Below are 144,179 nucleotides of genomic sequence, written 5' to 3' on the forward strand. Positions count from 1 at the left end.
GAAATAGTTTAAAAGTCATTTGGTGTTAAATTTTTGTTAATTTGCCAAAAAAATGTTAAATTTAAAGAAAATCTAAAATGTTGGTTTTTAAAAATATTAGTTTGTTATGTTAAATGTAAAAGTAAAATTGGGCTGGAGAAGATAAAGCTTATTGGGAAGAAGCCAAAAAGAGCCCCTGGAAGAGAAAGAGTTAACAAATATTCTCTGAGTCCATATCCTTGGCAACCAGTTGAAATACCACACCCAAGTAGTGTTTTCCTACCAGGTTTAAGCCTTGTTTAGATCTTAATTTTTTTATGAGTAATTTTTTGCACGTATTTTCATAAGAAGTTTAAAATAGTTGACATCATTCCCTGGCAGCAGCAACCGAGCCATAACAATCCTTGACTATGAAAAGTACTCTAGAGATTTCAGCCTCTCTCTCTAAAGTCAGGGTGAAATTGAAGCACACACAAAATAGAAGCATTTTTAAATTCCTGATTGTGTTAAAAAAAAAAAAAAGGTTTTAGGACAGAAAAGTAATTTCCATTGAGTAAAGAATTTTTTCTTTTATCTTTATTGGGTGTTAGGGTGTGTATCCATGTTTTGTTTTTTTCCAGTTGAATGTGAGCTCCTTGAGGACAGTTCACCTAGTGCCAATCGAACACATGTATCCAGACACATAGGCATTTCACATTTGTTGATTGATAATATATGTAGGATGCCTTGTAAATTGTAAAGTGCTGTGTAAATATCCAATGTTATCCACAATGAATTGTAATGAATTCCTGAGGAATGTAAGTAAATCCATCCTTGAGATTGGGAACTCCTTTATTTGTCTTTTAATCCCTGGTGATGCCTCATTTATTGGCTATGGGACCTTGAGCAAGTCACTTAACCCTGTGTGCTTCAGTTTCCTAATCTGTAAAATGAGCTAGAGAAGAAAATGACAAATCACTCCAGTATCTCTGCCAAGAAAACCCCAAGTAGAGTCACTAAGAAAAATGTATGCAAAATATTGTCCTAATTACTAGGGATTGTTGTTGTCACTGAGAATTGTTGTTCAGTTGCTTTTCAGTTGTTCTTGAATCTTCATGACCCCATTTGGGATTTTCTTGGCAGAGATATTAGAGTAATTTGCCATTTTCTTTTTCTGCTTATTTTACAGATGAGGAAACTGAGACACACAGGGTTAAGTGCTCGGGATCACACAGTAATTTTCAGAAGTCAAATTTGAACTCTAATCCTCTTGATTCCGGGTTTATTACTCTATCCACTTCACCAACTAGTTGCCCTAGCAAAATTCTTAATTAATGTTTATTGAATTTAATTGAAACCGGACTCTGTATAACCCCCTCTGTTTTATCATCTTGTGCTACCTACCTCAAAGTTGTGAGGGAAGCTCTTTATCGAGATTAAAATGGTATCTAAACATGTTATTATTTAAATTTCTAACCTACCTTTTAGGAAGTAGTGGCTTGGATCAAATTAGGGTTAAGAAGACACAGTTTAGAAACCTGCCTTACCACCTGTGTGACCCGAGGCTTAGATTATTTCTTAATGGGGGATGGGGGGGGTGTTTGGATTCCATATTCTCTAATTTCTAAACTAGTCCAGTTTTCTAAACTTCCGATCGCGGGCTAGCTGTGTGATCTCTGACAAGTCATTACTGGGCCTCAGTTTCCTCATCTATAAAATGGAGGGGGAAGGGCGCTGGGGACTCCATAGTCTCTACGATCCCTTCTACATCTAAACTTCTGATCGCAGGAACAGGTCACGCCTGCTTTTTAAGGGACTACAATTCCCATGACGCCGCGCAATAGAAAAGCACGTAAGCGCACGCGCTCACGGGACGGCGGGAGGGGGTTCGAGCCTTGGCGAGCAGCCGAGGTAGACTTGATATAGCTGCTGACGAGTGGCTCAGGCCGTGGGGTCCGAGCGGAGCATCTGGGACCGGAGACCCAGGAAGTGGGCGGCGGCGGAGTCTGGCAGCCCTCGTGGGCGTCAGGTAAGCCCCTCTCCAGGACTTTCCAGGAAGTCAGTCTGCCGGGAGAATGGGACCGGGTTGTTGAACCGGCCATTGTGGCTGAGGAGGGAGCGGCTTTAGCCTTCCCTCGCTTTGGTTCCCGGCTTTTTCCTCTTCTCGTGGGCTCCTCCGCCGCAGTCTGAGAGGAGTAGCCGGCTGGTTTTTAGGGGGCGCATCCGGCGGCCCCAAGAGGAAGTGGGGCGGGCTGGGCGTTGCCCGCGCGCCTCGGAGTGGTGCGCTGGAGAGCCCCGGGGGGCTGCGCGCAGGATGCCGCTGGTCTGAGCTTTAGCTGCGGCTGTGACTCGCTGAGGCAGCGCCCTAAGACCCTTCGGGGCTCGGGGCTCTGGCCGCGGGCTCTCTGCGCTCCTGCCCGAGGGTCCCGGCGCACCCCACCTCTGGCAATCTGGGCAAGGCTGGCCTTTCGGGAGGCTCTGCAAAGTTGGCCGGACAGTCAGCTCTTGTCGCGGAAGACTTTTCAGAGAAGTTTTGCGATTGCATTTTAAGTATCCTAGTGTGTGCCACTGAAAGGAAATTCCTTATTCCCAAATGACCCAAATGGACTTGCACGGTGCAGCCCCGTGTACAGGTATCTGGAGGGCAGGATTACGTCACGGGGCGTTTGCCGTAGCTAAGTTGGAATTCTTTTTTTTAAAACTAAATCCTGTTTTACAGGTAGCATATAAAACTGCAAGTTTGTTATTTTATTAAGTATAACTTTTCCAACTTAGCTTTAGTCATTTGATAATGAAATCTGCGGTAAAACGAATCCCCGAAGATCATAACTTCAACAGGAAAGAGGCTTGTTAATAGAAGATTGATGCAGAAACTTGACTGTCGGATAACGTGGTGACGATGGACCCCTTTCCCCTTTTGCTCCAATTAATATTTGGCTTGGAAAAAAATCGCTTTGGAGTCACTGTTAGTGATACTACCAGTTTACTTTTATAACTACACGAAGACATCGAATTTCCTTTGCAGTAGGCTGAAAGCCAAAGCACAAGGGAATGATAGAAAAGAGTCAAAGCGTAACAAAATCTCCTTTAGTTTGCTGTCTGGACTTGCTTAGCCACATTTTCTTCATTCCTTTAGAATGTAAGCTTCTTGAGGACACGAAATGCTTTTCATCTTTATCCTTATTTACTGAGTGCCTACTGTGCACTGTGTTAATCTCCTGAGTTACAAAGAAAGGCAAAACAAGCGAACAAAAGCAGTACGTTGTGTATAGTGTGCATTAATAAATTCATGTTGAATTGAATTGTAAAAGTGAGAGAGGACTGGCCTAAGGTCACTTACTATTTTTAAAACCTTTGATAATACTATTTTCCTTTTATAACAGATCACAATTATACTGGATATGTCCCAAAAGGCTTAGTGCAGTTTCAAGCCTTTAGTTTAAAAACTGCACTAAGACTTTTATATAGTATAATACTCTGGCTTTTACAAATTGCCTTCCACAGTATGATTCTGAGGTACATAGTGCTGTAAGAACTATTAACCACATTTCATAGATGGGAAAATTAAAACTCTGAAAGGTGAAATGATTGCTTACATTCACCAAGACTTAAGAGTTCCTACCTTCTGACTCCACATCCACTGCTTTTTCCTATCCCATGCTCCCTTTTCCTTCCCGATTTCCATTAGTCTTACATTATTGTTGCCTCTCTTATCTTCCCTTTTGTTTTTCTACTTATCCTGAAAGTAGCTTGTTTATGTATATTTGTATACATTAAATTGTGAGCTTCTTAAAGGCAGTGATTCTCATTTGCCTCTTTTTTTTGTATCCCTACGACTTAACACAGTTCTTGGCATGTAGTAGGTGTTTAATAAATGCTTGTTGACTAACTGGGTATAATGGAAAGAATGGTGCATTTAAAAATGCAAAAAAGTGACTTTAAATGTCACATTTAGAAACCCACCTTTATTTATTAGTTGTGTGCAATGAGCAAGACTTTTTCTCTAAGCCTGTTAACCCTATATAGAAAAATAATAACTATAGTAATTACTTCACAGGGTTTCCATGAATATCAACTGAGATATTATAACATTATCAATCTAATTAGGTAAATGTTAACCATGATATAACAAGCTAGGAAAGATGACACTGAAAGACAACAGGATTTGAAATGAAAGTGAGAGCATGGACAACAAAAGGATTCTTAGGTTCAGAAATGAGTGTTAGTTAAAAAATTATTTTGACAGAATTTTCCTTGTAATTTCTTGATTTATCTCTTTTCTCCAGTTCTGCTTAACCATTTTTCAATTCAGATCCTTACACCAAGAATATAAGGCAGAATGAAAGAGAAATATGAGAGCTGTTAGGAAGCTTTTTTGAGCCACTAGTGTTCCACTATACACAGCATGACAAACAACATATTAGGAAAACATTAAGAATTAAAATTTTCTTTTGATAAAAACTGGCATTTGTGTAGTGCTTTAGCATTTGAAAAACTCTGTACTTTTACTGTCACTCTCACTATGTGAGAGAGATACTATTGGTATTAATGTCCTCATTTTACAGATGAGGAAACTGAGATTACAGAAAGTAACTTATGAACAGCCAATGTTTAAAGCAAGTTTCAAATCAAGGTCCTCCTGACTCTAAGGCCAGAACTGTGCCCCAAAATAACATTTTATGAAATAATTTATCTGTAATCAATTTGCTTCCTTATAATAATGTAGAGGAATAGAAGAATTACAGACGAATCATTTATATTTATTATATCTGAAAACGTTTAGTATTCTGAAAATTCACTTTAAACAACAAAAAAATTAAGCCTCATTAAAAAGTACAGTTAGAGCCTTGTGTGTTAGTTGTAATCTAGACAATTATTATTTTTACTAGATTGTAAATTCTTTCTGAACCCCTATTCCATGCTAGAAATAGACCGAGGTTAATCCAAAAAAATTTTTTCCATTTAGATTTTTTCTAGAAAAGGAATGGCAAATAATTTGTATTTCAAAGGGCTTTTTAAAAATACTTGAAAAGATTTGAGGACTCTTATGAATGTAACCAAACATGATTCCAAGAGAATTGCTAATGAAGCATGCTACCAACCCATGACAAAAGGTAATTGACTTAAGGTGCATGATGCTGAGACTCATGTTTTCAGATCTGGCCATTATAGGGACTCTTTTTGCTTGGCTAAATACATATTGTTAGAAGTGTTTTTTATTTTTTTATTTTTTGATGGAGGGAGGAGGGGATTAGAGGGAGGAAGGAAAGATTAGGGATAAAGTTGTCAAAAAAAAAAAAAAAAAGAGGATTGTTAAAGCATTTTTAAAAATTCACCAAAAAAAAAAAGGAAAGCCAGAAGGAAACACAGACAAGCAAAGAACTTTGAAAGTCACGTGTTGATCTTCTATATATTTAAAGGGAAATAGTCTGCAGACTATTTCCTATACTTAAATATACTTAAAGTATATATACTTAAGTATATATAAAATCAATTGATAGTCATAGTTTTATAAATACAGTCCTCTTTCTCTTTGAGTTTGTAAATGAAAATGCTTGTTTGTTTGGTGTCTAGTTCAGAATAAATGTATGTGTTTGTGTGTTTTCATATATATAAATAAAGGACTTTTCTAAATGTTTAAATAGAGAAAGTTAAAATTTCAATAATGCAAGTTTTTAATTACAATATTTGCTGTCAGTAACTTGAATAGCAACATTCTCCTATACAATCATGCATGAACAGTACCTAAGGAGTTTCTTTTGATTCCTGATAATCAGTCAGGAATATTGGTAAGCCTTCCTCCATCTTGTCCCATCACAGAGTCCTATTTCAAGTGAATCTTTGAAGAAAGGATGGTAGTAGTAGGTGATGGTAGTATTTCAGATAGAGCCCCCCAAAGGAAGGACCCTCTCCATTCCTCAAATGTTTATTAGGGTTTTTCCAATACTATATTGTGATCCACACTTAATTCCCAGTCCTTTTTCTGGGTGCAGGTGACTCCATCACAAGACCTGGCTTGAATCATCTCAATGTTGAAAAGAGCCATGTCCATCAGAATTGATCTTCATATAATCTAGTTGCTGTGTACAATGTTCTCTTCCAAACTATTTCTTGTAACAGAGAAAAACAGTTGAGCAAAACCAGTCACTGTGCCTGACAACATATGCCATATTTTACATGTATATATGTGTATGTATATATATATATATATATATATATATATATATATATATATATATATATATATATATATATATATATATATATATATATATTTATAGAGGTAGGTCCGCCTACCTCTACTGAACTGAGGGAAGTATTTTTCATGATTACTTTTCAGAGATTGATTAATAATGATTTATATCCCTTTGGTATTGATAACATCTAGGTTGAAAGCTCTTTGAAGAAAGATCAACTAGGCTAGAGATGAGAAAAGATAATCAACGAGAAGTTCTTGAAAAGTAAGAGTAAAGTAGCTTTTAGATAGGGTCACCTTTTAATGAAAACTGCCAGAGAAGACAAGTTAAGAATATTAAAATAGCTTTTATGGCTCTGTTTGGGGATCCTTGAATAGCATAGACCTGACCATATCATCATCTGTACTTAGTGAGTTTCAGAGGCTCGTTGTTATCTCCATTTTCATATAAGATTCCTTTCTTTGCTATTTTCAAGCTCTTCATAATCTTACTCCTCTCTGCCTTTTCAGTCTTACACTTTACTTCCCTCTGCACTCTCAACTAATGTTTATGAAAATTCTTCCAGGGAAAAAAAGTTAGCAACATTTAGTTTTATAGTTTTTTAGGCAGTACAGGCCTACTTGCGGTATCTGGAACAGAATGCTCCTTCTCTAACTTTTGCATCAACCCTCATAAGTGAAATGCTTTGTTTATCTTATTTATTCTGGTTTACTTCAAAACTTCCTTCTGCAGTAGTCCTTTTCTGATCTGTCCAGATGCTAAGGACTTCCTCTTTCAGATTTACCTTCATATACTCTGATTATATCTTGTTTGTACCTACTTATTTTTTGCCTTTGTGTCCCCTTGGAGGAAAGGAAAGGGAAGGGAACAAATATCAAGCACCTGTTTATCTGGCACTATGTTAAATGCTTAATAAATATCATTTCATTTACCTTACAATTTTTTAATGTTGTTATTCCCATTTTATAATTGAGGAAATGGGCAAACAGAAGTTAAATATCTTAATAAGTATGAGACTATATTTGACTTTAGGTCCTCCTGAGTCCAAGACCTATTTTCTTTTTCTTTTTCTTTTTTTATTTTAATAGCCTTTTATTTACAGGTTATATGTATTGGTAACTTTACAGCATTGACAATTGCCAAACCTCTTGTTCCAATTTTTCCCCTCCTTCCCCCCACCCCTCCCCCAGATGGCAGGATGACCAGTAGATGTTAAATATATTAAAATATAAATTAGATACACAATAAGTATACATGACCAAACCGTTATTTTGCTGTACAAAAAGAATTAGACTCTGAAATACTGTACAATTAACCTGTGAAGGAACTCAGAAATGCAGGTGTGCAAAAATATAGGGATTGGGAATTCAATGTAATGGTTCTTAGTCATCTCCCAGAGTTCTTTTGCTGGGCATAGCTGGTTCAGTTCATTACTGCTCCATTGGAACTGATTTGGTTCATCTCATTGCTGAGGATGGCCAGGTCCATCAGAATTGGTCATCATATAGTATTGTTGTTGAAGTATATAATGATCTCCTCACCCTGCTCGCTTCACTCAGCATCAGTTCGTGTAAGTCTCTCCAGGCCTTTCTGAAATCCTACTGTTGGTCATTTCTTACCGAACAATAATATTCCATAATATTCATATACCACAATTTATTCAGCCATTCTTCAATTAATGGGCATCCACTCAGTTTCCAATTTCTGGCCACTACAAACAGGGCTGCCACAAACATTCTTGCACATACAGGTCCCTTTCCCTTCTTTAAAAATCTCTTTGGGGTATAAACCCAGTAGTAACACTGCTGGATCAAAGGGTATGCACAGTTTGATAACTTTTTGAGCATAGTTCCAAATTGCTCTCCAGAATGGCTGGATGTATTCACAGTTCCACTCACAATGTATCAGTGTCCCTGTTTTCCCACATCCCCTCCAACATTCCACATTATCTTTCCCTGTCATTCTAGCCAGTCTGACAGGTGACTAGTGGTATCTCAGAGTTGTCTTAATTGACATTTCTCTGATTAATAATGACTTGGAGCATCTTTTCATATGGCTAGAAATAGTTTCAATTTCTTCGTCTGAGAATTGCAAGACCTATTTTCTATAGCTATATTATCTAGCTGCACAGTTCCAAGGTGCATACATAAATGCTTAATAAATTCTTGTTAACTGTGGTTAACATTTTTATTGATGTTTTCATGATATGCATTTCTGAATATATTCTTCCTGTCCCCTTTCCAGCAAGTCATCTTGCTGGAACAGATTTAAATAAATAACAGATTTAAAAGAAGAAAAAAAATACAATGTAGCAACATCAACCAACACACCAACCATATCTGATAGCGTATATAATATCCCCTTCTGTAGTCCCCCACTTCTGCAAACGAGGTAGCTAAAATACTTGTGTTCTTATCCAAATGAAGGTTGGAGTCTGGGTTTTTTCCTATACATTTTGGCTCAGTTCTCCAGTTTGTCCTCTCGGTTCCAAGAGATTTGACCAAAAAACTTATTGCTTTTCTGCCACTACTATCAATTACCATTTCTATGGCTGAATGGTTACCTGAAAAATTCTCTTGGATTGTAAGTCCTTCCAGGAGAATGACAAATAATAAAAGATCCAAAGACAAAGTAATGGTCCCATTTATATAATTTTTTGAGGTTGACATAGGATTTTCTTTACAATGACCTTTGTCTGAATAGCCTGGGAAATTGATGCTAAGATTACTTGCTTAGAGCACACAACTAATAAATGTCTGAGCTAAAACTCAGACCCAGATCTGAGTTTTTTATCCTTCTCTATGCTAGTAGTGATTTTTCTCCATCTTGGATATGTTCACATAGAATTTGGATGACCATGATAGGTGCATTGTGAAACGACATTCCAGTTCAGTTTCCTTATGTTTAAGATGAGGACGGTAATAGCCCCTATCCTGGGGTTGTTGGTGAAGACAAAAATTCAAATCAATATTTCAAGGATTTATGATTTCATCTGTATGGAAAGTATAGAACCACCAAAAATTTGTGTTTTTTTTTAAAAGAGATATCTGAATGATTTGGGATGAAACTCAAGTCTTTCTGACTTCCAGTCTAGCATTCTATTCATATTCCAGCTTCAGAATAGATCTAAATTAGTGTCACCTAGGGTTTGCAGAAGGACCATTCCCCTCCCTTTATTTCCTTTCTTCCCATTACCTCTCGTTATGTTTACCCTTTAGATCCAATGCCAGAGTAAGCTGACACATGCTTTGGATTTATTTTCGTGTTATTATGCTAAAGTAATGAGAATGGCTTAAATACCCATGAATTTAAAGAATGAAGTATTATGTAATTCAAGATAAGGTTTCAATCATAACACTTAGGTGCTATAAACATTGTCCCAGGATTTTTGAATGCCATATCAAATGTGTATTATGATGCATAATTTAGTATTTTTTTGACTTAGGGTGAGGTGCGTGTCAATATACAATTGAAATGCCAGGCAATATATGATTTACAAAGTTGGGTATATAGCCATTGATGTATACAACCTAATTACAAAATAATTTGGTATTTGAGATTCTAATAGCCAGAGGAATCAGTTGAGGTGCTTGTAGGAAATCACACGGGTTTTAAAGGAAGTTAGGGATTCCAAGAGGTGATGGTAAAGAAGAAAACATTGAAGGCATTAGGAATGGTCTATGCAAAGGCATGGAGATGGGAGGTTGTTGTCTATGGGGAATGGGAAGTAGGCTCATTTGATTGGAATATAGCGTGTGTAAGGTGGAGTTTTATGATATTCAAGAAAAATAGGTTGGATTCAGATTGTGAAAGACTTTAAATGTCAAACACAAAATTTGTCTTTTATCTTAGAGGTAATTGGGAACCTCTATTGGAGTTTTTTTGAGCAGTGGAGTAATGTCATACATGTGGAACATCATTTTGGCAGCTATGTGGATGATAGAAAGGAGGAGAAATTTAAAGAATTGAAATTAATTAGGAGGCTATTACAGTAGTTTAGGTGAGAAGTAAAAATGGCTGAATTAGGATTGCGTTCATGTGAGTAAGAAGGTGGAGATAGATGTGAGACATGGAGGGTAAAAGGGAAGAAAGAATCAAAAGGATAATCTAGAGGCCATGAATCTTGATAAATGGAAGGATGCTGATTCCCTTAACAGAAATAAGGTTTTTAAGATTTATGTTTGAGGTAGAGAAAATAAGTTTTATTTTGAACAAGCTGAATTTGAGACAATTGGTACATCTGGAAGAAGTATTCAGCAGATATTTGGTGATGTAAGAATAGAACTTAGAAGAGAAATGAAGATATATGGATTTTGGTTTTGTCTTCATAGAGATAATTGAATCCATGACAATAATGGTATCACCAAGAAAAATATCATAGAAAGAGAGAAGAGACCAAGGACAGATTTTTAGGGTACTTCCACATACAGAGAAAAAGAAATGGATGGCAACGTAGCCAAAGAGACTGAGAAAGAATGGTTAGAAGTAGGAGAGCCGAGTATGAAAGGAGGGATGGGAAAGTATTCAGGAAGAAGGGCTAGGGTGGTCAGCTACACATAGGTCAGGAAGGACAAGGATTAAGCAAAAGCCATCAAATTTAGTAATTAAAAGAAAACTTTATAGAGAGCAGTTTATATTGAATTGTAGTATTGAAAGTCAGTTTTCAAGCAAATAAATGGTAAGTAATGAGGGGAACCTGTATAGATGGATTTTTTTTTTTCTTTTTTCATAGATGGCTTTTTTTTAGGATTCTGGTTGTAAAAGAGAAGGAAAGATATAGAATGATAGCTTTGGGGAATGGCAGGTTCTAGCGAAAGTGTTTTTTGTTGTTTGTTTTTAAAATAGAGATGTAGGTGTGTTAAAATAAAAAGAGTAGGAGCCAAAATTGAAACCTGGAACAGCATATATAAGCTGGCTTTCATGTAATCTTCATATCTTATCCCAGAGGTTCCCAACATTTTCTCAGCTTCTGAATTTCCAAAGATTTTGTCTCATTTTCCAATTTTTGTATTGTCTTTTCTTTAAACTCTGCCATCCCATTACTCCCTTTTATCTGAAATCATTTGGAAACAGCTCTGGTGAGAAGAGATGGAATTTCAAGAGTAAATATCAAGACAAACAACTATATGGTTATATAACTTTAAAAGTGCATAAAGTATTAAAACATCTTTTCAGTATCTTCAGTTTGCATCAGGATTTCTATGTCCACTTTCATTCTCTTTTCCTCTTGTCATCATAGTGTATATATACTCTTGTCTGGTTTTGACTTTTTTAAAATGAGCATTATTTAAATTAAGACTTTCTTTTTAACAGTATTTTAAAGGGGTAGGGAGGGAGCAATTCAGCAAAATTAACCAAAACATTGGCTTTATCTAATAGCATGTGCAGTCTATAGAGCATATCCCTAATAATGAAATTATTAGGTCCAAGAATATGAATATGTTTTAAATTGCATTGCATATTGAGAAAAATTCTGCAAGTTTGCAGTAACACCAGTAGAGAACAAGTGTACCTGTTTTGACAAAATCTTGCCATCACAGAATTTCATTACTTTTTATATTTGCCAGTTTGATGGATGTGAGGTGGTATTTTTGATTTTTCATCTCTTTGACTATTGGTGAAGTTGAGCTTTTTTCAAGTGGTTGTTAACATTGTGCATTTCTTTTTTTGAAAATTGTTTTCCACATCCTTTAATCATTGTGAATCAGTGTTACTAGTGTGGCTTTTTAATGGTTCCTTTTTTATTATAGATGTCCTATTTGCTAGTAAATTGTTTTCATTATAACTTGTACATTGGTATAAGGAATTGCTGGTAAGAGAATTTCAAGTATTTTGGTGACTGTTTTGTAGCGTATAGCCGTAAACAATTGGTGGTGCATTGAGTTATGGGTTCACATAGTTAATGTGTGTCAGAGGTTGAATTGAATTTAGGTCTTCCTGATACCTAGACTAGATTTCTTCACTATACGGTCATCTCATTAGCTGAAATACCTAAGTTAATTAATGTGTTTTATCTCTTCAGGCCTCATTTTCCTTATTTGTGAAATTACACAATTGGACTAGATAAAAAGTTTTTTTTCCCTGGGGTTCATGAATAGATTTCAGGGATTCTGTAAGCTTGGAACCTATGTGATTTTATTTTATACATTTAAAAACATTTTTCTGAGAAGGGTTCCAAAGGCCTCTCCAGATTGCCAAAGGGCAGGAAAACAGCGTTGAAGATGATAGTGTTTCATTGAACTATCCCGCGAGGCTGGAGGCACAGATTCCCAAAAGTCTAGGATTGGTTGGTTCAGCACTGACTACATTTATAGCACGTGGGGGGTCAGTCAGTCAACAAATATTGAGTGCTTACTGTGAACTAGGCACCATGCTTAATGCTGGGGAAGGAGGATACTAAAATGGAAAGTGGAGTTCCTTCCTTCAGACAGTCTGCAATCTGGTTGGGAAGAGAAAGATCATGGAATAGTTATAGGTTTTTCATATAAGTAGGCCTTGAGCTAAGTAATAATTTGGTTAGAAAAGCAAGAGTACTCTGGGTAAACAAGCAACATGATCACGGAAAAGAAGAATGAAATGAACATAGTGCATTTGTGAGAAGTTCAGCACAATTGAAGTAGGAAGTAGTGGGAAATAAAGTTTGCTAGGGTAAAATTGATCTGGATTATATAAGGCCTTGAAAAACCAATCAGCAACGAGATTAAATTTGATGTGATAGGGAATTATTAAACTTTTTTTTTTAGCATTATATGTTAAAAGCTCTATTTTCAAGATACGTCTAGCAGATATCTGTAGTATAAATTGAAAGCAAATGGAATTTAAGACTCTAGAAGGCATGCTTATTTTTTTTAATAACTTTTTATTGATAGAATGCCTGCCAGGGTAATTTTTTACAGCATTATCCCTTGCATTCACTTCTGTTCCGATTTTTCCCCTCCCTCCCTCCACCCCTTCCCCCAGATGGCAAGCAGTCCTTTACATGTTGAATGGGTTACAGTATATCCTAGATACAATATATGTGTGCAGAACCGAACAGTTTTCTTGTTGCACAGGGAGAATTGAATTCAGAAGGTAGAAATAACCCGGGAAGAAAAACAAAAAGGCAAGCAGTTTATATTCATTTCCCAGTGTTCTTTCTCTGGGTGTAGCTGCTTCTGTCCATCTTTGATCAATTAAAGCTCTCTTTATCGAAGAGATCCACTTCCATCAGAATACATCCTCAAAACAGTATCGTTGTTGAGGTATATAATGATCTCCTGTTTCTGCTCATTTCACTTAGCATCAGTTCATGTAAGTCTCACCAGTCCTCTCTATATTCATACTGCTGGTCATTCCTTACAGAACAATAATATTCCATAACATTCATATATCACAATTTACTCAACCATTCTCCAATTGATGGACATTCTTTTATTTTCCAGCTTCTAGCCACTACAAACAGGGCTGCCACAAACATTTTGGCACATACAGATCCCTTTCCCTTCTTTAAGATCTCTTTGGGGTATAAGCCCAGTAGAAACACTGCTAGATCAAAGGGTATGCACAGTTTGATAACTTTTTGAGCATAGTTCCAAATTGCTCTCCAGAATGGCTGGATGTGTTCACAATTCCACCAACAATGTATCAGTGTCCCTGTTTTCCCACATCCCCTCCAACATTCCCCATTATCTTTCCCTGTCATTCTAGCCAATCTGACAGGTGTGTAGTGGTATCTCAGAGTTGTCTTAATTTGCATTTCTCTGATTAATAATGATTTGGAGCATATTTTCATATGGCTATAAATAGTTTCAATTTCTTCGTCTGAGAATTGTCTGTTCATATCCTTTGACCATTTATCAATTGGAGAATGGTTTGATTTCTTATAGATTAGAGTCAATTCTCTATATATTTTGGAAATGAGGAGAAGGCATGCTTATATTGTTTAAAAGAAAAATCACTTAAAAGCCACCTGTAGTTCTTCCCACTTCCCTCCAGAGGTAGAGGTCTCATAGCCTGAGATCTTTCTTTTTAGATTGCTGGAGACAGAAATACAGTACTTTAACACTGTTAAAAGTAGTTTCTTCAGATCCTTCCTCAAAAAGGTCCTGGCATTGTACTTAATCCATCTTTCCATTTGCAAGATTTAGTTAAGGTGGCTTTGTTTGAAGCTATTCAGAAATGGAAAATTGTTATCGTATAACTAAAAAGTAGTTTTTCTGTTAATTATTTTGGGGAAAAGTTCAGAAATCCTTCTCAAAGACTAGTGTGCCAAACAATCTCTTCCTAAAATTGTTATTTATTGTTATAGTTTATTGGCCATGTGATCCAGGTCACAAAATGAATTATTAAAAAGATATATTAATAAATTAGGTTTACAAGACATAATAGTCAATGACTACAGTAATTTAGTGTTTGATAAACTTGAAGACCTCAGCTTCTGGGATAAGAACTCACTCTATTTGACAAAAATTTCTAGGAGAATTGGGAATTAGTATGGCAGAAATTAGGCATTGATCCTATCACCTTGTATCAACATCTTATATCAAGATAAGGTTTAAATGGGTTCATGATTTAGACATAAAGAGTGATACTATAAACCAATTAGAAGAACAAAGTATGGTCTACCTCCCATATTTGTGGAGAAGGAAGGAATTTGTGGCCAAAGAAGAACTAGAGTACATTATGGAATGCAAAATGGATAATTTTAATTATATTAAGCTAAAAAATTTTTGTACAAACAAAAACAATGCAGACAAGATTAGAAGGGAAACTAGGGGAAAATTTTTATATACAAGGGTTCTGATAAAAGCCTCATTTTAAAAATATATAGAGAATTGATTCAAATTTATAAGAAGGTTGAAGGATATGAACAGAATTTTCTGATGAGGAGATTAAAGGCATCTCTAGTCATAAAAAAAAAATTGATCAGAGAAATGCAAATTAAGAAAATTCTGAAACACCACCATACACTTCTCAGATTGGCTAAGATGACAGGAAAAGATAATGATGAATATTGGAGGGGATGTGGGAAAACTGGGACACTAATACGTTGTTGGTGGAGTTGTGAATTGATCCAACTATTCTGGAGAACAATATAAATTATGCTCAAAGGGCTATCAAACTATGCATACCCTTTGATCCCAACAGTGTTTCTCCTGGGCATGTATCCCAAAAAGATCTTAAAGGAGGGAAAGGGACCCACATGTGCAAAAATATTTGTGGCAGCCCTTGAACTTGAAGGCTAGAACTTGAAACTGAGGGGGGATGCCCATCAGTTGGAGAATGGCTGAATAAGTTATGGTATGTGAATGTTATAGAATATTATTGTTCTGTAAGAAATGACCAGCAGGATGATTTCAGAGAGACATGAGCTGATGCTAAGCAGTAAAACATTGTACACAGCAACAACAAGATTATGCGATGATGAATTCTGGTGGACATGGCTCTTTTCAACAGCAAGGTGATTCAGGAGAGTTCCAATGGTCTTATGATAAAGAAAGTCATCTGCATCCAGAGAGAAGACAATGAAGACTGAATGTGAATCACAACATAATATTTTCACCTTTTTTGTTGTTTGCTTGCAGTTTTTCTTTTTCATTTTTTTCCTTTTTGATCTGATTTTTCTTGTGAAGCCTGATAATTGTGGAAACGTGTATAGAATAATTTCACATGCACAAACATTGCACATATATTGGATTACTTGTCACCTAGGGGAAAGGATGGAAAGATAGGGAGGGAGAAAATTTGGAAGGGTGAATGTTGAAAATAATGCATATGTTTTGAAAATAAAAAGCTTTAATTAAAAAAAATGTTAACGTTAAAACAAAGTGAAAAGATTGTTTCTGAAATGATAAAGAATTGATAAGTTGTTCAGATTGTAGAAAGTATGGTTAGCTATGCAATATAATAAAATCACTCTTCAGAACATTTCTTTAGATGCTAAAACTATTCAAAAACTTACCTGTCAAAATCCTTTCTGATTTCAAGATTCTGACATTCTTTTACATTGTTTATTCTAAATCTCAAAAATCTCTCTCCTATCTTTGAGTCTTAATAACATTTCTTGACATGTTTAAATGAGGGAGAGATATTAGTATCTTTTAATTTTTAAATAGCAACTAAAAAAAACCAATCATCAAGTAAATTTATTAAGTACCTAGTATGTGTAAGGCACTGTGTCTAAGTACTAGCAATACAAAGACAAAGATGAAACAGGCCCTTTCCCTCAGGAACTTTCTTTTGGAAGGAGATAAAAAATGTTCATATGCCAGTATATACAAAATAAATGCAAACTAATTTTTAATGAGGGAGAACATTAGCAGCTGATGCGTTTAGGAAAGGCTGCATGAAGATAATACTCAAGCTGTGTCTTGAAGAAAACAAGAGATTCTAGGAGATAGAAATGATGGAGTACAGTCCAAATATGGGAAACTGCCAGTACAAAGGCACAAAAATGGGAGTGTGTGTGTGTGTGTGTGTGTGTGTGTGTAAAATAGCAAAAAAGGACATTTTCACTGAGTCAGAATGTGGACAAGAGAGTAATGTATAGCAAGGTGGGAAACTTAGATTAGTACCAGAAAGGGCTTTACAGATATGTTTATATTTGATCCTAGACTAGTAGGAGCCAGTGTATAGGAAATAATATGGTGGTTGTTTTGATAGGAAAAAAATTTGAGGTAAGAAGACTACTTTGAAAGATATTGCAGTAAATTCATATGAGAGGTGATGAGGACCTGAACTCGGTTGATGTAACATATGTGATATCAATAGGACATCAATAGAAGATTGAGGAAGAACTAATAATAATGCTAATTCACATTTGTTATCACTGTTTCGCAGATAGAGGAAATAGAGGTTCACAAAAGTTAAGCCAAAGAAGATATTTAATAGTAGAATTGAATAAATATTTGTTAGAAGCTTACTTACGTGAAAAGCATAGTGCTAAGCTGTAGAAATATAAAGGCAGAGGTGAAACAGCCCCTGCTTTTGAGAATATTATAGTTTATTAGGGGAATACAAGTAGAACTATAACTATGACTTGAGGAAAAAGAGTATTAAGAGGCAGAGAGAGCAGGAAGGCATTGTGAAGGAGGTAGCATTTGAGCTATATGTTGAGGGAAGTTGGGGATTCTAAGAGATAGAGGCAGGGTTGGGGTGCATTCTAGACATAGAGTCTCAACTGGCCTAATACGGGGAGGTGGAAGGTGGAAGGTGGAACTCATCAAGTTAGGGAACTCATCAGGTGGTAGGCCAGTTTGATAGGAATGTCAAGTTTCTGAATAGCATCTAGAAAGGTAGTTTGGAGGTAGATTATAGAAGGTTTACATACCAATCTGAGGAGTTTTATTTTATTTTAGATGCTTGAGATTTTTTAGCAGGGAGTGACAAGGTCTGACTTGTGCCTTGAAGAATATTATTTTGACAACTCTCTGGAGAATGGATTAGAAAGAGCAGAGTTTGGACACAGGAATTTAGAGCTTGAAGAGGGACCTTAGGAGTCACGTAGTTTATCTTTCTCATTCTACAGATGAGAAAACTGGGATCCAGAGATATGAAGATTTGTATCAGGTCACATAAAACAAGTGACATTTGCAGAGTTGCTAATTCCTGTGATCACAAATCCAGTGTTCTTTCCACTTTACTATCTCATTGCAGTGGTCCAGATATGGTGAATCCTTGAATCATGTTTTAAGTTGTAAGTGTAGAAAAGAGGATATATAAGAAATATGCTATGGAGATAGATTTAATAAGACTTGGCTAATAATTGGTTATGGGGAAAGAGAGGAATGATAGAAAGGGAAAGATCAATAATGACTCCAAAATTTGTGTACCCGGGTGACTAGCATACTGGTACACCTGACAAATTGGGAACTTTGGAGGAGGATTTAGGGAAATGATAATAAATTACATTTTGAACATGTTAAGACATGCCAGTGGAGCTTCTAAGAGGCACTATTTAGCAGGCATTTGGTAATATGGAATTCAAGTTACAGAGAGAGAGTAGGACTACATATAAAGATTGAGAATCACGTATAGAGATAATTGAATCTATGGGAACATTGAACAAGTATATGGAAATAAAAGGGCAGAAAACCTTGGGGAACACATTTGGAGGGCAGAAAAACAAATAATCATTTGGCAAAGGAAACTGAGGAGTTGTTAGAGAAGTAGAAAGAGAACCAAGTTAGAGAGGACAATGTGTCTAAAAAGAGGCAGTTTATCAATGTCATGCTAAGTCTGAGGACTGAGAAAGTAACATTGACTAATTGAGCTAGGAGTTAGCTTAGGAAAGGGAGAAAAGATGCAGGACAATAGCTTGAGAGCATAAGGATAAAGGTCATGAAGACATGTTTCTAGGCTGCAGGGAAAGAAAGTGGATGCTTTAGAGATGAAAGAAAGAGGCAAGCTCCTGGAGTAGGGGGGACACATCTCACACTGAGAATAGAAGCCAAAGGTTTGGCTTGGTAAAGGGCTACCTCCTCCTCAGAGCCTAACAAATGAAAAATCTAGAGCTTTTCAGGTATTGATTAGGGGAGAAGGAGGAGATGGGATAGATGGCCTTCTCCCCCTCGCTCCCCCCCGCCTCTCCCCAAATAATTTAGAAGGTAATATTCTCTACTGAAAAGAGAGATGGAGGAAGTGGTCTTATAAAGGGGCTAGTGTAGAGCATGATAACATCAATCACAGAAGAATGAAAGTGGAGGAGTCCAGTTAGGAGTGGATAACTAAAAGCTGAGTTATTATTTCAATTATTACAACCAGCACACACCAAGTAGCTATGTGGTGAACCATCTCTTTGATCCATTGTGGCCCACTCCATTTAATTCCTGTCTGATAAGTAGTGAGGTGGATCGATCATACAGATAGGACTAGTATTCTAATGTAGAATATGGGAAGAAAGCGCCAGAATTTTTTCTGGAGTATATTGATGGAGTATAGCTAGTTGTTCAAAAATGAAACTAAATCTTGTGGTAGAGCACAAGTAACTTGAGTCAGTGAATGTTTTTGATCTTAAAAAGTAAGAGGGAAGCAAAGAAAAGGTGTTCGTTGCTTTTCTCTTTATAATAGAGACAGCCCTACTTATCCTGGCATAATTTCTTTTAGGCTTGACATATTTTCTTTTTGTCTCTTTGCCAATAGCTCAATATTTATTGACTTGATAGATTAAGAAAATTCTTGTAAGAGGAATGAGTCATTATTATACTTCCTGTTTGAGAGGAAAAATTCTCAGATTAGTCTCCAATATGCATTTGAAATAAATTCAACATTTTGATTGTTGGTGGAACATTAGTCATTTTTTCATACAAAATTGCCCTCCCCACATTTGGATTTATCTACAACTCTTATTGGTGAAAAGCTCTCTTAATTTAAAAAAGAGGATTCAGTAGCCACCTTAGCCCAAAGTTTTTGTCACTTCTAAGGTATTTTAAGTATCTTGTTCTTTCTGTTCCTCTTAAGTAGTTGACGCATTTTACTAATCTGCCTTTATCTGACTAAGTCATTTAAGCAAAATTCTAGAAAAAGAGCTTATCGAAAGAGATAATATGTCAATGGTAGGATCACTGTGGCATTTACCACAAACATCTAGGAATGGGTTAGGTCATGACTACCATGGCTGTCTTCTTTTGCAGCTCTATGTATAAGGTGAAGGGTGGAGGCAAACAGGAAACAGCCTAGCTATTGAGCTAAGAAAGCAGAATCCAATTGCTGTAGTTTGTATTTCATCCTCATTACTAATCCTACTCCCCCAACACACACATCACCACCCCCTATACATAAACATCCTTAAAAGACTGAGGGGTTTTTATGTGTTTTCATGGAGATCCTTTTAAATGATTTGATATAATCTCCTCCCAAGTAAACTTTTCTTTCTTACCTTCTAGAAATTTTTTTCAGATTTCTAGAAATAGATGGGGCAAAATATTTGAGAGAAAGGGGAAGTTTTTCAAGGTTGTTTTGGGGATGTTCATTCTTAAGTTTTTTCTGATTTTTGAGGTGATGACAGCTATGGGGTATTTACCCATTGTATTTCCTTATTTATGTCTTAAGTAGGACAGAAAAGGAAGTTAGATGATTATATGGTTATTTGGGTGCAGCACCTAAAGCCAGACATGTAGTCAGAATGTTTCCTGATTGGTTGAGAATAGTGGTATAATTATTCAGGTGGGAAAATCCCCACCTCATCTTGGTGATACCTAGAAGAGGCCATTGTCATCTGGGGACTTAAGGGAAGCTGGATGCTGCAATTTAGGATTCCAGATCAGAATAAAGATGTGGGCCAATGGCCAGAGGAACTTTAGGTAAGGATTTAGGGTAGAGGTGATTTACCCAATCTGAGACTGATAGCTTTCTTTATGCCTAATTTTTACCATGTTTCCCTGATGTATTGTTTGTGAATTTGTATAGACTTTTCTTCCTCCTATAAATAATCTTTATAAAAGGGTTTCTTGTGGTTTGGAGTAGAAGGGAAAGAGAAAAGTTTACAGAGGTAAAAGAGAGAAAGAAAAGAAGTTGCAGCAGCTTTTTGAACCCAAGGTTCTGCATCCTGGAAGTTCCATGAAGTTTAAATACCTCTAGTGGGATTTCCATCAATCAAGGAATTTGAGAAAAAATAGAGGTTTCCCTATCTCTAGTTTAAGCTCCACTTAGAAGTTAGTTTAGATCAGTGGGAATTCATGTAATGGTCTTGGTGGTTTTCTGGAGGTCTTGGGAGCAGCCTTTGTTTCAGCCAAGTAATCACCACAAGGATAGCCAAGTGTTAAAGTACAAAGTCTAAATTGTCTCCTTTGCCTGGTGCTCAGCTAACTTTCTCATGGCCTTCGAGGGGACTTGGTTTTAGTGGAGAAAATGCAGGAGGACAGGCCACCACGGTGATGTGAGATAAAGTGAATCTGTGTCCAAGGGTTTATGCTTCAGCCTCTAGCCACCACAAAGGTGGATGGTGGAATGAATCTGTCTCTACCTCCCTTGGCTGAGTTTATCTCAGCTTATATGCTCTACACTGAATATAAATCAATCATTATATCACTAGGAAATCATTATTTGTCGTAAGATTAAATCAATCATACTGAATTTAGATCACTATTAAGCACCATGCTAATCTAGGTAACCATTGTCTCATCAATTCCACTGACTTAACACCTTGTAAGAATCCTTATTTTAAGTACAGGAGTTCTGGCCTATAACAAGTTCAGACTTGGATCCCTCTCAGGGAGAAACTAGCAAATAAGATCTGATATAATTTAATAAGATTTGTTTGTAGGTGTATGTTTCACTTCCTTTTTATTCTTTACTTCCTATGCTTTCGATTAACTAGATTTATCTCAGTTGGTGGTGAATTGGAACAGTAAAGTCACTCATAGTGAACATTTTTATCTATTATCTCTTCTTTCTATATTAAACATCTTATTCAGATACCCTTGCATTTGGACCAGCCTTCTCATCCTAGCTGCTCCATTTTGATAGTCATTGCTTGGGAAAATTATATTTATGGGATCTTTATGAAAGTAGGTACACAACTTTATAAAAGATTAGATTTGATTTTGAATGTTAGTCGGAAAGTCCTTTAACCAGTATTTTTTCTTACCAAAAAAAAAAAAAAATTAATGTTGGGGCAGCTAGGTGGTGCTGAACCCTGAAATCAGGAGGACCTGAGTTCAAATGTGACCTCAGACATTAACATTAACATTTCCTAGCTGTGATCCTGGGCAAGAGACTTAACCCAATTGCCTCAGCCAAAAAAAAAAAAAAAAAAAATCGTCTTGTAATAATGATGGATAGATACAGGTTTCATTTTTAAAAGTCACTTTGTGCTATTTTAATATTATTGAGGGTATACATAATACATTCTTTTAGTCTGCAATCAATATTTCTTATTTTGTTATGCAATCTTAAGCTAATTTGTAATAACGGGTCTTCAAGAAGAATTTATGAATCCTGTTTTATGTTATTTATTAATATTTTTTCAGATAAAGTTTGCAGCCATGAAAAAATTGATGATATAGTTATCTTTTTACCAAAATAAATTGAAGTTTTATGAAGTCATTGGAAGGTGAAAGGATCCTTTCCATTTCAACAGATATTGGAGCTTCTGTAGTTCAGTAGATTGATCACAAATATTTCAGCTATTCCATCTGTTCCTAGTGTGTCCACATTTCAATTATATAATTTAACAAGATGAAGATATAAGATTTTAGAACTAAATTATACCTCAGAGTTCATCCATTGTGATCTAGAGCTTAAGTTAATGAGAATGAATTTCTTTAAAATTTTATTAACAAATTCATTTATTGAATAGCTTACCATAAAGTGATCATTGTTGGATATTCATGTTAGAACTAACATATTAATAATTACAGATTGATTTCTGGTATTGAATACTAGAAGTATTCTAGGAAGAAAAAATTAGAGATAGTAATTATTACTTTGTTACTAAATTGTAAATTAAATGTTCGTATATTTTTCTTAAAGTCTTAGTTTTTTTTTTGAATTTTGGTATTACCATTAATAAAACATTTGTTCTTTAAGACTTTAAAAATATCCTTTTAGTGTTTTTGTTATTATGTTTTTTAATTGGCCCCAACAAGACCAGTTTTCAGATAATGCAGTCTATTCACTATCAGTTCCATTAAGTTCCATTAATGATGAATTCTAGTAACATATTTCACAAAATATAGAATTTAGCCCCAGGTCAAACTGTATCAGGGTAGGTAAGTGTCACAGTAAATAGATTACCTAGATCACCCTGCTTAAAATCAATAAAACTCATCTTTGAGTTCAGATCCAACCTAGAATACATACTAGTTGTGTGATCCTGGGCAACTCCCTTAATCCTTGCCTCCATTTCACATCTGTAAAATTAGCTGAATCAAGAATGGCAAGCTATTCCAGTATTTTTGCTAAGAAAATCCCAAATGGGGTCACAAAGAGTCGAACATAACTGAAACAACTCAACAACAGAAGCTATATTTAGGAAATGAAGAAGGATGAATCAGAGATGACTACACAGTTTCAGAGTTATGTCATTGAGAAGATGGTAGTATCAGAGAGAAGGAATTTAGGAAGAGATATGTGAAAAAATATTATGCATTTATTTTTTAAGAACAAAATCAAATATATTAATAGTTAATTCTTAGCACGATGTGCCCATAAGAGCTTATTTTTTACTCCTTCCATTTCTGCTATTCCTTCCTTCCTCATCCCTGTGTATTTATACGTATAGAAATTTCTTATTGTTTTTTTTTTCTTCTTTACCAGAAAAACCTTTCTGAAATATATCATTCTTAGAAAGCTGAACACAAATCAATAGAATTAGATTCTAAATTTGATTTGTCTCTTAACTTGTTTTATTTATTTTATCATTGTTATCAGAGGTAGACCTAATATCATGGAGACCTCTTCCAGGATGGCAGAAAAATAAGCTTATTGTTCAAAAAATATAATTAAAATAATGTCAGTTTTTCTTGAAAACATTAACCTGAAAGTGTTGGCCCATATATGACGTTAGGCTGCATTAATTAGAAGTATGTTCTGTGATGAAGAGCATCAAAGTTCCATTGTACTCTTCTCTGTTTGCATATATTTAAGGCAGGACATTGGCGAACTAGAATTATTCAGAAGAGGTTAGACCATGAGGGTGAGAGGAATGGGAAACATGCCATTTGGTATCAATCCTTTGGTATCAACGAACTAGAGCTGTTTAACTTGGAGAAGAGGACAGAAAAGAAAAATGACAAATGTTGGAGATGTAGAAAAAATATGACAGTGTATTGTTGATGGAGTTGTATATTGATTTCACTGTTTTGTAGAACAATTTGGAATTCTGCCCAAAAAGGATATAAAGTCATGCATACCTTTTAATCTAGAAATATTACTATTAGATCTGTATCCCAAAGAGATTTTTTTTATAACTTTTTATTGACAGAACATATGCATGAGTAAATTTTCAACATTGACCCTTACAATCAATTCTGTTCCAACTTTTCCTTCCTTCCCTCCACCCCCTCTCTTAGATGGCAGGCACTCTCATACATGTTAAACATGTTAAAGTATATCTTAAATACAATATATTGTGTACATATTCATACAGTTCTCTTGTTGCACAAGAAAAATCAGATTTAGAAAAGTAAAAATAACCAGGGAAGAAAAACAAATGCAAGCCGTCCACATTCATTTCCCAGTGTTCTTTCGCTGGGCATAGCTAGTTCTGTTCATCACTGATCAATTGGAACTGAATTGGATCGTCTCATTGTTGAAGATAGCCACTTCCATCAGAATCGATCCTCATATAGTTTTGTTGTTGCCGTGTATAATGATCTTCTGGTTCTGCTCATTTCACTTAGCATTCATCCTGCTGGTCATTTCTTACAGAATAATAATATTCCATAACATTCATATACCATAATTTACTCAGCCATTCTCCAATTGATGGGCTATCCATTCATTTTCCAGTTTCTAACCTCTATGAAAAGGGCTGCCACAAAAATTTTTGCACATACAGGTCCTTTTCCCTTCTTTAATATCTCTTTGGGATATAACTCTCAGTAGTAACACTGCTGGATCAAAAGGTATACAGTTTGCATACAGTTTGACAACTTTTTGAGCATAGTTCCAAATTGTTCTGCAGAATGGGCAGATCTGTTCACAACTCCACCAACAATGCATTAGTGTCTCAGTTTTCCCCCATCCCCTTCAACATTCATCATTATCTTTTCCTGTCATCTTAGCCAATCTGACAGGTGTGTAGTGGTATCTCAGAGTTGTCTTAATTTGCATTTCTCTGATCAATAATGATTTAGAACACCTTTTCCTATTAGTAGAAATAATTTCAATTTCATCATCTGAAAATTGTTCATATCCTTTGACCATTTATTGATTGGAGAATGGCTTGATTTCTTATAAATTTGAGTCAATTCTCTATATATTTTGGAAATAAGGCCTTTATCAGAACCTTTAACTGTAAAAATGTTATTGCTTCCCTTCTAATCTTGTTTGCATTAGTTTTGTTTGTACAAAAGCTTTTTAATTTGATATAATCAAAATTTTCTGTTTTTCGATCAATAATCTCTAGTCACAAATTCCTTTCTCCTCCATAAGTCTGAAAAGTAAACGATCCTATATTCTTCTAATTTATTTATAATCTCATTCTTTTTGCCTAGATCATGAACCCATTTTGATCTTATATTGGTATACGGTGTTAAGTGTGGGTTCATGCCTACTTTCTGCCATACTGATTTCCAATTTTCCCAGCAGTTTTTATCAAATAGTGAATTCTTATTCCTAAAGTTGGGATCTTTGGGTTTGTCAAATACTAGATTGCTATAGTTATTGACTATTTTGGTCTGTGAACCTAACTTATTCCAGTGATCAACTAGTCTATTTCTTAGTCAATACCAAATGGTTTTGGTGACTGCAGCTTTATAATATAGTTTTAGATCAGGTACAGCTAGACCACCTTCATTTGATCCAAAGAGATTTAAAAAAGGATCTATGAGGACAAAAATAATTATAGCAGCTCTTTTCTGGGGACAAAGAATTGGAAATCAAGGAGATATCCACCAATTGAGGAATGACTGAACAAATTGTGTTATGTGACAATAATAATATACTATTGTGTTATAAGAAAAACCTGGAAATCCTTCCATGAGCTTATGCAAAGTGAAATGTGTACTGTGTACAAAGTAGTAGTAATATTGTAAAATGATCAGCTGTGAGTGAAATAACTTTTCTCAGCAATACAACAATCCAAGACAATTCTGAAAGACTTAAAATGGAAAAATGCTATCCATCCCCAGAGAAAGAACAGATGATGGTTGAAAAGATTGAAGCATATTTTAAAAACTTTTTTTTTTGAGGATTTTTTAATCTGTTTTCTTTCACAACACGATTATTATGGAAATGTTTTTACGTGACTACACAAATAGAATCTTTTATCAAATTGCTAGCTTTCTCAGTGAGGAGGTAGATGGGGAATGACAAAGGAAAAGAGTTTTAAAAATGAGTGTTAAAAAAAATTGTCTTTATATTAAATGAAGAAAAATAAAATTAAATAAATGGAATAGAAAAAAATGAATTGTTAGGGAAAAAAAGGAGTTGATACAATATAGAGATAGATAAATAAATATAGATGATGTTAGAGGAGATAAAATAGGAGTCAAATGATGAAGAAATGAAGACAAAAGTTGCCCATCACATAAAAAAAACAGATTGGATGAAGAAACCACTGAAATTTAAGTTAGAGTTAGTTTTTTAAAGTTAAATTTAACAGGGTGCCAAAATGTTTGTGGTGCCAAAATGTGGCAGCCCTTTTTGTGGTGGCTAGAAACTGGAAAATGAATAGATGCCCATCAATTGGAGAATGGCTGGGTAAATTGTGGTATATGAATGTTATGGAATATTATTGTTCTGTAAGAAATGACCAGCAGGATGAATGCACAGAGGCTTGGAGAGACTTACATGAACTGATGCTAAGTGAAATGAGCAGAACCAGGAGATCATTATACACTTCAACAACGATATTGTGAGGATGTATTCTGATGGAAGTGGATTTCTTTGACAAAGACTCAATTTCAATTGATAAATAATAGACAGAAGCAGCTACACCCAAAGAAAGAAACGAATGTGAACTATTTGCATTTTTGTTTTTCTTTCCGAGTTGTTTTTACCTTCTGAATCCAATTCTCCCTGTGCAACAAGAGAACTGCTCGGTTCTGCACACATATATTGTATCTAGGATATACTGCAACATATTTAACATATATAGGACTGCTTGCCATCTAGGGGAGGGGGTAGAGGGAGGGAGGGGAAAAATCGGAACAGAAGCGAGTGCAAGGGATGATGTTGTAAAAAAAAATTACCCTGGCATGGATTCTGTCAATATGAAGTGATTATAAAATAAAATAAAATTAAATTAAATTTTAAAAAATACCCCTTATATTACTCAGAAGAAACGCTGTGTTGCTGCCTTAAAGAGGAAAAAATAGCAACTTCAACTGTTTCCTAAATAAATAATTAAAATAGTATAACAATATTTTCTTTCTTTTAATGTCCAATAATAAGTAGATAGTCATAAGGATATAAATTTTGATCCTGGCATCAGAGTCTCCTTTGTATTGTTTGTTGGACTTGTAATTTTTACTTTGTGAGAGAAACAGAACAATACTATAATAGACCTAATCTATAAAATTTTAATGTGCTCACCTTCTGTTATTCAAAAACTATTTAGGGACAGCTAAGTGGCGTAGTGTATAGAGCACCATCCCTGAAGTCAGAAGGACTTGAGTTCAAATAAGACCTCAGACACTTAACACTTCCTAGCTGTGTGACCCTGGGCAAGTTACTTAATCCCAGTTGCCTCAGCAAAAAAAAAAAAAAGAAGAAGAAGAAGAAGAAGAAAGAAACTATTTAGGTATAATGATACAAATATAATCTTCTGGTTATTGTTGGATATTAGCAGGTTACTATACAATTGTGAGGAGCTATTTTGCAGTATTTGAAATAGACTGATAAAAAAGATTGACTTTCTAAAAGGGCGTATCTTCATATTTATCTTTATATTTTCCAAAGTTTTATATACTATATTTCATATTGCATGTGTTTAAATGAAGTTTTTAATCATCTAGTTGTTAATTTGTTTTGATACAAAATTATAACCATGCTATTCCAAAATCAATTCATGTCTAAATTATGACCATTCATTAGAGTATTTGGAATGAGAATTCTCTAAATTTGAATTATTCAGAAATGATGAGAATTGGTTTATTTTTCCAACACATTTCTATATGTTAATTCGACAGAAAATGCCTCTTTTAATCTAAGCGGGATCATTAGGTAGCAGAAAAGGAAACCCATACACAAAACTTTTGTATCCAAAAAAATTTAATAAAGGATATTCTTTATAGTTGACTGGATTTAGGAATGGGATGCTTCATATCTCCACATCTGTGTCCAGATTGGGGTGATCAATATGGTAGTTCCCAAGATAGGCATGGTGTCAGCTTCAGAAACAGCTTCCCAACTTTCTCTTTTTGTATAGGAAAGTTTCATCTCTGAACTATCTTAAAGATGGTTTTTCCTTTTTAAAGATTCTGGTGACTGGTGAGGAACAAAGTGTTATCTGCTACCCCTGTTTCTAAATCTCCACTTTGGGATCTTTGGGTAGAGAAACTGGTTGAGAGAAATGCAAGTATGGGACCGGAATGATTTACCCAACATTATCTAACAAAAGTGATATGGAGGATCCTATCTATAATGATAGCTGCTGTGAGTCCATCTGAGTCCAGCTGGTCTCTTATATATGATACTATTATTGATAGCATTGCATAGTGAATAGAGACCTGGATTCAAATTCTGATTTGGACATAGACTATATGTTTCAGAAAAGGGTCTGGACAGCATTTGTAGGAATTTCCTCATCCATATACCAAAGAAGTCACAGATTTAGTCACTTTCCCCTGTTTTTGGGAAAACAAGAGCCTCTACTGGTTTTAAGAATGAAAGCAAAAAAACAAAGGATAACAAACACTTATAGGATTCATGCCAATTATCTGTCAAGTACTGGGAAAATGGCCTTGGAGTTTCCTCAAGTTAAGAATTAAAGGCTTTATAAAATTCCTTATGGTTCCCACTACCCTTCCCCTTTGGAATTCTATATTTGAACTATAAACTCATAGTAGATGGCAAAGATCTAGCAAAGGCGGGGAGCCTTATTTATTCTTATGATTGTATAAATATGACTGCATGCATTTATTCTGTAGCAGATTTGTTTTCACTTCTTGTAAGAAGGATAGCATTCACAGTTACAAAATTCAAGTAGCAAAACAAATACAAGAAAAGGTATAAGATTACAGGAATCAAACTTTAGAAATACCTACTTGTACTGTTTTTGTTGTTGTACTTTAGAATGAATAACAAAATTATAGAATTTTAGACCTGGAAGAGAGCATAAAGATTATGTAGCCACTTTCCTTTTTTGGTGAGAAATCTAAGGGAATCTATAAGAAGTGACTTATTTATACAAATTTTAGCAGAGCTGGGGCTAAAATCCATGTCTTTGGACTTACCAGCTTGATACCTGTTCCATATTTCTTCCTATTATAGAAACCATAATGATATAAATGAGAGCTGGAGAAACTGCTAGTGCTTTTACTTATATTATTCATGTAACATTTTAAGTATTTTTAATGCCTTGTCAAATTTTATGTTTTAATTTAAACATGGAATTTTTTTTTAAAATTTTATTTTATAATAATTTTATATTGACAGAATCCATGCCAGGGTAATTTTTTTTACAACATTATCCCTTGCACTCGCTTCTGTTCCGATTTTTCCCCTCCCTCCCTCCACCTCCTCCCCTAGATGGCAAGCAGTCCTATATATGTTAGATATGTTGCAGTATATCCTAGATACAATATATGTTTGCAGAACCGAGCAGTTCTCTTGTTGCACAGGGAGAATTGGATTCAGAAGGTAAAAACAATTCGGAAAGAAAAACAAAAATGCAAATAGTTCACATTCTAAACATGGAATTAAAAAAAAAGTTATTGTTTAGTGTGCCATGGGACCAAATGTTTCTTCCACACAATTCTTTTTTCATAATGAAAGTAGAAAAAGTCTTTACTTAGACATAGAAATTTACTTTAAGGGAAATTTTGATGAAATGTATCTGTTTTGCCAAGTAAGGAATTTCTCTTGTAACAATCAAACTATATAGCTTACTAGGTTGTACATTCTTCAAGTGAAAGAAACTTGTCTTATTTTTCTCCAGGACCTTGTCCTGTGTTATATATAGTATGAGCTTATATGAAATTTATTTTGTTTTCCAAACCTATTAGAACATTTAAAATATAGCTAAATTAACTAACATGTTTGATTTTCCTTCCTTTCCTTTCTCTATTTTTTGATTGAAATGAAAAATTCCAAAGTTACATGGCAGAAGAGCAGATAATAAATCAGAAAATAAAGCAGATACAAAGAACTTTGATAATACACAAAAAGGATAATTAGGTGCTACATAATTGATATCTACTACAAAGACAGTGAAGCTTTTGGATTCATAATAGATTTTATGTATATTTAACCTGAAGCTGAAGATAGATGTGTGTGTGTGTGTGTGTGTGTGTGTGTGTGTGTGTGTGTGTGTGTGTGTATATGTATATACATATATATATGTGTGTGTGTGTGTGTATATATATATATATATATATATATATATATATATATATATATATATATATATGTTTAAGAAATATTACTCTCAAGCCTCTAAAAACGTTATTTAGATTTAAGGAGAGACTGTTTAATAATACTTACTTTTTCCCACAGCTAAACAGGAAAAAGAATCACATCTGATTTATAAACGTGTGGTTAAAGTTGAGTGGCATTCTACTCTACAAATCATGGCACTCCCCTTCCGAAAGGACTTGGAGAAGTACAAGGATCTTGATGAAGATGAACTCCTTGGTAAACTTTCAGAGACTGAATTAAAACAGTTGGAAACTGTTCTTGATGACCTTGACCCTGAGGTGGGTAATACTAAGAGAGAAGATAAAAAGTTGCTTGTCTTCATCCAGATATATTTTTAGTCCTGTCTTCCTTTCTAGCTTTATGCTCTTCTAAATAGAAATCCTTGTATTTTCACTGTCTCCTACTACATGCTTTATTCCTGCCTTTATTGACATTGGTACTTATATCCAAAATGATCTCCCCAAATTCCTCTTTAGAGCCTCTTGAAATGCCATGTCTTCTATGAAGTGTTTGTTGTCTAAACAAGAAGGTTGGGTGTACGTGGAACGTAATGAGATGAAAATGTACAAAAGCTATTTTTTTGTTCAATTCTTAAAAGTTATTTTGCATCCAGAATTATTGCCTCCAAAAGAAACTTTAACAGGTTCTTCTTGGCCCTACACTAAGATATTTATTGTCTGAATAATGCTGGACAGAATGATTAATTTTTTTTTTAATGGGCCTTAAGAAGCCCTAGAATTCCAAGTGAACTACACCCTCAACAACGTCCAAAATTCAGTGTAGAGCAGACCGAAATCTATAATTTGACTTCAAGCTGATTGAGTCTCCATAGGTTTCTATGGGTTAAAAATGAACTGTGGCTAAAGTAAAAACCCCTGTGTCAACCTTGATGTAGAGTTATACTCTTTAGGACTTCCTTAAAGTTGAATGATGTACTTGGGGAAATGGCTATTGGCTAAGTCACATCCTTTTCCATTCTAATTTGCTTTACTTTGCTGAATATTACCAAATGGATAACTCTGAATGCTGGAATATTAATTTTAAGTCTTATTTAGGATAAATTTTGGCTTTTGCTTAATAAAGCATTCATTGGCATTAAAAGTAATCTACTATCAACACTACATATGTAATTCTTTTGGGTATTTTTTTGTTTTGTTTTTGTTTTTTTTACAAGATTGACTCTTTGTTTTTCAGTACTCATGTAATCTCTTTCTATAATAAATAAAATTCTTACCAAATGAATGCTGTAACGAAAATTCATAATAACAGGAATATATTCTAGTTTGGAAGATTACCCTGTAGTAATAATGTTGTATTCATTTTGTTGCCCTGATGTTTTATTTTTGGAATCATCCAGGTATCTGTCATCTCAGTGTAGGATAGTGGAAAGAGTACTGCATCAGAGGACCTAGGTTTATTCTCCGATTCTGTCATTACCTGTGTGATTTGGCAAATTTTGTTAACCTCTCTAGACTTCAGTTCTTTATCTATCAAATCACTTCCCACTTTATTTCAATAAGCCTGTTTATATTTGTCACACATTGCAGTAGAACAAATGTAAGCCTTATTTGCTAATAAGATTTTCTACTTTTACTTCCCAGATAAAAAGACTATACTTCTAACTTCTGTACATAGCATATTTTCAGACTTCCCTACCCTACTCTCAGATGTTACTTGTTGAATCTTTGAAAAGCATGATTTGTTACATGACATTTAGCTATTTTATAAGTTAGGGCGGATTCCCCTTTGCTCTCTCTCTGTCCCCATCTCCTTCACTTCAGTGGGAGTTGGATTCTAAAATTATTAACTGGCATTGTCATGTGAAAGTTAAACAAGAAAAGCAATGTCAGATTCTTGTGACATGTTTGTTTTGTTCCTAGGAAGAGACATTTTGAAGCTGTGTTCCTAACTAGAATAATAGCATACCCATTTATGTTGGCCAGAAAAACATATTAAAGTTCTCAACAACTCTACTTGCCCTGTGTGACAGGAATCCAGGAGGTAGGGAGAAAATGGAAGGCGGCGGCGGGTAGGGTGAGAAACCTTGTTCAAGACAACTCTTTGTAACATGGGAGTTTCTCTTCTTTCCTACCATCTTCAGTGTACTAATTTAATGTACATTTCAGAATAGTTATACCACAAAGTACAGACTGTTTGGGCATCAACTTATGAGTCATAACTAACAATAACAAAAGAAAAATTGGATTCCCAGGAATTCCATCTTAATGAGAGTTAACCTGCTTATTAATTTTTGTTTATGATTAGATTGGTTAATTAGAGCATATAGCTCAGGATTCATATCCTATGAAAACCAGTTAGCTTTGATTTCAAATTCCTTTCATGATTCAACTCACAAAGGTAAACTAGAATCCTAAACAGCCATTTCATAAATGTGTTTCACAAGAGGAACAAACCCAGCAAGAAAATATTGATGACTTCTATGCAAGTATATTAGTAGTGCTGCAAGCAACACTACATGTCCTTCCGTCTTCATATTACATATACATTTTGGTGATTTACTTTGAAAGCCCTCCAAATCTTTTTCATGTGCATATGTTGTATGTCTCAAGTTATGTTATTTAAATGTAAGGACAGTGGTCTTCTCTTCTCTTGTTTTTCAAAATTCCGGTGGAAAATTAGAGTTGGGGGGGGGAACATTCTTAATATAATATCAGGAACTGACTTTAAAACCTTTTTTTTTTCCTGTAAATGAATCAAATTGCTTTATAATAAATACCATTATACATAAATGACTCCATTGAAACCGCAGAATTCTCAACGGTAAGTTATCCAGTACGATAAATGTTTTCTTTGGTCATTCATTTTCTTTAAAAAAATAACTTAAAAAAATTTTTTTTATCACCTGATAGGATCCATGGAGCCTGCAAAGCATCATTAGTTTTGTTCTTTGCTTTTTGAATGGATTCTATTTCTCATCTCTTTCTAATACAGTACAAGAATGCTTAAAAATAGGGAGATAACCACATCTCTTTGACCTTTGTTTTTCTAAAAGGCATATATAGTAATATCTGTCTCCATGATATACTGCTATGATTGATCCTAGAAAAAGTTTATTTAATTGTCATTTGAGAACCAAATTCATAATGCTTAACATTTATGACTATTCTTGGGCAACATTGGTGAAAATATACTGTGAGGAAAGCAGATGGCAGTTCTCAAACTATTGTCCCCTGCCCTTTTTTCCTTGCCCTCAGTAATACCATTCCCTTCAGGCAATTATAGCATTATGCTGTCATGTATGGAACCTGATAAGTAGTCCTATGGGCTCCTTACGAGAGTTCTAATGTATTCAACTGCCAGGAATTAATTCAGGCACTGTCAGTCCATCTCTAAAATCTACAATCAGTAATAGTCATAGAAACATTTAAAAGATATCATAGTGATCATCTGGTCCAAAGTGTGACTATCCTTTATAATAAGGTAATAGCAACTAGCATTTATTTAGTCACATCTGACTCTTCATGACCCCATTTGGAGTTTTCTTGACAAAGATACTGAATTTGCCACTTCTTTCTCCAACTTATTTTACTTATGAGGAAACTGATGCAAACAGGTGTAAGCTACTTGCCCAGAATTCCACAATTAACATCTGATGTTGAATTTGAACTAAACTTCCTAACTTTAGGACTGGCATGCTAGCCACTGTGTCAACTACTTGCCCCAAAACTAAAGTGATGTGTTTTTTTTTAAATACATGCTATCTCATTTGGCCTTCATAATTACCTGAAAGATAGTGCTATTTTATATTATCCCTATTTTATAGAAGAGAAAACTGAAACACAGAGAGATTGTTAAAAGAATTAAGTGCCCTGATAAAGCTACCAAGCCTCAAGGCTAGATTTAGACTTCCTGACTACCAATCTAATGCTCTGTCCACTGTCCCTGTTCCCAACAAATATAGTCATTTAGCCTTTGTTTGAACATCTGAAAATGAGACAGTCCATTCCATTTTGAGATAGTCCTAATTGTTAGGAAGTATTGTCTTCCAATAAACTTTCCTAAATAACTTCCACTTTGTCTTTCCACTAAAGATGTGTAGAATGTGACTATATACTTTTCTACATGACAGCCTTTCAAACATTGGAAAGATAGCTGTCATGTTCCCTTCTAGTCACCTTGTCCCCAAGCTTACCTAGCCAAAGTCTTTGATATTTCCATAGTATCACATACATAGTTTGGGTTTTCTCACCATCTTGAATGTATTTCAATCTTACAATTTCAGCATGCCTTTTAAAGTGTGGTGGCCAAAATAAATTCAAAAGTGGTCTGACCAGTGCAGATAGTAGTGACATTGTTACTTGTCTTGTTCTAGAACTCTCTAAATTGTGGTGTAAAATTGCATTAGTTTTATTGGAAATCAAAACCACACTGCTGGTACACATTGAAGGTGGAGACAGTTTCTCATTCTCATTTTGGTGTGGTTGTTTTTTTTTTAATCTAAATGCAAGAGTCCGCATTTGTCTACATTAAAACACTCATTGTTCCTACTTGTTGAGATGTTTTTGGACGTTGTTATCCGGTATAATAGTACATTTACTGAAAACAAAAATTAATGGCTTGGTATATTATTAAAGTGCTTTTTTTTTTTTTTTTTTTTTTTTTTTTTTTTTTTTGGCAACAGAATCCTATGCCATCCTTTGCAGTGATAATTGTGGATGTGTGTGTGTGTGTGTGTGTATGTGTGGTGTGTGTATGTATATATATATATATAAATTGCACATGTTTTAATATACATTAGATTACTTTCTGTCTAAGGGAGGGGATGGGGGAAAGGAAGAAAAAATTTGGAACACAAGGTTTTGCAAGAGAGAATGTTGAAAACTATCCTTGCATATATTTTGAAAATAAAAGCTATTGTTTAAAAAAAGAAAGAGAGTAAGTCAAGCTGTGGAAACTTCTCAAAGTTGTAAAGATGTTAGATATGATATACGATAGGTATGGATTCTGCCTGTCATCTAAGGACCAGCCTAGCTAAGTTTGGAGAGATTCATTACCGCATCAACTGCAGAATGGTCAACTTTTACAATCATTCCTGTTCTTGAAGACTTAAGTTAACTTATTCAAGGGCTTGTTATGCATTAAGCATAGAAGTACCTGTATTGAGGAAATAATAAATCCTTTCATTTTCTTTAATATCACAAGGATGTGAAACTAAAGTCTGATATTTTATGTCACTAAAGCATGTTCTGTGAAAAAATGAATGTGTCTAATAAAATAAATTCTTTGTAGCTAAACTTTTTATAGTTTTAATTGAAGAAATTTAAAATTTATTCTCATGGAACATGATAGAGAACACTTAATGTTGATGTTATGATATTATTCGTGATATAGAACACTTAATGTTGATAACTGTGATATTGTGTTGTATATTCTGCTTAAGTGATATATTCATTTAAATTTATAAAATCATTGACCTCATATAATAGCTGTTTATAGTGAAAGATACTTTCACATAAACAAAATAATACAATTTATGTATCATCTAAATATAAATTGCCATTGTAATGGTTTTTTTTCTTCTATTTTTTGGGGTAGAATGCACTTTTACCTGCAGGCTTCCGGCAAAAAAATCAGACTACTAAGAATGTCACAGGACCTTTTGACAGAGAGCATTTGCTTTCATACTTGGAGAAGGAAGCATTGGAACATAAAGATAGGGAAGACTTTGTACCCTTCACTGGAGAAAAAAAAGGTAAATCCAGGATATTCAAATTATTTCCTTAATGGACTTTTTTTTCTTTTTAATAAAAATGGAATAATTCAGACTTTAGAGTTAAATTAATTGCTTTAAAGATTTTAAGTTTTTATAATTGTTTTGAAAATCCATTGGGATTTTTTGACCCAGTGACAAATTTCTCACCAATTTGATAAAGAAATTTGTCCTAATTAGTAAAATTCGTTGGCCTCCTGGTTTTGTGAGTCAATACAGTATAGGGGAAAGAGAATTTGACCTTGAAAACGTGGGTTCAAATAGTAACTCTTCACATAATAACTGTGTGGCTTTTAAGAGGTCACTTAAGTTTATTGAGCTTCACTTTTCTCAACTATAAAATGGGGACAATAATACTTATACTTCCTATTTATCCCACAGGATTGTGACACAAAATACATAAATTCTTAGTGGAACTAGCATGGTATCTGGAATTAAAAGAATCTGAATTTACATGCTAGTTTTGCCAGTTTAGTACCTAAATAAAATTGGACATGGATTGTTAGACTAGTTGATTGTTAAATTCTCTTCTAGCTCTATATGCTGTGGTTTGTCAACCAGTGTTACTATATGCAGATCATTGTATTGGGGAAGAGAATTTAAATAAGATACAATCCCTACCCTAAGGCGCTTACAAACTATGATTATGATAACATTCTGTATAACGGCTGTAATAATAATTCCACCTAAAATTTGTATGAGGACAGCTAGATGGTACAGTGGGTAGGACACCAGACCTGGAGTCAGAATGACCCAAGTTCAAATCCAGCCTCAGACACTTACTAGCTGTGTGACCCTGGACAAATCACTTAATCCTTTTTGCCTTAGTTTCCTCATCTATAAATTGAACTGGAGAAGGAAATGGGAAACCACTTCAATATCTCTGCCAAGAAAACTCGAAATGGGGACATGAAGAAATGACTAAATAATAATCACCATCATTAAACATTTTTATAGTGCTTTGTAGTTAAGAGTCCTTTATGTAATTTTATAAAGGTATAGATATGTATGTACGTATACATACACACATGAATATATAAAATTTGATTCTCACAACTATGTAAGATAATAGTTAAGGTATCATTATTTTCATCTTATCTGTTCATGGTTTTCTGCTTGTAGCAATTTCTTATCTATGTCAAAGCAGATTTACAAATTGATAAAAGTATCTTAGGATGTAAAAGACTTTACTCTTAGATCCAGTCTTGCTACAAAGACATTTCAAAATATTGTTTGTTTGGGTTTTGTTGTTATTGATGTTAGACTTCCTGAAAGGAGATGTCTCAACTTTCTAGGTGAACTAGTTTCTCATTTGATGATAATCATTTCAGGAGGTTTTTCCCCTGAATTCCACAAGGTACAGTTTGTGTCCATTTCATTTTGTTTTGTCCTTATAGGAAATGGAGAATAAATGCTTTTTATCTTCCATATGATAATTATTCTTCTATATGAAGTCAACTAAGACTTTCAGTTTCTAACTTTCTTTAAATTTTTCTTTTGGGTCTTAGCTCTCTGGCTTTTCAGGTACCATAATCAGTTTTCACTCAAGTCCTTTGAAGTAACAAACTGAATTGCCTATTTTTGTATCCATGTATGAACCATTTCAGCAGTTGTTAAAATCTCTAAATCCTACCAATCTACCTTATGGTATTTCTTGATCGTAATGTCACATTGTGGCATAGAAGATAATATAACCTTGTACTAACAATTGTAGAAGTAGAACATAGCTCCTATTGCTTTCCTTGTTGTTTCACTAAATCCCAAAATCTGATCCTTGTCAGTAGCATTCAATAACCTCTTCATACAACCTGGCAAAGCTTTTTGTGGTTGGGAAGCCATAATACCAGCTTGGCATTCTATAGCCAGAGTTGATTTGACATATTTTTTTAAAAAATGCCTCCATACAGAGGCCAAGTTTCAAATAATGCTGTAGTCATACATCAAAGAAACAGTTTTTATGTGTATTTGGTCTAGAAAAATGGCTCATTATGTATTAATTTGGATCCAGAGCAGAGCAAGAATGATTAATCACCTTCCACATAATCCTTATCTATAAAAGATATAATGATTAACCTGTTCCTATGGCTTGTGTTACAGGCAAAAATCCAAACCTATATTTGTGCCAAAGAGTAAATTCAATGTGACAAGATGCTGACTATTTTTTTCAAAATCACTATCTGATGTGAACCAGGTTAACAATTTTTGACCAGGTAGCTTTGAATCATAGAATGATAAGCATTTAGAATCGGAAAAGACCTTAAAGATCATTTAGTCTAACTCACTTCATGGATGAAGAAATAAGGACCCAAGAGTAGTTAAGCAGCTCTCCTCCTTCACTGTCACGTCTCATTGTGCTAATACAAGTTTGTTACTACCACAGATGTTCATCATTGAGTGATACTCAAAATTCCCTTTCCTTTTCATAGCATATAATCTAAGTTGTAAACTAGCCAGATTAATGGGGGGGGGGGGGGGGAATTGGGTTTATTTTTAGTTGTTTCAACTTTGTACTGGCAAAAAAACTCTTCTAATAGGACTCTAATCTAATAATACACCAGGAAAAGAGTTAGGAGGCGATGTCTTCCAAAAAGAAATCTGCAAAAATGGCATTCTGCCTATGGATATTATAATAGTGAGGTTTAAAAAAAAAAAAAAGAGTAAATGTAGCTTTGTGAATCAATGAGTTCTCAACATTGTTTTATGCCGAGATAAAATCATCATTAAATGCTCACTATCTCTCTTTTATATCTCTTCCTGGGATGTCCTCATATTATAAAACATTAGCCCAAGCTAACTGAAATATATGAATTATGTCATCAAGGAACAGCTAAGTAGCACAGTGGATAGAACGCTTGGCATGAAGTTGGGAAAAATCATCTTCTTGAGTTCAAATCTGACCTGAGACATTTACTAATTGTAGGACCCTGGACAAGTCACCCCTGTTTGCCTCAGTTTCCTCATCCATGAAATGAGCTGAAGAAAGAATTGGCAAACTACTCTAATATCTTTGTTAAGAAAATCTCAAAAGGGATTACCAAGAATAAGACAACTGAAAAACTATTAAATAACAAAAAGAGGTTTTTGATATTTATACATACATAAGTTTGACTTTGACTAACATCAGTGATTACTAGCCTTATTATTTTTTCCTAATAAATTCTACTTCTTATCTTTGTTGTAATGTTTGTGTGTATGTCTTTTTTTTTTTTTCTTATCCCTGCTAACTCTTCTACTTTAATTCTGCTCCTTAATTTGCCTTGCTATTACTTAACCTCTCCCCACCCATGGATCCTCCTTTATCTTTTCTTTCTTTCTTTCTTTTTTTCTTTCTTTCTCTCTCTCTCTCTCTCTCTCTCTCTCTCTCTCTCTCTCTCTCTCTCTCTCTCTCTCTTTCTTCATTCTCTCTTTCTTTCTTGACTGAATGTATGGGGGGGGAAGAGAAAGGATTTAAATAAGGGAGGGCTGTGCAAGGCCACCTACCTCATTTTTCCTTCAGAGTCACCTGGGTCCAATGTTTTGTCTTCTTTTCTTACCTTTGTTTCTCCCTTTATCTCTCCCCCCTTATTTTTTTTTTAATTTAAATTTTATTTTATTTAATAATAACTTTGTATTGACAGAATCCATGCCAGGATAATTTTTTTTACAACATTATCCCTTGCACTCGCTTATGTTTCGTTTTTTCCCCTCCGTCCTTCCACCCCCCCCCCCAAGATGGCAAGCCGTCCTATATATGTTAAATATGTTGCAGTATGTTCTAGATACAATACATATTTGCAGAACCGAACAGTTCTCCCGCTGCACATCTCCCCCCTTATTTTGGAGGATGCTTATGCCTTTCATGGTATATATGTAGCATTGCCTGTTTAACCCATTTCTAATGTGGGTAGATTTTCAAAACTATGAGCCCTCCTTTCCCCTTCTAATGCTTCCATGTCTATTCTTCCTCTGTACCTCATTTATATAATATAATTATTTTTACCTTTTCTAAATACTTTTGCTTTTTAGAGTCAGATCATACGCAGTTCTGCCCCAGTCTTTTTTTGGTGGCTACCCAATTACCTATATCAATCACATGAAATATATTTCCATGTAAAAAACAAAAAAAAATTGTCCATGTTAAATTTTGTGAAATGAATCTTTAATATTGTCTTTTACATGTTAAATTTTCTATTGAGTTCAGGTTTGGGTGAAAGTCCTAAAAATACACAAGTTCATTGAATATTCAACAAATTTTTTTTGCATTCAACATTATAATTTTGTTGGAGATGATATTTTTGGTGGTGGGCTTAGTTCTTTGATTGCTGCTATATATAAGTTCAGGATCTGTGGTTTTTTATTGTGGCTGTTGATAAGTCCTGTACAATATTAATTGTAGTTCTAGCATTGTTTTTCTTGTTTCTTGCAAAATTTTCTTGTTGATCTGGGGATTTTTTAATTTGGCAATAATATTCTTAAGTGTTTTCCACAGGGGGTCTCTTTGAAGTGGTGATTAGTGGATTTTTTCTATTTCTACTTTCTCCTTATGTTCTGTCACTCTATTATAATTTTCTTGGATTATTTCTTGCATTGTTGTATCATGGTTCTTTTATTGGTCACAACTTTTAGATAGTCCAGTTATTCTTATATTTTCTGTTCTTGATCTGTTCTCCAGCTCTGTTGTTTTTTTATAAGACGTTTCGCATTCTTTACTGTTTTTTTTTTTTTTCATTCTTTATATTGTTTTCATATTTCTTGGTCTCTTATAGCTTCACTGGCTTTCCCTTACCCAATTCTAATTTCCAAAGACTATATCTTCTTTTATAGTTGGATACTTTTCTTGTTTTTCTTGGATGGTTTTTATTTATTTATTTTGGTTTTTCCTCAATGTCTCATTTGATTTTTAAAATCTTTTTTGAGTTCTTCTATAATTTCTCTCTGGGCAGCGGCCATTTGTCATTACTCTTTGGAGTAGAAGAAGCTTTTTTTACTTCATTGTCTTCCTCTGAAAATGAACCCTGAACTTTCCTGTTTCCACAGGAAGTTTCTATAGGGGGATTCTTTCTTGTTTGCCAGTTCTTTTTTTTTTTTTTTTTAATGAGAAGTGGCAGTGTAAACACTTTTAATAATGGATAGGGGGGAGTGTCTCTGCCTTCTCTTCAGCTCTCTTTTCTGGCCTGGAACTCCAAATCAAGCGCTCCCCACACCTGCAGGTGCCCACAGCCAGGAACACTCCTGCTCCCCTGCCCCTGCATTCACCAGGGGCTGGCTCCTTCTCACCTAGGGCCACATCCCTGCAGCACATTAGGGCCTGGTGTTCCTAATTAGCAGAGGGTCCCTCAAGTCTTCCCAACCTCAGGCCCTCAACTCCACCAGCTGCCCCAAACAGCTTCTGTGATTCATGCTGAGGCTCCTGCCAAACCCAGCTCGTCCCTGAGCTCCCCACTTGGCATTTCTGTGGAGCTAGCTTCAGAGCTTCTTGGGTTGTACCACGAGGATCCTGTTCTGCCCTAAGTCTATGCTCACCACGAGGCCCAAATATGTTCTGTTTGTGGGAGAGATTTGGAGAGCTTGAAATGTACTGACCTACTCTGTCATCTCCCCAATCTTCCCCTAGGAGCTTCCAAGATTTGAAGACTAGAAATGTATAGGACTTCAGAAACTCAACCAAAAATTAGAGTGATATTCAAAGGAAAACTTCTTCATATAAAATAATACAAAATTTCAATCAAAGTTAGTACAATTTTAAGACTAAATTAATATTTAAGACTAAATAAGACTATAAAATAAGTCTAAATAAATAAGACTAAATAGACTAAATAAGACTAAATAGACTAAGACTAAATAAGACTAAAAAGATCACATAGATTTATTCATTTTATTAGACTAGAAAGTTGTAGGTGGCTTGCCTAAAGTTACACAGCTAATCCTTTAAAAAATCACTAAGGGCCTTTTAGCTTAAATAATATGAAAACAGTGTTTCAGGAAGAGTGATGTGGTAGTGTATTTATTAGATTAATCACTGAAGGATGAACTGAGGTAGAGGCAAACCTGTCAGATAGGAAGAACAGAAATCATAAGCAATCTTTTGTCTCTTTAAAAATTTCATTTTTTATTTTTTTCTGTCTTCCTCTTTTCTTTAGCCCCTATAACATTAACCTTAAATTTTCTTGAGTTTTAGTCTTCCTGACACTATTGTTACAAGACGGTATCACTTTTGTGTATTTGTCTTTTGGTTACCCATAAGTGATATCTTCTTTTGCATGTGTCCTTTTAAAATCTATTCTCAAACAACTTACTTACAAACCACTTACTCAGATGTTCAAGAATAAATCAGTGAAGTTTTTTTGTATGTATCAAAAAAATTGATTGGAGGGAAATTTAAGTGTCTCTCATCAGTTACTTTAAGAATACAAATTATCAATTTGTTGCTTTAAAAATAGGGACCTTGATTAGTAATACACTTCTGTCTACTTACAGGCTATTCATTCTGCCCAATTGTAGTGAAAGTCAATTCATCTAAAGTTCTTCACCCAGAAAACTATTTTTAAAAATATTCTTATAATTGAATTTCAGTATAACTGATTTTCTTTATAATTCCATGTATTTTATTTTATGTATTTAAAAACATTCTGAGAGGGGATCTATAGGCTTCATCAGTCTGCCACAAAGGTCCATAATACAAAAAAAGTTAAGAATCCTTATACCAGATTCTCTAAAAAGAGAGGTGTCAAACTTGGATTTGGGCCAGTGACTTCTAAGTGAGCCCAAGCCAAATTAAAATGTTATTAGAAAATGTTTAATGAAATAAATATAAATATGATATGACATGGATAATGCTATTAATTTTTTAAAAATCAACATAAGACTATAGCTAATTTGAGTTTGACATTACTGCTTAAATGTAGCTCATTGTCATATAATTTGGAGTCTATTGGTATCTAGAATAGTTACAAATAAATTTCAGAAAGCCAGTAGTCTCTGGGAGCATGTAAATTTAGGAAAATAGGATTCCTTTCCCTGAAGATATGATCTAATTGGATGAATTACAAAATTTGAGAGTTGGAAGCACCTTAACTGCCAGATATTACAAATCATATTATAGGAAAATATACTCACTTTATCGTACCTGACAAATAGTAATTCTGCTTCAAGATTTACTCTGGGAAGTTTAAAAATTAGGCTTATAATACCAGCAGCCCAGAATAATGGAAAGGATACTTGACTGGGAGATAAATCTGGACTTAAGGCATGTAACTGTCTACCTGTGCCTCTCTGTATATTCTTTATTGACCTTTTGTGTATTTGTGAGGATTAAGCAAGAGAGATGGACTAGATTTTTGCTTTTCTGTAAGAACAAATTTTTAACTTAAATATTATTATAAAGGTACTTCTCCAAATTCATCAGTGCTATTGTGATTAAAGATCAACAAAAAGTTGTTGTTGTTGTTTTAAAATTAGTAATATTTTCCCTTCTTCTAATCTCTCCCCCAGTTAAAAGAAAAACAAACCCTTGTAACAAAGATGCATAGTCAAGCAAAGACAGCATGTTCTTGGTTCCTAGATCAGTAGAAAAAAGTTTGTTGAATAGCTTATTGCATATACTTTCTAGAAATGACTATGAAAATCATGCTAAAACTAGTAAGCTAAAAAGATTATATCAAAAGAAATATGAAAAAAATAAATTATTTGGAAAATTCAGTTATCTATATATAACAATTTATTTTCTAAACATTTTAGTATCATATTTGTTGAAGAATTTAGAATCAAAAAGAATATTATTTTTCAGATTAGGAAACTAAGGCACAAAGAAACAAAATGACTCGCCCAATTGCTTTTCTACACAAAATTCTACACTATTCCACACAGTCACAGTTCACAAAGATTTTTAAAAATCATATATATATATTTTTTAAATTTTATAATAACTTTTTATTGACAGAAGCCATGCCAGGGTAATTTTTTATAACATTATCCCTTGTACTCACTTCTGTTCCGATTTTTCCCCTCCCTCCCTCCATCCCCTCCCCTAGATGGCAAACAGTCCTATATATGTTAAATATGTTGCAGTATATCCTAGATACAATATATGTATGCAGAACCAAACAGTTCTCTTGTTGCACAGGAAGAATTGGATTCAGAAGGTAAAAATAACCCGGGAAGAAAAACAAAAATGCAAATAGTTTGCATTCATTTCCCAGTGTTCTTTCTTTGGGTGTAGCTGCTTCTGTCTATCATTGATCAATTGAAACTGAATTAGGTCTCTTTGTCAAAGAAATCCGCTTCCATCAGAATGCATCTTCATACAGTATCATTGTTGAAGTATATAATGATCTCCTGATTCTGCTCAAAAAATCATGTTTTTAACAGATAAAAACTAAATGATATAAACTTTAATGTGAAGTATTCCATAAAAATAAACATTGTACAGTTTGTATGCAAAATAAACTTTTGTTCCTCAATAACTTATCAACTTGCATTTGTGTCTCATCACCCAAGCAGGAAATGAGATAAAACTTTAAAAAGACACAAAAGGAAATAGAAAAAAAACCTTATTACAATAGTTTTAAATGTAAACTTTTTCTTATATCTCCCAGTTTCCCATTTGTTCCTTCCTCCTTTTAATTTCTTTATCCCTCTTTTTTACTTTTCTCCTTGCCATTATTTTTGCATCTCCTTTTTCTTGGTGTTGGCTCATGTTTCTTGACTACTATTCCTTTTTCTCCCCATTCCCTCTATTCTTCTAATACTCTCTCTTTAACAATCTGAAAGTATGGTATGGTATGGTATAGTAGAAAAATTTGGATTTGGAATATGTGGGGTTCAAATCCTGGCTTTCCCTCTTATATTTGCTGATCTTAACCTTAACAAAACTTTGATGTACTTCAGTTTCTTAATAGGTAAAATAGAACTAATAATAGCTGCACTCTATGCTATAGGTTTATTATGAGAAAAGAACATAGAAGTCCTTGACTGTAATCTTTATGACAACACTTTGACTTAGTTGTATGTTACAAGTTGTATACCTGTTGTGATAATATAATAGTATAAATATATTCTATATATTACATGTTTATGTGTAAAATACCATGTGACTATATAATTGTTGTGTGGGTTAGAAATAGGACATATTTATATATTATAAATACTTGTAGCTATAAAATCTAGAAAATATATTTGTGTGTGTGTGTATATATACCATACATATATCCCTTAGGGAAGCAGTTTGGTATAGTGGAAAGAGCACTGATCTTACAATAATAGGACTAGAGTTTGAATTCTGTCATTTAATTCTGTAAAATTAGGAGATTTCAGACTAGATTACCTCTAACTTTCCTTAGAACTCTAAATCTATGATCCTACGATTCTATGATATTATGAGCTTTCTTAAAAGATACCAATAGAGAGTTACCTGATAAAATGACTGGAAAGTGTCAGAGTATTAGGTAACATTTTGAGAGGCATGAATTGATTGTACATATGTCCAAATTCACCTAATAGTAATAGTGACATTTATATAATATTTACTTTGTGCCAGGCACTGTACTAAGTGTTTTACAATTATCTCATTTGATCTTCTCGGCAGCTCTGGGAGATAAGAGTCAGTATTATCCCCATTTTCAGTTAATACAGCTGTAATAACAAACTTTTAAAAGTAGATTTATATATCATAGTTTTCTTGGCTCTGACTTCATAAAATATAGTATGTTTAATAAATTCAAGAAGCATTTATTAAAATATGCAAGTTTCTCTAAATACGACTAGAGATGTCTGCAATGCTCTTTATCTGAGTTTAACAAATCTCACAAGAAAGCCTCAGTATGGTCATAAGCCATGCATCTTAAAAGCAAACAGTGACTCGTGTGGGTAGGACAGAGCCCAAGCCCAAGGAATTTCAAGATCTCTATTACTTTTTCCTGATAAACCATATTCTATTCTAAAGAGTCATCATTTTGAACAGCTCTAAAAATCTTCTACCTTTCTAGTTCAGACACACCTGAGAGATTGAAGTCAGTGCAAGAAGCCAAATAACTGAGAGCTGAGACCAAGTAGAGTCAACAACTCCATTCAGAAATGCAGCTAAGTCTGTACCTGATCTAAAATTATATTATAAAGCAGCAGTAACCAAAACCATTTGGTATTGGCTAAGAAATAGATTAGTTGATCAGTGGAAAAGGTTAGGTTCACAAGACAGAATAGTCAACTATAGCAATCTAGTGTTTGACAAACCCAAAGATTCTAACTTTTGGGATAAGATTTCATTATTTGATAAAAACTGCTGGGATAACTGGAAATTAGTATGGCAGAAATTAGGCAAGGACCCACACTTAACCCCATATACCAAGATAAGATCAAAATAGGTCCATGACCTAGGCATAAAGAACGAGATTATAAATAAATTAGAGGAACATAGGATAGTTTATCTCTCAGACTTGTGGAGGAGAAAGAAATTTGTGACCAAAGATGAACTAGAGACCATTACTGATCACAAAATTGAAAATTTTGATTATATCAAATTAAAAAGCCTTTGTACAAACAGAACGAATGCAAACAAGATTAGTAGGGAAGCAACAAACTGGGAAAACATCTTTACAATTAAAGGTTCTGATAAAGGCCTCATTTCCAAAATATATAGAGAACTGACTCAAATTTATAAAAAAATCAAGCCATTCTCCAATTGATAAATGGTCAAAGGATATGAACAGACAATTTTCAGAGGATGAAATTGAAACTATTACCACTCACATGAAAGAGTGTTCCAAATCACTATTGATCAGAGAAATGCAAATTAAGACAACTCTGAGATATCACTACACACCTGTTAGATTGGCTAAGATGACAGTAAAAAATAATGATGAATGTTGGAGGGGATGCGGGAAAACGGGGACACTGATGCATTGTTGGTGGAGTTGTGAATGAATCCAACCATTCTGGAGAGCAATCTGGAATTATGCCCAAAAAGTTATCAAACTGTGCATACCCTTTGATCCAGCAGTGTTTCTATTGGGCTTATATCCCAAAGAAATACTAAAGAAGGGAAAGGGACCTGTATGTGCCAAAATGTTTGTAGCAGCCCTGTTTGTAGTGGCTAGAAACTGGAAAATGAATGGATGCCCATCAATTGGAGAATGGCTGGGTAAATTGTGGTATATGAATGTTATGGAATATTATTGCTCTGTAAGGAATGACCAGCAGGATGAATACAGAGAGGCTTGGAGAGACCTACATGGACTGATGCTAAGTGAGATGAGCAGAACCAGGAGATCATTATACACTTCGACAACGATATTGTATGAGGATGTATTCTGATGAAAGTGAATTTCTATGACAAAGAGAGACCTGAGTTTCTTTTTTTTTTTTCTTTTTCTTTTTTTTTTTAACTTAATTTTATTTAATTATAACTTTGTATTGACAGAATCCATGCCAGGGTAATCTTTTACAACATTATTCCTTGCACTCGCTTATGTTTCCTAACTGAGTTTCAATGGATAAATGATGGACAGAGACAGCTACACCCAGAGAAGGAACTGGGAAATGAATGTGAACTGTTTGCATTTTTGATTTTCTTCCCGAGTTATTTTTTACCTTCTGAATCCAATTCTCCCTGTGCAACAGGAGAACTGTTTGGTTCTGCAAATATGTATTGTATCTAGGATATACTGCAACATATTTAACATATATAGGACTGCTTGCCATCTTGGGGGGGGGGGTGGAGGGAGGGAGGGGAAAAAAACGAAGCATAAGCGAGTGCAAGGGATAATGTTGTAAAAAAAATTACCCTGGCATGGATTCTGTCAATGCAAAGTTATTATTAAATAAAATAAAATTTAAATTAAAAAAAAAAAAGAAAGAAATGCATCTAAGTGAGGGACTTGGATCTGTCACAAAGCCCCAATTCAGGAACTGATGCTAATCAATAAGCAAGATACTACTGTAAAGAATTCCATATCCGGAGATAGCTAAAAATCCATCCTAGAAAAAGTAACTTCACAGAGACTCAAAAAAAAAAAATGGATATTTATAAAAACAACATGAATATCAAGAAGAAAAATGAAATAAAAGCTTTGGGGGAAAGAATTGGAAGGAGAATAAATTATTTGGAGCAGAATGTCAAACCTTATCCAAGGAACAAACTTTTATAAAATCACAATAGACCTAACAGAAATCAGTTTCCTGGTTCTAGGCCCAGCACTTTATCCATTGTGCCACCTAGCCTGCTCCAAATAAAAATAAAACATGAAAAAGATGTAGCCAAAAAAAGAAGAAGAAGAAGTAGTTATAAGACTTGGCACCTGATGGAATATGTAGGTGAACAAGCCAAGGATACTTACTGATATTAGACCTGGGTCCCTCAACAGCAATTAAGGAGCTAAAAAAAAAAAAAAAAAATCTAGCAATCATCTGCATGGAAATAACTGATAAGAGAGGGTATTAGAGAAATAGAGAAGGGAGGAAACATTCACAGGTGTTTCCACTTTTGTGTTTGAGAGCTCTGCATCGCCTTCATCTGCTCATAATAGTTTATTTTTCCAGCTCTTTGATCAGACCTCACTGCTCTTCACTGTGCAGTACCAGAGAAATGGAGGCAAGTAGAGATTGGTTTAATTTTAAAGTGGAGAGTTTAATAAGCCAGCTGACTGCATGGGAATATGTTCCAAAGCTCACGGTCCCAGAGACACTGTAGGGTTGTAGCTGATTAGGGTTTGCAAGCAGAAGCTGAGTGTGCAGTTAGTCTAACATCTTGCAGCTGCTGTTATCTTTGGGGAAACACTTCAAAGGCAGAACAGGGAAACAAAGACAGATGAGGAAGGCAAATACACTGGGAGGATAGGAGCCATAATTTCAGGGAAGGACAAGCCTCTCAATATAGAAGAACATAACTTAAACCTTGACAGGATAAGAGACAAGATAGGAAAGTATCTTGTCAAGGACGGAACAGCGAGGCGTGGGACAATACTCAAAGTCCTGAGGGAGGGAGGGATCATCCTGGCAAGGGTAGAGATAGAGAAGCGGGCACCTGGACGATGTTTTTTTTTTTTTTTTCCTCTTTGCTATCCTTTGTTGTGGCACAATGGTACGTGAAAAGAGGGGTCGGAGTCTCAAGATTTAGAGCACTCTTCTAAACTCAATTTTCCCAGACCTAATTGCAAGAAGGGAGTGGGGGGGGGGGGGAGTGTGATCTGTTACCCAGGGCTCAATAACTGTAATGTCTTATGCTCCCTCCCTCGATATTCTCCCAAATTATTGCTACTACTTGACCTACACTTACTTTCCTGCCATGGTCTTGGGACTCTTTTGAATTGGTTCTGATTCATACTGTTCTCCTCTGTACTATTCTTTGTTGCCAGATCACACTTTGCAAAACCTCAACTCTGGATTAATCCTAACAATTGTTTTCTCTTCGTGTAGACTGCTTAAGGGGACTGGATAAAATAATGAGCCTTTCCTGGGTCTACAGTAATTTTATGCTAGCTAGTCTCATTGGGTCCTCACAATAGCAAGCAGTCTTTCTTCTGCTTTTAAGTGATTTGCTATCTTCTTCACCTCAATCGCTATTCTAAATTTCTTTCTTCAAATCACTTGAGCCATTCCTTCTTCCACTGAGGTCTTCAACTCATACTTCATTCAAAAAAAAAAAAAACCATTTGCTGAGAATACCCTTTTCTCCTTCCTCCTTCATACTTCATATTTCATATCCCTCTAAACATTTCCTCCTACACTTCAGTTTCAGATGATAAAGAGGCCCTTCTTCCTGCCAAAGCCAATCCTTATGTATGTGTATATATATATATCCTTAATTCTATCTCATGTCATCTTTTCTACTAGATTGCTGCCATCATCATCCCTACTTTTTCTTTAATTGCCATTATCTCTTTGTTCTAGTCTATTGTATTGACGCTTTCTCTCCTCCTTATAAGCAAACCAGGTTTCCTCATTCTTAAAAAACTCTCACTAGCTCTTCCATGTCCTCCAGCTATCTTTCTAATCTTCTCTTTCTTAGCCAAACTCCCTGAAAAAGCATTGATAGTGGATGCCTCCACTTTCCCTTCACTTCATTCAATTGAAACTGCACACACCAAAGTGAACAATGGATTCTGAATTGCCAAATCTCTTGAACTTTTCTCAATCATCATCCTTTTTTACTTCTCTGCAACATTTGACAGTTGACTACCTTCCTTTAGAAACTCTTTTCTTTGGATTATGTGATTCTGTTCCCTCTTGATTTGATTTGCCTTTTATTCATGTGACTATTTCCTTAGTCTCTTTTGCTGTATCTTCCTTCATGTCATAATTTTGAATGTTCCCCCAAGGCTCTATCCTAGGCCTTTTTCTCTTTTCTCCCTATATTGTCTTACTTGTTGATCTCATCAGTTGTCATGGATTGTTATCCCCATGCAGATGATTGCTAGATTTTTTTTTTTTTTTAACTAATTGTTGTTGAGGGGATCACCTTCCCTCTAGGTTATCCAGTTTTGAAATCTGTGTCATCCTTGGCTCTTTTTTGTTCATCTGCATATTCCATCAGTTGTCAATCTGCTCTTCTCCATCCTTCTTCCTTCTCCTCTCCTCCTCCAACTAGTGCCACAGTGGACAAAGTTCTGTTCCTGAAACCAGAGAAATCTCCCTGTGTTCAAATTTGGCCTCACAAACCTACTATTGGGCAAGTTACTTGACCCTGTTTGCCTCAGTTCCTTAATCTATAAAATGAACTATAGAAGGAAATGGCAAACCTCTTGAGTATCTTTGTCAAGAAAACCCCAATTAGGGTCAGAAAGAGACACAACTGAAAATGACTTAACAATAATATTTATTGTTCACACAGTTTTTACTATAGTTCAGGCCCTCATCATCATACTATTGCAGTAACTTTCTAACTGTTCCAACATATCTGCCAGTGAATTATCTAAAGCAAAGTTCTTATTACAATCCTTCAAATAAAGCCTAATGAATGCTTCCTATTACCACCAGAATCAAATATAAAGTCCTTTTCTTTTCATTTAAAGCTCTATCTACCTATGTACTCTGTAGTTCAACCATACATTTTTATTTGCTGTCCCTTTAACACAACACTCCAATTTTTGTCTCAGTCAGTTACTTTGGACTGGCTATTCACAATGCATGAATTCTCAGCCTTCAAATGTTAGAATCCTTGGCTTTTTAAAGACCTAGCTAAAAGTATCACCTCCTCCAGAATGTCTTTCCTGGTGCTAGTACCTTCTGCTCTAAAATTACTTTGCTCTGTGATTTTTTTATTGTTCTGAATTAGATCTTTTCCATAAGAATGTAAACTCCTTGAGGGTAGGAACTGTTTCACTTTTCCCTGCAGACTGCTTAGTGCATAGTAAGCACTTAATAGATAGGGATATTTGTTTTTGTTTCACAAAATGAGAAACATTAGAAGAAATCAAAAGATTGAAAAATAGACCATAATATACATTATATTATCAAAAACAGACTAAAACAGAATTAAATTAAGAATCATCAAACTCCCTGACAACATGATTTTTAAAAATCTGTATATTATATTCCACAAAATCGCAAATTAAAGCTGCTTTGATTTGTAAGGATCAGAGAGCAAAGTAAAAATAAACTCCACTAAAAGACCAAAATAGAAATACTTCTTTAAAAATATACCAAAAGGAAATGTTTCAAAAGTGTCTTGTTCAAAATCCAGAGCTGCAAGGTCACAGAAAAATAATCTTATTTGAGTACAGAGGAATGACCATCAAGATTCCACAAAATTTGGTAATTTTTTTTTAATTGGGGGATGTACCACCCTGAAAGACAAAAAATATAGACTTATAGCCAAGAAGAATTTATCCTTCAAAGCCTAGTTTAATTCTACACAAGAATCTTTAATGGATCTTTAATGGAAAACATTCCTGATAAAAAAAGAATTAGAATGTGTATCAACTGAAATGAAAACACAGAGGATTGAATGTGGGCACACACCCTTACCCCTCCCCCTCCTCCCCCCCCCCCCCATTTATACACAAAGAGTTAAGTATAAAGATAAATCAGACCCAATTTAGAGGGATTAGTCATAAGCAAAACAACTTGGACTTCTAAGGGCAAAATAATTTCAGAAAATCCTGGGAATATTTATATATACTGGAGTGAAGTGAGTTAAAGCCAAGAGAACAATTTATACAAAGATGATAATACTGTTTTTTAAAAATCTTCTCATTAAAGAAATGACTAATTGTATCTCCAATGGACTTCTTGACTGAGAAATAATGGACTCAAGGTGGAGAAAGAATCACATTTTTAGACATAGTTACTATGTGAATTTGTTTTGCTTAACTAAGCTTATTTGTTATTAAGGCTTTTTTTTTTAACTTTAAATTTTGGGGGAAACAAACATAAACAAACATAAAAAAGGCCATTGAAGCATTCATGGTTATGACATTCATAAGGGGGAAAGCGATGGAGTTGCAGGAACGTTCTACTCAAAGTAGGAAATTTTGAATAGAGTTTGGGGAAGACTACATATGAGAGACAGTTTCTAATCTGTGTCTTGAAGGAACAGGAAGGATTCTGAAAGGAGTGATGAGGAAACAATGCATCCCAAAATGGGGAACAGACATTGCATATACACAGAGGCAGAAATGTTGGATTTGAGAAATAACTAGTCGTAGGATAGTTTGGCTAGATATCATATTAAAAGAGGAAGTAATGTGAAATAAGACTTGAAGGGCAAGTTGGAACCAAGAAGAACCTATATAAGATTTATATTTTGTTCTAAAAGAAGAATTGTGAAATCTTAGAATTGGAAGAGACTATCTAGTTCAATTCATAATTGAATAGAAATCCTTTCTAAATATACCTAACAAAGAGTCATCCTTTTACTGTAGAAGAACTCACCACTTCCCAAGGTAGCTCATTCTACTTTTGGAAAGTTGTCCTTATTAAAAAGAGTCCTTTCCTCTCTTCTCATTAAACTTTAATTGCTCTTAGTCCTGCCCTCCGGGGCAAAGCAGAAGTCTTCTTCTTCTTCTTCTTCTTTTTTTTTTTAATAGCTTTTTATTTACAAGTTATATGCGTGGGTAATTTTACAACATTGACAATTGCCAAACCTTTTGTTCCAATTTTTTCCCTCCTTCCCCCCATCCTCTCCCCTCGATGGCAGGTTGACCAAATACATGTTAAATATGTTAAAGTATAAATTAAATACAATGTAAGTATACATGTCCTAACAGTTATTTTGCTGTACAAAAAGAATTGAACTTTGAAATAATGTACTATTAGCCTGTGAAGGAAATCAAAAATGCAGGCAGACAAAAATAGAGGGATTCTTTTTAAATTTTGAGTTCTAAATTCTTTCTTCCTCTCCCACTCCCTCCGTCCATAAGAAATCAAGCAATATGATATTAACTCACATGTGAAATCATATAAAACATTTCCATAATAGCAAGAAAAATAAAGTGAGAAAATTGTACTTAAGTTTGTACTCAGCGTTTATCCAGTTCTCTCTCCAGAGGTAGACAGCATTTTTTCATCATGAGTCCTTTGGAATTGTCTTTGATTATTGTATTGATCAGAGTAACCAAGTCTTTCATAGTTGATCATCATTACAGCATTTGCTGTTACTATGCACAATGATCTCTTGAGATTCTTCTCTCTTCACTTTGCATTAGTTCGTATAGATCTTGCCATGGTTTTTCTGACACCACCCTTCTTTGTCATTTCTTATGGGTAAAATAATACTCCCTTATCTCAACACTACATCACAGTTATATGCCACAACTTATTCATACATTCCCTAACTGAGGAGCATCCCCACAGTTTATAATTTTTTGCAACCACAAAAAGACCTACTATAAATATTTTTATACATATAGGTCTGCTATTTCTTTGAGACACAGATCCAATGGTGGTATTGTTGGGTCAGTGAGTATGCATAGTTTTATAGCCCTTTGGACCTAGTTGCAAATTGTTTATCACAATGTGAATCACTAGTTCACTACTCCACTGACAGTTGAATAGTTACCTATTTTCTCCTCATCTTCTCCAGCATTTGTAATTTCTGTTAGGTATGAGGTGGTACCTCCATAGTTGTTTTAATTTGCATTCCTTTAATCAATAATGATTTAGAACTTTTTTTTTTCATAAAACTACAGATAGTTTTGATTTCTTCTGAAGACAGCTTCTCTTTTATCCTCTGATCATTTATCAAATTAATTTAATTAGACTAAATTAATTTTAATTACATTTAATTTTTTTCCACTTTGTATCAGACCATCATTACTCCCCCTGTCTTTTTATTTTTGTTTATTTTTTTTAAATTTTAGCTGAAATATATTAGATTCTGCTCCAGTCCTTTAACTCTTTTTTCAATTTCAAGGATGTCTCTCGTAAACAACATATTGTCGGATTCTGGATTCTAATCTGTTCTGCTATCCACTTCTGTTTTATGGGTGAGCTCATCCCATTCACATTTATGTTTATCGTGTATTTTCCACCATTCCATTTTATCTTATTCCTCCTTGAAAGTTTATTTTGCTTCTAACCAGTGCTTCCCTTAATCTGCCCTCTTTTTAAAATTCTCCCCTTCTTTTAATCTGCTCTCTCTCCTACTTCCATATTGAATAAATTAAGATGTCTATACACAACTGAGTGTGTATATATATTCTTCCCTCTTTGAACCAATTCTGATAAGAGTAAGATTCAAACATTGCCCTGTTTCTCTCTTCCACTATAAAATTGCTTGCATGCTTCTTTTTTGCGAGAAAAATTTTCTTATTCTGCCTCTTCTTCTCCCAATGCATCCTTCTTTCTTACTCTTCATTTTTTTGGGACCTTGTTTAAATGTAATTGACTCACACCCATGCCATCTCTGTCTATATAAACTCTTAATTTCCATAATAATGATAAAGTTCTTAGGAGTTATGTGAATCATCTTCCTTTGTAGAAATAGAAACAGTTTTAACCTATTGAGTCCCTTATGGTTTTTCTTTCTTGAGTCCTCTATCATCAGAATGTTATATTTTCTATTCCTCTGTGGTCTTTTTTATCACAAATGCTTGCAAGTCCTTCTTTTTATTAAATATCCATTTTCCCCTAAAAAAAGATTGTATTTTTATAAGTAGGTTATCTTTATTGTAATCCTAGCTCCTTTACCTTCTGGAATATCATATCCCAGAACATATAAATGATTCTCTGCACTTAGCATAGTGTCTGGCACATAGTAGACATTTAATAAATGTTTACTGATGAATTGAATCTTTCCAGCTGCAATCCCATATCCTGCTTATTCAACATAGAAAATTGATGTCCTGTAGGACAGATATAATGGTGTACATAGAGAAGACAAGACAGAGGCTTTGACTGGAGTGGGGATAGGGGTAGATGGGAATGTTGGGGCGGTGATGCTAATATTTAAGGCATATGACACAGGTGATTATTCAGGAAAGGAGATTGAGAAGGAGCAGATAGGTAGGAGGAGCACCAGGAGAGAGAAATGAGCAGAAATTTCAGAGAAGAGAAGTATCCAGATGGAGAGCATCTCCATCAGAAAACAATTTGGGTTAAATGATGAAATTAGATACCAGATTATTTAGACTTTAGAAGAAAACAAAAGAGGAAGATTTGGAGACAACTGCACAGAAAGCTTTTTAAAGAATAGGATGATAGGAATAGTAATGATTAATGAGTTTTTTCAGGTCAAGTACCCCTGTGGTGTTGGTGGACTTCTGGGCAAGCTGGACAATGTCTCCTATGTGCATTTCCGCCAGTACTGTGACCAAGTGATAAGAAGAATCAAAAGAAGTTAATGAGGAAAAGCAGAGTGTTGGAAACCTTTCCTTTTATATGACCAAGAAACAGATTTTTGAACAATGGCAAAAGTGATGACATAAAGAAAATCATAAATGGTCAAAGGATATGAACAATTTTCAGATGAAGAAATGGAAACTATTTCTAGTCATATGAAAAGGTGCTCCAAATCACTATTGATCAGAGAAATGCAAACTTAAGACAACTTAAGAGGTATCACTACATACCTCTCAGATAGGCTAAGATGACAGAAAAAGATAATGATGAATACTGGAGGAGATGTGGGAAAACTGGGACACTGATACATTGTTGATGGAATTGTAAATTGATCCAGCAGTGTTTCTACTGGGCCCATATCCCAAAGAGAAATGTTTGTGGCAGCCCTTTTTTTGGTGGCAAGAAATTGGAAACTGAGTGGATGCCCATTGGTTGGGGAATGGCTGAATAAGTTATGGTATATGAATGTCTCGGAATATTATTCTGTAAGAAACAATCAGCAGCATAATTTCAGAGAAGCCTGGAAAGACTTAACATAAACTGATGCAAAGTGAAATGAGCAGAACCAAGAGATCATTATACATGGCAACAACAAAATAAGATGATCACATGTTTAACTTATCTGGATTACTTGTTGTCTGGGGGAGGAGAGGGAAATTTGGAATATAAGGTTTTGCAAGTTGAAAACTATCTTTGCATATATTTTGAAAACACAAAACTATTATTTTTTTAAATAAAGAAAATCATAATGGGCCTGGATAAAATGAGTAAAATAACACAGATTCTGTTTTCTTGATTACTTTTCCAAAGCAGATGCTGAAAATGCCATGTAATACATTAATGGAATTTACCTAGATGATTGAATCATCCACATAGAATGAAATGCAGATTTTAAAATGGGAAGACAGTGTGGATAGGGAAAATCTAGGATACAAGTACAAAATGAATATGTTTAAAAGACTTATGATGCTAGGAGAGGAAGCAGTGGAAAAATGTATAAAATCAATGAGTGGTGAAAGCTTGTTTTAAAAACAGACTACTTTGGTTGGTTGTCAGAACCAACACTGAAGTTCTGAAAACAATTTACTTCTAATAGGTTCTAATATATCTCTCTGCCTCGGGACAAGAAGTAACCCCCAAACCTCTACTTGACTTTCACTGAAAAAAGTGACTTTGTCCCTAATGTTGAGAGCCTTGAAGTCTTATCAACTTGACAATATAATTCCTTTCATTCAAGGGAACAGTTAGTAACTGAGCATATCTATTAGACATTAACCTAGTAGAACATACTTTTTCTTTAAACAAGATTAGAAAAGTCTTATGACCATGTTACTGTTCATGATGTCAGGAGTTGTAGTGATCATTTAGAAAAATAGTACTAACATAATTTGTAAGAATTTGATGATTTACTATTTTATAAATTTAGGGCTGTTTTATTTCTAAGCTTTTGGAAGATGTTCCATTTGTCCAAGGTGATTTCTAACCCATAAAATTACAAAGTTACTAGGGAGTTCAAGAGTGGAGGAGTCTTAAGCATATTTGTAAGCAACAGGGAAGAGGACAGTAGTTAGGTAGAGGCTGTAGATTTTTTAAATACTAAAATTACTAAACAAATTTTAAAGATAGTTTGAATCTTTTGGACACATACTAACTGACATAGAGGGAAGTACCTCAGAAAAGTGTTAGGGACATAAATAAAGACAGGGATTAAAATTTTGCAGTGATAATCCATTTTTATAATAATTTATAAATTTATGTGTGTAGAATTAAAAATTGATTGTTCATGAGGCCTAAATATACATTTTATGCTCTTTCAAATCACCCATTCTAGACTTTCCCATCATCTTCTAATCACTAAACCCATTGTTTCTGAGTTAAAAGTTTTGTGATCATTTTTGTCACCTTTTCTACTTATTTTTTCCTGGTCAATCCCATCACCAAATTTTGTTGATTCTTTCTCAACAGTTAATTTTGTTGTCATTAGGTGCATCTTTTCATTTTTCCAAGCTATAAGGTGTATAGTGTAAGTTCCGGGTTAGCTCCTTGGAGGCCTCAGAATCAGCCAGAATCAGGATAAGCAAAAGTCCTTGGTCTTTAGGGTGAGAAGTGAAGGGGATGGAGCCACAAGCTCTCCACAACCCCCCTTCTCTTCGTCCCCCTCCAAAGTGACTCTGCCTCCTCTCACTGCACCCCCTAATCCCTTCTTACAATTCTCTTAACCCTAAGCATTGAGCTAGCATTAACTGTGAGAAGAGAAATTCCAAACATGCTAATATGCAATTATTATTATTATCCAATTATAATCCAATAGGTAATTAGCCTTGAGTGCTTGGTTGTGTGATTCAAGTGTACCCATTCAAAGTTTCAGCCCTTTATATTCCATACTAAACCCTTGAAGGTTTATTTTGTCTTCATTCAGGGAAACCCTGGGAACTTAATAATCTGGCTCTTTGTTCCCCATCCCTACTTGTCCTCTAAGTTTACAAAAGCATTTAAATATGAGGGAATTTATTAAAAGACACGTAAAGAACAACAACAAAAAGTAACTTTTCAATCTAGTTAGGGAAAGTTATGGACATGAAAAAAAAATATTTGCAATAGTTACTTAAATCCCCACTTAATATGTTGCTTCACAGATTACTATCAGGTACTCCTTCTCTTTGAGGTCTGAACTCTTGTGTTCACCACCTTCTGCACATTGGCTGACTTTTGGCTACTGCCACCATCTATCATTTTTTTTTAATAACTTTTTATTGATAGAACTCATGCCAGGGTAATTTTTTACATCATTATCCCTTGCACTCACTTCTGTTCCGATTTTTCCCCTCCCTCCCTCCACCCCCTCCCCCAGATGGCAAGCAGTCCTTTACATGTTAAATAGGTTACAGTATATCCTAGATACAATATATGTGTGCAGAACCGAACAGTTCTCTTGTTGCACAGGGAGAATTGGATTCAGAAGTTATAAATAACCCAGGAAGAAAAACAAAAATGCAAGCAGTTTATATTCATTTCCCAGTGTTCTTTCTTTGGGTGTAGCTGCTTCTGTCCATCCTTGATCAATTGAAACTGAATTAGCTCTCTTTATCGAAGAGATCCACTTCCATCAGAATACATCCTCAAACAGTATCGTTGTTGAGGTACGTAATGATCTCCTGGTTCTGCTCATTTCACTTAGCATCAGTTCATGTAAGTCTCGCCAGTCCTCTCTGTATTCATCCTGCTGGTCATTCCTTACAGAACAATAATATTCCATAACATTCATATACCACAATTTACTCAACCATTCTCCAACTGATGGACATCCTTTCATTTTCCAGATTCTAGCCACTATAAACAGGGCTGCCACAAACATTTTGGCACATACAGGTCCCTTTCCCTTCTTTAGAATCTCTTTGAGATATAAGCCCAGTAGAAACACTGCTGGATCAAAGGGTACGCACAGTTTGATAACTTTTTGAGCATAGTTCCAAATTGCTCTCCAGAATGGCTGGATGTACCACCTATCATTGTAGCCCCATCATTATCCTGAGATCTATCCTAATTTCTCTCACTCTTTGGTGCTTTCCTAACCCAGGTCTCCAGTGCTAATGTCCCCATCTCTCCGACTTCTGGATCCTGTGCCACATAACTGTGTGACCACACAATCTGGAAGCCTCTTCCTCCTCATGTAGCTCAGGCTTAAGTCATCATAGATAAAGGCTGCAGGTTCTTCAACCTCCGCTTTGTGACATCAGAGAAAGGGCACCCTTGTTCCTTTCAGAATATTTGTTTCTTTGGCAGCCCCCGAGTACTGCCCCGAAGAGTTGGGTATAGTGTGCAGGATTCATTGTCATGCAGCAGCCATCACATGTATGCAATGCATATAGCATAGGTTTGGTACGGAGGGTACCAGGTACCTAGGCCATATACAATGACTGTTTTACATCACAAGGTACAGAAGGTACCTTATCACTGTCTCAGGGCTGCATATGGCAGACCTTCCACATGCAGGCCTTGCCTTGCAGGCAGTGTGTGGGACCAGGCTAATGAACATCACCATACCACATGGCCAGAAGCCTCACCCATCAACCCTGAGATTTTATAGATCGCTTTGTTCACTAGTCAGATAATCTGGGCATTTCTGTGAGCTATCTGGTAAATCATTCTTACTATTCTAGTTGCAAAGTTGGGGGGAAGGGTGCAGCATTTAGGCATTCTTAGGTCTTTTAATTTGCGTACAGGGTTTCATCCCAGGGATGGTCTACAATAAATGTTAATCTCTCTAACCTCCAAGGGACCCAGCCACACTCTCTAAATGGCCTGTGTTCTCTATGACCTCCACAGTTGCAGTGTTTTGAAGCAAAGAAATGGCTTCCAGATTTATTTCCTATCTCTTTAAAAATAGGCGGCCATTGCAAGCTGTGACAACCTCTTCTGACCTATATATAAGCCTCTTATTTCTGGATCACATTATATAATTGGATCATAATATTAGTCTTTAATCAGTCATTATTATTAATGTCTTATCAAATTACTGGTTATAAACTTGAAATGGTTGAGAGTATGTTGAATCAACATGAATCAAAATGAATCATTTTCCTATAAAAGTTGAGACCTGTGCTTATTATTGATAGACAACTTTTAAAAGGTAATCTTGTTGAGAAGGAGGTTCTACTGACACAAATTCTGAGACCAAATAGATGAATCTTGATCATAACATGATCAGTGATCAGATATTTTACCATAGATTTCTGAATATTTAGAACTTTTTGAAATTAGAACTTTGTTTTTCCCAGTCTACCATGACCTTAATCAAGTCTGAAAAGATACCAGCCATATTTGTTATTTGCGGATGAGAGTTTTAAAAATAATTTTTTAACATCTTATTGTTGAACCATTTAAAGTTAGATTAATATACTCCTAAAAGAAAATGTAATTTGGTCCATTTTTCCATATCTAAGGATCAAATTAGATTATTAAAGATACTTAATCTATTTTGAAAGGTTTTTAAAATTGCTTTAATATTTCTTTCTTTAGCTATATTTGTATGTAGGTAAATACGATATAAGCTCTATGATGGCAATTCAATAGGATTAATAGGTTGTTTTATTTTACAGGGAAAATATTCATCCCTAAACAGAAACCCATACAATCTTATACGGAAGAAAAAGTATCTCTTGATCCAGAATTAGAAGAGGCTTTGACAAGTGCTTCTGATACAGAATTGTGTGACCTTGCAGGTAAGGATCTCTTTTAAAATCTAGGAGAGAAAGAGAGGGAGGGAGGGAGGGAAGGAAGGAGGGAGGGAGGATGTGTGTGTGTGTGTGTGTGTGTGTGTGTGTGTGTGTGTGTGTGTGTTTCTTTCTTCACAAGACTTGGTACCTCCCAGGAGATACCATATCCTTATCTATCCTTCCCAGTGTCCATGCAGGTTTTTCCTCATACCCCATAATATTGGTCCTTTATGAGAGGAATCAGAGTATACTTTATCCTCACTGCTGCTCCCAGACTCTTCCTTTACCACACTCAACATCATCTCCTCCTTTGAGAGTCATACTACTCAAATAGTGCCAGTTATCTTTTGGCTGTCATGTCAAACGTGCTTACCTCCTTCCTTTCTCAAGGAGCTCACTAACTGGCTCATAGTCTTCCTCTCCACCTCAACTCTTGCCTTATACTTGGAGATTATATACTCACAACCGATGTTATCTCCTAATTCTTTGGCTCCTTAGACCTAGTTTTCTGCCTTCCTTATACATAGGAAAGTTTATGACTTTAATTTCATCACCAAAAACAAGAATATTACTCCCAAAATCAAAAAATTATAAAATTTACTTTATCAAAATTGCTCCTTCCTCTTTTCATCTCTCCTTATCAAAACCCTTTGATATTATTCTCAGATTTCACATTTTACTTAAGTCTTTGATTAAGAGATGGCCTTCCTCCTTGCTAAGGCAATTTCTTTACATGTATGTCCTGTATTTTGTTGTTGTTATGGATTTTTTGTTTTATACATTTGCACCAAAGAAAGAAAATCAATTACATACAGTATCCTGATTTATATTTTCTCTCCTATATCCATTATATAAATACCCCACAGTGATTTGTTAAATAATGTTAGGGAAAAAAAATACTGAAAAATCTTTCTGAACCTTAATAAGATGAAGAGAAAAATACTTTTTATTGTTTGTAAGCACCCAGAAATTTGGATAAAACACCTTACCTGAGTTCTTTGGAGAGCATATAGCTAAGCAAGTCCAACTCAAATATCTTGTATTCTCTAGACAGTTGTTCCCAAAATGATCCCTGCCTCCAGACTTCATTTTCACCATGTCCACTGCTTTCTTCCCATTTTCCCAAAAATGGACCCAAATTTCCCTTATCTTTAAAAAACCTTCAGTATTTCCTAAATCCATTCAAGCTACTATCAAGATATCAAGATACATTTATTGCCTCCATTTCCTCACTTCTTAGTCCTTTGGAGTTTGACTTCTTACCTAGTCACTTAAACAAAATAGCTATCTCCAAAATTTCTAGTGTTCTTTTAATTTCCAAGTCTAAAGGCCTTTCTGTATTCTCATCTTCCTGTTATATTTGATACTGATTGTACTCTCTATTCTTTTCTCTGTTGATTTTCTTAATATTTATTGTTCTCATTCTCCTTTTCTCTCTCTCTGTCTGTCCTGCTCTCTCTCTTTTTCTCTCTCCTCTCCCTCTCTCTGTTTACATTTTTCCTATTTGAATGCTCCTTCTCAATTTCCTTTCCTGGATCACCATCCATGTCACAAACCCTAAATATGGATGGCATTCAGGCCCTGTCTTGGAATTTATCTTCTTTTTACATTCTTGGTAACTGGTAACCTCATAAACTCCCATAGATTGAATTAACATCTCTTTAGATGATTCCTAGTTCTCTACACCAATCTGCTCCTCTAATGATAGATCATCTTCTGTCTCCATTCCTTTGCACTGGCTGTCTCCAATGAGAGGAATGTTTTCCTTTCATATCTTTTCCTAGTTGAGTCTTTGCTTTAATTCAAAATTGAGCTCCTAACACAAACTCCTACAAGAAGCTTTTTTTGATTCTCCCATCTGCTAGTCCCTTTCCTTCCCAAAATTATTTTATATGTATTTGGTATGCGTTTTTACATATAGGATTTCCCAAAAATCTCAGTGCTGTTTTAAACTTTTAGCACAGCATGGTCCTAATATTAGTATATACTTAATGAAGCTTATGGAGTGATTGATTGTTTAGGAGTTTAGTTGTTAGTAAAAGACCACTTAAGGAAGCCCATTAAGAAAGCTAAAGTCCAGAGAGGTCAAGTTATTAGCTTACTGAAAATTGCCCACTTTAGTTAATGGTAAAATTGAGATTAAACTTAGGTCTCTGACTCTTATTCTGGTGTTCTTTTCATTATATAGCCCTGTCTTTTCTAATATATGTATTTGCAAATAGATATACTCTCTTACTTCAGTAAAAGATTAACTATTATCTCATTGTATTCTGAAAATATGTTTGATTTTTATCTTTGGCACTGTCAATCTTAGAAAAGATTTCTATCAAATCTCATAGTGCAATTTTTATATTAATGAGATTTACTTTATTTTTAGTTTGTCCCAAACTGACAGTTGTAGCGTGCCTGTGTGTGTGTGTGTGTGTATTTAGAAAGAGAAATTGGTAAGAAGGAGCTTGGTATCACCCAATTATTTGGAGCCTTTTAAAATTTTTTTTAAATCAGTGCTATGTGCACTTTGTGCTTTGTGCTATGATTCCAGTAACTAGACAGTATGACTGACAGGTAGCAGAGAAGTTGCTGTTGCTTGGTAATATTTATTATTCTGCTTATTTTGCAGAAGTTGTCAGGGGAAGAGCCAGAGCCAGCACTACTGCTGTCAAATGGGCCACTTTCCTGGGCTAAGCACAGAACATAAGTTTCTGTAGTACCCAGATCTCTTTCTCTTTTCCTTTCCTTGGATAGAAAAGGTGAATAGTGGTCTTCAAAGAAAAAAAATAAGGAAAGACCTAACAAATAGGGACATAGTTAGGGTTGATTCCTTGTTAGTCAGATGGACAGTCATGACTGATCCCTATATTTACCTGCTTTGAGTGTATATTTGATATGTACAACAAATGGTGATATGCAAACCTGCCAATAAGATGAAAAACATCCCATTAAAAACATTAAATGATAAATTTATCAGAATGGAATGTGCCAAAAAAAATTTTAAGTTTTGTAAAAGATGATGAAATAAATTTTCTTTCCAAAGTAACACTTTTGAATAGTTCAATTATAACTTAAACATTCTGTCTCTCTACCTAACAGCAAGTCAGATATTTATTAATGATGATGAAGTTGAAGTACCTAAAACAAAAAATGAGGGCCACATTGAGAACAGAAAATTCTGTGGTATATAGTCAGTTCTTGCTTTTCACTGCATTTTAATCCTAAAAATAGGGTTTAAGTATGTAGATTGCTTAGACACCTATGTATATGGAGGCGGGGAGGGAATTGTTATTTTGATTTGTATATCTGTAGTTGTATTAATATGCAGATACTTTAAATGGGCTGACTTTAAATTACCAAGTATATCCTCTAAGGATTAATTTGACAATAGATAACTACTTTTGAAAAATAAGAATTTTTTTAAAAATTTTCTTTCAAGACTATTCCAATTCCAACCCTCAAGAAATTTGCAAAAGCTTTAGAAAATAACACAAATGTAATATGTTTAAATCTTGCAGCCACCCATATGGAACTTAACAATATTAAAATTTAAGTCTCATAATCAAGATTGTAGAGTATTATAATAGAAAGGAGGTCTCACAGGAATTCTTGGGTTCAAATTCAGATTGGCCTCAGTCAGGAAGACTTGGGTTGAGTCTTCCATTTGATGCTGAGTAGTCAGTCAACCCCTCAATGCCCCGAGTTAACTGTTTAATATTATAATTTGTAGAACAGTTGCTGGCTGATAGTTTGGGAGAATTTCCTCCTCAGGAATTCTTTAGGCTAATGACCAAACTCTGAAAAATAGATGAACTTGTAGTTACCTTTTTTGCCAGAAGAGGGTGGTAGTATTTTGGGTAACTCAGAAGATGGTATAAATAGGAAAACATGAATAAACAGATTATGGTAAGGATGGAATTTAGTGATTTTAAAGCTAAGCAAAATTTGAAGGTTGAAAAGCGAGAACTTAACTATGTTTCATATTAATAAGAAATTATTTTAAATTGTTTACTTTGGGAGGATTGAAAAATTTATTTTTTTCTAAAGATATAAAGATAACTATTTTTTCCTTTTTTCTATGTTTATAGCTATCCTTGGAATGCATAATTTGATAACCAACACCCAACTCTGTGATATAGTAGGAAGTAATAATAGTTTGGGCAAAGATGATTTTTCAAGTAAGTACTGCATATTCAAACCTTTTTTTAATGTATAGTGTAAATGCATTAATTTTTATCACTTCTATTCAGTTTCGTTTTGAGAATGAATATTTAATTTTCTGATGATAATGTTTGAAGCCTATGAATATGCAACATTAAATATTTAATTGCTTATCTAAAAGTTTATCAGGGGTAAAAAACACCACGACCATGACAAATAGATTTATGTATCAATATATTATTCTGGATTCATAGAATCAAAAACTTTAGAATTTAGAGACCATGTAATTTATCCTACTGCTCTTAGTAAATCGTTCCACAACATTTTATACAATTAACTTCCAGCTCTGTGTAACCTATATAGACCTGTGTCTTCCTCTTTGTAATTCCCTTTCCTCGCTCTCATTGGTCCTTTTGGGGCAACACAGAACAAAATCTGTTTGCTCATATGATAGCACTGAAACTAGTAATCTTGCTTCCTTTTATCTTCCTTTTACAGATAACTCAATTTTTCCTTCTTCAAATAGCTCAGTTTTAGATCCCTTGCCCTTCTTTTTGATCTGTTTTTTGAACATATTACAGTTTGTTGGTTTCCTTCATATGTGGCCTGACATTAAAACTATTATGCATCATGAACTAGTCCCACTTCACAGGATTATACTATTTTAAGCTATAATTCATATTAATCTTGTCATCAACCAGAAATACTCTTCCCTTCCTTGCATCCACCCAATCTTTTTCATTATTACTTTTTGTTCCCCAAAACTGGACTGTACTGTCAAGCCTTTGTCTTGATTCATACTGTCCCTGGTGTTAGGAATGCACTCATTTCTTCCTCTTGGGTTTGTGAAATGTTTGCCTTTGCTTTAGAAATACTACCTTATCCACTGAACTAGCTATACTTGCTATTTCAAATCTAAGATGATATCTCTTTATTCAATTGCCTAAAAATGTTCAGCCATGTTAAAGTTGAGAATATGTGAATAATTGTGAGGAGCAAAGTCTTCTAATAAGTGGTAGATTCTTTGATTCTGTATCCTTAATAAAAGCATGTAAATGTTCTTGATTCGTTTATGTTATAGATGTGGTAAAAGGTGAAAAAATCCTGCCAGTGTTCGATGAGCCACCAAATCCTACAAATGTGGAGGAGAGTTTACAGAGGATTAAGAAAAATGATTCTCGTCTTACTGAAGTAAACTTGAATAATATAAAGGTAAGTTCTTAATAATTAATAAGGCTATATTATATTGCTTTTGTCCAGTTGAATCTAAGAAAGATCTAAATTTGAATGCACCAACATCTACATTTTCTGTACATTCACCTATCATAAGAGTAGAAAACCGTCGTCAGTTTTATATAAATATATAGGTAGGTTCTTAAGAATTTAGGATGACTTGATTCAATTGACAATAAATGATTCCTTTTGAAAAATAAGAATTTTTTTTTTCCAAATTCCTTCTTTCAAGAATATTCCAATTCCAACCCTCAAGGAATTTGCAAAAGCTTTGGAAAACAATACACATGTGACATGTTTCAGTCTTGCAGCCACCCGGAGCAATGACCCTGTTGCTGTTGTAAGTAAGCTTCTTTGATGATACATAAAGCTGGGGTAGGGTGGGATGGGGGGGAGCAGCTCGAAACCACAGCCTTTAAATCACATTTACTGGCCTCTTCTCTAATTGTTTATACTGTGCAGTTTAGTTATTTAAAAGATTCTCTCTTTATCGCTAATTATTTCCTTGTTGTATATCTCTTGTCTCCCTACCTGGATTGTAATATTCCTCTGTCTTGTACCACTTTTGTACCTTTAGCACTTAGCTCAGGGCCAACCTGAGGAGCCAAGTGGATGCTTGTCTTGTGATTCATTTTGTATTCTATCAAAATGCTGCTTGTATAATCATACGTTTTAGGCAGCTGAGTAACTCAGTGGAGAAGGACACCTGAGTTTGTTGTTTGCTGTGTGACACTAGGCTAATCAAAAACTGCTATCTGCCTCCATTTTACTGCCTTGGGAGGGAGGGAGGGGTTGTGAGGACCAGATGAGACATTTGTAAAGTGCTTTGTCTAGTGCCTTGGAAGCACCACCTAAATGTTAGCTGTCATTTTGGCATTACAAAGCCTCAGGGTGCCTCACCCCACCTGGCTTCTTCACACCCTAGCTGAGGGCCCTGGTGCTCTGAGATGGTGAATGGCAAAACCAAGGCCCAGGACTCCGGTCCTGCTTCCTTCCTCCGGGGCTCATTGCTCTCTCATCGACTCTACTGTTGTGCGGTACCAGATGCAAGAAAACCCCGCAGAATCTGATGTGGAGTTATTAGTTTTGGAATATTGTTGGTCACAGGGATGCCACAGTGCGGAATGGAGGAGGCGAGCAAGAACCTCAGGGGGAGGCCCTTATCCCATAAGCAGTTGTTGTGCAGATTACCAGGATGCCCTTAGGCTTCCTGCAGCCCCAGATGGTCCTGGGAATTAATTTGAGGCTAAGAGAAGGGGGAGCTTTCTGTGTGTGCTAAAGGGGAGAGCACGGGGCCAAGGGTCTCCTGTGTCATTGAGGACGGATGAGCTAACTCCTGGGGCTTGGGTGAAATATCCCTTTTCCTTTGGGGCCCCTGGGGCTCCCAGGTTAGGTGAGCGCTAGTGTAAATGTTGGGAGGTACTTCAGTGCCCGCCTAGTCTTGTGCTCCACATCCTTGCATTGAGCTCAGCTTCTTCTCCCCAGCTGGGCCCATTCTCTGTCTGACCCTTCCAAACAAGGATTTAGCCCCACTCAAGTCACAGCAGGGAGTCTTCTGATCCTGGGTCTCTTATTTCTAGGGACAATCTCCTCCCCATTTTAGTCACTGAATAATTACTCCCTAAGGGCAGTGACTGAACAAAAGTGGCTCATAGGAGGTGGAACCCTAAGATTAGCATGAATGAGAAAGCACACAGCTATTCTCTTAAATTCAAGTAACGAAACTCAGATTCTCACAGTACTACTTTGATTTCTGAAGAATGGTCAAGGTGCCATAGGACTGGAGAATGGTCTTAAATACTGCCTTAATTTGGGAAGGGAAAACATGAGAAGGGATTTATTGGCAAAATTCTCAAATATTTTTCGAGGAATAAAGTAAATACCTAGAAAAGAAAATGACCACAAAGAACCATCATAGCTTCATTAATAAAAAAGATATGTCAAATTAACTTTATTCCTTTTAAAAAAAAAAAAAGATTGACAGACTGATAGATTAGAAAATGTTACAGATTTAGTATATCTAGATTTTAGCAAAGCATTTGATAAAATCCTTCACATTTTTTGAAAAGATGGAACAATGTTGCCTAGACTGTAGCGTAATTTATGTGGATTAAAAACTGTTCAAATTACTGGATCCCCAAAATAATCATTAATTCAGGTTGATAGATTGACAGAAGAGCTCCAGAGAAATGCTCAGGGATGCTTCACCCTGTGCTCTTTAACATTTTGATCATTGACTTAGATAAAGTCATAGATATGATTATCAGATTTGCTAGTGATATAGAGCTGAAAAGAATAGATGATATACTAGCTAAAAAAGTTTTCAGCAAGCTAGAATGTCGGGCCAAATCTAATGGAATAGCACTTATAGGGACAAAGGTAAAAATCTTCAGCACTTGAATTTTTTTTTAATAACTTTTTATTGATAGAATCCATGCCAGGGTAATTTTTTTACAGCATTATCCCTTGCATTCACTTCTGTTCCAATTTTCCCCCTCCTCCACTCCCTCCCCCAGATGGCAAGCAGTCCTTTACATGTTGAATAGGTTACAGTATATCCTAGATACAATATATGTGTGCAGAACCGAACAGTTTTCTTGTTGCACAGGGAGAATTGAATTCAGAAGGTATAAATAACTGGGAAGAAAAACAAAAATGCAAGCAGTTTATATTCATTTCCCAGTGTTCTTTCTCTGGGTGTAGCTGCTTCTGTCCATCTTTGATCAATTGAAACTGAATTAGCTCTCTTTATCGAAGAGATCCACTTCCATCAGAATACATCCTCAAACAGTATGGTTATTGAGGTATATAATGATCTGGTTCTGCTCATTTCACTTAGCATCAGTTCATGTAAGTCTCGCTAGTCCTCTCTGTATTCATCCTGCTGGTCATTCCTTACAGAACAATAATATTCCATAACGTTCCTATACCACAATTTATTCAACCATTCTCCAATTGATGGGCATCCATTCATTTTCCAGCTTCTAGCCACTACAGACAGGGCTGCCACAAACATTTTGGCACATACAGGTTCCTTTCCCTTCTTTAGTATCTCTTTGGGGTATAAGCCCAGTAGAAACACTGCTGGATCAAAGGGTACAGCACTTGAATTTAAGAAAATAATTTTACAAGTATAAAATGGAGAGAAGCATAGTTAAAAAACAGTTCGTCTGAAAGATATATTGGGATTTCAGGAAAGTATAAACTCAGTATGAGTCAGTAGTTGTGATATAGCAGTCAAAAAAGCTCTAATGTAATCTTAGGCTGCCTTTGAGAGATAAAGTGTTCAGAATGAAAAGGTGAAAGTTCTACATCTACTGTGTTTTATGAAAGATATTGATAAACTTAAGAGCAGCCAGAAAAAAAGTTGACCAGGATAATAAAAGATTGATTTCAAGATCATGCCATTTAAGAATAGAAAAGAAATATGTTTTAAAAGTTTGCACATATTTAACCTATATCAGATTGCTTGCTGTCTTGGAGAGGAAAAAATTTTGGAACACAAAGTATTACAAAAATGAAGATTGAAAACTCTGTTTACATGTATTTGGAAAAATAAAATACTATTGGGGGAAAAAAGTATGGAGAAGAGCCTGAAGAAAAAAAAGACCTAGTAATGGGCAAGATCTTTAAGTTTCTGAAGGTTTGTCAGTGATTGTAAATTAGGGTTAGTCATAACACCTACTTCCCAAGATAGTTGTGAGGCTTAAATAAGGTGGTATTAATAAAATGTGTTATAAACCATAAAGTTCTATATAAATGTCATCTATGATGTTGCAGAAGATGCCAACATGCATCAGTAGAGAGAATTTCCTAGTTCCCTATATCAGTGAAATTACGGGTCCAGTCCCTATCCTAAAAATAAAGGCCTCTGGCTTTAGCTAAATATGGCACATTACATATGTGAATATTTTAATACATTGGGCAATTAGCAATTTAAAAATGTCTATGAAGATTCCATGATCAGTAGCTGTTGGACTTTCTGAGAGTATCATATGCATATTTATAGAAGAGTAAATTTTGTCTTCTTTGTTCTAGGAGGTCAAGGGAATTAAAAAATTCACATGTCCAAATTATCCCAGAATGAAGATTAGGGGATTAAACTATATCTATAAAGCTAGAGTAGAGCTAAGATAACAAAATGTTCAAAAAAAAGAAAGAAAGAAACATTGTTTAGTTTAATAAGAATTATCAAGTAAAAATATTAATAAATCTAAATATATATTTTAAAGTATTAACATTGTCTTGCATTTTAAAAATCTAGCTATGAAATCTTAATTTTTATTTATTTTTTTATTTTTAGGCATTTGCAGACATGTTGAAAGTGAATAAAACATTGAAGAGCTTAAATTTGGAGTCCAATTTTATTACAGGAGCTGGTGTTCAAGCACTGATTGATGCCTTAAAAGAAAATGAAACCCTGGCTGAAATCAAGATTGATAACCAGGTTAATTAGATGCAATAATAATAGAATTTAATTATAGTCCAAAGCAATTCCTGCAGTGCTTTGGAGGTCAAGAAAAGGAATGGTCAGAGTCTGTAAGATCCATGGGAAAGGTTCTCTGGGTAGATAGTTGGCTTACTAAAATTTTCATTAAGCCTTTGTATAATTGGGATGTTGTCAAGGGCATAGATGTATTATAAATTTAAACTAAGCAGTTTAATACAGGATTTAAAAATAGTTGAATTGCTTTTGCTTTTAATGCAAATTTCTGTTTTTCCACGAACAATAAATAATAAAGGGTTTTTCAGTCGCCATAAGATACCATGCAGGTAGCAGCTCAGCTTTTCATTTTCATTCCACAGCAAATTAAGACTATTATTGCTCTCCTTTAGGCTGGGTCTATCCTATCACCTAATACATTCAAATATCCATAGTGTTCATTCAGGTCAGAGGTAAAGAAATAGGAATCTATGTGAGGGCATGCCAACCAGTCTGTTATGAAATTTTGTAGTTTGATAGTTTCTGTTTTTCCTGAATAAATAGATACAGAACAGTGTAGTACAGAATCCCCAAACTATGGCCTGCGGGCCAGATGCAGCAGCTGAGGACGTTTATCCCCCTCACCAGGGCTATGAAGTTTCTTTATTTAAAGGCCCACAAAACAAAGTTTTTGTTTTCACTATAGTCTGGCCCTCCAACAGTCTGAGGGACAGTGAACTGGCCCCCTATTTAAAAAGTTTGAGGACCCCTGGTAGTACATATTCCTTTCTTTTCAGTGTTCCCAAGAAGAGCACTGATTATAGAAGTCATGTGCAACCAAAAGCCTGTGGAATGACCTTAGGAAAGAGTGTAAGCATTTGACTCAACCCCTAATAATCCAAAAAAATTTTTGAATTTCTAATTAGAAAAATGAATTTAATCAATTTAACAAGTGTGTCTTTTTTGATCAAAGTTCGCAAAAAAAGACAGAGGAATGAACTATCATTTCTACTTCAACACTATGTGGAATAACTGTAATTACTATGCCAGAACTTAACTAGCCCTTGGAGAAGCTAATCAACTGACTTTTGAATGACCTAAATGGAAATAACCCTTAACAATTTAGAACCTTAGCTAGATTTCATAGCCATCAATTGCCCAGGCACATCCTCATTGAAGAGTACAGTGCCCTCTTTAGAAGGGGTTGATGGCCTTTTCTGCTCAATTGTAAAGCTAGATTGCACTTAGAAAGGATTTTTATTCATTTTTACGTCTGGAGGTAGAGTTGCTCAAGAACTTATGTGTATAGATTGTCAGATTTCACTAGTAGTATCAAGCCAGCAGCCCTGATGACTCACATATAATTTATCCTCTCTATAGAGCTTCAGTCAAATAATTATTGAAAATCAGTAATTTGTATTTTAGCCTTTATCATTTCTCATTTAGGTATTGTTAAACAGTTAAGCGATAAACATGGTTATAGCTGATTTCCTAAAAATAAGGAAAGATTTAAAAAAAAAAAAAAAAACATGAAAGGGAGAAAGCCTTAGAAAGCATGCCTGAGGCCATTTAGTAAATGGAAAATTTGTTCAGCATATCCCCACAGCCCACCACAGTGTAACAATTGGCATTCAGACCCTGAGTTATTAAGAAGAGTTTAAATTGTGTCCAGTACACTGTAAGATAAAAATATATTTTAAAACGCTCCCCATCCAAAAGGGGTGAAATAAAAAGTTTTAGCACTTTGAGGAATACCTCGGTTATCTTAAAAATTCACTATAGAAGGACACCATATTTTTCCCATAAATGAGGGTATTAATTGTATATGATTTTTGAAGGCTTGTTACTGTTCGAACAAAATAAATGCTGTTGCATACTCAGGAGAATTTGATCTCTGTCATTTCTTCAGAGGTAACAAATTCAGAGCATATAACCTAGAAAAGTCATCTTTTCACACAAAAATGAAAGATTTGTACTTCAGACATTTAGCACAAATTCAAAATTTAAACTACAGCTACTTCATATCTTTTTAAAAACAAAACTTTTCCATTTTTCTTATGTATTTTCAGATAAATTTGAAGAGAAAAATGTAAAAGAGCACACATTCATGTGTTCCTGACTATTTGAATTAGGCATGGCTTTCTGTAAGAAGTATTTTATTCAGGTTTGTTAATATTCTATTTGTAATTACATTCTAGAGGCAGCAATTGGGGACAGCTGTTGAATTGGAAATGGCCAGGATGCTGGAGGAAAACACGAAGATTCTTAAATTTGGATATCAGTTTACACAACAGGGACCACGAACCAGAGCAGCCAATGCTATAACAAAAAACAATGATTTAGGTAAGACATGTCTTAGGAAAAAAGTCTGTGATGTCCAATAATCTTGCTTGTATTTTAAAGTTTTTTAATGCATTAATGATGGTAGATATTTTAGAAAAAAATATTCTTCTTTAAAGGAAGAGCAATCTTTTCTCAAAAGGGGTGAAATTCTTTTAAAGTTTTATTAATTATCATTTTCAATTTTGGAGGTGTTTGAAGCAGGAAAATGAGAATTCCTTAAGTCAGGACACTATCAGAAGTGGGTCAAAAATATGTAACTCTGTCTTAACAGTAATCTTGCAAGCTAAAGGTAGAAGAGTTTGCCATTTTAATGTTCAAAAAAGAAAGAAATGGTAGCAACTCTTAGGTTGAATTAACTAAACATTCTGATAATTGTCTTAGCGCTATTTTACTAGCTCCTCTTTTGCCTCTTCCTCATGCCCTTTGCTTTCTGGATCATCCTAAGTAGAAGACAAAACAGTTATCACTTCTGCATGTTAGTGATTAGTTATATTTTTATATTATATCTGTATCTAAGAAACCTTATGTATAAATTTATGGCATTAAATGGTACATGTCCTCTTATGCCCACATTTAAATTAGAAAAGCTAATAGAGAATCCTCAGATATTCCCATTATTCTATGTTAACTGAAATTAAATTCATGTTTTGAGCAAATCAGGATGCAGGATCTGATTTAAAACTCTCCTTTTTCCCCTCCCTAGATACACTAGACCTAACTGCTGTCTTTTTTCCCCACCCTTGCCAAAAAAAAAAAAGCAAACAGAAAAAAAGCCCCATATCAGAATCTCCAAGCTCTAGGAATTTGCTTATTTATGCTTCAGAGACAGTAACTACTTTACTGTAAGGGACCTTTACTTTACTATCACATGTGGATATTTAACATTCCATTCATTGTTCTATAATGTGGGTAGAGATTATCAAAATGTAATCTCAGCTATAAACATAAATACCTGCAACTTAATCTTTTTTATTATTATAGTTTTTTTTTTTTAACAAGCTATATGCATAGATAATTTTTCAGCATTGACAGTTGCAAATCCTTTTGTTCCAACTTTTTCCCTCCTTTCCCTCACCCCTTCCCCCAGATGGCAGGTTGATCAATACATGTTAAATATGTCAAAGTATAAGTTAAATACAATATATGTATACATGTCCAAACATTTATTTTGCTGTATAAAAAGAGTCAGACTTTGAAATAATGTACAATTAGCCTGTGAGGGAAATCAAAAATGCAGGCGGACAAAAATAGAGAGATTGGGAATTCTATGTAGTGGTTCATAATCATCTCCCAGAGTTCTTTCGCTGGGTGTAGCTGGTTCAGTTCATTACTGCTCTGGTGGAACTGATTTGGTTCATCTCATTGCTGGAGATGGCCAGATCCATCAGAATTGATCATCATATAGTGGTGTTGTTGAAGTCTATAATGATCTCCTGGTCCTGCTCATTTCACTCAGCATCAGTTCATGTAAGTCTCTCCAGGCCTTTCTGAAATCATCCTGCTGGTCATTTCTTACAGAACAATAATATTCCATAACATTCATATACCACAATTTACCCAGCCATTCTCCAATTGATGGACATCCATTCAATTTCTAGTTTCTAGCCACTACAAAAAGGGTTGCCACAAACATTCTTCCTACAACTTAATCTTAAACCCCAGATTCATCCTGACCTTCCCAATCACTCACACACACACACTCTCTCTCTCTTTCTCTCTCTCTCTCTCTCTCTTTCTCTCTTTCTTTCTCTCTCTCTCTCTCTCTCTCTCTCTCTCTCTCTCTCTCTCTCTCTCTCTCTCTCTCTCTCTCTCTCTCTCTCTCTCTCTCTCTCTCTCTCTCTTTCATTCTCTTCTCTCTCTTCTGCCTTTCCATCTTAATTTTTCCTAAGTTTCTGGCTGCACATTTATAGCTTAGACATCTCAGCAAGTTAACTGTCTGAGATGAAGAAAATGATGGTAGAAGGTTGGAAGAACCAGTCAGTGGAAGGCCTTGAAGTCAGATCATAGAATTCTAGATGTTGAAATGGAAGGAAACTTCAGGGTCATCAAGATGAGGAAGCTATAACTTAGGGAGGTGAAGCGATTTTTTTAGTCACTCTGGTAAGATAACTGAGAGTCAGAATTTTGAACCAAGATTACTTTACTCCAAATTCAGCCCCTTTTTTACCATGCTGCCTGACTAGGGATCTTTTTTCAAGGCAGAGGTGAGTCATTCTGAAGTGGAAAAAGGGTGCATGACATGAAAAGAATGCTTATGCATTAAGATAATTCAAAGGAATAGTGGAGCTGACTAGAAGAGAATTAAAATAAACAGTGAGAACTTGGACCAAAAAAAGGGTCACAAAAGGAATAAGTAGGTCCAAGCAGGATGGTAGAGGAAAACCTTATAGAATTTGGTGATTTGATTAGAGATTGCCAAGAAAGGAGCAAGTGAGAGCCAACTCCATAGCAAGGTAGAAGAATTACAATTAGTTTTTTCTGCCTGATTCTGTCTTTTCCTCAGCATCAGTAAGATTTTACCTTCAGTTTTTAGTTCTGATTCCCATTCTCATACTCTCATTTTTCCCTTGAGATCACAAGATGGAGAAAGGGGTTTTGTACTTTAAACAAAAATTCTAAGAATTAAAAATAGCCACAAGTTAAACAGCTTATAATTTATCTGTTGTACAGAACTTTTTAGAAACTTTAATTTTTAATTGTCAAATGCGTTTTCTACTTGAGCTTCAAATCTGAAAAATGGGAGAATGTCTTTTTCAGTTACCTGATTTTGATTGTGTCTTTTTTTTCTCCCAGTTTCTTAGTCTGAAGTACTCAGAAATATTCCTGCATATTTTTTTCCATTTCTCCAGCCAAGAAGTTTCAGGGCTTCAGCAACAAGATTATGGAGTTCACCCAAATGGCTTCTGAGCTCTGGCTTTCATATCTCTGTCTTTATACTCACTTTTTGATCTACTTTCTTTGTCATCAGTTTCTCACATATTTTGCTTTGCTGCACTTCATTTCTGTCTTTCACCTTTACCTACTTACAGGTATCTTGGCCATATGTTTTAAAATACAGAGTTAGATTGGAATGCTCCTACCACTATACCCTGACCAATTCCTCAATTTTATTTCATTATAGAAATAGAACTCTAATGAGATAATTAACCTGTCATTTGCTTTTTTTTAGATATTTCTCTACTTCTCTAAGATCATATATAAAGTTATTTTTTATTTTGAGCATTCTAAAATTTTTTTATTTTTCTATAATAGCCCAATTATTTTACATATCTAATTTGTAGTATTCAGTAAAATTAAGAAATTAGAACCAGGAACAGAAATTAATTCTTTTTTCATTAAAAACAAAGAAGTCTTTATCATTCTACAGTAGTATTTATTTATTGAATCCTGATTGAATACAAGGAATTTTGGGAGGGGTCTTGTAATTTTTATTTTCCTAGTCGATAGTCTTATGATGCCTTTGGAAATGTTAGAATCATCTGATCTCATTCTTAAGCCCAACAATATAAGAAGGCATTACTCTATGTGACATTAAGTAGGAAACACAGAACTAAATATATTGGCTTTCTTTAATCCTCAGAAAAAAACCATTGAAGAGAAGCAATATGGCATAAGACAACCATTTATTCTCTTTACTTTCCTTATATGGGCAAGATAGGTCATACCTTGGATCTATCTATAAATAGTCTGTGCTTCCATTTGGAGGGAAGAGTGAAAAGTTAAGGACAAAAGACTAGTTCAACACAAGAATTTGCTCATTTAAGAATGAAAAGATAACCCTTAAAATACAAAACAATTTGATAAGTGAATCTTATAGCAAAGTGTTACTGACCTGGAGGTTATTAGAGCCTTTCTTTGCTTTTTACAGCAATATATAGAATTTTGCCTTAAATATCTATATAAACCCTTCATTTTACAGATGAAAAAAGTCTCAGAGAAGTTGAACAGCTGTTTCATTTCTGTTGTATCCATTCCTAGTGTCTTTCAGAGTGTTTTAGAGGCACTTCATAAATGCTTGCTGTTATTTTTTTTTTTTCCCAACCAAAATCATTCAGCCAGTTTAGTGATAATAACTCAACCCCAGGGTTCTTTATTAGTCAGACCTTTCTGACTCCAGCACCTGAACTGGTTTATAGCATCCAGTGGATAGAACAAAGATCATGGCAGCCAAAAGTGACCTTGAAATCTTAAAAAGTCCATAAACTAGAAAGAGACTTAAATTATTTTAGCTAGTTTGTAATTAATTTTAAACTAGTTCATTTTATATGAGAGACACACAGGCTGAAGAAAATAGGGAAAGCAATGACAAATTGTATCTAGAAAGATAAAATGTGCATCTTTGATATGTTCCTGTCTTAGATTAATTAAATTAATTCTGATTTGTAATCAAAAGAACATGTTACTACTCTTTAATCTTGTCTGCTGAAGTGTCATCTTTTACTTGATTGTTTTAAGATAGTTAAGCAAGCAAGATTTTTAAGATGGTTAGGAATTCTTTAAGTTTATGTTGCTTGTTTAACAAATATTCAGAATTCAAAACTTTGATAGTAAAAGCAAAGTGGGAAACAGACTTATATAGATTTATACATATTAGCTTAAAAATTATCAACTGATTTTATTTTTACATTACTAAAATTTCTTTAATGAACATATACACATTAGAGCAAATAAAATATAATAATGATATTTTTTGGATATTTTTCCCAATTCAGTGTGTAAATTAGAAAGGTAGGTTATACAGAACTTAGATTTTAGTACAAATAATTAGAATTGAAAAATATTTAAAACTAAATTGTAGCATAATGCTAATACTTAACAGTAACTTATTTTCAAAAAGGTTAACATTATGAAAATTATGAAAGAATTAATTTCTAAAATACATTCTTAAATTATTCTTACAGTTCGCAAGAGACGAGTTGAAGGAGATCACCAATAAATTTACCAGGATACCAACTTTGGAACACTTCAAAAGGTCACCAAGGCCTTCGTGTTGATTTCAGATTTAAAATTTGCCTAGGTAGAAGGGAAAAGACTGGAAACTTCATTCCTTTTTTTATATATACTGTATACATAATTTTTTCACCTTAGGAGATGTTAGCAGCATCAAATTCTGTAAAATCAATAATAATCTTTTTTATATTTTTGGAACCTGTTTTCTGCTTTTTGCTCAAATCAGTTTTAGTTTAGTTTAAACGTGCTTGCTTGTAAGGAATCATTGGATAAAGAGGAATCCAACTGAACTGTTACCCAAAGGAGAGAGAAAATTGGACAAGTCATTAAGTGGAAAGGTTAATTCTTTTTTTTTAGAATACTTTTTTTTTTACTGAAAAGGGACACTGCAGACATTTGCAGTTATTACAGTTGCCGTTACTTTTTTAGATACCTGGCACTTAAGCTTTCATATGATTAATCTTAAAATGTTTTCATTTTTAAAATGTGTGCCTGCAATAAGCTGGTACTCTCTTTCAAGAGAGAGAATGCCAGAACTTAGACGCACAATACTTAAAATGTATCCTTTTAAAAGCAAAACCTTCTAGGAGGGGGAAAAATATGTTTTTGATACATTCCAGAGTATATAAATAGCTCTCTGATCTGAAATGTCTTAAACAATACATGTTCAAATATATTTCAAACAAGCCTTTTCATGTTGCATAATTTCAAAAATACAGTTAAATCCAAGTTAATTGTAGTTTTCTTCCAGATAGAGTGCAGTGGACATATTTTCTGTAAAGACACTTCCCTCAGTGAATGAATGCTAGCTTCTTCTTTAAAAAACATATCCAACTTATTAACTTATTTTTGTTTATTCAGGACAACAAAGGAATTCCTTATTATTTAGTACCTCCAAATTGCAAATAGGACCTATTAATGTTTCCATGTCATCTAATGGTAAAATGTTAGTAAATTTGAAAGAGGCATTTTTGTGAATTATTTTAGAAATTGTATGGTATAATAGGAAATATCAGGCTAGCCATATATAACTGTACAAACAGTATTTACTCAACACTGTAATTTTGCCAGTCAGTAAGAAAAATTAATTTTCTCTTTGGTAATTGTATTTATTTTTCTCTTCCTACTTTGTATTCACACTGTGTAAAATTAACTCCACAAATGAAAACAAGTTTTCCAATTATTATAAAAGCAACCCAAAAGAACAAGCCACTTGGTTAGATTATCTGATTGATGAGAGACTCAAGAATCAAAATCCACACAAGAGAATTTGCTTTTGGTTCACTTATCTCTTGGCTGTCCTTGAAATGATAAAATAGCCAAATATATAGACAGAGAAATGAGTTTAGGTAAATCCCTAATTCATAATTGAGAGTAATGGCATTTTTAGGGAGAATTTCTAAAGGAAAATACTGAATTTTTACTCTTTTGTCTTTTTAAACTTTTTTGTTGAATTATATCATTTGCTTCTTGTATTGGTTCTGGACTACCTAATAAGCCAGAAATAATCCTTTTAATTTATGGACTAAGGCTTCTCTCATCATAATTTTGGTGTTTATCTTTGTCCAGGGTTTATAGAATCTAGAATAGTGGATAATAGTCAGTTTGTCTATTAGTTATTTATAGTCCTTTTAATTATTTTTTAGATTAGCCAGGCTATTCTTTAAATCACTAGTCATATTTTTTAATTGCACTATTTAAAAGACTGCACAATTCCAGCAAGATTGGAAGTCAGGCAAGGAATAGAATAATACTGCACTGAAAGATATTGATGGTTTATGCCTAATGCCATTTTAGCAAGCCTTCCTCGCTTATGTTCACATATTTTAATACAATACATATGTACGTATGTATGTGTAAACATATGTATGTCATTAAAGCAACTTCTGAATGTGTAGATTCTCTCTCCATACCCCACTTTGACTAAGGTTTAAAACATTTATAGGTAGATGGTATACATTGACCCTACCTGGATTTTTGTATCATATTTACAGAAATACCTTTTTTACATTTTCTATTTATTAAGAGTATTGCTGTATTGAACATTTTGTTAGTACCATTCCAGTGCCATACTGTAATTCAAAATTTAATTTGGAAAAAACTGTTTCTCTTGAATTCTCATCAGATTTAAAATGTGTATCTGTTTAAATGTAGACTATTTCCATAAAAGAATGAGTGACCAATTTTAAAGAAAGGAACTGCTTTCTTTGCTTGTTTTCTAAAGATCAGCATCCCTTTAGCAGTGATCCCATCATGCTCTGAAATTTACAATGGCTTAATTGACCAGATATTTTATTGCTACACCAAAGACATTTTTCTCTAAAACTAAGTTTTGTAGTTCAACCAAAAACTACGTCATCTTTTTTGTCTTTGGGTTAGTTTTTTAGAGCTTTTATTAAAGCCTTAAAAAAAATAATGAACAGATAACCTTTATCAACTTAAAGTAACTTTTCCATTATATTTGCCTATAATTAATAGTATATATTTTAAAACCCACCAATAGCAGCTAGTATGTGTATTAAAATGGATGTTGGTGCTATATAAATGTGTCCAAAGTTTGATTTAGCTGTTGTATAAAGTTATCTAAGAAAAAATTCATGTTTATTGAGTGCCTGTCATTTAAAAGACCAACTAACAAGAATTTTTGAGAAAAATTATCTTTCCATCATGAAAAGATTTGTAAATTCTTATAATCTAATTCAACCTGAAATTATACATTGTCTTATATAATAGGTACATTTCTGGAAAAGCTGCATGTAAATGTTTATTTTTGTAAATCAAATTATATTTTCCCATGGGTTTAATACTTGAATTTTGGTCATGTGTTCCAACAAGAAAAAGGGTGGATTGGAGGGGCTACATATTTTTTAAAAGTTCACCTAAATGTAAAAAAAAAAAGATTTTCTGATAATAATGCCATAATCTTATATAAATTTTATTTCTGCTATTTTACTGTATAAACTGCAGGGTGAAACAATTCAAAGAACTCCAGAAAACTTTTCATTTTGGGCTTTGGCTATTTTGAGATCTGCCTTATCTTTTGAAGTGAAAATAACATCATTTTAAAGTAGGTACAAATGGCATCTTTTCCTTTGGGTTTTATAGCCTTATCTATTCCTTTTAGATTCAGAACTATCAGGATTTTGCTTTGAAACTTAAAATTAGAAAGGTGTATTTTTTGATCCTTTCTAGTGCCCCTTTTTTGAGTCCTCCGTCAACGTTAATTCCCAACACAGGGGCAGCCACAATAGGAGAGAACAGTGAAATGTCAGAAACAACTCTTGTTACTTCTCTAGTGTTTATTTTGAGTGCTAAAGTTTAAAAATTCACCTTAACTTTGTTTCCTCCAGCATCTATCAAGTAGATTCAAATCACTAATTTGTTTCTTCTGATTTGTCAGAACAATCAGAGCTCTGTTAACAGACCCCTAATGAGAAAGTTAAAGGAATCTTACGGATTTTTTTTTAATATAGTATTTAAAAAAAAAAAAAAACCCTTTTTTTTACTGTGAATAATTTCATTATCTTAGATTTTGTATGCTGGAGATTTAGAGTTACATTCTAATCCAAAACTTTCCTATGCTAGAAATGATCTCCTGTGTTTGTTAAATTAAATAATGTAAAACCTTTCTAATTCAGTGAAAATTAGAAAACTTGGGGGCTTATAATAAAACTTTCTATGAAATCTCATTCATTTGGATTTCACTTAATGGGGACTTGTGGCAATATAGGTGACACAGCTTAGTCCTCATTGAAGAAAAGTTTTGACAAACATTTGATAAATCTGAGGAAGATTGGAAAGGGAAAGATTTAATCTAAAAACACTAATGATATTCAAATATGATGACATATTACTTTTAAGACATTAACCTAATATTGCACTTCTCTAGCATTAGATCATCCTATATATTACCCTAGTTACTGAATATTTGAAGCTGACTCCCCAAAAATCTTATTTCTTTAAAAACTTCTTGTTCAGACCTTCCATCTTTAATCCTAATAGGATTTTACAAAATCAAAAAAACCCTACTCTCCAAGTGGGAAGGAGGAGGCCGCAATACACCACTTAGCAGAAACTTCTTTTATAAACATTCCTAAAATGTAGTCTGTTTTCTTCTTGAAGACTCCCAGTAACTGAGGAGCTATTTCTGAGACAACATGCCATGTATGTATATATTTTTAATAACAGCTTTTAATTTTTTCAAAATACATAGTTTTCACTATTCACCCTTGCAAAACCTTGTGTTCCAAATTTTTCTTCTACCCTCCCTCTGTCCCCCCCCTTCCCCTAGACAGCAGGTAATCCAGTATAGGTTAAACTTGTATGGTTCTAAAGTATTTCCACATTTATCATCATACTGTGTTTTTTGGAGAGCTCTAATTGTTAGAACATTTTGCCTTATGCCAAATATGCATTTCTACCTCTTTATGCCTAGTTTTGTGCTCTGGGACTAATCAGAGGAAATCCAGTCTCTTTGATCGGAGCAGTTCTTAGGGGACAGAAGGCCTGTCTTCTCTGAGCTGTAGTAGAAAGAGTACTGGTTTTCTAGCCAGCAGACCTGGATTCATATCACGGCTCTGCTCCCCCTTGGGATGTCACGGAATAACTTCCATGACCTCAGTTTCCTCTTCTGTAAAACATAGATGGTCTTACAGTCCTAAATCTGAGCCTTCTCTTCTTCAGGCTAAATTCACATGGTTTCCGGTCCCCTGATCTTCCTTGGTAACCTTGCTCTCTTTAGCTTGTCAGTGCCCGTAGTATTTGTAGGGGTTCTCACCACTATAAAGTGAAGTAAACCACTGCCCATCTCCCCACTGCTTAACACTGTACTTGAATACAGTTAATACAGCCTAAAACTGCATTGGGTTATTTGGCTGCCATATTGAGACCTTGGTCTTCAAAGGAATTACAATTGCATTTAAGCAAATTTTTTTTAAGCCAAGTTTGGTCATAACATTTATCTTTGTCATTCTTAGTAAACCTCACCTGTTTTCTAGCCTGCCAAGAACTTTGTGAATCCTTACGTGTATATATTCTATAGCTATAATCAGGTCATTGATTAAAATCTTAAACTCTATGTACTTTTCAATCAGTCTGATGTGATGTTTCCTAAATGGCCCTGAATTTCCTTCTCATGGAGAACTATCAACCTCTGTAAGGACATGCCAACAGGATGGTGTATATAAAAGCTTATATTGTAGCTGCTTGTTCAGTACATATGACCAGCAACTTTTATGAGCTTTAAAATTCACTTCAACTTTTAATGTGAAAAGAAAAATAATTCTTAATTCATTGACTTCACTCTGAGATGTAGACTTAGAATTTGGAATATAAAGGAGTCCATCTGGGCTTATCAGTAATAATTTTTTTTAAGCCCTGCTTATGCTTTTGCCATCTGCAATAATTCATATATAGGAAGGACATACTTATGTATGGATTTTTTTAAACACTTGGGTCTGTCACATTAAAAGGCAAATGGGTACAAATAAAGAGTTTCAAGTCCAAAATGAAAATTATTCTACTTCTAAAAAGAAGAGTGGGAATGGGCTTCACAATATTGAAACTTGAGTATAAATTGGGAATCTGAGATCAGTTAAATTTGAGGAAACATGTAATAAGTACTGCAAGTATTTGGAACAATTGTATTAATATGTTTTTTAAAGGAATTCAATAAAGTTTGTAAAATGTTTCTTTGGGTTCTGGATTCTTTAAAAAGCAATCTCATTCTTTTTGCACATTAAGAATTGCTGTACTACATGTACAAAAAATATTTGTGAAGACCTCGTTAGCCAGAGTCGGGATAAGCAAAAGTCCTTGGGCTTTGTTCTTTGTCGAAGGGAGAGGAGAGGTGCAGACACGCCAATCTCCTCTTTTTTCTCCCGCCCAGTCACATTTGCTTCCTACTCCACCCTCTACTCCCGCCTCCAAATTTCTCTCTCCGCCAACAGATGGCGCCTGCACAGAGCAGTGGGCGGGGCCACTCTCTCCAAGCATGTGCCAATAGAGTGTCCAACTGGTAACTAGCTTACCGCCGGGACCTCAGTGCGACAGCTCAGTCTGAGCCATTACAATAGTCACAGCGGCTTTCAGAGCAAAACAATTAGAAACTGAGGGAATGTCCATCAATTGGAAAATGGCCCCAAAACTGTGGCGTGTGTTTGTGATAGAATCTTATTCTATGGGAAATGGGGAGCAGAATGCTCTCAGTAAAAAACAAAACAAAACTCTGGGAAGTCCTCCAGACAAGCAGAGGGAAACGCACCATACACAAGGTAAGAGCGGGGTTCTGGGATGGCCAAGGGTGAATGACTGCTGTTCCCAGTGTAGCGCCCGAGAAACTGGCCAGGCAGAGGTTAGGGTAGAGAGGATTTAGTAATTATCTGAAAGGGAGAGATTTACTGGCACCAAATGGATCCATGGTTTGGTCCCAGGGCTGAATGACACTCGTCTCCAAGAATCCAGCAAACGATGCGAATTCTCAATGACCTATATACACATGGCTCTGAGGCAGGGGCACAGTCTGGGGGCTGAGAGCGGGAAAGGGACTCTGACAGGGTGGGGCGAGCCATCGGAGAGGGGGTGACACAATGGGGGGAGGCATCTGATACCTTGGGAGGGGAGCGGTATTCTGATGTTCTAAAACAAGATCTTTTATCCTTATCAAATATTCTGACAAAGAAGGAGGGGTGATTTTGCAGGACAATTATAAACTGAGGCAGAACACTTAGAGAAACTGAGTCAGGGCTGGGTCAGGGCAATACATGAGAACTGTGGCATAACACCATGATTACTCTGAAGGACTTTTGATGAAAAATCCTGTCCATCCCCAGAGAAGGAACTGATTGTGTTTGAGTACAGTTTGAAGCATTCTTTTTGTCTTTGTTTTTAACTTAATTTTTCTTGAGCATTCTTATTTTCATTAGGGTGGGAGATGTTTTCTTTCACAACTTGTCTTTTATGGAAATGTTTTGTAGAACTTCACACGTGGTTTCTTAGTTGTGGGAGGGATTAAGAGAGAACCTAGAACTCAAAAATCTTAAAAGCATGTTAAATTTTTTGTTTTGAAAGTAACTGGAGAAAATATTACACAAAAAATTCCCAGAACTATTAAAAAAAAATGGTGTATCCCTGAGTTATTTCATCATATTACACTTTAATCAACTGTTTGACCTTCACAAGAACTAGATTTGATTTGATTATCATATGGGAAGACACAAGGCTTGAATTTTTAAAAATAAATTTTATTTTACTTTTTTTCAGTTTGGCATTAATTTTCTTTCCTCCCCCCCCCACACACACCTCTTGTAATACATATGCATAGTCAAACAACAAATTCTCACTTTTGCCATGTCTAAAATTTTTTCGTTTTTCACCTCCAAATGGACCTCTGAAATTGTAGCTTATCACTCCATTGATCCAACTGAACGTTAAATTTTGTTTCATTGTTTTTCAATCATTATTTTTCATGTGATTGAAATATTATTTTTCAAGGATGTGTCTTGTTAACATATTTTTGGATTATGCTTTTTAATCCACTTTATGAGTGAATTTATCCTATTCAGTTATGATCATTAATTGTGTCTTTCCCTATTTCCCTTCCTCCTTGTTATCTTGTAGTTCTCCTTTTCTTTGTTTCCCAATCCCTTTTTTACTTTGTCAGCTTTGTTTGCGAGCAATCTGCTTCTGTTTCCCTGCTGCTCTTCAATCGCAGATTCTTTTAAATCCCTCATTCAGATTTCCCTTCCTTATGAGTTTGTTTTGTTGAAGACTAATCCCTCCTTTGATCCCTTCCTTTTTCTTTCCTGTTTCTCATTCAAGTGAAATGTATTTTTGTACCCAATTATGTATTCTCTCCTTTGACTAGTTTCAGAGGTCCTTTTAGTAAATTTCCCTATCCTTCTTTGTTTATAGGCTTCTATTAACACACTCTAATATAAAAAATTATTTTCCCCATCCATATATTCCTTTCCTCCTCCATTTCCATTCCTTTTAAGATAGCAAATCACTCCTAACTCCTTTTATTAAGACTTCCTCTGGAACTCCAGATAATAGTCCAAAAGGGAGATATGTATCATTTCCCCATATGTAAGATGTAAACTTTATTATTCTTTAATCCCCCATGATTATTCACTCATGACTCTTTTACGTTTATCTTGACTTTGGTTTGCATTTCAAAGTTTCAGTGCAGTTCTGGTGTTTTCATCAGGAATGCTTGAAAGTACTCTTTCATTAAAGCCCCATTTCCCCTTTGGAAAATTATACTTTATTTTACTAAGTTATTTTTGGTTGTATATATTTCAAGACAGTGGTAACTGCTAATATGTATGTGATGCTATGATTCTTCATAACTGAATTCTTTGGATTGCTTGCAGTATTTTGTCTTAAATCCATAAGCCCTGGGTTTGGCTGTAATGATTTTTTTTAAGGCTTTTTTCAGGAGTGACCAATGTATTTTTTAATTAATTTACTTTATTTTTAAAAACAGAATAGGAAAAAAGAAAAAGAGAAAAGGAATATAAAACAAAAGAGAACATTGTCATGTGCCCAGCAGAACATCAGAGAGGATTCAAAATATATAATAACAAATTACCAGATCAAGAAAGTATATATTAGTAGAAAAAATTATGTTCTTTACTTCCTTAAAAATTGTTCTTTAGTTTCCTGCTGCGCACCTTATTTACTTTATTATTTTTTCCTCCTTTCATCATCCCCACCCTCAAACAGATAATTTTAAAAAAAGATGCACACACACACACACACACACACACACACACACGCACGCACATCTTTCCTATCCTTGCTTACTTTGCTTTAATTTTGCTCCATAACTTGCTTTACGATTACTTAATCTCCCTCCACCAATGAATCCTTCTCTTGATTTCCCATTTGTTCAACTCTCCCCCCTTATTTCTTTATAGATTTTGGAGGGTGCTGTGCCCTTCATGGCAGATATGTAGTGTTGCTTATTGAACCCATTCCTGATGTCAGGAAATTTCCAAAACCAGGAGCCCTCCTCCCCTTCTAATGGCTCTGTGTCTGTGGCTTCCTCCACAGCTTATTTATATAACATGATTACTACTTTTACGTTAACTCTGCCATATTTTTTTTTTCTTTTGAGCTGCCATATTGTTGATGTCAGTCTTAAATCTATGGTATACATTTCCCATGTTAAAATATATATATATGTACATATATATATATTTTATATATATATATATATCCAAATTGAGTTCCTTGAAATTGATCTTTGATATTGGCTCTTTTATGTTAAATTTTCTATTAAGTTTGTGTGATGAATTTTTTCTTCTCAAAACGCAGCCAGGTGATCAAAGTTCAGATCTTTTATTATCTCCAATATAGCCCGGTCAGCTTAGAGGCCTATCTCTCTGCTTGGTTCCAAGAGCTCTCTCCGAATGTCACCAAATCCAAAGGTCTGGTCCTTCAGCCTCTGCCTCTGCTTTCTTCAGCCTCCAGCCAGCTCCACTCTTCACTCGGTGAAATCTGACCGAGACCCTCTGTCTGTTTCTTTTATCCAAGAGGGAGGAATTGTGGGATACGAGAGAGAGAGATTATGGGTTTTCTCCCATAGTGCTCTCTGGCCCAAAGAGCTTCAAGGGAGGTGTGAACTCCTTGAACTCCAATGAGTAAAGGTGTGAACACAAGCCTTGTATTAATTAGTTCTACTTAGTACCTTGTTTCAGGTTCTGCCCAAAACATCTTCTTGTAAGATTAGATCAACTCTAATTAGTTAGCAGTTAGTAAGGATTCCAACAAGTTTGGGTTTGGTTGATAGAAAGTCCTGAAAATCTGTAAATTCATTGAATGTCCATTTTTTTCTCATTCAATATTATAGGTTATTTTGCTAAATATGATAATTTTGGCTTCAGGTTTAGTTCTTAGTAGACTTGTCCAGGACCTTCAATCTTTTATTGTGTCTGCTGATAAGTCCTGTACAATTCTAATTGTAGCTCCAATATATTTGAGTTGTTTTTTTTTTCATTTTTTTTTTACAAAATTTTCTTTTTGACCTGGGGGTTTCAGAATTTGGCAATAATATTCCTATATGTTTCTTGGACAGTTTTCTTCAATTATTTCTTGCATTATTGTGTCAAGGTTCTTTTTTTTTTTTTTTTTTTGGTTACTTTCAGGCAGTCCAGTTATTTTTATATTTTCTTGATCTATTCTCCAAATCTGTCATTTTTCTTATGTTTCATATTCTGTTTTATTTCTTCATTCTTTAGAATCTGTTTTCTTAGTTCTTGGTCTCTCACAGAGTCACTGGTTTCCCCCCCTTGTCCAATTCTAATTTTCAGAGTTATTTTCATCTTTGAGATTCCTTTTCTAGTTGATTAACTTTTTTTCATAATCTTGTTTTTCTTGGATAGTTTTTTTTTTAATTTTTCCTCAATGTATTGCATTTGATTTGTGAACTCTTTTTTGAGTTTTTTTTTTTTTTTTTAATAAATTTCTTCTGGGCAGGGAGCCATTTCATGTTACTCTTGGGAATAGAAGCTTTTTTTACTTTAGTGTCCTCTGAAAATGAGCCCCGATCTTCCTTGTCCATGGTAAGTTTCTATGGTGAGTTTTTTTTTAATTTTAATAACAGGTATTATTACACAGTGCCTCTAGTTTCACTTGAGCTCTTCTCTCTGAGGTGATACCCTACATTAAAAGCTCCCCTGTCCTTTAAGTACCCACAGTCAGCAGTGTCCCTGCCCCTCTGCCCTTGAATTTACCCTGGCTGGCTCCTCCTTGCCCAGGGCCGAGTCCTAATCAGCAGAAGGTTCCTCCGGCTTCCAGGACTCAGATTGGGCTTCCAGGACTCAGATTGGACTCCATACATTGTCAGGAGGGAAAGTCTCCATGGTTCCTGCTGAGGCTCCCACCATATCCAGCTCACCTCAGGGTTCCCAGCTTTATTTCTATGGAGCTAGCTTGGAGGTGTTTGCACTTTGCAAGGGGTTAATCCGCAGCATGGGGTCTTTCTATAGATCTTCTCAGGTTGTTCTACCTCAAGTCTTCATGATTTTTCACCTTTCTAGGATTAGCCCTGAGGCACAGATTTGTTTTATTTGTGGGGAAATCTGGAGAGCTTGAAATTTACCAACCTACTCTGCCACGTTCCCAGAATCCTCTGAGAAGTATATTCTTTCAGTTGCCCAGGTTCTTTTTTTTTTCTTTTTTTTTTTTTTTGCGGTGGCTTTCACATGAAATGAAATCTTTTCCTAATGATTTTTAAATTCTCCTCAATCTGATTTCCAGATGAGTTGTTTTTGCTACAAGATACCTTACATTTTCTTCTGTTCCCTCCCACCCCCAGTCCTTTGGGTTTTTATATTGTCTTATATTTTCAACTCTTTTTTTTCTTTCTTCCACAGCTTTCATATATTTGCCCATTTTCCCCCTATTTTCATTTCATTTTTTTGTCTGAAATTTGAATTTTTATTTTCCCCAGTTATGTGTAAAAACAACTTTTTTTTGGTAATATATGCACATTCATTTTTTAACATATTTCTTTATGAATCATGTTGGAAAAGAAAAATCAGGAAAGGAAAAAACCATGAGAGAAGAAGAAAAGGGAGGGAAAAAGTGAACATAGTATTTACATTCAATCTCCAGAGTTCTCTCTGGATGCAGATGGTGTTTTCCATCCAAAGTTTATCAGTGATTGCCTTGGATCTCTGAACTGCTGAGAACTAAGTCTGTCATAATTCATCATTGCTCAGTCTTGCGGCTGTTGTATGCATTGTTTTCCTGGGTTCTGCTTGTTTCACTCAGCATCAGTTCATGTAAATCTTTCCAGATCTTTCTAAAATCAGACTGTTCTTCATTGTTTTTCCCCCTGAGGTAATTGGGGTTAAGTGACTTGCCCAGGGTCACACAGGAAGTGTTAAGTGTCTGAGATCAGATTTGACCTCAGGTCCTTCTGACTTTAGAGCTGGTGCCCTCATTATTTTTTTAATAGAACAATAATATTCCGTTACTTTCATACACTGAACTAATTCAGCCATTCCCCAATTGATGGATATCTACCCAGTTTCCAATTCTTTGCCATTACAAAAAAAAAAAAAAAAAATGCTGCTACAAACATTTTTGTACATGTGGGTCCTTTTCCCTCTTTTACAATTTTTTTGGGTAAAATCCCTGTAGAGACACTGCTTCATCAAAGGGTATGCACAGTTTAATAAGTGTTTTGAGCATAGTTACAGATTGCTCTCCAGAATGGTTGCATCATTTCACAACTGCACCGAAAATGTATTAGTGTCCCTGTTAACCCGCCAACATTCATCAGTATTTTTTCCTGTCATCTTAGCCAATCTGAGAAGTGTATAGTGGAACCTCAGAGTTGTTTTAATTTGCATTTTTCTAATCAACAGTGATTTAGAACATTTTTTATGATCATAGATAGCTTTAATTTCTTCATTTGAAGATTGTCTATTCCTATCTTTTGACCATTTATCAACTCAGAGTGACTTTATTCTTATGAATTTAACTCAGTTCATCATATATTTTTAAAATGAGGCCTATATCAGAAACACTGGCTGTAAAAAATAGTTTTTTCTCAGTTTTCTGCTTTCTTTCCAATCTAGGCTGCTTTGGTTTCATTTGTGCAAAAACTTTTTAATTTAATGTAACCAAAGTTTTCCATTTTGCCTTGCATAATGTTCTCTAGTTCTTCTTTGGCCATAAATTCCTTCCTTCTCCAAAGATCTGATGGGTAAAGTATCCTTGCTTTCCTAATTTGCTTATAGTATCACCCTTTACACTTAAATCATATACCCATTTTGACCTTGTTTTGTTATGGGGTGTGAGATGTAGATTTATGCCGAGTTTCTGACATATTATTTTTCAGTTTTCCCAGCAATTTTTGTGAAATAGTGAGTTTTCATCCCAAAAGCCAGAGTTTTGATGTTTATCAAATAGTAGATTATTATAGTCATTGATTATTGTGTCATGTATATGTATCTAACTTATTCCATTGATCCATCACTGTTTCTTATCCAGTACCATATGGTATTGATGACTGCTGCTTTATAATTGTTTTAAGTCTGGTACTTCAAGGTCACCATCCTTTATATTTGACCTTTTGGTTCTTCCGGATGAATTTTGCTATTATGCTAACTCTATAAATTAATTTTTTGGCAATTTGGTTGGTATGGCACTAAACAAATAGGATAATTTAGGGGAGAATTGTTGTTTTTATTGTATTAGCTCAGCCTACCCATGAGCAATTGTTATTTTTCCAGTTGTTTAGATCTGATTTTATTTGTGTGAAAGGTGTTTTGAAATTGTGTCCTTATAGTTCCTAGGTTTGTCTTAGCAAGGAGACATCCAAATATATTCTTTTGTCTGGTTATTTTAAATGGAATTTTTCTTTCTATCTCTTGCTTCTGAACTTTGTGAGTAACATATAGAGATGCTGATGATTTGTGTGGGTTTATTTTACATTCTGTAACTTTCCTAAAATTGTCAACTCTTTCCAGTAGACTTTTGGATGATTTTGTAGGAGTCCTTAAATATATTATCCTATCATCTGCAAAGAATGATAGTTTTAACTTCTCATTGTCTACTCTAATTCCTTTCAATTTTTGTAAATATTCGCCCATTTTGTTTACATTGTCAGATTTCTTGGCATATAGTTGAGCAAAATAGCTCCTAATTATAACTTTGATTTCTTCTTTTATGATGGCAAGTTCACCCTTTTCATTTTTGATGCTGGTAATTTGGGTTTTTTCTTTCCTTTTTCTAATCAAATTAACCAAAGACTTATCTATGTTCCTTGGTTTGTTTGTTTATTTGTTTGTTAATAAAATGAACTCTGTTTTATTAATTAGTTCATTAATTTTCTTTCAATTTTATCTCTCCTTTGATTTTTAGAATTTCTAATTTGGTATTTAATTGGAAAATTTTAATTTGTTCTTTTATTCACAGTTATGATTACTAACTCTGTATTTCCCTCCATCCTATTTTTCTCCCCTGTATATACTTTTGTTTTCTTTCCACCCTGTCCCTCCTAAGTAGGGTTTTGTTTCTGACCCACCCCACTCTCTATCTGCTCTACCTACTATTACCTTTCCCCAGAAACCCCAGAAACAGAGGGTTTCTGCCCTCCGGTGTATCCAGCCTTCCCTGTTCTTTCCCCTTTCTCCTGTTTTTTTTAATAGGATGATAAATTTCTATTCCCAACTGAGGAATTAAGTTATTTTTACTTTGAGCCAAACCTGATGAAATTAAGCTTCAGACAGTACTCATCCTCTTCCCCCATTTCTTTCCCTCTGTTGTAATCGGTTTGTGTTTCTTCATGTGATCTAATATATATCCCATTTTATCTCCCTTTTCCTCTTCTCCCAGTAACTACTTTTTCCCACTCCTTAATGTCTTTTCCTTTGATATCATATCAGAGTTGGACACCCTCTGTCTTTGTATGCTCTCCCTTGCCCTTTCTAAATTGCCCTAATAAAAGACAGTCTCAAGAGTTACAAGTTTCATTTTTTCCATCTAGGGATGTAAACAGTTTAACCTTTAAATTAGGTTTTTTTTTTATTTCCTATTTATCTTCCTATGCTTCTCTTGAGTCCTGTATTTGAAGAGCAGATTTTCTGTACAATTCCAATCTTTTTAGAATTGAAGTCGCTTACTTCACTAAAAATCCATCTCCTCCCCTAAAAGATGCTGCTGTGTTACTCTGGGTAGTTGATTCTTGGTTGTAACCCCAGATTCTTTGTCTTCTGGAGTACGGTATTCAGGCCCTCTGATCTTTTAATGTAGATGTTGCCAGGTCCTGGTATTTAGTATTTATTCCTCAATATTTAAATAATTTTTGCCCCCTGGCAACTTGCAGTATTTTTTCCTTGAGATTATAGTTCTGAAGTTTTACAACAATGTTTTTTGGGTTTTCCTTGTGGGATCGCTTTCTTTTTTTTTTTTTTTTTTAATTTAATTTTATTTAATAATAACTTTGTATTGACAGAATCCATGCCAGGATAATTTTTACACAGCATTATCCCTTGCAATCACTTATGTTTCGCTTTTTCCCCTCCCTCCTCCCCCCCCCCCCCCAAGATGGCAAGCAGTCCTATATATGTTAAATATGTTGCAGTATATCCTAGATACAATACATATTTGCAGAACCGAACAGTTCTCTTGTTGCACAGGGAGAATTGGATTCAGAAGGTAAAAATAACTCGGGAAGAAAATCAAAAATCAAATAGTTCACATTCATTTCCCAGTATTCCTTCTTTGGGTGTAGCTGTTTCTGTCCATCATTTCTCCAATGAAACTCAGTTAAGTCTCTTTGTCAGAGAAATCCACTTCCATCAGACTACATCCTCATACAATATCGTTGTCGAAGTGTATAATGATCTCCTGGTTCTGCTCATCTCACTTAGCATCAGTCCATGTAGGTCTCTCCAAGCCTCTCTGTATTCATCCTGCTGTCATTCCTTACAGAGCAATAATATTCCATAACATTCATATACCACAATTTATCCAGCCATTCTCCAATTGATGGGCATCCATTCATTTTCCAGTTTCTAGCCACTACAAACAGGGCTGCTACAAACATTTTGGCACATACCGGTCCCTTTCCCTTTTTTAGTATCTCTTTGGGGTATAAGCCCAATAGAAACACTGCTGGATCAAAGGGTATGCACAGTTTGATAACTTTTTGGGCATAATTCCAGATTGCTCTCCAGAATAGCTGGATTCGTTCACAACTCCACCAACAATGCATCAGTGTCCCCGTTTTCCCGCATCCCCTCCAACATTCATCATTATTTTTTCCTGTCATCTTAGCCAGTCTGACAGGTGTGTAGTGATATCTCAGAGTTGTCTTAATTTGCATTTCTCTGATCAATAGTGATTTGGAACACTCTTTCATATGGGTGGTAATAGTTTCAATTTCATCATCTGAAAATTGTCTGTTCATATCCTTTGACCATTTATCAATTGGAGAATGGCTTGATTTTTTATAAATTTGAGTCAGCTCTCTATATATTTTGGAAATGAGGCCTTTATCAGAACCTTTAATTGTAAAGATGTTTTCCCAGTTTGTTGTTTCCCTACTAATCTTGTTTGCATTCGTTCTGTTTGTACAAAGGCTTTTTAATTTGATATAATCAAAATTTTCTATTTTGTGATCGGTAATGGTCTCTAGTTCATCTTTGGTCACAAATTTCTTTCTCCTCCACAAGTCTGAGAGATAAACTATCCTATGTTCCTCTAATTTATTTATAATCTCGTTCTTTATGCCTAGGTCATGGACCCATTTTGATCTTATCTTGGTATGTGGTGTTAAGTGTGGGTCCTTGCCTAATTTCTGCCATACTAATTTCCAGTTATCCCAGCAGTTTTTATTAAATAATGAAATCTTAGTGGGATCGCTTTCTAAAGGTGACTGATGGATTCTTTCAGTGAGCATTTTGCCCTCTGGTTCTAGTATTTCAGGGCAGTTTTCCTTGATGTTCTTTTGAAGAATAATATCCAGGCCTTTTTGTTGTTGTTGTTGTTGTTGTTGTTGTTGTTGTTGTGACCTTCAGATACACCAATAATCTTTAAATTCTTTTTCCTGGATCTATTTTCCTGGTTGACTGTTTTCCTAGTGAGGTAAGACATTTTCTTCCATTTTTTCATTCTTTTTAGTTAGATTGATTCTTGATATCTCATAGAGGCATTAGCTTCTATTTAGTTCTAGTTTTTAATGTATGATTTTCTTCAGTTAGCTTTTGTATCTTTTTTTTCCCATTTGATTAATTCTATTTTTCAAGGTATTGTTTTCCTCAGTGGATTTTTTTTTTTTTTTTTTTTGGAATTTGGCCAATTTTTTTTTTTTTTTTTAAGGAATTGTTTTCTTTGGTCAATATTTTCCCTTCCTTTTCCAAGCTGTTGATTGTCTCTTGCATATTTCTTGTTTCCCAATTTTTCTTCTACCTCTCTTACTTGCCTTTTAAAATCCTTTATGAGCACTTCCAAGGAGCCTCTTTGAGCTTAAGACCAATTTATATCACTCTTGGAGATTTCCCCTGTGGGCACTTTATTTTCTTCTGAGCTGGTGTTTTGAGATTCCCTGTCACCATAGCTGCTTTCTATGATTAGGGTTTTTTCTTGCTCAATGTTTTTCATTTCCCCTATTTCATAAATTTTAACGTCAAGCTCTGCTCTCCATGTGTTCCACAGGGCACTGTTCCAAGTTTCCTGTGCAGCTCTGGGCCTTAGCTTTGAGCATAGGGCCCCCTTGTATTGGGTGTCTTGCTCACAGCAGGGGTAGCCCTGCCTGCTCTCTGTAGGCCCCAGCCTAGTTTCCCAGGCCATCACTTTACCTTCTGCTCTGGGTCTGGAAACTACCCTCCTTACCCTCCCTTCCCCTCTTCTCCCCTCCCTTTCCCCCCTCTTCCTCTTTCCCCTCTCCCTTCCCTATTGCTCTGCTGCTGAGCCAGAAACTAGGGTCTCAGCTGTTAGTCCCTCTCACTGCCTTTCCCCACACTCCATCTCAGCTGGGCTGAGCACTCTTTCTCCCCAGTGAATGACCATTCTTGTTGTCCTTCCAATCTGTCTTGAGCTGGAGAGTGATTGCATTCTGCGAACCTGTTCAGAAGTTTAGTTTCATGTGATTTTCAAGAGAAAACTCGAACATTTTCCCAGCTTTCTCCACCAACTTAGCTCCAACCCCAGAATTTAAATTTAACATAAGACCACAATTAAGACATTTAAATTTAAAACTATATCTACTTTCAAAGCTCACCACTAACAATAATTTTTCATAATCCAAGAGCTTTAAAATTTGACCCACACTCAACTTTATCTTTAGGAAGGTCTGACAGCAAGAGATATAAAGAGAAATTCCATTTAAAATAACTGTAGATAATGTTAAATATTTGGGAGTCTACCTGCCAAGGCAAAGTCAGGAACTATGTGAACACAATTACAAAACACTTTTTAAACAAATAAAATCGGATCTAAAGAACTGGAGGAATATCAATTGCTCATGGGTAGGCTGAGCTATTATTAAAAATGACAGTTCTACTTAAATTAATCTACTTATTCAGTGCCATATCAATCTGCCAAGAAATTATAGAGCTAGAAAAAATAATAACAAAGTTCATCTGGAAGAACAAAACATCAAGAATTTCAATGGAATTATTGATAAAAAATGCAAATGAAGGTAACCTAACTGTACCAGACCTAAAACTGTATTATAAAGCAGCGGTCATCAGAACCATTTGGCACTGGCTAAGAAATAGACTGGTTGATCAGTGGAATAGATTAGGTTCACAGGACAAAACAGTCAATGACTATAGTAGTCTAGTGTTTGACAAACCCAAAGACCCAGTTTTTGGGATAAAAACTCACCATTTGACAAAAAGTGCTGGGAAAATTGGAAACTAGTATGGCAGAAACTAGGCATTAACCAACACATAATACCCTACACCAAGACAAAAGTCAAAATGGGTTCATGATTTAGACATAAAGGGTGATCTATAAGCAAATTAGAAGAACATAGGATAGCCTATTTCTCAGATCTGTGGAGGAAGGAATTTCTAGCCAAAGAAGAGCTAGAGATCATTATGGAATGAAAAATGGTTAATTTTGATTATATTAAAGTTTTTGTACAAGCAAAATCGATGCAGACAAGATTAGAAGGGATGTAGAAAACTGGGGAAAATTCTTTAAATCCAAGGGTTAATAAATGTGTCATTTCTAAAATATCTAGAAAATTGACACAAATTTATAAGAATACAAGCCATTCTCTGATTGATAAATGGTCAAAGGATATGAACATACAATTTTCAAATGAAGAAATTAAAATCATTTCTGGTCTATGAAAAAATGCTTTAAATCACTAGATTAGAGAAATGCAAATCAAGATAACTCTGAGATACCACTACATACCTCTCAAATTGGCTAAGATGACGGAAAAGATAATGATAAATGTTGGAGAGGATGTGGGAAAACTGGGACAATAATACATTGTTGAAGTTGTAAACAGATCCAGCCACTCTGGAGAGCAACTTAGCACTATGCTCAAAAAGTTATCAAACTGTGCATTCCTTTGATCCAGCAGTGTTTCTACTGTGTTTATATTCTAAAGAGATCTTAAAGAAGGGAAAGGGACCTGTATGTGCAAAAATGTTTGTGGCAGCTCTTTTGTAGTGGCAAGATACTCCAATCTATTGGAGAATGGCTGAATAAATTATATGAATGTTATGGAATATTATTGTTCTGTAAGAAATGACCAGCAGGATGATTTCAGAAAGGCCTGGAGAGACAAGAACTGATGCTAAATGAGCAGAACCAGATCATTATACATGGCAACAAAAAAACTATACAATGATCAATTCTGATGGACATGGGTCTTTTCAACAATGAGATAGATGATTGATGCCTTCCAATGATCTTGTGATGATAACAATCTATACCCAAAGAGAGGACTGTGGGAACTGAATGTGGTTTACAACATAGCATTTTCACCTTTTTGTTTGCTTTCATTTTTTTTTTCCCTTTTTGATCTGATTTTTCCTGTGCAGCATAACTGTGGAAAAATGTATAAAAGAAATGTACATGTTTAACATATACTGGATTATTTGCTGTCATGGAGAGTGGATGGTGGGAGGGAGAAAAATTTGAAAAGTTTTTGTAAGCCTCAATGTTGAAAACTATCTTTGATATATTTTGAAAATAAAAAGCTATTAAAAAAAAAAAAGGTTTGACTACTCAAATCACTTCTTATAGTGCCCAGTAACTGTTGAGATCCTGAGATCCCAAAATATTTTGGATAAAATGGCTAAAACTAGAATCTTGGAGGTGGAAAGGATTTTCCAACCCTTGCTGTTGAGCCATCTGCCTGACTCAAGTTGCTCCCCATTCTAATCCAATGTCCTCAGCCACCAAACTGAGTGCAGGCAGGTCCAAACCAGTCTCTCATACTCTCATATACCCCTCACTCTTTCCCTCTCTCTTCCTCCTACCTTTCCAATCTTCTTACATCTTACTTCCTGATACATACTCTGATCCAGACACTCTCTCTCAACTCTGGACATTCTCTGGCTATCCCCTGTGCCTAGAATGCTGTTCTTTCTCATCTCCACTGCAGGCTTCTATGAATTTCTTTAAGGCCCAATTAATTAAAATACTATTTTCCATACGAAATCTTTCCCTATCAATTATTTCCTATTTTCCCAAGATATTGCTTATTTTTATGTATTTGTTTCCCGTTAGATTGTGAGCTCATTAAGAGCAGGGACTGCATCTTTTCATATCCCCAGTTGTCATCCAGCCTCTATCTATCTGAATTCTTCTAGTAACAAAGAACTCATTAAATTATGATTCCATTTTCCAGTTAAATTCAACAAAATAAGTTACGACATTTAAAGGCATAGTTCTAACTACCAGGGACACAAGAGTGAAAAATACCATAAATTCATTGGGAGTAGGGACTATTCAATAGCAGAACACATACACAACTATGGTAAAGAGCCAAGGAGAGAGCTAAAAAAAATACTGAAAGAACATTTGAAAAGGTAAAGGTCATTTTCAAGTAAGGCATTCTAAGAACAATGGCAGCTGATTCATCAGGCCATAAATGAAAATGTTTTTGATTAATAGTCAAAAAGACCGTGCTAAATTTCTGTGTAGACAGCCCTAGCAGTAAAATGAAATGACTACTAGTTCATTTGTTAAGTCAGAGAATTTGCTTTAACAAATTTTATTCACACTAAAATTACACAAAAAGCATATCAATTCATTTTAATCAAAATAACTTCATCATGTTACATCTGTTATAAAATAACTGTACAATCCATAGAAAATGCATTTCCATTTTATGAAATTCAGTCATCATCTTCCTCTTCTTCATCACTGATCACATACTTCTTGTGTTTTTTATTAGCTTTGTCATCATCCTCTGCTTTCCTTTTTCCAGAAGTTTCACCTTCCTAAAAGGACACAAGTAAAACAAATTTAAAGCCCAATTATGGACTGAGTTATTTCTAATGAATACCTCTTTACTGTTTTGGCCTGGACCTAAGATTTCACTAGCTTGAGGAACTCCCCTGTGCGAAGCCACCCTCCACCAATGCAGCTCGACAGCTCATCCATGGATTATAACTTTCATAGTTTTCTGGCACATGGAGAGATTAAGTGACTTGGTCTTCTGGGAGTAAGGTGAGGTTGCTATTCACTACAGTGGGGTCATCTTAAAACTTTTTCACTTGCAATCCCTTTTTTTCCAACCCCACTTATATAAGTATATAAATCAAAACATTTAATGACAACAAATCATAAAATATATTATTTTAAAATAATTCTTTGGCATACATATAATCTTATCATTTATTAAAGATGAAAACAAATTTGTATACTAATGAGATGGATGTGCTTTTTTGTTTTTACATAAAGAATTAAATCCTGGTTGAATATTTAATAACTTTTACTGTTGCCAAATTTTTAGAAATCCTGCATCCAGCTACATTATCTCATATGGGGTTGTGACCTACAGTTTAAGAAGCTTTGCATGACAGGATGCCACTTCTTCTCCTTTTACAAACTGAATTGAAATAAATTTGTTTTAATATATATATATTACAAAGGCATACATACTCTATGAATTTTAATGATTCAAATATGGCTCCAAAGAATAGATAAAGGTGGAGGTTGTAGAACTCTGCAACCTTTACACCCTTTTTTAAATTAGTTCTGGTGAACAATGTTTTTTCCTTCTTTAAAAAAAATTATAAGAAATGGCCAATTTCTGGAAAGGTAAGTAACATGAGAACAATATTATACTGATTGCAATTTTTTAAAGGATATATCAGTCCCCCTGGTCACTAAAAAATGAAAAAGATTAGTACCAATTTGGAAAATCTTCAAGTATAAAATAAGCAAAAGTACTTTTGAGACTTAATTTTGAATTAAAAGGTCCCAAATGCAAATAGAGAACTACCAGATTAAAAATCTATTGTCTATGCTTAACATTTTTTTTAGAATAAAGAGATTTCAAAGCCTCTATAGTATTTAGTTTTCAGAATATATATATATATATTTTGCTGAGGCATTTGGGGTTAAGTGACTTGACCAGGGTCACACAACTAGGAAGTGTTAAGTGTCTGAGACCACATTTGAATTCAGGTCCTCCTGACTTCAGGGCTGGTGTTCTATATACCATGCCACCTAAGCTGCCCCAGTTTTCAGAATATTTTAAAGGCTTTCTGAATATACTGATAAATAGTTTCTTTGCATGGGTTTTTCCAATTATAAACTGCAGCATGCTTGAGGAAATGCTATGTGCTATCTTATTGCTACATATATGTAAAAACAAGTTTATTCTTACATATCCATACCCATTATTTTAATATTTTACAAGGAACTCAGAGTATTTCCATTGAGTAATGAATATTTTCCAACTACAGGTGGGAACTATTATAACACAGAAACAGAAAGGAAAAACTACATGAGGGACAAATCCATGTCAAGTAATATTTAAATCAGATTCAAACCTAAAACAGGAGGGCACAGTTCCTGGGTACAACTTGGTGCCAATGCTGCTCCAATTCTAAGCTCAATTTTTTAATTCAATAGACTTCCTATCACCCATGTATAAAAGCATTAATACTAAACCCTGGAATGACCAATATGAAATCATTCATTCATTCAAATAATGTGAAAAGGCTTAAAAACAAGCTGTTCTGGTGCCTTTCCCTACAGAAGACGGGGCCCATTCCATTATAAGGCAGTGGCAGCTGGACATGCTCAGGCTCAGCAGTTCTACCTCGCCACACAGAGTTTTACCTCACCATCCTTCAAGTCCAGAACTATGTCCTAAGAAAACGAATGTCACCCAATGACCCTCCACTCATATTTCCAACAGAAATCTTGATGCACAACCTTTCTAAGCTCTACAAATGAGCAGGGACACTCAGAGGCAGTGGGGCGCAGTCAAGGGAGCCCCTTGTTCACCTCTAACCCCACGTGCCCACAGATTAATCAGGCCACAAACTTTCTGAGCCCCTGTGTAAAATGAGGACACTGCCATTCTAGCCTCCACGGACTGCCAGGGATCAAATGAGCAGGCAGCATCTAGGGGTTTTGATCGCTCAACCTGACGCCTAGGCCAGAGGAACGGCATGCTGCTGAAAAAAAGCCGTGGTACACCCAGATGAACAGAGCCAAACTTAACAATCTGGTCTTCGGTTTTGCCTGTTATATAAGAAAGAGGCTGGCCTAGATTCTCTCTAAATGTATTTTCGAACTCAAAATCCTTAGGTATTCACCATATGCAAGATAATTCTAAGAGATAATCACAGTACTAATCCTACTCACAGAGTAAAATGTTATAAGGAAGAAATATTTTTTATCATCTACTTATAATTACATACAGGTATTATTAGCCCTTCTCCAATCTAAAATCCTTGAGTGTAACCCCACCCCCCAAATATAAGAGAAACAACTTTACAAGAGACAGTTAAAATCATATTAGTAATGTAAATTTTAAAAGAGAGCTACTTTCTTGGGTCAAAATTCCAACAATACATAATAGATACAAAGAGGCTCTTCTTTTCAGCTCTGATTCCTCACTTCAAAGATTCTTCATTCACACACACACATACACACACAAAGGAAAAAAAATACAATCCTTCACATATCCCTTTTTTGTGAAAGGGGAAAGGAGTAATATTTTTGCCATTCAGGTATATTTCCTAAGCCTGCCACCATTCTAGCCAAGTAAGAGATGGCCTAAACTATGTCCAACAACAATTTTCTGATTAGATCTCCTGCTTTCTACTAGTAAGAGTATTTGCCACCATTTTGAATTACCATACAGCAAGAGTTCAAGTGACTGTTTTGCATAATTAAACATATGTAACCTATATCAAACTACTTACTGTTTCAGGAAAGGGGCAGATAATGAAGATAGAAAATTTGGAACTCAAATTTAAAAAAAAATTATACAATACTGCATATTCAAATAAAAGCATAAGCTCTAAAGGAGAGGAACGCCATGAACAAGTTCCAGTCTTCTATTCCTGCCCTATGTGCACAGAATGAATGGGAAGCCTTGGTTCTACCACGAATACTTGTCCTTTAGGGTTCTGCTGAGTATTCTTGGATATTTACCACCAAATGTAAGGCAAGCAGAGCCAAAAACAAGGTTTTTTTCTGAACCCCAGCCTGGAAAACAAGATGTTCCACACCTTGGGTGAGGGGAGGGGAGTTAACTCATCTTGGCAACAATCACTGTTTAAAAGTAAGAATTTTTGTTGTACAGAATTCAACCCTATAAATCTACATAAAGGATTCTACATTATCCTTGAATCCCATGAATCCTCACTCTGTTGTTTGCCTGGCAGAAGCAGGAATTCTTCAAAGAACCCCAGGTACAGCAGCTACAGGGTCTTTGGGGGCACACTTAGGCTTCTGCCAGGAGAATGATCCAGCTAGATGGCACCGCAAATAGAGTAACAGATATGGATTCAGGAGTTTCCATCATACCTGCAAATATTTATTAGCTATGTGGTACTAGGCTAGTCACCTAACACCTGCTAAGTTTCTTCATTTGTAAAGTGGGAATAACAGCACCTCTTTCCTAAGGTTATTATGAACATCAAATGAGCTATTTGTAAAGAGCTTTGAAAACCTTCAACACACACACACACACACAGAGTTGGGACAATAATACATTTTGTATCAGTATTGATACTTGAGTTTTCCTAATTGGATCCTCCTCCTAGTATGTAAAATGAAGTGGAGGTTTGAGAATAAGCTGTTTCATTCATATAGTCCATCAACAATTCTAAATACCTAAGGCAAGAACGCACCTGAGTCCCAGTGAGATTATTTGAGTAGTGCTAGGTTCTTTCCACCTCCCCAGACTAAGAATACAAGTGTTTAAGGCATTTTAAGCAAGAATGAGGTAGGCTGGAATTGTGTCACTAGAATTGTGAGGCAAACTCAGATCAATTGTTAACTTTTTCCACCTTAAGACTACTTTTCCTTTCCTGAGCATCTCCAGAGGAAAATTCCTTTCAACATTTCCTCATCCCTTTCCTATCTCCTATTCTTGAGATATCACAACTCTCTCAAAGCTGCAAGCTTATTTAACATATCTCTTACCATAATAACTATCACCCAGATAAAAAATAACCAGGTGTCAAAATATTTGGAGATTTCCCAGAGCTAAGGCCCAGCAAGCAGGCTGTGTCCTGAGCTTAAGAGTAACATCAATCCTTTGCACTCTGGCTGATTTCACCTCCTGGCAAAGTGCATTGCTCTGATCAGCACCAGGTGTTCACTGAGGGATGCATGCTCCCTATTTCCCAGGAACCTAGACGCCAATGTGCTGCAGCCTAAAGTCATCTATCACCTCTCTTGAAATGCTCACAATCCCTGCTCCTTGTAATTGCCAAATGAACCAAATCAGGTCCTGCACTCTATCTGTGCTGGTTCTGTACTGCGCCGTGAGAGATTCAACTTGCAGACCGTTTCCACAGGACCCAGGAATGCTATATGCCATGGGAACAGCAACTCAAGACTCAAAAAAATCATGTCATGGTCCAGCTCACTTGTGATTTTTATTTTTATGAACTCGGCCTTTCCCCCAGCAAATAAGCCTACGCTCTTGGCAGGGAGAATGGACTTCTGCTTACTTTCCCCATTTTGTGATGAATTAAACTTGTGTTTCTGTCCTGCCTCTCCTGCCTCTATCCTGTGTTTGGCTCCAGTCATTCCTAGATCAGAGGCTGATTCCAGTCCAATTGACTCAGAAAAAGAATAGAGAACTTCTGTGGACAAAAGTTATGTTTAACCCTGGTGAGCTAGGTTTCAGGTATTGCTGAAGAACAGTTTAAGTTTCAACCTGCAGACAAAGTGCGAGTCTATGGGACTGAAGAAAATAGCTCTGCCTTCTACTATTACAGAATAGAAGGTAAAGATGAAATATTAGAGAGAGATCTATAAGTCAGCTATTATATAGACAGCTTGTTCCCCAAGACGCTCAGTGTAATCAAATACTTCCATTTTTATGGCTGATTATTTGTACAGTAGACACTGTATGGAAAGGGAACATCAAAGTAAGGTAAAGATAAAAAGTCATGAGTCTTGGGGTCCAATCACTAAAAAAAGAAATCTTCCCTAACCTTCCAGACGGTGGCAGTGGAAAGCTACTGAAGAGAATCCTGCCAGGTGGCCTTCTGTTTCTGTACTAGCTTGGATGATGCAGGTTGGGGGGGAAGGAGAGGAGTTTGCTGGCACTGAGTGTAGCTATGTGACTCATTTCCCACCTGCCATTGTTTCCTACTGACCTGGGACAAGTACCATCTTTAAACTGTTAAAACATTTGTTTAAAATTTTTTTTGTTTAATTTTGAATGAAATTTAAATATTTTCCAAAACTTTGTATTCTTTAAATACTCTAATTTAAATTCAAAAGTTTTGAAATGTTAAAATGCAGATATTCCTTACAGTACTAAAATTCCCTCAAAACTCTAAATGGCATATGTAACCTTAAATGAAGAGACTTGGCAAGTTATTTTGAAAGAATGCCAGTCTCTGGACTAAGTACAACCTGTTCTGTAAACATTATAGGTACAAGGGCAGAATCTAGGAGACACTCAAGTTTACGTGGATGTTGTTTATAAGGAAATTAACCCTGGAAAGGCCAACAATAACCAATCCTGAAACTTCTGTTCTGAGCAAGACTGGGATCTGCTGGTTTATCCCAATCAGGACTGATTCCACACTGCTCACAACTCCCTAAACCTGACTGAGAGCCATATGAAGGTAAACTGCCCAATGACAAACCCTTCTTACCAATGGGTTTCCATTAAGCTTTCTCTTCTGGTGACTCCAAGTTGTTCTCCAAGGGAACTCTTTCAAAAGACCTTTCCCTCTTAACTTATAGAATTTGGGTTATCTATTCTACATATTATTGGATACTTAAACATGCTAACTAAATTCACTGAAGTAGCACTTTATTAAGGCATTAAAGTAACACTGAAAGTAAAGTTGGTGAGATAAACATGAGCTTATTAAAGAAAATATGGCTACAAAATTTACATACCTACAAAATATAGACACACATATGGATAGAAAAAGATTGATTTAATGCTTAAGCTGTTTCCTCTAAATTCTTATTTTGTATTACAAAAAAACTATAGCAAAATGACCAAGGTGATTTCCAATGCCCTACAAATAACGCAGTTTGGCTGTAAACTACCTTTCAATTTTAATTCACAGTCTTTGCCTGCCATCAACCAAAGAGCATCTGTCTAGATGATGAGTGCCCTGTTTGCCAACTGTTCAGCATACTGTAAATATGCCATTAGGATATTTCCTCATCCTGATGAAAAACAAATCTGTTCCAAGCCAATCCATCAATTTCTGCCAACATGTCACTTCTCAGTTTTTTGGAAACATTAAATTCTACAATTCATAACCTAAAAATAGGCAGACTGTGGAAATTCTACACCACATGGGAAATCTCTCAAAACACATTTAACTGAGGGCTAAGCTATTCACATTTTATAATGAACACAAACCAGGTAAACTAAATAGGCACATTTCATATATGTGAATTAGAACAGTATCCAAATATGTACTGTAGGAAAAAAAAAAGATACATTAACCATTGAGTCTTTATAGTTTTAAAAGCATTTTCACATACATTATCTCATTTGATTCTTATGATAATTTCATGTGGTAGGAATACCAAATTGCTATTATCCCCACTTTACAGATGAGTATACAATGCAAGTGATTAAGTGATTTGTGCCTTGAAAGGAAGACCTTGAACTCCTAGATCAATGCTCTTTTCATCCTACTATATCACCTGCTCCTACACTTGTCTTAGCTCAAATGAGTTAAGATTGGTTTAAAAAAAAAGAGGGACGGAGCTTAGCATAGTGGCCTGATTCATAGTAGGTATAATATACAAATGCTTTTTTCCTTTCTTTCCTTTCCTGTATCAACTATTGGCCCGTGTGTATGAAGACATTCAACTAGAATTGTAGCATTATGTGGGTATGGATAAACAAACACTAATACTGATGGAAGAAACATGTCTGGAAATTATTTAAAATTCGTAAGAAAATAACCTCAAGACATTCAGAAAGGCCCAAAATATAGCATAAGAAATTTAGGAAATAAAGGAATACCAAGATTTGAAATATTTCATTAATAATCACATTATAATAACATGTTATGCTTTTTTATGATATATGAGTGATAGATGCAGTATCTGAAGCTCTCTATCTGCCGTGCATATTACATCTCATGGTAGCTTTGGTCTATTGGCCTTAATTTTAAAAAATTATCACATTTTGAAAGAGGCCTATGGGTAGAAGAGGGAGAACCTGACTAAGTATATAGAACCTATTCTGTGCCAGACAGTGAGAAACACTTAACAGATGCTTTCATTTGAACCTCTAACAACCCTGATAAGTCATTATCCTCTTCTTACAGTTGAAAAACAGAAGCCAGCAGAGATCTGTGTGACTTGCCTGGGATGACAGAGCTATTAAAATGTCTGAGGCAGGTTTAAACCCCAGGCCCAGTGCTCCATCAACTGTGCTACCTCTCTTCCTAGTCACCAGAGCATGCTGCCTCTCTTTTCTAACATTCATCCAGAATAAATCCTCAGCCAGCACTGCCTGCAAATGAACAAGGTGACCCTGTATCTTACCTCATCGCTGGTCAGTTTCTTGGCTTTAAGTAATCGTTGTGCTCTGTCATCATCTGACCCCTCGTCACTATCAGAAGAATAGATCCTAGCTCGTTCCTCTGAAAACAAAAATGAAGTCATTTAAAACATAACATTTCTCTTGTAAGGGAAAGCTAGAAATGGTTCCCTGAGGAGCACCAGGAGGTTTCGGTGGATGCCAAGCTCAGTGAGTCCATCTTGTGATACGACAGCCAAGACAAGCTCAAGAATTCTGGACCACACCCTGCAGCAGAGCTTTGGGAATAAGAAGGAATTTACTGTTAGGTGCACTGCCTTGGCCAGAACCACATCCATAATGTGGCAAACCAACTTAGGAAAGTCAATCACAAAACTGGAGAGCGTGCAGAGGACAGTGACGGCCATGTGAACGAGCTTCAGCAGGGGACATAGGTATCGATGGAGAGTATACTCTGAAGAAAAGAATTTTCCAATTGAATAAAGCTTTCCAATTGAAGAAATGTTACATGGAAAGAGTATTAAAATTATCCAGCTTGTGGGTGCAAACTGAATGTGTCAGAATTGTTCTATGTAAGCAAGGGAAAATAAATGGATATAAACAGTAATTCTGTACAAATAAAGGGGAACCACAAGTAACAAAAGAGTAAAAAGGAAGTTAATACAAAAAGTCATTACTTTTTTTTTTTAAAGAGTCACTACTTTTTCCTTATACAACATGACAAATGTGGAAATGTGTAGGAAAACTGCACATGTTTAACCCATATTGGATTGCTTGCTGTTTGCAGGGAGAAGGGGAGAAAAGTTTGGAATACAAGGTTTTGCAAAGGTGACTGTTGAAAATTGTCCTTGTATTTGGAAAAATGAAATACTATTTTAAAAGATGATTACTTTTAAAAATCACTTAGAATCTGATTAATTCAGCTACCTTTACTTCTGAAATAAAGGTGGAATAAAAATTAAAAATTATTCCTTTTCAAAATGAAAAAGTAGGAAGGAACATATTTTGGCATCCCCAAGTTAATAAGCATTCATTAAGGTCCTATGTGCCGGGCACTGTACTTAGCACTGGGGATATCAAGAATGGCAAAAAGCAGTCCTTGTCCTCAAGGATCTCACAGTCTAACGGTAGAGGCACCATACAAACAACTTTGTTCAAGCAAGAGACAGACAGGATCAAGTGAAGATCACCTAATGAAAGCCTTCTTACATGGAGTGTGATTTTAGTGGCTACAAAGTAAGCCAGGTGAAGGTAAGGGAAACCATTCCAGGAATGGACAGCCTGTTGGGATGCCTTGCTTAAGGTCTAACAAGAAAGCTAGAGTCACTGGATCACAGAATAAATTCTAAGAATACTAGAAATGTAGAAAGGGCTTTATTACATTACATTACATTACAAAGGGCTTTAAAAGCAGCATCTTATACGTGATCCTGGAAGTAATGTGGGATCACTAAGAGTTTACTGAATAGGAGAGTGACATAGACCAGTGCTTTAGGAAGATCATTTTGACAGCTGAATGAAAGGTGAACTGGAGTATGGAGAGGCTTGAGATGGAGACCCATCAGAAGATGGATACAGCATTAGTCTGGGTATAAGGACCCTCATCACCAACTCTCATAAGGACAATGCTAGAAGAATAGAGGAGTTTACGTTATGAAAAAATTAACAAGACTTGACAACTGACTGAATAAGGGAATGAGAGAAAGGAGTTGAGGATAATACCTGAGAGAAAGGAGTTGAGGATAATACCTAAGTTGGAAGCCTAGATCGCTAGGAGGAGGATGGTTTTAACAAGGAAGAGTGGAATGTGGAAAGGTTTGAGAAGGAAAATGAGTTCACAGTTTTGTCAAGTTTAAAATGTGGATAGGACATTTGGTTCAAGATGTCCACAGGCAATAAGGAATACAACACTGGAGGTCAGGAGAGACATTAGGGCAAACAGATGTGAGAATCATCCTCAAACTACAACTGAATCCCTAGCTGGTGAATCTCTCCTACCCCGCACAAAAATACTCTGCATTTACTTAACAATGGATAGGTCACTTTCTCCAAAAGAATGAAAAACTTTTTAAGGGCAGCGACTCTTCATTTAGTATTTGTATTCCCAGGCCTAGCATGTTGCCTGGCATTTGGCCAACTTAATAGATACTTGTTGAGTTAAGTAGTGAGAGAAGGTGCTGCCATTTAAAACAAAAACAAACAAAATAAACCAACTCAATTATACTACAGACTGAAGTCTGACTGTGGTTTGTTCTCTACAGAACTTTTTGGGTCTCAAGATAAACTGTTTATTAATTCTTAATATTAATTAATATTAACAATCCTTAATATTAATTAATCCTTAAAAAGATATGGGTAGATAGAGCTTAGTGACACAGGATAGAGTACTGGTCCTGGAGTCCGAAAAGCTTGAGTTCAAATCCAGCCTCAGTCACTTGACACTTAATATCTGTGTGATCCCAGGTGAGGGAGGGAGAGAGGGAGGGAGAGAGAGAGGAAGGGAAGAGGGAAAGAAGAAGGAGGAGAGAAGGAAAAGTCTATAATGTGCAAGTTAAAAATGTCAAAATTTAATTTCAATTAAAAATTTAAAATTTAAAGCCATTTAGTTTCATCTAAAAATAAAAATGTATCCAATGATCTTGTGATATTGAGAGCCATCTGCTCCCAGATAGAGCTCTGTGGGAACTGAGTGTGAATCACAACATAGCATTTTCACTTCTTTTGTTGTTGTTTGCTTCAATTTTAACTTTCTCCTTTCTTTTTCCGTTTTGATTTCATTCTATTTGTGCAACAGGATATTCCAGTATGCCTATACTGGATTTACATATATTTTTACCATGTTTAACATATATTGGATTACTTGCCATCTAAGAAGAAGGAGTGGAGAGAAGGGGAAAGTGGAATACAAGGTTTTTCAAGGGTCAATGGTGAAAAATTTTCCTTGTATATGTTTTGAAAATAAAAAACTTCAAGAAAAAATAAGAAAACAAAATTTAAAAATAAAAACAAAAACTTACCTCTTATGCCACCTTTATATCTATTTTTAATAGCTGCCAGGCTAATTGATTCTTCTCCCTCATCCTCTTCATCATAACGATCTGGTTCTAAATAGTTTGCACTAAGTCCTCGCTGATGTTGTTTCTCTCGCATTCTTCGCTGCTGAGACTCTCTACGAATGGAAGCTCTTAACCGTTCCTCCTCTTTCTGTAAAGGAAATCAGACATCATTAGCTGACTCAACACATCACAAATAATTAGCTTCATTTAATCTGAGCTCCTAAAAGTTCTTTTTTGATTACAAAGCCATTTTTCTGTTCATTAAGCTAAATACTAAGATTATTGTTTTTTAATTATAGAAGGGAAAAGGAAAGAGGTAAGATGAAATATATCTATTATCAAGACCTGAAAGAACCTTACAGAGTATTCTATTTTGGAATTCTTTAGCAGGTACAAATTCCATTGGAGTTTCTAATTGTATCCCAAGTTGTCACTATAAATCCTGAAGATACCCACACACACAAGATTCCCTATGCTTTCTCCTTGATAACATTCTTCTTCATAACATTAAAATATTTTCTTTTTTTTAAATTTAGTATAATTTAGTTGTACTTAAAACTATTTTTTAAAAAGGATTATATTCCAACTTCAAGAGCCAGGAACAGACTAGCCAAGGCCAGTTAAATGATAAAAATCTCCACTCAAACTACTCTGAAAAATAAAGGAAAGAAACTCCTAAAATAATGTACTATTCACTTTTAAGGAGATCCTTACTGGACTTTCCCATCATTCTTGCATGGTTTCTGCCCTCCTTTTAGAAAATTACAAAGAACCTGGATTTTATAATCAATTCCAGATAAGGAAAACCACAAATTCATGTGTTGCTTCCAGTGATACTATAAAAATACCCAGCTTTGCTAAACCTGCTCCTAAGGACAAGAAAGCAAAATTTCAGAAGATAATATGACTTGCTTGGCTGAAACAGATTCAACCAGCAAACTAGGCTGACAATGAAATTGAAGGCAGAATGCCATAGCACTGAAGTGACAGGATAGGATCCTCCCTCTTCTTCCTCCTGCAACACCCTTTCCCAAAAAGGGGAAAGAAATTATACAGGAAACATGGCTCAGAAATGAATGATATGTATTGGTCAACCTGACATCTGGGGGAACGAATGGGGGGAAGGAGGGGAAAAATTGGAACAAAAGGTTTGGCAATTGTTAATGCTGTAAAATTACCCATGCATATAACTTGTAAATAAAAGGGTATTATAAAAAAAAAAAAAGAAAGAAAGAAATGAATGATAAACATACTTACTTGTCAGAGGCAAAGAATAAAAAAAAGACTGAAAACATAAATGTCTGTAACACTGTATTCTGTTTATCAGGAAAGATAAGCTAGCAGCATAATACCACCTGACTCTCTTGGAAGTCACTTCCAGACAATCTGTGCCCTCCTTTATGAATTCCATAAACTAGAAATTCTGAGAAGTAGCCACCATAAATTAACACATTCCAACTACCAACATGTAAGTCCTATTCTGATCCTGATCTAAGTATCATTCTACTTGTAGTTTCAATTCTATCTCATTCTGTACTAACGTGGTTCTCTACCATCTTTTAATTTATTAGTAATTTTTTTATTTTATATCACCATTTCCAAATACATGCTGTCTGTCTGTCTGTCTCTACACACACACACACACACACACACACACACACACACACACACACACTCTATACCTAATCACAAAGAAATAAAAAGATATTCAGCAAAACCAGTCAACAGCAACAAGGTGACAATACATGACATTCCACATCCAGAAGACCCTATCTCAAAGAGAATACATGATATTTCATACCTAAAGTCTTCCTTCTGCAAAGAAAAGAGCATTTTCTGAATTCTTCTCCAAAAATACCTATCATTTCAATCCAACTTTATAATATAAATGGTAACACAACTTAAAACAAGCAAGTGAATTACTGATGAAATATCTAGGCAAAAACCTAAATCAAATGTTTTAAAATGTACCTTGAGTTCTCTTATTACCATTATCAGTGATGTCACTATTACCACCCTTTCGTCTCATCCCATGTTTAGGGATTCTGCTCATATGAGTAGGCAATAATCATAACATCAGCCAACTACAGAACAGGCAAATAAAAATATTACTATTAGTGAATAAAATCATAGGAAAAACCTGAGCCAAAAAAATTACCTTAATCATTTCTGTGCGCTGACATTCTGGATCACGGCCAGCCATGGGTAAGATTCTAATTTTCTGTGTCTTTGAACATCTATCAGCAAGTGACAGGGTCATCTTCCTGTGTGTGGCACTGTCTGTAGAGTGTGGTCTGTCAAGAAATGAGCCAAAAAAAAAAAAAAAGAGCAAAACTGTATTTATTATTGCTTAATAAATCCCTTTGAAATAAATAAATAATGAATGCCTTTGAAAGCTGATCATATGATGACTCAGGCTAGTTCCAATGATCTTGTGATACAGAGAGCCATCTGCATTCAGAGAGGACTGTGGAGACTGAGTGTGGATCATAACATAGCATTCTCATTTTTTTATTGTTATTGTACTCTTGTATTTTGTTTTCGTTCTTATTTTTTCCCCTTTTTGACCTAATTTTTTTTGTGCAGCATGATAATTATAGAAATATGTACATGTTTAACATGAGGGAGAAAAAATTCGGAGCACAAGGTTTTATAAGGGTAAATGTTGAAAACTCTCTCTGCATGTGTTTTGAAAAAAGCTTTTTTAAAAAAGAGATAACTGGATAAAACTAAAAAAACTAATCACATTTTGATATGAAGATTTATTTACATATTTATAAAATTAATAAGTAACACCACACTACATCATTTAAGTTTGATTAAGTTTCTAAGCCTTTTTTATTGCCTAATATATCCACAATAAAATCATTTTGGCCCTCAAGATGAGGGGAAAAAGAGAGGACTTTTGTTCTATATTAGCTATTAAAGAAAGTAAAGTGGAGAGAATTCATGGAAAGGAAAAGCATAGAGAGAAGTTAGATTTTTTATAAAGTATATGCAACTATGATAATCAAGATGGAAAAAAAGAGTGAAAAATATCAAAGATGGCTTAGGACTGAGATGAGGAAATACAGATTTTCACTGCAATGTAAATTAATTCATGTATTTCAGAAGTCCTAAAAAATTAGTTGTAAAGTTCACAGGAAGAAGATCTTGTTAGACAGCGTGACAGAAGAAGAAACATGAAATCAGAAACTTCACTTGGAATCACAACCGTACACTAATATCATGTGACAACCATGGATAATTCAATTCCCCTCTGATAGGGACAGTATAGGGATCTAATAGAGAAGATAAGGTTAAAAAAAAAAAAAGGCAAATCCAACCATGAAGAAATTCATTCATAAGACTTGACAACTTATTAGATGAAAGGAGTAAGGGAGAAATAAAAAGTAAAAGATGAAGCTAAGGTTTTAAACTTAATGATTAGGAGAATATCATTATCAAAATCCTAATAATAATAATAATGATTAATATTAACCATTAGGTAGAGTGGACAGAGAGAAGAATATATGACTATGGAATGTAAAATGGATAATTTTGATCACATTAAATAAAAGGGGCTTTGCACAAACAAATCCAATACAGCCAAAATTAAAAGGAAAACAGAAAATTGGGGGGAGGGAGAGGGATTTTACACTAAATTTCCCCAATAAAAGTCTAACTTCTCAAATATATAGAGAACCGAGTTAAATTTATCAGAATACAAAAGTCATTCTCCAATTAATAAATGGTCAAAGGCAGCAAACAGGAACCTTTCAGGTGAAGTAATCAAAGCCATTTTTATATTCATATAAAAAAATAATCCAAATCATTACTGATTAAAGAAATACGAATTAAAACAACTCTGAGGAAGAACTACCCCACACCTATCAGATTGGCTAATGTGACAGAAAAAGAAAGTGACAAATGTTGGAAGCAATATGGGAAAACTGAGTTACTAATATACTATTGGTAGAGTTATAAACTGACTGAAATATTCTGGAGAGTAATTTAGATCTGTGACCAAAAGGTTTATAAAACCATGCTTACCCTTATTTATCTCTTTCAAAGAGATAAAAAATAAAAAGGAAAATGACCCATTTATACAAAAATATTTGTGGTGACAAAGATTTGCAAATAGAGATGGAATGCCCATCATTTGGGGAATGGTTGAACAAGTTGTGGTATTTGATTATGATGGAACATTACTGCACTATAAGAAATGATGAGCAAAATGCTCTCAGAAAAACCTTGATTTACATGAACTGATGCAAAGTGAAATAAGCAGAACCAGGAGAATAATATACAATAAGAACAATAATGATCAACTATAAATGACTTAACTATTCTTAGCAATACAAAGATCCAAGACAGTTCTAAAGAACTTTTCATGAAAAATGCTATCCATCTCTAGAAAGAAAATTGATGAAATATGAATGTAGATTGAAGCATGTTTTTTTAAATCTATTTTTATTGGGATGTGTGTGTGTGTGTGTGTGTGTGTGTGTGTTTTCTTTCATATCATAATATGGAATTATGTTTTGCATTACTGCACTTGTATTACCAATATCAAAGTGTTTGCCTTCTGGAGGGCAGATAATAAGAAAGGAGGGAGAGAGAGAATTTAGAACTTAAAATTAAAAAAACTAGTATTTAAAATTGTTTGTACATGTAATTAGGAAAAACAAAATATTTTAACCAAAAAAAAAGCTTTGCATGTAATTAGAAAAAATGGACCAAAAAAGGAAAAAAATGAGAATACAAGAGCTGTCTCAAATGATATAGCTGAAATGTTCAATAGTATCATCAAAAGCTATAGAAATGTCAAAGAGGATGAGGGTTGAGACAGATCCTTGCATTTGGCAAATAGGTCATAAGGGACCTTGAATAGAATTCTTTCAGTAAAGTAATGAGGATTTAAAGCCAGAAAAGAAGCCAATTTAAGACAAAGAGAATAAGATAGCATAGAACAGAGATATCAAACTTAAATTGGAAAATGTTTAACAAAATACAAAAAAAAAAAAAATACAACTCAGAAAATGTTGATTTGACATTTTCTAAGTCAATATGGGCGAGCAGGGATCCATTTCTATTTGAATTTGACACCACAGACATAGATTACTTCTAGAAGTTTAGAAATAAAGGAGAAGATATAAAACAATACTTTGAATGGATGAAAGAGGAAATAGTTAAAAGTATAAAAAAAATCTGAGAGTATGTTTATAAGTGGGTAGAAAAATCAAAAGGTTAAGCTCCCATAGAAGAAAGAATAGAAAACAGGAAAGTTGTACTAACATCTGTAACTAACAGCTGTACTAACTAACATCTATCAGGTTTGACATTCTATCATCATACTATTTTATGATCTAGGCAAACTTGTTTGCCAATATACACAAGTATGATCTTTATATTATATGTGAGTAATATGATGGATAGGAAATATTATCCCAAGTATTACATTCTCCTTTTATGTGCGTCAAACAAGAATCTACAAGCCTTAAAGTGCTATATAATAAATGTTAATTATTAATGCCACAATAAACTCTTTTTCTCAATATATTTTACCATTTCACAATCCTGTCAAGCAACTGATATCACAACTAACATAAATGAACATTAAGAATAAGGGATACAAAGAGATACTAAAGAAAGGAAAGGGACCTGTATGTGCCAAAATGTTTGTGGCAGCCCTATTTGTAGTGGCTAGAAGTTGGAAAATGAATGGATGCCCATCAATTGGAGAATGGTTGGGTAAACTGTGGTATATGAATGTTATGGATTATTATTATTTTGTAAGAAATGACCAGCAGGATGAATACAGAGAGGCTTGGAGAGACTTACATGAACTGATGCTGAGTGAAATGAGCAGAACCAGGAGATCATTATATACCCTCAACAATGATACTGTATTGAGAATGTATTCTGATGGAAGTGGATTTCTTTGACAAAGAGAAGATCTAACTCAGTTTCAATTGATCAAGGATGGACAGAAGCAGCTACACCCAAAGAAAGAACACTGGGAAATGAATGTAAACTGCTTGCATTTTTGTTTTTCTTCCCAGATTATTTTTACCTTCTGAATCCAATTCTTCTGTGCAACAAGAGAATTGTTTGATTCTGCACACATATATTGTATCTAGGATACACTGCAACATATTTAACTTGTATAGAACTGCTTGCCATCTGGGGGAGGGGGTGAAGGGAAAGAGGGGAAAAGTCAGAACAGAAGTGAGTGCAAGGGATAATGTTGTAAAAAAATTACCCAGGCATGGGCTCTGTCAATAAAAAGTTATTAAAAAAAAAAAAAAGAATAAGGGATAAGCCTTTTGAACTAACAATACTACTTGGCACGTGTCTCAAAAGAGATGGGGAAAAAAAAGTTTAATGACCTAGAAAAAATAACAACAAAAAATTTCATCTGGAAGAACAAAAGGTCAAGAATTTCAAGGAAACTAAGGAAAAAAAATTCAAATGAAGGTGGCCTAGCTGTACCAGATCTAAAACTATATTATAAAGCAGCAGTCATCAAAACTATTTGGTACTGGCTAAGAAATAGACTAGTTGATCAGTGGAATAGGTTAGATTCACAGGACAAAATAGTCAATAGCTATAGCAATCTAACAAACCCAAAGACCCCAGCTTTTGGGATAAGAATTCACTATTTGACAAAAACTGCTGGGAAAATTGGAAACTAATATGGCAGAAACTAGATACTGCCCCACACACATGCAACACTGTATATCAAGATAAGGTCAAAATGGATTCATGATCTAGACATAAAGAATAAGATTATAAACAAATTAGAAGAACATAGGATAGTTTACCTCTCTGACCTGTGAAGGAGGAAGAAATTTGTGACCAAAGAAGAACTAGAGATCATTATTGATCACAAAATAGATAATTTTGGTTATATTAAGTTAAAAACTTTTTGTACAAACAAAACTAATGCAGACAAGAGTAGAAGGGAAGCAATAAACTGGGAAAACATTTTTATATGCAAAGGTTCTGATAAAGGCCTCATTTCTAAAATATATAGAGAAGTGACTCAAATTTATAAGAAATCAAACCATTCTCTCATTGAGATAAATGGTCAAAAGATGGATATGAACAGACAATTTTCAGATGAAGAAAGTGAAACTATTTCTAGTCATATGAAAAGGTGCTCCAATTCACTATTGATCAGAGAAATGCAAATTAAGAATTCTGAGATACCTCTACATAGATTGACTAGGATAACAGGAAAAGATAATGCTCAATGTTGGAGGGGATGTGGGAAAACTGGGACACTAATACATTGTTGGTGGAATTGTGAACGAATCCAACCATTCTGGAGAACAGTTTGGAATTATCCTCAAAAAGTTATCAAACCGTGCACACCTTTTGATCCAGCAGTGTTACTATGGGCTTATATCCCAAAGAGATCTTAAAGGAGGGAAAGGGACCCATGTGCAAAACTGTTTGTGGCAGCCCTTTTTGTAGTGGCAAGAAACTAGAAATTGAATGGATGCCTATCAATTGGAGAATGACTGAATAAATGATACATGAATGTTACGGAATATTATTGTTCTGTAAGAAACGATCAGCAGGATGATTTCAGAGACCCCTGGAGAGACTTACATGAATTGATGCTGAGTGAAATGAGCAGAGCCAGGAGATCATTATACACAGCAACAACAAAATTATATGATGATCACTTCTGATTAACATGGCTCTCTTTAACAATGAGATGATTCAAACCCGTTTCAATTGTTCAGTAATGACGAGAGTCATCTACACCCTGAGAGAGGACTATGCGAAATGAGTGTGGGCCACAATAGAGCAGTTCCACTCTTTCTGTTATTGTCTGCTTGCATTTTTGTTTTCCTTCTCAGGTTTTTTCTTTCTTTCTAGATTCGATTTCTCTTGTGCAGCAACATAATTGTATAAATATGTATACACATATTGGATTTAAAATATATTTTAACATATTTAACATGTACTGGACTACCTGCCATCTAGGGGAGAGGGTGGGGGAAAGGAGGGGAAAAGTTGGAACAGAAGGTTTTGCAAGGGCCAATGTTGAAAAATTACCCATGCATATGTTTTGTAAACAAAAAGTAATAATTTTTTTTTTTAAAAAGGAAAAGGACCTATAAGTAAAAAAAAATATTTATAGCAGTTCTTTTCTGAGAGCAAAGAAATGGAAATTGAGGAGATGTCCATCAATTGGGGAATGGCTAAATAAACTATGGTATATGATGATGATATAATGCTACTGTACTTTCAGAAATGATGAGCAGCTATTGGGTTTGTATCTCAAATAGATCATAAAAAAAAGGGAAAACAACCCACATGTGCAAAAATGTTTGCAGTACCACTTTTTGTAGTGGCAAGGAACTGGAAATTGAATGTATGCCCATCAGTTGGACCATGACTGAATAAGGCATGGTATATGAAAATAATGGAGTATTATTTTTATATAAGAAACTATTAGCAGGATTTTCGAAAAGCCTGGAAATACTTACAATGAAATGATGCTGAGTGAAGTGAGCAGAACCGTGAACATTATATTCAGCAACAAGAAGTTAATATGAACATCAACTGAGATAGACTTGGCTCTTTTTAATGAATGAAGTGATTTAGGCCAATTCCAATAAACTTGTGATGGGGAAAGACATCTATATCCAGAGAGAAGACTATGGAGACTAAGTGTGAATCATAAAAAAATATTTTCACTTTTTGTTGTTTGCTTACTTGTTTTTTTCCTCTTTTTTTTCTCCTTTTGATCTGATTTTTCTTGTGTAGAACAATAAATATGGAAATATGTTTAGAAGAATTTCACATATTTAACCTACATTGGATTACTTACTGTCCAGGGCCGGGGGAAGTGGGAAGGGAGGGAGAAAAATATGGAACACAAGATTTTGCAAGGTTGAATATTGAAAACTAGGTTTGCATGTAATTGAAAAATAAAAAGCTATTATTAAAAAAAAAAATGAACAGAATGTTCTCAGAAAAACCTGGAAAGACTTTCATGAGCTCAAGTAAAATGAAATGTCCTGTGTACAAATAAACAGATGTAAGATGATTGAATGACTTTGCTATTCTCAGAAATACAATGACTTAGGACAATTTTGAAGAACTTATTATGAAAAACTCTATCCATGTCTAGAAAAAGAACTCATTGTGTCTGAATTCAGATTGAAGCATACTTCTTTTTAAAACTTTATTTTTGTTTGTTTGTTTTTTTGGGGGGGAATATGTTATCTTTCACAATATGATTTTTATGGAAATATTTTGCATAATTTCACTTGTACCTTCTCAATAAGGGAGGTGGAGGTGGGGAGAAGAAGGGAGGGAATTTGGAACTCAAGTATTTTAAAAACAAATATTAAAAATTTTTTTACACATAACTGGGGGAAAAATAAAATAATGAATAAGAATTAGGGATGGATTTAAAACTTCAATTGAATTTGGTATCACAGACTTAGAGCACTGAGAGATTAAGGGTCCCATCCAATCATGTATCAGAAGTAGGGCTTGAATCAGGACCTTCTCAATTTGGTGGAAGACACCCTCTATCCAAAAAGAGACTACACTGTTTCTCAAATGAACAGGATGATCTTTAGGAATTCAATAATTTCTTATCTGCAGGAGCATAGAACAAGAACCTATCATTCTTTATTGAATCCCCCCAAAGAAATATCATGGCTAATAAAAATTACTACCACATTCAAAAAACTTTAGGCTGTAAAAATCTTTCTTCTATAATCTGCAATACTGCTGTCCATGTTTGTCTTTTTTTTTTCTTTCTCCCATGTTCTTTCTCCTAACAATATTCCTTCCATCCTAATGCTTAAGAAGTGATAAAGAATAAGCATTTATACAGTAATCACTACAAGCCACAATCTGACCTAAGTGTTTTTGTAACTATGTCATTTGATTCTCACTACAAGCCCATGAGGATGGTAGAGGAATTGTATTTGTCAGGTAACAGGCTCAAAAAAAAGTTGTCTGGTTATCATTCAAATATACGTATAGATAAAAATCTCATTATAATAAATGCCAAAATTTTTCTAAATTATTTTGCTATAATAGAATATTGTTAAAGATCGATGCACCGCAAAGGTCACTAGATGGTATAGCATATAGAACATGAGACCTGAGTTTAAATCTATTCCCAGACATGTACTAGCTGTGTGACCCTGGGCAAGTCACTTAACCAACTGCCTCCCTGCACTACTATCCCCCAAAATCAGTGCACTGCTAGAAGTCACATTCCTAGACCTGAAAATTAAATAGGCAATTTTCTCTACGTCTAAAGAAAGAAAAGATGTTTTTTTTTGAAGCCAAGTAGGTGAAGAAGCATACTTTTATTATATTACATATCCTCTCGTTCCTCTTTCCTTTTCTCTCATTAAGGATTTCTACATATGGTTTGAGTTGAAGCATGAAACATATTTTGTTCAGGTGAGAAAAATGCAGCAGGATGATTGGAGATAAAGGAAAAAAACTAACAAGTTCAGCTTTAGCATAGCTCTCTTTTCACCGATTATAATGTAAATAAAAATCAAATTATTTTAGTAAATATCAAATGCTACATGGACAGCAACCAAAGAAAGCACTTAAGAACAGTATTATTATGTAACAATGTAACTGGGTCAGCAGTATGCTACCATGGGCCATCTGTCACAATACGGACTATGCTTCAGAAAGGATCCTTATTTATTCAGTGGTACATTTTGTAAAAGTTCACTGAATACACTGCTACAGATAGACATATGCTAATTTGAATGGCTCATTTTTTGGTGGTACCATACACACACACATATGCCTGCTATGTAAGCAAGTGTCATTTTACAGGCATTCTTGGGTATTATATACAAGTATATGTCAAGGAAGAAGGCAGGGAGTGGATTCTATTCCTGCCAAGCTTTAACAGCCTTTGAGAAAGCTTTCTCCCTTGCTGGTCTTCTGTCCCCAAGAAAGCAATGGCTGGCCCCATCAGGCATCTGCAGCGGGGAGCAGGGGCTGCCACGCTGTCAGGGACACTCACACCTGATGCGTGGACACTCCTACCTTGGGAAGTGCTCCAACACTACCGACTTCATTCTAAACATGACACAGACACAAACGTTTCCCATGGATGGCTATATGACTTCAGAGTACAGGCAGCCACACACCCCTGGGGAAAGGGACCCTTCCATTCATGACAAGGCCAAGGGGGCGGGACTGGCAGCAGGCACATGATTCAAGGCCAGATGGGGACTGGAGATGGAGAAGCAAGGGCAGTGGGAAGGGACCAAGGCCAGGGCCAGCCATCTGGGGGAGTGGGGCAGGCTCTGAGGGGCTGGAGACAGATAGAGACAAGACCAGAAGCACGCAGAGGCTAAGAGGATGGACAGAAGGCAGACACACCGGAGCTGGACATGCAGGAGAGGGACAGGGCAGAGTGAGGTCTCTTCAGTCTACCTAAGATCTAGTCAAGTCCCAATGGTCTCTCTATTGGAACATTTTTTTTTTTTGGTTGAGGGAAACCAAGGACCGTAAAGCAGTTGAAGAAAGGAGCAGGGTCAGGTAGCCCAGGACAGCACAGGAAAGTTAACTTTTTGGGGGAAAGTATTTTTTTTCCCCAGAATTCTTTCTGTAACATCAAAATTGCATAATGAAAATTTACATAAAGCAAAAACTATATGTATGTGTAAATAATGTCTAAGTCTGTATCAGTTTGGTACAGTTACTGGTTCCCATTTGGAGAAACAGAACTGAAAACAGTAGATCATAAAAAGCTAACTATTCCAAAAGTATTTCAGGTTTATGAAACTGTATTGAAAGAAAACATTTGGCTGATTCACAGATCATCATGAACTTTTAGTCGGTTTTAGTCAGTGGATACAATTTACACATAATCAATGCACAAATTTTTGGAAAATGTACTTCGTCTATCTGATCAGGAACAGACAAATTACAAGAAATATGTAGAAAAAGATCTACAATCCAAAGAGAGAGGATATATGTGCATGGTGATTCTAATCTCCTGAATATGTATTCATGAACCAAGTCTACTCAGGAATGTACAACATGATCTTGTGCCCTGTGGTCCAAATTCTTTGGGTTTCATAAGCAGAGACCACAAATAGGTGGTCTTAAAATGTACAGTAAAAGAAAAGAAGAAGCCAAGTATAGTGGCAGGAAAAGATATACACATTCAAAAGAAAAGTATGATCTAGTACTCTTGTTTCTATGACCTAATATCAGCCAGCTACTATTACCATCATGTTAATAACCAAATGTCTTACCAAATGCCCCTTCTGCTCCTGAGCACTGCTAGAAATGAAATCATGCAGTGTCGTCTATATATTCTGACTTTCTAAAATAACTGGTTCCTGGATAATCTAAATAATCATTTTATTCATTTATAATGGACTCTAACTGTATTCATTGACTGGCTATTCAAAACCTTTCTCGAGAACACATCAAGAAAGCATGTCCCTTTCTCAGAATATGGTGTTGCTTTCTATTTTTTTAAGGATCCAGGCCAACTATAGTGAGTTTCCTCACTTTTCATCTTCTACATCTCAATATTTCCCCATCCTCATCTACTTTATCAGCTTTTGTTCTGATTTCAGAGGCTTTCCCCCTATTAAATGTTCTTGAACTTATCCTTCTCCATTACTTCAGAAGCTCAACAAGGTTTTTTCTCTCTTCTCTTCAATTTATCATTAGATCTGAGTCCTGGATTAGATTTTTCTCTATTCTATAAAAAGAATTCTAATAATCCCAATTGTCTTATATCCCAATTATTATTCTATAATCTTTTGCAAGAGTAATCTATACTACCTACTTCACCCATTGAACTATCAGCTTCTTCTAATATGGTTTCAAACCACACTCAATTGAAACTGCTCTGCCCAAGATAATTGATGACATTTTTAAAAATGTATTTTTATTTAAGTATTTTCCAATTACCTTAAAAAATTTTAGTAATCATTTTTTTGAAATTTTGAGTTCTAAATTCTCCCCTTTCCTCCTGCTTCTTCTTCCTTCCTTGAGAAGGTAAACAATTTCATATAATGATATTTTAATTACCAAAGCCAAAGACCTTTTCTTATTCCTTATATTCCTTGGCATCTTGGTAGTTTTTGAACACTCTTAATTACCCCTTTGATATCCTTTTTCTTTTCTTGATTTCTGTGCCACTTAGCTCCCTTGATTTTCCTTTTTTTAATGGTAGTTTCTTCTTAGGAAACACACAAGAGAAGAGGATGATCAATAGTGTCAAATGTTGCAGAAAGGTGAAAAGGATAAAGATTGAGAAATGGCACTGTAATGGGCTGACGCTCGAATTGATGCATTGAGGTTTCAAGCACGTGAGGCTAAATAGTAATTGGATCATACTCTATTAATATATATGCTTGGAGAAAGAATGGCCCCCGCCCACTCTTTGTGCAAGTCCTGATGTGTTGTATAGTAAATGACGATTTTGATGGGTGGAGGCAAGGGAGTGGAAAGGGAAGCAGAAAGAGAGATTGCTGGCTGGTGTCTTGACACCACTGCTCGCATTGCTATTGCGACCCCCCTTCACCTGCAATCCCCTTTTCACCTGCAATCCCCTTTTCACCTGCGATCCCCCTTCACCTCTGCTGGCTGGCTTCCTGTCGCAGCTGCCCATATTGCTATCGCAATCCTTCTTCACCTCTACTGAGAATAAAGATTGAAGATTTTTCCCTTAACCTGAATTCCTGACTCCAGCTGATTTTAAATACGCGGTCATCACATGGCACTAGATCACTGATATGTTAAAAAAAACCTAGATGGTATGGACTGACTGCCAATTCAACTTCAGGAGTGTAAGTATACAAAATAAGAAAAGTAATTTTCTATTATATTCCATACTTTCTATAATCTAACTAGAGGATTCTGTTCTTACTTGGGGTGGGAAGGGGGGGAATGGAAAATGTCAAACTGAAGATAGCTGAAGAAAATGATGATGTTTAGTTTGAAAAAAAGAAGACTTAAAAAGGACTACAATACTGACTTTAAAAACCTGTAGGGTTATATTAAGGAGTATGTATTATTACAGAACTCCCCAAGGGTAGAGCCAAGATGGCAGATAAGAGACAGCAATCCAGCTGAACTCAACATTCCCCTCCAAACAAGTTTAAAGTAATTCCTCAAATCAAATTTTGGAAAGGCAAAGTCAACAGAGTAAGACATTGTTTTCAGGCCTGAGAAAAATCAGGAGTTCCGCAGAAGAAAAACCTTCTAGAGCACTAATTGTTGATTACAGCTGAATATCTAGATCTATGAGTCATCTTCATAGAGATAATTCAAGCTATGAGAGCTAATAAGGTCAACAAGGGAGAGAAAACACAGAAAGAGAAAAAGACTCATGACAGAGCCTTGTGGCACACCTAAAGTAAAAAAGCTAAATGTATATGATGGTCAATTAGTGGAATTAGTGAATTCCTGCATACTGTGGCATACAATTGTGATGGAACACTATTGTACTATAAGAAATTATGAGTAGCATGCTTTTTCAGAAACCTGGGAAGTGAACTGATGCCAAGTAAAATGAGCAGGAACAGAATACTGTACATTGTAACAGTAATATTATATGATGATAGCTATAAATCACTTAGCTATTCTCAGCAACACATGATTCATCCAAGACAATTTGCAAGGACTTAATGATGAAAAAATGCCATCCATCTACAGAAAAAGAACTAATGGAATCTGAATACAGATTGAAACATTTTTCAAATGTTTTATTATTTTTGGGTTTTTTTGGTCTGTGTTTTCTTTCGCCACATAGCTAATATGAAAATGTTTTTGCATGACTGCACAACTACAATCAAATTGCTTACCTTCTCAAGAAGTGAGGAGAAAAGGGAGGAATAATATGAAACTCAAAAATTTTTCAAAAAAAGAATATTAATGTATTGGTCATCCTGCCATTTAGGGGAGGGGATGGGGGGAAGGAGGGGAAAAATTGGAACAAAAGGTTGGCAACTGTCAATGCTGTAAAATTACCCATGCATATAACTTGTAAATAAAAAGCTATTAAAAATTTAAAAAAAAAAAAGAATGTTAAAAAATTTTTATATATAATTGAGAAAAAAAATAAAATAAAAATTAAATGAAAAAGAAAGAAATGACATAGGTAATGGTTTCAGAAAAAGATGGCAAAACTTGTATGAACCGATGCAAAATAAAATGAGAAAAACCATCTCATTGTATATGATAACAGCAATGCTATAATGATACTCAACTGGCTACTATGATAAATATGATGATCTAAGACAATTCCAAAGATTTTGGAAATTCATAATTAAAAAAAAGATATCTATCTTCACAGAGAGAGCAAATAAACTCTGTGTGCAAACAAGTGTCATTTTCTCACTTGTATACTTTTTTTCACATTTATAGATCATATATTGCTTGCTTTCTCAGTGGGGGTGGAGGGGAAAGAACAAGAAAATTTAGAATTCAAAATTTAAAAAGAAAAGCATGTTTAAAATAGTAAAATAGCATAGTAAAAATTTTAAAGCATTATTACATATAGTTCAGAAAGCAATTTAAATTAGGAACAATGGATGAAAGGAAGGCAAAATTTGGTTAAATATAATCAAATCAATCAACATGTCTAAGTGCCTGCTATCTTCTAGATACCATGCTAGGTACTGGAGATTATAATAAGTAAAATTATCTCTATGTTTAAATGGGGAATACGGGAAGTGAGGAAGCATACATACATAAGTATATACAGACAAAACATATAAGTATATATAGACAAAAATGTACATACTACATAGACCTAAGTATATATACACACATGAATACATAAATATATATAGAATAAATCTGAAGAGAACTTAGTATAACATAATTAAATAAAAGCTATTGGAGAGAAAAAACAGTAGCAGTTGGAGGACGACTATATAGAAAACAGTCCTTGAACTGCCTTTTGAAGGAAAAGAAGAGTTCCAAAAAGCAGAGCTATGGAGGGAGTACATTCTTGGTCTGGGGGATGGCCAGTACAAAGTACACAGTAAAAGAGTCAGGATGGTGTGTTCACACATTGTGGAAGGGAGAGTAAAATCCAATAAGATTGGAAAGATATTTTAGGGCCAAGTTTTGAAGGAATTTGAAACTAAACAGAGCCATTGATATTTGTTGCTGGAGGCAATATGGAGCCACTGTAATTAATTGAATAGAAGAGGTCACCTAGTCACATGGAAGCAAAATCACTTTGGCAGCCATACACAATGGTTGGGATGGGAAGAACTTTGAGGCAGGAGACCAATTAGGAATGTACAGAGATAATCAAGGCAAGATGTTACTGAGCTAAGGTGGTATCTACGTGTACAGGGAGGAGTGAGGTAACAGAGATGTTAGACAGAAATTGACTTGGGATAGGGAGAGTGAGGGGGAAGGAAAAGTGAAGGAAACTCCCAAGGTTACACAGATTAGTCTATTAGTAATCTGGATATTCAATGAGTCAGGCAACATTCTTCCTTCCCAGAGGAAGATGGCTTTTTCAAAAATAGGGAAGCCTGGAAGAAAAGAGTGTTGAGGGGGAAAGGTAATGAATTTAAGATAGCTCTGGGACATTCAAGTCTGAAATGTTCAACAGACAATTAGTGATGAAGTACTGAAATACAGAAGAGAGAATAAGAGTAGACATATGCATCTGTGAATCATCTACATAAAAACAGAGTTAATCTCCTGGGAGCTGAAAAGTTACCAAGAATATAGAAATAAAAAAGAGCCTGGAAAAACACTGGGGAACACCCACAGTTGCATGGAGTAATTTGGATAATGAGCTAGAGGGGAGAGAGACTGGTCAAGCAAGTAGGAGAAAATAGTGTTATGACATCTCAGAAGGGAAAGAGCAACTAGGAAAGAGTGATCAACAGTGTCATATGCAGCAGCTATATTGGTCAAGGAATAAGACTGAAAAAAGATCATCTAATCTGGCACTTCAGAGATCACTGGTAATTAATTAATATTTACCTGAAGGTTAGTTTGGTCTTGAAAACAGCTTGTCCCTGAAGACCAGTGCCTTGTCTTATAAACAGATGATTATGATCCCCTTGTAATGGTGCTTTGTAGACATCAAAAACTTCATTGCCTAGATGAAGTGACATGCTTTAAGAAGAAAAAGAAAATATAGCACCTTAGTAATGTGGATATTTAATGGGCCATAAAGCTTTCTTCCTGCTTCACTGTTCATTTAAAACATAAAAGTAACTGATGCTAGAGAAAATTAAACTTTCTTCACTTTACAGGTGGGAAATTACTAAGTACATGGAGTACTGAATATTTTGTCAGGTGATGTACTTGCTTGGTTTTCCTGAACTGCTTTCTGGGGATATATTCAGAAATGAATATGATGTAAAAGACAACAGGCAGTCATAAAAATCTTTTAAAGGAAAAATGCTACCATTATCAACAACTAAGTCAAAAGAGAACAAAAACAGAAATGAAAATAAGATGGTATAAAAAATTGACCTATTACAATGAAATGTACAAATCTATACTTTCAATTACAATTGATCTGAAATTTTTCTAAGACTGTTAATAAATCAATACCAATAGTTTCCAAAAACAAAAAGCTTCAATTAATTTTATATCACAGTAGGTGATTAATTTTCTCCATTCTCTATTCTTATCTGCTATAGCCAATAAGAAAAATGACATTTTATTGTCATCTTTATTAGAAATGTATCACAAATTTATCCTCCTCTCCATTTATTTTTACGATATCCTGTGAAAAACTGCAACCCAAGTGACGAGCAATTTCTTGGTTACATTTAGTTAGAGACCCCATTCAAAGGTTCTAATGCATTTAATATTTCAGTTCTCTCAATCCCAATCCTGCATATTTCAAAATTTTTCTTTCATTTTATAATTACAATGCTAAGCTCAACTAACCTTCCATCTGACCACTTAACAATTCGAGCATTACTTTCACGAATATCATTTCCTTCTTCATCCCTCCTCATTCGCCATCGTATAGTATTCTCAACCTGTTAAAATATATATAGTATATATAAAATTATTAGAAAGTAAAATTGTTTAAAATTATTTTATTTCTTTGCCTTGTCCCACCACCTACCAAAGAAAAGCATAATCACAAAGCAAGATTGGAAGACTATGTGATCAAATGTGAAGAGCATATGGGTCTTTGTTTCAGGAGACACACATCTGCCACATACTAATTATAGCTAAGTAATCTGAGTAAGGCATTTAGTTCCTCTTTGCCTTACATGCCCCCCCCCAAAAAAAAAAGATAATGCTAAGCATGATCTACTGCAGAGATTTATTGTGAAGGAAAGCTTTCTGTAAATCTTAAATAGATATATAAATCGTACTGACATAAAATAGCAAATTCTCATTGAATTTGTTAACTAGCAGGTGGCAAATAACTTCTCTCTCTGCAGTCTGGCAGAGGAGGCAAAACCAGTTTCTCTAAGGCTGTGATCAATTTAAAACTGATCACTAATAAACAATAACCTAAAAAGCTTCCAATATCCAATATAAAAATTGCTATGTGTGAAACAGATGTGCCTACCACCATGCAGATATAACAAAGCAGCCTCTTTGGAACTTTTCTATTTAACCTGTTTTAACAATTCACATCCTACCAGCTTTTCTCATAAACACTCTCCTCCTTTCTTTTCTCCTCCCCTCAAAAATCACTGCAGCCAGACAATCAAAAACATTTTTTTCCAAAATACTGGTCATTAATTTTGTTTTGCTTCCCCATACAAAAAACTTGGAATATATACATAGGATAGTTCAAATGGAAAAAAAAAAAATTGACATATTACTTAGTGCCCACTATGTGAAAAACACTACTCTGGAATTACAAAATGAATTAGTTGTTGCCTTTCACATTCAAAAATGATGCAACTCAATCGCTAGTAGCAAAATGTGCTGAATTCTTTCTTCATAAAGGATACCAGATCTGCATGTGCTTTCACTTGAAGACAAAGATGTCCCCTTTTAAATATGTACGCATACATGCCACCAAGTATAAAATTATTGCTGAAGCTATTCCTATTAAATGTTCAATTCAGGACACGTACACATTGTTCCTATTCATTCACCAGGAAACTATTACCACAGATAGTATCTGAGTTCTTATGTAAATCTAAATTTGACTGATCTATTTTTTAGTATCACAGAAAAAATATCAAAGTATCTCATTTTTCATGACATATTGATATTCTAAAGTTCTAAAAATTCTGAGTTACACAAAGATGCTCAAGATTAAAGAAGGTACTAAAGTTTAGGATGAAAAAAATGGAGGGAAAATTTCTTCAAATTCAAAAATAAATGTTTCTAAGGTTCTTTGTCAAAAAAGCTAAAACCAAAGAACTAAGAAATATGAAAAGTAGGAAAAGGAAATAGTGAAAGTGATGAGACAAGGCAAACTTACTATAAACCTATTAGAGCAGATTGAAGACAATTTTTAAAAAGGGGGAGTGGCTATGAAAAATGTGAAGAATTGGTGTAAAAGGGGGGAAGAATTAATAAAGAGAATCAACACATGAACAAAATCATTAATATTAAATAAATCAGAAAATTAACATTCTAGCCAGATATAAAAATATTCAGTGCTAACAGGAACATATTTATTCTCAAGGAAAAAACAAAACACTAGGTTAAAAATTAAGAAAGAATTTAAACAACGTCAGCTCATTTAAGTCTTGAGTAAAAATCACTTATCCCTTTTTGATTTCCATTTTTTTAAATCTGAAAAAATAAGTGTTACTATATGATCTTATAAATCATAATAATAACAATAATAATTCTCAGAGAATTCATTATTATATTATCCTTGAGCTTTGAGGCCTTTTCTAACAAAATCCTTATAATTTTTGAGTATTAAATCCACTTGAGCAAGATTCAGTGCATCAGCTGAGCTTTTTTGACTTTTAGTCACGTGGCTTCACCCAGCCTTTCTGAGTTTAATACACGTTTCCCTTTCACATACTCTACAATACAGCCAAACTGTATTATTCCCTGGAACACAACTATGTATTTTTGCAATCTGTCCCCAAAGCAAACTAAATGAAATTGCCAATTTACCCTTCAAATAGTTGCCAAAATGATTTTCCTAAAATATGTCAGTCTTCTGCTCAATAAACTCCAGCAGTTTCCTATTATTACCTGTGAGGTAAAATACTAATTCCTTTATTTGGTTTTTAAAGTATTCCCAGCCTGGCCCCCATCTATCTTTCCAGCCTTAATATATGTGATTTCCCTTTCTACACACATAACCATTATTCAAACTAGTCTTCTTGCTGTTTCACACATATAGTGCTTTCTGAGCCATTACATTACCTGCCATGTCAGAATGTCCAGTCTCCATAGTTCTACCTTAGACACTTCCTCACTTCCTTCAACTCAGGTCAAGTGTGAAACTTTTCCTAATCCTCCCCCCAAGGAAGAGTCAATGTCTTCCCTTCCTAAACTACCTTGCAGTTATTTTCTATTTGTGCAATATATCTATATATTTGGGTTCATGTTGTCTTCTTGATAGAATGGAATGTCTTGATAGCAGGGATTACTTCTCTTTTGTCATTCTCTACCTCTTACAACCTTTCTCTAACTTCCGGGCTCAGCTCTCCTCTATGAAGGGCCCTGATCTCACTTGTTAATGCTTCCTCACTGTAGAGGGCTGGAACTCTGGAGAAGTATACTCGAAACAAGGATACTTACAACAAGGTGTTAAACTCAGTGGAATTGATGAGATAATGGTTCTCTACTTCACATATATCTAGTTTGATATGATATAATCACTCTAGTTGGCATATACTCAGTATGCTGTAATGATGTAATTGTAATAGGGTATTTAAGGACTGAGAGAACTGGGGACAGTCAATCAGTCAGTCAGTCAGAGTGAACAGACTGTGAAGGAAAATAATAAAGACTTTAGATTCTATTCCTGACCATCCTCGTGGTGACTATTCTGCTGAGACCAAGGCTCATCCAGAGGACCTCCAGAAAGTCAGCCCAGACATTACACTTCACTTCTTATTTTTATTTATTTATATTATATTTATTCATTATTCATTATATTTATGTCATATATATATATATATATATATATTTGCTCTATTATGTTACATTATAATCCTAAGACCCTGCACATAGTAGAAAAAGGAACCTTAAAGATAATTTAGTACAACTCCTTTATTTTACAATTAAGGAAACAGAGGTCCAAGAGAGATGAAATAATTTATTCAAGATCTCAACTAGTAAGTAACAGAGCTAGGATTCAAACCCAGGTCCTCTTGACTATATTCAGTCCTCTTTCTACTGATTGCACTCCAGAATTCAAACTGAAACGTCGAGTGTAAAACTGTTATAAATTCATATTCCAAATCAGCTTAAGATAATTTCCAAAAATGCTGAGTCTGAGTATATATAGGAAATATTACAGATTTCAAATATCTGAGGTCTAAACTGCTAACCTATCATTAGCTTAGATGTCTCCTGCTACTTAATGCCATCCCAGCAACACAAATCAAATATCAGAAGCAGTCTTCTATATAAAAATACTAATCGGCACTTTTTAGTTAAAGATTACACAACCTACACAGGATGTCTCAAGTCTTACTACAGTTTTAAGCTCTATAATTTAAACTTAATCTTAAGCTTATAGAGCTCTATACTTAAAAAGACTAACACTTTTGGGATACCCTCTACGATCTATAAGCATGGTAACTATCAAAGTACTGTGTACTGAGAGCAAATGTGTCTTTTAGCATAACTACATATTATTCAAAGAATCAAATTCAATCTAGTTGCAAACACTGAGTATCTATAATGTGTAAAAGTGTACTAGATGCTGTAAGACAACCCAAAATTTACCTATTTTAGGTAGAGAGCTAGCATACATTTCCTTGGAATAGGTACTGAAGGGAAAGGTCTATCAATTAATCTACAAAAGAAGTAAAGAAATTATTACAGCAAATAAGTACAATGACTATGATACTTTTCTATCAAAAGAAACATTTTGAAAAAGAAACAATTATTGATTCTATTCTTATTTGACTGTTCAAAGATGAAGAAACAGAAGCTCGATTTAAAAAGAAAACCTCCACTTATTCATGTTCTACTTAATGAAAGGGATTCAAAAACTATAAAAGGGGACTATATGGTGATACCTTAAGTTTTAACCTGGTTCTGCCTTCTTCATCAAGCATCTCTTCATCTTCAAATTCATCCTCATAATACTGAGGATCAAAAGGTCTGCAAATGCACAAAAATACAATTTTTGTTTTGAACTTTAAGTATCTTCCATAACAAAAGCGAACATCTCATGTGATCATCTAGCTCCCTGTTAAAAATTTTCACTAACTAAATTTTGGACAATCAAATAAAGTGAAGAAAGAAAACAAAAGTACTTAATTGAAAATACTAAAAGAAACTTTTGAAGACAAAAACCTTGATACCTTGATACTCCCATGAACTAGAGCCTTCAATATAAAAAGCTGAGAAATACTTTAGTTTTAGAACTATAATTTAACCACCTTATTTAACCATATTAAAAGATAAAATTAAATGAATTCTGAGCTACTGCTAAAAAAGTCTTCCCAACAGTCACTTCTTATTTATCTGACAAAAGAAGAAATGGACAACTCAAAACAACTTTTATGTAATCATCACTGATAAGATACTTCCCCCAACTGTATTAGCCCCACTCTTGTTTCTCTTAGCTCTTAGCTAAAAGAGAAAGGAAACTTCAATGGAACATGGCAAAGGATATACTAGTCCATCAATCAGCATTCCTGGCAATAAAAAGAGATTACAAAACTCATTTGGGGATTTGAGGGAAACTACCTGGAATAGCTCAAATAACATGAGAAAAATCATACTTGCAACAAAAGAAATTGTAAATATACAAACTAGTAAATAGTAAATGTAACTCTACTTCATTCTTACTTAATAAATGATATGGTTTCATAATAAAATTTTCCAAATAAAGTTTTAAAAGAATGTCATATTCTAATTATAATATGGTAAGTTTTTTTAAAATGTATTTAATTATATATAACACAAAAACATACTGCTCCTACTATAAAAAGTTTGTTCTGAAAGTAAAACTTTAAAAGGGAACTCATATATATATACTCTTATCTCACTTCCTACCTTGTTTTGAATGAGATCACTTTCATTCAAGTTTAAATGGAAAAATGAACTCATTTGCTCTTCCTTTTACAATTTCATCATTCAGTCTAAACTATTTCAGAATGATTCCTGAAATAATTTTCCTTTGAGCTACATCTTTACTAAGAGCAAAGATTGAAAGTAAAACCGAAAACCCAATTTAAAGTACTATTCCTTGTCAAAAAAGATAACCTTGCCACAGTTTCCCTGAAAAGCTTTGAAAAAGATTTCCTTTTTGTCCTTGGTTCCATCCTGCTACTCACCTCTTTCCCAATCCCCTTCTTGTAATGGGCTGAGGCTCGGGTTGATGCACTGAGGTCCCAAGCACATGAGGCTAAATAGTAATTGGGCCATACTCTATTAATATATAAGCTTGGAGAAAGAATGGCCCCCACCCACTCTTTGTGCAAGTCCTGATGTGTTGTATAGGAAATGATGATTTTGGTGGGTGGAGGCAGGGGAGTGGAAAAGGAAGGGGAAGGAGAGACTCTTCGCATTGCCATTGTGATGGCCTTTCAGCTCAGGTCTCTCTCTGCTAGCTGGCTTCCTGTTGCAGCTGCCCATATTGCTATCGCAATCTTTTTTCACCTCTTCACTTCAATAAAGATTGAAGATTTTTTTCCCTTAACCCGAATTCCTGACTCCAGCTGATTTTAAATACGCGATCATTACACCTTCTGCCCAGCTGATTGGTTCAGATGGTTAGAACAGGGTTAAAGTAGGCTGGTCACAAGGGGAAACACGAAGAGATTATGAATAAATTGCTAAAATCAACTGGGGAAAAATTCTAAAAAAGAACTACTCAGTGATTAAATCATATTATATATCTTCAAATACAAAGGATAATGTGCTTTTAAAAGTTAGTAAACAAATACTTAATGAGGAGCTACTATGTGCCAGGCACTGTGGTGCTAATGAAGCAGAGCTCACTCCCTACTGGGGAAAGGGGGAAGACAACATGCAAACACAAGCAAGCTCTGTAAAGGACAAACTGGAAATTATCAACAGAGAGAAGACATCAGAATTAAGAGGGTCTGAAGAAGGCTTCCTGTAGAAGGTAGGACTTGAAAGAAGTGAAGAAAACCAGGAAGTAGAAGTGGGAAAGGAGCATGGGGTGAATACAGCAAAAAATGTCGTCAGAAGATGGAGTACTTTATTCAAATAAACAACAAGATAAGAGTTGTTACTTATCTGGATAAATGATTATGGTAAAAATGCTCTAAATCATTATTGATCAGAGAAATGCAAATTAAGACAACTATGAGGTATCAATACACACCTTTCAGATTGGCTAAGATGACAGGAAAAGGCATGGATGAATGTTGTAGGGGATGTGGAAAAACTGGGACACTGATACATTGTTGGTGAAGTTGTGAATGGATCCAACCATTCTGAAAAGCAATTTGGAACTATGCTCAAAGAGTTATCAAACTGTGTATACCCTTTGAGCCAGCAGTGTTACTACTGGGCTTATATTCCAAAGAGATGTTAAAGAAGGGAAAGAGACTCATGTGCAAAAGTGTTTGTTACAGCCCTTTTTGTAGTGGCCAGAAACTGGAAACTGAGGGGATGCCCATCAGTTGGAGAATGGCTGAATAAGTTGTGGCATATGAATGCTATGGAATATTATTGTTCTGTAAGAAAGGACCAATAGGATGATTTCAGAGAGTCTTGGAGAGACTTACATGAACTGATGCTGGGTAAAATGAGCAGAACCAGGAGATGATTGTACATGGCAACAACAAGACTATAAAATGATCAATTCTGACGGACGTGACTCTCTTCAACAATGAGATGATTGATGTCAGTTCTAATGATCTTGTGATGGAAAGTCATCTGTACCTAGAGAGAAGACTGTGGGGACTGAGAGTGGCTCACCATAGTATTTTCACTTTTTTGTTGGTGGTGGTGGTCACCTGCATTTTGTTTCTTTCTCTTTTTTTTTCTTTCTTTTTTGATCTGATTTTTCTTGTGCAGCATTATAATTGTGGAAATATGTATAGAAGAATTACATACATTTAACATATATTGGATTACTTGCTAAAGAAGGATGGGGGAAAGTAGGAAGAAAAAAATTTGGAACACAATGTTTTGCATGAGGGAATATGAAAATTATCTATGCGTGTGTTTTGAAAAAAAAAGATATATATAAAAGAAGAATTGTATATGTTTATCCAATATTGGATTATCTGCTGTCTAAGTAAGAGAGGAGGTGGGGACGGAGGGAGAAAAATTTGGAATGCAAAGATTTTGCAAGGGTGAATATTGAAAACTATCTTTGCATGAATTTTGAAAAAGAAAAAGCTATTATCATAAAAACAATTAAAATACTGAATTACACACACAAAAATTATGTGATAGAATGTAAGACAGGAAACATGGGAAGTTTGAGGAGAGGAATGAGAGGAAAAGAGGCAAGTTAGAAAAAGCTCTGAATTTATTGAGTTTATTGAGTAGAATGGATGCATGGGGTGAAGACAGCAAAAAATGTCAGAACATGGAGTACTTTATTCAAATAAACATAAGAAAAGAGTCACTGGATAAATGATTATGGTAAAAATGCTCTAAATCATTATTGATCAGAGAAATGCAAATTAAGACAACTAGGAGGTATCAATACACACCTTTCAGATTGGCTAAGAGAACAGAAAAAGACATGGATGAATGTTGTAGGGGATGTGGAAAAACTAGGACACTATGCTTTAGGAAGACCAATCTGAAAACAAGGTGGAGGGTAGAATGGAGTGAAGAGACACTTGGGGCAGGCTATAGCAATGGTCCAGGTATGAGGTAAAAAGAATATGCACCATGGTTGTAGCAGTATTAGAGAAGAGAAGAATATATATGAGAGAGATGTTACAAAGTCAGAATTGACAGGATATGGGAGTGTCAGAGTCAGGAAATGAGGATGACATCTAGATTATAAGCCTAGGTTACAAATCTCTTAAAAATAGTCAAGAATTCAAAATTATAAATTATTTTTACAAACGTGGTAAAGCAATTTAATCACTGGCTTCTATATAATAGAAATTCCCCTGCAAAATATAAAATGAGAAAAAAAAAACCCCAGTATTTCAAAAGTACAATTCCATTATTAGAAAATCTATAAGTGGGGACATTACCTGGGTTCCACACTGAGAAAGTTGGGCAGTTTGACAAAATACAAGTCATTTCCTAAATCAGTGTTTACTTTGGGTATTTCCACTTCTATTCTGGTCTCCGGAATTGGTTCTTCTTCCTGCTGCTCCTGAGGCAACCCATTTTCATCCTAGTAAATAAATTATAGAACTGAAGAACTAAAAGGGATATGAAAGATCTAGTCTTTTCTTAGGTGTACATTAGGAAAACATAAAATATACCCTTTAGGGATGATGCAATACAAAGTATCCACAGATAGTACTAATTTTTTGATGCCTCATTTGTCAGACATTTAAAAACATTAGTTGTTTTTTTAAATTTTACTTATCTTGAATAAAATACTCAAACTTGAAAAAAATAAAAAAATTATTATTTTAATAAACCTTAATTAATTACATAATAATTAATTATGTAATTAATTAAAATTACATAAAATGAGTACCTCACAAACTGAGAGTTCATATTTGAGCTAAAGAAATGATAGCAAACATTCAGGTGAGCACTTTTAAATTCTCAATAAATTTGATAAGCATTATCACATTTGATCTTCAAAACAATCATGGAAGGTAAGCATGGTATTATCCACATTTTACTGAGAGGAAACCAAGGCTCAGAGAAGTGATGTGACTTGCCAAAACCACAAGGTTTGCAAGCAAGTATATGAGGTCAGTCTGACTCCAAGTTCTTCAGAGCTACAAAGCAGCATATTAAATTTACCATATCTACATACAGCGTTAACAATACAGCGCTAACAAATAGCTCTAAAATGCTAGAAGAGCTTCATTCTGGAAACGTGACGCTCTTTCTCTTCTCTGAATGTTTCTTCTCATGTAAACAAAATGTCCTTGTTTTAAACATACATCTCACTTGCATTCTTATTTTTTTTTAAAGACATCAAGTTAATATTACTGAAATGAAGGATACCTTAAATACAAGAATAAAAAGTATCTATAAGCAAAATATAGCATGAGGATAAATTTCACAATGCCTCAATTCACATTTGTTAAAATAAAACAACCAACAAAAAAACCAACCAGAGAATATTCTTGATCAAACTACCCATAAAGTAAAAGAATTGTTCACTAGGCTTTTGTATGTATAGATAGATAACCAGCAAGTTTTTCCTATACAAAGGAAGTTAATAATAATGATAATAATAACAACAATTATAATAGCTGGCATTTACATTTATACAGTATTATAAGGTTTGCAAAGTGTTTTATAAAAGATCTTATTTGATCCTGAAAACAAAAGTGGGAAATAATTGTTAGTATCTCCCCACTTCACATGAGGAAAATGAGGCAGGCAGAAATTAAATAACTTCCCCATTGCTACAAAGCTACTAAGTGCCTGAGGTGAAAGTTAAACTCAGATTTTCCTGAATCCAGATCCAGGATGCTTTCTTTTCACTGTGCAATCTAGCTGCATCATTCTCCTGGCAGAAGCCTAAGGGTATCCCTCAGAAATCCAAGGGATCAAATCCCAATCTCTCCTCTAGCCAGTTTTCTACTGTTACTGTGAGTCTGTGAGGAATCTTTGTTTCTACTAGAATAGAGATGGTGATAGAAGACAAACAAAAGAATCAGGATTCACAACAAACTTAGGAAGTCATGGTAGAATTCCTAATGTGGAATCTTTTATAAGGATACTATATTCTTTAGAGTGTTAAATTCCAAATTTCAAAAACTATTTCCCACTTTTAAACAATAATTAATGAGAAACACAAGTTTCTCCCTACTTGAGGTAGGAAGAATCCTAACCTCTAAATCAGGATGCACACATGATTTTATATGAATTTACAACTGATGTAATGTGATTTTGTGGTCCTCTGACCTTGGGGGGGGCTTCTGTTCTAATGGGTCAGTGGTCCTGGGTCTTCTGGCTTTGGAGTCTGCCTCAGGAAACTGTCTGATTCTGATCACTCCTTAGTCAGATAGCTTCTGGCCTCAGGACACTCTCACAGATCAAACTCCTGAGACAATAGTGAATAAGACCACTCCTCAGTTAATTGCTGACTGATAATCTGATCAGTAATAATCAAATTTCGAAGACCATCCTTAATTTATCTGGAAATTACTCTCTAACCCTACCCTGGATTATAGAATTAACAAGGCAATGATAGACTCCCAAGCCCTTGAACCATAGAAGCAGCATATCTATGGTAGAAGTTAGAAAAAATAAGTCTCTTTGGTTGTTTCTTTACTGCCCTTAGAATTCAGTCCAGCTACACCCAAAGAAAGAACACTGGGAAACAAATATGAACTATTTGCATTTTTTATTTTCTTCCCGAGTTATTTTTACCTTCTGAATCCAATTCTCCCTGTGCAACAAGAGAACTGTTCGGTTCTGCAAACATATATTGTATCTAAGATATACTGCAACATATCTAACATATATAGGACTGCTTGCCATCTAGGGGAGGGGGCGGAGGGAGGGAGGGGAAGAATCGAAACAGAAGCAAGTGCAAGGGATAATGTTGTAAAAAATTACCCTGGCATGGATTCTGTCAATATAAAGTTATTATTAAATAAAATTAAATTTAAAAAAAATTCAGTCCACTTAGTAATGTTATACAGTACTTTTAATAAAATTTTGCCCCTCGATTAGGAGATGGGTTCAAGCCTGTAAATTCTTTTGAGATACTTCAAGACACCAGTATGAGACTTTTGGGGTTCCCCTCCCCAACTTCAATAGTACCACTTGTCACACACTTGGTAGGAAGGCCAGAACCACCTAACATCCAAGAATATTCAACAAAGTCCTGAAGGCCAGGCATTGGTTCCATATAATCATAAGACAGAAAGAGAAGATTCTGGGCCTTAACCATAACCTTTTCTTTTAAAAACAGTTCCAGTTCAGGATAGATATTTACTCACAATGGGCTGTCCTGGAGTAGGTGGTTTGTCTTCCCCATCACTCCCTGAAGAAATATCATCTGCACCTCCAAATAAATCCATGGCTTCAGTATTATCTTCAATGAGTGGAAAAAAAAAACCAAAATCATCACTTTCCTGTAACTAAAGTTATATGGAACACAGTTCATTATGAACATATACGTGTATGTCATAAAATACCCCCAGATATGCACAAACCACGTGAAGGATTCCCTAAATATTTACAAAAGTTGTCATGGAGTCAGCTCACTAATGCTGGTTTGTTCAGTCAAGTCAAATATCCATTAAGCACCTACTGTATGCCACGCACTGTGATAATATGTGGGGGTACAAAGAAAAAGAAATGATGTCCCCTTTCAAGGAGTTCACATTCTAATGGGGGAGAGGTAAGAGGCAAACAATTATGTACAACCAAGATCTATCTCTAGGGCATTGTCCTAATAATACTAGGGTGTTATCTAGGGACCTGACAAGAGTGAAAAGATAATTATATTTAGCTTCACTAAAGAGAAGAAAGGCCAGGCAGGTGGAAAACAAAAAATGCAAAGTAATAATAACAACCAATATTGTAGAGGGCTTTGAAGTTAACAAAACAATTCACAATAATCCTACAAAGTAGATAGTATTAGTATTAGTTCCACAATTTACAGATGAAAAACTGAGGCTCAATGAAGATATGATTTACCTATACTCACCTATATGACCACATTTATCATCTCATGTAGTCTTTACAACAACTCTTTGAGTTGGATATGGCAGATATCATTCCTATTTTTCAAAAGGAGAAGTAACAAGACTAGTAAGTGGGGGAACCAATACTCTTGACAAAGTCTTGGGACCCTTTGTCCCAAATTGTTTCCATTTACAGCGTGTTATATGCTGCCAGATCCACTCCTAATTAAGGGCTATAAATTCATAGTAGCATTGCATGCTAACAGATATGCCTCATACTCCTTCAACTACCAATGTCAAATTGCAATTGAACTTTCAGTTAATCAATCAATAAGGATTTAAGGGTCTGCTATGTGTCAAGCACTATCCTAAGCAGCAGGGACACAAAAACACAAGTGAAATAATCCCTTCCCCTAAGAGGCTTATATTCTAAAGAAGAAACATTACCATATTTTACACACATATAAAGAATCTACAAAATTAATACAAGGTATTTTTGGGAGAACATCCAGAATAAGTGTAGCTTTTCAAATTATGTTAATTAATATATTAATCAAAATTCTTTGGTGTTAATTTGATATCCTGAGTAAATTACAGTTTTTAAAACAATTACCTTTTTGTCCTTCTTCATTATCACTATCAGCTTCTGAATCTGAGGCTATTGCTTTCTTTCGCTTCATCCGTAAAACTTCATCCTCACTATCACTGCCTCTTGCAGATTCTACAGAAAGTACAATTACGAATTCATCATAAAAATAACTTCTCAGTTTTAAGTAATTTAAAAAACAACTTACATTAGCATTTTAATCATGATAAGATTCAAAGAAAGCAAAATAATGACTATTCCTATTTAAAAGTAAATTGATAAAAGAGGTTAATTTCATTCTAATCATACTTTCCCAGAGCTATTATTTATCCAGAGTACTTTTATACTTCAAAAAATATGTGATTTAATGTATATATTTCAACCAATGAAGATAATAACCTTTCACAAGCTATAGAGGGGCAAATTTCAGATGCAGAGTTCCCCTAATCATAGCAAGGCTGAAAGACGGCTTTATCAGCACAAAGCTTTGTTTTTGTTGGCTCTGTCAGATCTTATGCTTTGGTGACAAAACCTTTTGAGAAATCAGCCTCATCTCCACCCCAAAATATCAAACCCAATCTCATAAGAGTAAGACATTAGAAAGATCATTTCATTTATTTTGTCATCTCTGATGGGAAAAGTGTGCTAGCAAATGTTTGCCATAAGTAAGTCAATTTTAATGCCAGAAAAGATCAGAATTTAAGAATATCTCAAAGGACCGTACTGCATTAGTATGCTTAGTTTTAGTATTCACAAAGTAAATAAACCCAAAATAGTAGAGTTTTATTTACTTTATGAATAAAATCCAAAATAGTAGGATTTTTTTTAAAATTTCAAAATAAAATTTATACTACATGTGTCAACTGGTCTTTCTAGCCATAAAACATTTTATTTGCATAAAATTTGTGATGAAAGTTTAGCACAAATAACTTAACAATAAAACACACCTTTTCCTTTTAGTTACTTTATAATAAATATGAATTGTCTGCTCAACCCACCCAAGGAAACGAATGAGAAAAATACCTTCAAATAAATCCAAGTATTTATAGCAGCACTTTCATAGTGGCAAAGAAATGGAAACAAAGTACAAAACCATCAATTAGGAAAATGATTAAACAAAATTGTAGCATAGGAATGTGATGAAACATCACTGCATCATTATAATTTTTTTTTTTTTTTTTTGCTGAGGCAATTGGGATTAAGTGACTTGCCCAGGGTCACAGAGCTAGGAAGTATTAAGTGTGTGAGAACACATTTGAACTCAGGTCCTCCTGACTTCAGGGTTGGTGTTCTATCCACTGAGCCACTAGCTGTCCCCATCAGTGCACTATTAAAAATAGACATATGATAAATGAAGTAGAACAGGAAAAGATGCATGAACTGATAAAAAGTAAACAAAACCATGAAAATAGTATATATAAGGACTACATACTGTAAATAAAAGGAACAACAACAAAACAATCAAAATTGAATGCTCTAAAATTATTATGACTAAGCTTGGCCTCAAGAAAGGTTCATTTACCCATGAGAATGCACCTACACCGCTAGTATTCCTAGGCAGGAAATTATAAATGCAGATCATCATACATAATGTTGAACTCAGTTTTGCTGAATTTTTTTCCTTGAAAAGTTTTTAAATTTTTTTAGGGCTCTAGGGAAGGAAGGGAAAGACAACTAGAGAAATGTAAAAACAAAACATCAAAATAAAAATTTTCTAAGATATGTATTTATTCTTTCCTTTTCAGATCTGTTCATGTTTATATAAAAAGCGTTTGCACTAGATCACATAAAGATAAAAGTCAATAGGTATTAGAGAATATACTACTCTTCTCCTTCTCCTCAACTTCTGAATCTTTTGACAATGGAAATTTTGCTTTGGGATAATTGCAAGTTTTCTAGTAGCAAATTTGAAGTATTTAAGAGTAACTGCTGCCTGTCAAAGAATTGTAAATAACTCAATTAAGTATTGTCTTCTTATTTTAAATGCAAATAGCACAAAATCAGATATCCTTATTTAAAAAAAAAACACAAAACACTATTCTTTGAACAAGAAAAATAAAGTCCTTTTCATAAAGGTTTATTCACTATAGTTACAAGACATTTGTCAATAGCACTGAAATATAGCTAGGTGACAATGGATACAACAATGGACCTGTAATCAGGAAAATCTGAGTTCAAATCCAGACTTAGGTGCTTACTAGCTGTATGACCCTGGGCAAGTTACATAACCTGTTTGCTCGGCTTTCTCACTGCTAAAAGGGCAAAAATAATGGTACCTACTTCTCAGGGAAGTGGTGAAGATAAAATGACATATTAGTTGTAGATCACTGAGCATGGTGCCTGGCACATAATAAACACTTAATTCCTTCCTCGATATCATATAACAGAGTGTTTAAAATGGGCCATAGCTACAAAGTATATTATATCCACAATCAATAAATATTATTGAATAAGGAAAATATCATATTAACTTCAAGTATTTTCCTTCAATTATTTTTACTTTCAGATCAAGAAGGTAGCACATTTTCAGTGATGTTAATCATGACATTAATCAACTTTCCCTAGAACACATTTAGTTAATATTTACTAAGCAAACATTTTCTTCAATGGACACCACTAGCCAACTTAGATTTATGAGCTTCTCTTTAAACTCCATCTTATTACAATCTTATATACTAAACTATTGAAATGAACAAATGCCTCTTTTTTACAACTTTCCTATTAAAAATCTCTTTTCAACATCTATTTATTTTAAAAACTTCTTTCTACTATATCGGCTCATTCACTAACAAATGGGGGAAAAAAACAATGAAGTATTAAAAGGTACAAAAAGTAGGCTAGATAAGAGAGAAGGCAAAGGTAAAGAATTTTGAGAAGAAAAGTCAGAGATGGAAAGCAATGTACATTATTATACTTCTAATTAACATTTCACCCATAACAAATAAAGTACACACCTGACTTATGGTCTTGTTCCTCTTCATCATCCGACCGTCTGTGCTCTTCATCAGAGACCTGTGGCCTTTCATCATCAGAATTTTGCATTTTTTCCTCATCAGAGGCCTGTGGTCTTTCTTCATCATCCGAATTCTGCAGCTTCTCATCATCATTGTCAGAGGCTGCTGGTCGTTCATCATCAGAATTGGCCATCTTTTCTTCTTCAGAGAGCTGTAATCTCTCATCATCTGAAATCTGAGGCCTCTCATCATCATCTGTGTTCTGCATTTTTTCATCATCATCAGAATTCTGCAGTTTATCGTCATCAGAAATTTGTGGCCTCTCATCATCAGAATTTTGTATTTTCTCATCATCTGACTGATCACTTTTATCTTCTCTATCCCACTTTTCATCATCTGAATGCCCTTTTTCAGAACCTTCAGCCTCTGATTGATGGCTCCCTCCATCTGACCTATGGTCTCCATCTTCATCCTCATGAGGAGTTTCTGATCCACTGTGTTGATCAATATCTGACTGGTCATTTTCTTCATGATCAGAATGCCCAGAAATCTCCGATCGATTATCTGACCTTTCAGAGTGGTTATCACTCACATTGTGATGAGAAAGTCCCTCATCTTCACTGTCATCCCCAAACAGTTCCTTGTTACTCGGCTTCACTGAATCTTCTCTGTCATCCCCCTCACTGTCACTTCCAGAGGGATTACTACCAGAGGCAGCATTCTCATGATCAGAATCAGATCCAGATTCAGAATCAGAATCTAACAAATAAAGAAATTACATACACATTATTATGCCAGCAAACGTAAGCAAATCTAAATATCAATATTCAAATACCTTTTCCTCTTTTAATGAGTACCAAAACATATGTTTTTCACCAGAGCAAAGATGAATTA

General features: G+C 34.8%; 2 protein-coding genes and 1 pseudogene across 3 annotated transcripts in view; 2 read left to right on the forward strand and 1 right to left on the reverse strand.

Annotated features, from left to right (window-relative positions):
• Positions 1-1,836: 1,836 nt before the first annotated feature.
• Positions 1,837-83,863, forward strand: TMOD3 (tropomodulin 3). Its single transcript, XM_051980662.1, has 10 exons — positions 1,837-1,987; positions 30,456-30,655; positions 35,934-36,090; positions 60,957-61,079; positions 65,153-65,242; positions 66,307-66,437; positions 66,691-66,798; positions 70,762-70,905; positions 73,080-73,224; positions 78,126-83,863. The coding sequence occupies exons 2-10, from the start codon at positions 30,530-30,532 to the stop codon at positions 78,158-78,160; spliced, it is 1,059 nt and encodes a 352-aa protein (XP_051836622.1). The 5' UTR covers positions 1,837-1,987; positions 30,456-30,529; the 3' UTR covers positions 78,161-83,863.
• On the forward strand, positions 56,606-57,107 carry LOC127551157 (nuclear cap-binding protein subunit 2-like; annotated as a pseudogene).
• A 14,996-nt stretch (positions 83,864-98,859) lies between the features above and the next one.
• The window catches only part of LEO1 (LEO1 homolog, Paf1/RNA polymerase II complex component), a 54,814-nt gene continuing 9,494 nt past the window's right edge, over positions 98,860-144,179 (reverse strand). Inside the window, exons 2-12 of one of the 2 annotated variants that reach the window (XM_051980663.1) lie at positions 143,286-144,044; positions 140,359-140,466; positions 139,056-139,150; positions 136,164-136,309; positions 132,039-132,123; positions 127,792-127,886; positions 126,871-127,005; positions 112,052-112,187; positions 109,855-110,041; positions 106,843-106,940; positions 98,860-99,104 (exon numbers count right to left, since the gene is read on the reverse strand). In XM_051980663.1, coding sequence (XP_051836623.1) covers positions 99,000-99,104; positions 106,843-106,940; positions 109,855-110,041; positions 112,052-112,187; positions 126,871-127,005; positions 127,792-127,886; positions 132,039-132,123; positions 136,164-136,309; positions 139,056-139,150; positions 140,359-140,466; positions 143,286-144,044 — 1,949 coding nt within the window. In that variant the 3' untranslated portion in view covers positions 98,860-98,999. The remainder of the gene's footprint in view (positions 99,105-106,842; positions 106,941-109,854; positions 110,042-112,051; positions 112,188-126,870; positions 127,006-127,791; positions 127,887-132,038; positions 132,124-136,163; positions 136,310-139,055; positions 139,151-140,358; positions 140,467-143,285; positions 144,045-144,179) is intronic. The other variant, XM_051980664.1, reaches the window with a different exon arrangement.

The sequence above is a fragment of the Antechinus flavipes genome, chromosome 2, assembly GCF_016432865.1.
Source record: "Antechinus flavipes isolate AdamAnt ecotype Samford, QLD, Australia chromosome 2, AdamAnt_v2, whole genome shotgun sequence".
NCBI classification, from domain to species: Eukaryota; Metazoa; Chordata; class Mammalia; order Dasyuromorphia; family Dasyuridae; genus Antechinus; species Antechinus flavipes.

What these genes read in the sequence shown, in the direction of transcription:
- TMOD3 (XM_051980662.1), top strand. Translation starts at nt 30,530, where the DNA reads ATGGCACTCCCCTTCCGAAAGGACTTGGAGAAGTACAAGGATCTTGAT. An exon ending in CTTCACTGGAGAAAAAAAAG is followed by an intron (nt 36,091 to 60,956) that starts GTAAATCCAGGA and finishes TTTATTTTACAG; the next exon opens with GGAAAATATTCATCCCTAAA. An exon ending in TAAACTTGAATAATATAAAG is followed by an intron (nt 66,438 to 66,690) that starts GTAAGTTCTTAA and finishes CCTTCTTTCAAG; the next exon opens with AATATTCCAATTCCAACCCT.